This window comes from Clytia hemisphaerica, unplaced genomic scaffold, assembly GCF_902728285.1.
Source record: "Clytia hemisphaerica strain Z4C2 unplaced genomic scaffold, Clytia hemisphaerica genome assembly, whole genome shotgun sequence".
NCBI lineage: Eukaryota > Metazoa > Cnidaria > Hydrozoa > Leptothecata > Clytiidae > Clytia > Clytia hemisphaerica.
Genome location: NW_027103962.1, coordinates 1,548,923 through 1,693,101, shown reverse-complemented (window position 1 = coordinate 1,693,101; position 144,179 = coordinate 1,548,923). Strand labels below are relative to the sequence as shown.

Below are 144,179 nucleotides of genomic sequence, written 5' to 3'. Positions count from 1 at the left end.
GGTACCTTAAAACGCATTGGGATGTTGTCCTTCAGATTGGCTGTTTGTGGACTGTCATTGGTGGACTTTTGGACAGATTTTCTTCTTGGTTTTGAGTATGCTGGACAAGGGGAAGCTGTTTATGCGACTTTCACGTTTTTGTTCACGTTAATACCAACGGCGTTTGGAGCTTTATACGTTATACGTTATCTTCGACGAAAAGGTGAACTTACCATTGTTGACAAAATTCTTTTTGTCTGCTGTTTATTCCTTCAAACGCACTTTGTGGTGCCTATTTGGTTGATCGAGGATACATTCAAAAAACAGCCTAAGATAAATAAAAGTGAACGAAAGAAGAAAGAAAGAGTTGAAAACGTCTTAACGATGTTTGATGCATTGGAAGCGTTACCTCAATTATCCTTGCAGCTTGCGGTTTTGCTTGGAGATCAAGGATATTGCCCATTTCTGCAGCTTTTTACAGTTCTCTCATCACTCTTAACTGGTGCTTGGAAACTAACCAAACTTATTGGTATCGAGAAGACAGCTTTGAAAGTTTTTATGGTTGTTATCAATTTTTCATGGCTGTTACCTGAATCTGTTAGGCTTGGATTACTTGCTAATAAAGCAAAGATTGCATCTTACATCGCTACACCAATCAAATTCCTAATCATCGCTATCCTTAATCTGATATATGTCCGAAAATCGAATGCTGTAAAGAAAAAATGGTCCGATTGGTTGAAGAGTCTCATTTTTAGTTCATTTGTGCCTTTCTATATGTTTTCAAGGATAGGTGCTTATTTGGTGATCTTCTTGCTGTTCGCTCAAGTTTTACTTATGACGCTTTATACAGTAGGGCCATATAACAATGGTGTTTTTTTTAACGTAATGGTAATACAACTTGGGTTATCTTTGCTATAGGATTTGAGGTGGATCTGGCAGTTGTGTACAATAATGGAGGAAACGTAACTGGGTTCGTACTCATCCTATTTGCAATTATTTCTAGCTTGGTGCTTTTATCTAAATGTTGTTGTTGTAGTTATACACCTTTTCTTGATATCGAAGTTGAGAGGGACACGAACAATATTCAAGAAGTTGAATTGGTGAATGAAAGTCAAGCGTGAAAAACTTGCTATTGCACAAATTTGTCCTTTTCACTGCTAACCTGTAAAAGGTGGTTGTTGAAATACCCGAGTTTTATAAGGAATACTTTATGTAAAACCTCTCTGGCTTAAATAAACAAAATTTAAGAACAAAATGACTCTGGAATTGTTGAATCTGACGCATTGAAGTCAATCAGCTACACGTTTTTTTATAAGAATGGTCCTGAAATATTCTTACGGTAATTCTTAGGTTTGGATCCAAATCCAGCCAAAATCTACATGTTTTTTTTAAATAACATCCAAAATTTTTGAAGCTTTCGGATGCTCTTAACTTTTCGAGTCTTATATTCTTCTATAAATATTCTTAACGTGTTCTTATTTTGACCATTTTGTGAATATTTTTGACCGTTTTCCTAAGAAATAGGGTATTTTTGAGTCCACAAAGCTTTAAAATGTTCTTAACTTGTTCTTAACATTTTGACCAGAGAAGCCTTATGTTCTTATATAGTTTGTTCTTATAAAAAAACGTTTATCATGTAATACATACCTGAAGCAAAAATTTGGCATTTCTGAGGAACCTTTTAGCACTGCTGGGGAATAATTGGCAATTCAATGGCAGAATGCTCTAAAAATAAAATAGCATATTCTTAGCTTGAGTAGCAAATTTCCATGATGGTGATATTCTTAGCATTATTTTTTGGCCAATTTCATCATAAATGGTCCTATAAATTATATTCTTATAAAAGAATGGTGTATCGAGTCTTATAATTTGATAACAAGAGCAGACTGTTTTCACTACTGCAAATTTACACTCTCTTGTGCCTAAAATTGCAATGGAAACACTGTAAACTTGGCATACAGGAAAACTGGGAGCCGGGAGGCGGGAGGCTGAACCGGGAGCCGGGAGTCGGGAGGCTGAAATCGAAAGTGGGAGGCGGGAGGCGGGAGGCTGAAAACGAAAGTGGGAGGCGGGAGGCTGACAACGAAAGTGGAGGCGGGAGGCTGAAAACGAAAGTGGGAGGCGGGAGGCTGAAATTGAAAGTGGGAGGCGGGAGGCTGAAATTAAAAGTGGGAGGCGGGAGGCTGAAAACGAAAGTGGGAGGCGGGAGGCTGAAAACGAAAGTGGGAGGCGGGAGGCTGAAAACGAAAGTGGGAGGCGGGAGGCTGAAATTGAAAGTGGGAGGCGGAAAACGAATAGACGAAAGGCCGAAAGCGAGAACAAAGTTGCAAAGATAAAGAAAATCTTGTGAAGATAAACAAAGACAACGGTTTAAAAAGCACTCTCACGAGTTCACGAGTTCCGTATCGTTTGGTAGTATACGCTTTTTCAATTATAATAAGGAACCTTACGGAGCCTGGAGTATGTAATTGATCTAAACAGTTAGCCTAGCCCATGAGGTCAGTTCACCCGTATATGCAGTAGTGTTTTTTATAAGGACTTTTAAATTGCGTAATTTTGTATCGGCTCGATAGTACATTGTTAGCGTGCCGGACTCAGAATCAATGTCAAGAGACTTTGGTAGTAGTTCGAGCCGGGGTCAAATTTTCAGTTTTGCAAAAAAATTCTAAGTCGCAAGGCGTTCCAAGCATTTAGCTACATTTCACTCTTGGTGTTTTCAAGTTAGTCTTTAATTATTGGAAATATGAATTAAAAAGGAAAATACTTTCATTTGTCTTTTTTTCTACGCTCAATGTCAATTTTCAGGATAGCGGACTCGAGGTTTGTTTACATCAGAGGAAACCCCGTTCTATTTAATTGTTTAAAAAATTCCATGACACAGCATTCGAAAAAGTAGAATAATTGGGCTTTCCACAAGTATATTACTTTTTGGTCAGCCCGCTGAGCTTTCAAATCGGCTCTTTCCATCATCTGTTTCCGTTCAAAAACATTGCACATTCGTCCAATTAGCTCAGTCGGTAGAGCAACAGTTTCTAAGCCAGATAGTCCAGGGTTCGATTCCCCCATGTGTATTTGTTTTCTTTTCTAAACGCATCTATCCACAGGGATCAAAAATATTTCAGACCTAATCAAAAAAATTGATTTTTCAAGCACTCCCTGGCTTTATAACGGTCCTCAAGTCTTGAGGTACCGACCATAATTTTCTGAGCTTGAAAACGCCTTCAAAAAGATAAAAACAGAATGTCAAACAGTACTAGGTACTAGGTTTGCGAGGTGACAGGTATGTCCAAAGCAAAAATCGAAAATCGCCCCTTTGAGAGATAAAAGTTTGATGATTTTGGGACCCTTTGAGAGACTTTTTCCTAAATTTAGTTTAAAAGTCTGTACTAGACGGACAAGGTCCTCCGCCTACTTTGAAGTGTTAAAAATTGGTTGGCTAGTCAGACAGGCTAATAACGTTTTTTCTGAAACAAATATTTTTTTGACACTTTTTGTCGGACAAAATCGGTTTCGGAAAAACTGGAGCAAGCTTCTATTGCCTATCGGACTTTTTAGCTGTTGGACTAGAACATGTCGGATGCATGACTGGGGGGGAGTTTGTGAAATCATCATTCTGACCAGTCTTCAAAGAGAAAAATAAATAAAATCTGTATTTTCAATTAAATAAGACAGGGTATGAATTTTTGCATAGGAAATTGATTTTCTGTGTGTTTCTCAAGGGAATAATAATCTTCTTTTTCAAAAAGAAAAATTCAACTAATGATTGCTCAAGGAATTTCAGTTATTTTGTATTTTTTGCAAGGGAAATCCCTTTTCTTTCAAAAGAAAATCAATAAAGTGCTGTGATTTTCCTTGGACAATACGACACAAATGATTTCCTTTGGAAATTAGCTATAGCAATTGACTTTCCTTGGAAAGTATGTAATGATTAATTTTCCTTGAAAAATACGTGAAAATTGATTTTCCTTGGAAAGAACGGAACAAAGGATTTTCCTTGGAAATACGCAAGAACTAATTTTCCTCAGAAAATACGGACCAGTGATTTTCCTTGGAAAATACGGTCTAGTGATCTTCCTTGGAGAATACGCAATAACTAATTTTCCTTGGATAATACGCGATAACTAATTTTCCTTGGATAATACGCAACAACTAATTTTCCTTGGATGATACGCAATAACTAATTTTCCTTGGATAATACGCAATGACTAATTTTCCTTGGATAATACGCGATAACTAATTTTCCTTGGATAATACGCGATAACTAATTTTCCTTGGATAATACGCAATAACTAATTTTCCTTGGATAATACGCAATAACTAATTTTCCTTGGATAATACGCAATAACTAATTTTCCTTGAATAATACGCGATAACTAATTTTCCTTGGAAAATACGCAACAACTAATTTTCCTCAGAAAATACGGACCAGTGATTTTCCTTGGAAAATACGGTCTAGTGATCTTCCTTGGAAAATACGCGATAACTAGTTTTCCTTGAATTAATTATCTTAATCTTCTTATCTTCTAATCTTTCTTACAATTTCGGGCTGACCTTCCAGCACAGCTGGTTTATTTATAAATACTAGTCATAGCTTTCACTAAATGCCCCCACATAAGGTTCATGTCAAGCACTTATAAAGCATTAATGCATTAAAGATTAAAACATTAAAAAGTAATCAGGAATTAGACCTTTTTTCAAAGAGTACGTCCTGTTGAATAATTATGTAGTCCAGCCATAAAAACAATGATAGAGCCATGCATAATTACTGTATCATGCATATTGTAATAATTATGCATGGTTTTATCATTGTTTTTCTGCTGGACTACATAATTATTCAACAGGGTGGCCTCTTTTAAAAAAGGTCTAATATTGATTGATTGGTTGATTGATTGATTGATTGATTGATTGATTGATTGATTGATTGGTTGGTTGATTGGTTGAGGCATTTGCTTGAAAAAAAAAATTATATTCCATTAACAAAATAAGAATTCGCAGCTTGATAATTTAATAAAATTTAAGGAAAATTGGAAAAGCTTCTCAAAAATATATTTAAAAAATTTCTTACATAGGGTGAAATAGTACGCTGTGATTGCACTTCACAAACAAAATCTTCTATTTTATTGGTCAAAAGAAAAATAAAGGAATGCCATTGTGGTCCATTAAGACGTACAGTCAAGAAAAGTTGAAATGTGCCTAAATTTCTTTTCAAGTGCATACTGTAGTACTTTTTCATGATGCAATCTTTTCTCCAAGCTGAAAGGATTGAAGCCATTAGGATGATCGCAGCGCAGACAATGAAGAGACGTGCCTTCAGGAAGCTAGACTTTTTGAGTTTATAGCTATATATACTTTCACTTTATGGTGTTTCTGAATTCTGTATGACTGTCTGTGTACCTAGTCTAACCACCGTTAAATAAATGCCTTCGGGAAGGTCCATCCTAACTTGGAAAGCCAGAATTGGAGCTATTTCACCAAACCACTGGAGCGTAAGTTATTTAGGCTATCACAACTGCATGAAAAAGTTGAATGTGCGCATGTAAAGTTAAAGGAATGTAAACAAACTTTTTGCAGGTTTTTGAAATAGATTTACCACACTGAAAAAACAGTGAAAAAACTCTAAGTGAGGTAAATCTATTTTGAAGACCCCCAGAAAAAGTTTGTTTACATTGATTGACATTCAACATTCATTCAACCACTTTTGGATTCAACTTTACATATGCATACATTCAACTATTTTGTACTTTGCCGGTATCTTGTTTTACTAAGTTAAGAAGGACTTTCTCGAGTTACGACCATATGATGGTATTTAAAACTCGAGAAGCTCTATAAACAATAAAGGTAGTTATTAATAAAATAAAAGACAAAGATAAATTAGAGTTTGAACAAAAATATCAAATGTACATTTGAAAACTTGAGCAAATTTCTTTAAAGATTCCGGAAAAAGAATTGAAATCATTGCTGAAATGAAATTCTGACTAAATTAGAGTAGTTATTATTCAGTTTCAAAGACAAGAAACAAAATTTGACATACAAAACACTTTTTCCAGTCAATGAATCAGCTCATCATCATAACCAGTCTGCCATTTTGTTTGTTTTGATTTGCAAAAGTAATATCGTAATTCGTGTTATATCATACACTGTTATGGTTTGCATTTATAACACTCGCTTCAGCTTTTCAAAGTTAAATCAAAACTAAAATTGTAATATGTAATAATGGTAATAGCATATAACGTAATATGAAAATATGTATACTACCGTCCCGGACATTTACGGAAGAGACTAACTACGGGTAGGCTTGCACGACAAAACAAAACACGCAAAGTTTCGAGATTCCAGTCCAATATCTATGCGTGAAACTATGAGTGCCTCCTCGTCGCTACGCTCCTGCGGGGCAATAACGAGATTGCTCACGGAAATATCTAACCCGGGCCTGTCAATCATTTTCTAGACCTGTCAATCACTTTTTTGGCAGCATATTCAGTCAGTTTTGCTTTTCTTTTCACTTGTGGTTCTGAAAAAAGTGTTTATAAGATAATAAAAAAAGATGAAAGCCGATTTTTTTGCATTTTTTTTAGTTGAAAGTTTTGGAACATTGGATTTTCAAGAGAAGGGAAAGTCATAACTCTTGACTCTTGACTCTCCACCCGCCAACCAACCTGATCCATTTTGAAATACTATACTTGAATCAAACTGCATTGAGCTGAGGTGACACTCCGGGGGGTGGGGGTTTACCAATTGACAGTATGTGCGGCAAAAAAATTGGCATTTAGAATCGCACCCTTATAGTGCAGAAAAAAATTCATACCCTTACTACAATGCATTTTTTCAAATTTTAAACTCTTTTAGAGCAAAAAAAATCAAGATTTTCGAGCAATGCTTGCTATATTTTTATGTAAAATTATTTTTGTAAAGAGAAACGCTTCCTAGGAAAACACTTGGTTTCAATAAACATACTATTTGAAATAGTTTTTTTGATGGATTGTGTGTGTTTATAAAAAATAAATGATCTGATTTTTCTTAGCTCTTTGTTACCTATCCCTTGACCAAAAACGTTTGTGCGTGGCCTCATAAATGAGCCTCTCACTTTTGTTTTCAGCCTCCCGCCTCCCACTTTTGTTTTCAGCCTCCCGCCTCCCACCTTCAATTTTAGCATCCCGCCTCCCACTTTCGTTTTCAGCCTCCCGCCTCCCACTTTCGATTTTAGCCTCCCGCCTCCCACTTTCATTTTCAGCCTCCCGCCTCCCACTTTCGATTTTAGCCTCCCGCCTCCCACTTTCGTTTTCAGGCTCCCGCCTCCCGCCTCCCGCCTCCCACTTTCGATTTCAGCCTCCCGACTCCCGGCTCCCGGTTCAGCCTCCCGCCTCCCGGCTCCCAGTTTTCCTGTATGCCGTAAACTTAGCGTTAGGGCATTATGATGTTTCAGTAGAGTTCTAAGAAACGCCTACGGTATAATACACCCTTATTTTAAAGCCCCGGTGGGGATAAAAATTCCTATTGAAATTCCAATGGGGAAAGAAATTATATTGTTCCGAGGTTAAAAAGTCTAGTAGGGAGTTTTTGAGTCCAATTTTTAAACTTTGAATTTCGAATGGGGTTAAAATCAAAGTCACTTTCCCACCGGAGACGAAATTTATGCCAAATTTTCCAGTGGGGCTGGGCTCCCAGAGGGCCTGTGACACAGGGGTGTTATAATCGACTTTAGAGGTTCTCTTTCGTCAAGTTACGTAATTTCCACCCTTATATAAACAGCTTTTTAATTTTTGTGTAAGAGATAGCGTTTACGGATTCGAACGTTTGCTTCAATAAGTGGAAATTACGTTACTTAGCGAAATCCGAAAAACCTCAAGGCGCTTTATATACTTTTTGAGCGAGGACTTTTTTTAATGAAATTGCTTGGATACCGTTTTTCTCTTGTAAACAATTTTTCATTCGCACGTTTAACGTGCAAATAAAAGCAATGCTTGCAAGAATAAACATATTTGTGAAATTTTTTATTTTTTTCCATCCTCAAATATAAAGAATTGAAGTTGAAGATGAAACATTCTGTTTGAATCAATCAACCGTAAAATGTTTGGAATGTATATCAAAAGCCTACACACAACGTTGTTTCAACGTTCATCTAACGTGATATGGACGTTACGAACGTTAGATGAACATTGCTGTAACGTTGTGTGTTGGCTGTATAACGTTTGATCTTCTGTTATATAATTGATAAAAGTTTTAGATTTTCTTCAAAAATCAAGACATCACATTATATTGTCAGTTTAGATCAAGATGGGACGTAGAGGGGCTTCCGCGGCCTACCTCCTGTCTTTACTGACGGTTGCTTTCTGTGATCCATACGAATTTTCCGACTGCTTCCCACCAGCAAATGGTGATACAGAAACTACATTTAGTTTTTCGACCACGAAATTATCAGAGAAAGACCCGACAGAGTTTACTGCTTATCAGGGCAAAGTTATGCTGATTATCAACGTTGCATCTTTCTGAGGGTGAGTAGTGAGTTTATACTTTAATCCGAATTTTGTACTTTCGCGTTGCTAAATTTTCTAGAGCCCCGATGATAAGTGAAACTTTATGGATTTGATTTTACACGTCAGCGTTTTAAAAATCATTTAATCTCGTGAAAGTGAGTCTATTAGGTTGTTTCTTTTTAATGATTTCTTATCACAAGATTCACATACAGTAGAGCCTCTAATAAACGGTCCTATCGTCTACACAAGGTCACTAAAAAAAGGGAATAGTTTAGGAGGCGTGATAAGTTCGGGCGGAGTAAGCAGTGGCTGAGGTGTTTGCAGTACAGTTTGTTCCAAACTCAAACGCCACTTTTTTTCCCCGTAAACCGGCCTGACGCTCTGACTCTGGGCTTACATGTTTTTTCTTTTATAAGCATAACGTTTATAAGCATATGCAGGCTCAGTTTTTGGTACCTAAACAATGGCTCTATTGTTTGAGAACAATAGAATGCTAAGCATAATGAGAGCCTGATGTAGGGGCAGACACTTGCTTATAAAAAAAACATGTATATATTTTCCCGTGTTCGCTGACCCTCTAAAACGGAGGATAACATCGTCTAAGTCTCTAAAATAAACTTTTTACAACAAAACTTTTTTAACTCGTTTGAGTTATGTGATCTCTTCTCTATTAGTAATTTCAGTCGGAACCTTTTGACATTACTCTTGAGGCAGAAATGTCTGTCAGAAAGATATCATTACACATTAGTAAACCGCTTTTGACAGACATTTTTGAGTAGATTCGATTCGTAAACATTTTCGGTGAAAATTAATCCACTCAAAATTATCCTTCCCACAGGTTACTTTTAATGCATCTAAAAATATGCTAATTGGTAATTCTTTCTAGAGCAGACTTTAATTAACTAAAAAAATGTGATGCTTTCAGGCTGGCTACTAACTGATGTCAAACAAAATGAGGCTGAGCTTAAAACTACATTTATTAGAAAGACTTAAACTTTAGTCGAGTAGTTGCCAAGCCCGGGGCAAAAGGTTTGCGAAATGACAGGGTGCCGCCCAACTTTCGAAAAATCGGAAATTTAGGGTTTACAATCAAGGAAAAAAACCAAAATTTTGTGAATTTTGGTACCCTTACCGGGAGCTTTTTCCTAAAATTTAGCCTTTTATCGGAAAAATATTGGAGTTGTTGGTTTTCTGTATGTAACCCTAAGCGGGGTGCTGAAATTAGATATGGTGATTTTTACGGCCTTAGAGGGACTTTGAAGGTCCATAAAGGCACCCTTAAGAGTGGCACAGACCTGTACCCTCTATTTGCCTAAGTACCCCCCCCCCCCGGATTACCAAGTCAGCTAGCCTTCAAACATATACATTTATTTCTGAGTCACCCATTCTAAATGAAAATTTCTAAACGATGTTATCGTCCGTTACAGTGATAGTAAAGGCGGGAAAATAAAATACGCGCGGGGTTTACAGCCGTTATGGGGGTAAACGTAAATTAAAAATCGGCTGTAGAGTTTCGAAGAAAGACTGGCAAACTGTACCCGCTGTAGACTCTTTTCAGAAATAAAACCTGCGTTTATGAATTTCCTTCGGCTTTGGGCTTTTTTTGGTGATTCGTAGACTATGTACAGTATATGGCCCCCAAAACGGAGACGGCCCCGAAAACGGAGGTTTTCATTAAAATGAAGATTCTGACTTGCAGATTTATCAGAATTAAACGATTTTTGTTTATTTTGAAAGGATGATGCTTATACTTAAAAATGAGCATGTTTTTGCTGGTTTGAGACAGATTCAAAATAACATATTTGCGTCTAAAGGAAATATTTTAACACCAAAATTAGATAAAAATTGCATATAACTCACTCTAGCTCCTTGGATATTGAAAATAAGTTATGAAAACGGGGTATAGGAAACTTTCTACACCTAATGCCGTTCAGAAAATGCAAATACATCTGTGACTTTAGAGGCTGGGTAAAAGATATAGCATCTTGAAGGTCAACCAGTATTTTGGAGCAATAGAATCAGCATTGACAAAACCGAAATATGAAAAAAGCAAAAAATCTTGGAATTCTATTCCTATCACCTTGAGTTAATAGTTTATAACAAAAAATTAACACTAGCCATAATTGTCATTAAAATGCCACCGCAATAGCAGATTAAAAAAATGATTTTAATGCATTTTTAAACTTCAAGCAGCTTAGTGCTAATTTATTACCCAGTCATTAATAATTGAGTTGGAGACAAATTAAAAACAGTGTGTGGACGTAAATTTGAACTTATTTACAAGAGACTTTTTCTAACTTTCATTGGAATTTGACCAATTAAAAGGCTTGGCATCACAACATATTTACAATTTACATTACAACATCTTGTGCTGGGATTTTATAAATGATCGAAATAATAGTTTCAGTCTTTTCATTTGCGTTTAAGAATGCAGTTAAAATATTCGGTAAAATTTTTTCTTATTGACGCGCACCCGCATGCTTATGTCTTATATTGATACAAAATTCTAAGGAGTGAGTGCTGTGTTTCAAAAGACTGAGTGAGAAAATAATAGAATATTATCTTTAAATTCCAATTTATCGAATTTTTAATTTTATTTTGTTACTCTAATTATTTCAAGTGCTTTTTTAAAAAGAGTATCAAAATTAACCCTTTCGCAGCGAGGGGGTCCATATGTGGCCCCCCTCAGCTTTAGCATCATATTTTCGATTCAGATAAGATTTAGCACTCAATTTTTTGCACAATTGTTACCAACATTATAAGTACCTTTTCTGCCAAGTTTTTTGAAAAACAAACGAAGTGCTAAACTTTTATGGCATTTTTATGAATTCATGAAATTTTCTGCAAAGGAAATCTTAGGCCAAAAATTTTTGCTAAAATTTGTCTATTTTAGGTTATTTTTTTTCAAAAAATACTCAGAATGACAGTTTTTCTTGTTGAATCGTGAGGTACTATGTCCTACTTTATTTTTAGGAGATTTCAGACGTTCTTTGTGGTTTTTCAAAATTTTAGACCCCCTCAAAGGCAAAATTTTTAAAAATTTTTAAAAAATCCTAAAATTTTCAAAAAATTTTACATTTATTTTTGAAATATCACCAAATGCTATATAGATGATTTATATACCAAAAGAAAGCTTATTTCATATGCTTTCCAAAAATGTATAACAACCCTATCTTTAAATAAACACAAGCAGCATAAAATTCGAAGCAAACGGTAAAGGTTGAGATTTCTAAAAAAGTGCTAAAATATATTCGCTGCGAAAGGGTTAAATCGCAAGCTGTGAAAAGTAAAGTTCACCCAAATGAAAATGAAAAGACTATAAATACAATAGTGCAGATTTTTTTAAAGAATTATAAGCGGAGGAACGCTTGTTCAGATAATAGAAAGATTCACTGTAGAAATTAATATTTAGTTGGCTGGCATTTTTAAATACGTCTAATGTTCATTTCAAACCAGTTCAAACAAGAAAGTTTAATCATAAAAAGAAAGATTTCTAACACAACTTTCATTTTTCATCACAAAAACAACTACAACGAAACAAATAATCTACACAAACTACAAATTTTGCCAATCAATTTTTTAAAACAACGATAAAAAAGTATAAAATGCATTTCAATGCTTGCAAGCTTCTGTCTTTGCCACTATTTGTTTTGAGTTCAAATGAACATCTATGTCACACATTTGTAACAGTTTTTGTTTCAATTTTGTATCATCCATGATTTCGAAGAGAGCTTTTAAAGTGTCTTTGAAAAATGTTGCTTGCAGTGTTATGTCTTGAGAATTTTTAAATTCGATGGTTGCAACAACGTTTTTGAATTCGTCGCTTGAGTTCATTTGGTTTGTATCGAAAATCCTTCCACAAACACAGTCGGCCATGCCAGTACCACTGTTAATTTGAAGTCTTCGTTTACAATTTTTGCAACATTGGTAGGTTTCAAATTTCTTTATGCACACCACGCATTTTACACACTCAATAGAATTTTTAGGAACAATTAAATCCTGTTCGTAATTTTCAAACCCACATGTAAGTTCTTCTGTTAAAAAACATATGGCAGAATTGGGATCAGTAGTGAGTTTAATTTCATTAGAGATTGTTTTTGAGTTAATGTTAGTTAACTGAATTAATTTATCCTCTACTATATAGTCGAGAAAATCTGCCCAAAACGTAATCAAAAGGCAGGTGGATCCATCGGAGATAACACATTCCCGCATCTTGTCCGTTCTTGCCTTGCCACCCCTAGTGGTATAGGGCTTCACTTGAACAGGGCCACGGAACCTGAGTTTACCAACTATGGACTCAGTGATTGAATTTGATTCGATCTCGTTTAATGGTGTAGCATCCGCATCATTTAAGTTAAAAGTTAACTGCCTTTCACAAGGTTGTACAAAGGAATATGCATTGAAAAAGTTTCTACCATTCAAGGGCAAGCATGACTTGATTGTGACGGGCTCCTTGTTGTGAAAATAATCGAGAAAGTTTTGACGTATTGCGGAAAATTGTTTGTTTGTGCTTGACACTGTGATTTTTGCAAATGAAGTTGGTTTGGTTTTGATGAACACATTAAAGTGCTCCTTCTTCGATTGATAGGATAACCGTACGGGTGACACACATGCAATGAAGCCAGCAAAATCTTGAATAAGGAAAAAAGAAATTGGTCAATTTGTTTAAACAAAAAAACAGAAATTTCTACATTCACCAAACCAGATTGCTCAGTTTCTAGAGGGGTCAAAACTTAATTTGGCAGAACAAATTTTGCTGTTGACATACACTTTTTGCTGAAATTCTGAAATTCTTTCATTTTCCTAGGGGTTTTTATAGATTTCAATTAAAAACTGCGCGGTAGACACCCAAAATCACAATATTTAGTTACCACAAAAATTAGTTCTATAAAAATTAGTACCAACTTAATGATACCATAAGTCTAGATTAGGTTCTTTCAGAAATTTGGTGAGGGCGTCAAAATATTTGTTCAAATTTTCTAGTTAACATTTTGACAGCCAGAAATTTAAAAATTAGTATAATTCTTAACCAAAAACAATACCTATCGCATTTGCAGGAGCTTTGGGTTGGTATGCTGTTCCCGAGCAAAACAATTTGGCTTTCTTTGGTGAACCAGTCGGTGCACTGCTAGCTTTTCTTTTTGTTTGTTCTTTTTTGCTTTCATCATCTGTACCAGCTCTTTCACTATTCTTTACTTCACATGGCATCTCAAAACTCTCATCTTTACCACAAAACGGTTTAGAATCTAAGGTAAAATAAGTGCATGATATTTACTGTCATCTAAAAATGTTTAAATTAGCATTGCATTTTTATTTCCCATATTCTTTAGCCCCCAACTCAAAAATAAACTGAAATAAATAAATTCCACAGGGGCATTCAAAAATTCAACTCCAGAGGCATTTTTGTCTATGTATTGTTTAAAAAACGTCATTTGAAAAAAATGCGCATACATACTATATCCCCCTAACCACACAAATTTCAAACTTTTTAGACTCAAAATAGTGTAAAATGAATTTGGGCAAAGAAAAAATTTCGAAAAAAGCAATTCAGCCTTTCTATAATCCACATTTGTTTGCATATAGTAGGGGGCTAAGCCTGGGATCCCATGACATCTTTTAGGGCACAGCCATTATTAGTCCTTTCAAAAGAACAGTATATTATTTTTAAGATTACGAGACGGGATGAAGAGGATTAGGCCCGGGAAAACTTTACGATTAAAATAGTGACGCTATAGACGGGTTTCGTGAAACGTCATTTGTTTAGTCACGTGACTTTCCGTCCGATTTTTTGGAGGCAAAAAGACCATAACATTAGCTGGAGGCAAGCAGATTTTTTGTTGTAACGAAGTTTCTGGAAGAAGCAAGCGGTAACATATTTCAAGAAAGCAATCAACAGCGCAAGAATAGGTACGACTGCCAGTTGTCCTGCTTGAATTTCGGAAATGTGCAACATTCAATGCAGTGTCTAGATTAATCGCAAAGTCTTCCTCTGCCATACTGTGAAAAATCTTCAAATTATTTTAGGAGCAAAAAGCAAAAAATGTAATTACAGTTGACACTGTCTAATTTGACGTTCTACTATTTGATAAGCCCGTTTTGGATAAAAATTTGAAGTCACTTTAAAGGTTTTGAAAAACCACTCTCTTATTTGATTTCTAGTAACAAAAAAAATGCCAGATATTTTGAAATTCAAATGTTCGATTTTGTTGCGTTCAAATTAGAAACTCAAAATTTGACTCCTCAAATATTGCAAATATCAAAGATTTCTTCCAAAAAACTTATATAAATTTTCAGCAAGATCTTCGGTTATTGTACTGATTCGACGTTCAAAAACCAATCGCAATAATCAACCTTCGCTTCGCCTTCTTCTTCCCGTGTTACTCTATAATTCAATATTTACTTTAGGGATTTGGGAGACTTTCTCAATATTCAATATGCTGTGGTATTCGATGAGAATCCCTTGAAATTTGAATTAGAGAGTGTCAACTACTGTATATATAGATTTTTGCAAAATGCAAACTTTCCTTTATGGAATTTCCCTTTTATAGGGCGCCCTTGTTTTATACTTTAGTTCAGTTTCAAAAATTCTTTTAATTGTCAGCTGTGTGCTGTTCTGTATCAATAGTGTTAGAACGATGATGGAAAAAACTATATAAATAACTGTCAGACTGTTGTTCTGTCAGTCTGTGTTCTGTTTCGCTGGAAAATATAAATCAATCTCAATGTCTAAAAAGGATTCAAATTGTTTAGTTTTCCTTTCAGCAAACTCACACTGGATTGTTGGGTTTATAGAAAAGTAGTGCGATTGGACTACTGGACTGTGCTAATAACTGGAATAAAACAGATTTAAAGAAACAGGGAGAAATTCAAGATGTCTGCCACCATCACATCAGGTCCACCAACTTTCCTTTTTTATCGCTGACATTACCTTATACCTAAAGCCAGAGCCATCGGCTGATCGTTTGAAACATAGTCAATAGAAGAAATACCAGATAATTCAATTGACATTGTTTGAAAGCTCCGACACGATAGGAAGAAACAAACGTCCGCCGCGCAAGCTAAAAAAGAGCTATCCTGTAAAACACGGCTTATCGCTCTTCATTCCGGGAAATCAAATAACCGTTAATCTATATATTAATAGCGGTGCTTTGTGTGTCTGTGTGTCACCACTTTCGTTTTCGCTTTGTTTGTGTTTTAGAATTATGACTTTTAGTCTCTTGCTCCACAAATTTGTTCTTTTGGATTCGCGCCATTTGCAAAAGATCGGATAGAGCTTGGTTTAGACTTTATTAAGCCTTTGTTTTGAAATTTAAGGCCCATCTACATTTAATAATTTTAACTTCTGCCCAGACTTGCCTTTTTCTCCGTTGTTACTAAAAGAGGTAACGAGTGGTAACGAGTGGTAACGAGTGGTAACGAAGTGGTAACGAGTGGTAACGAGGTGGTAACGAGGTGGTAACGAGTGGTAACGATGTGGTAACGAGGTAACGAGTGGTAACCAGTTGAAAACGGTGGCCCTAAGTCTCCAAATTTGAATTTCTCGATTCTGGTGTTTTTGCAACAGATGCTGATGGCTCTTGAGGTTCTGCAGCAGGACCTGGCAGATCTGGTGAATGTGCAGTAGGAATTGGAGATTTAGGCAAATGTTATGGTGGAGTTGATGGATCTGGTGAATGTGAATCAAAGATTGATGGTTCTGGAGGTTCTGCATCAGGAGTTGGTGATTCTGGTGAATGTGCATCAGGAGTTGGTGGTTCTGGTGAATGTTATGGTGGAGTTGATGATTCTGGTGCATATAATGCTGGTGTTGATGGATCTGATGAATCCAATGGTGGAGTTGGTGATTTTGGTGAATGTGCATCAGGAGTTGATGCTTCTGGTTAATGTACAGCAGGAGTTGATGCTTCTGGTGAATGTGCAGCAGGAGTTGGTGGTTCTGGTGAATGTGCAGCAGGAGTTGGTGGTTCTGGTGAATGTGCAGCAGGAGTTGATGCTTCTGGTGAATGTGCAGCAGGAGTTGATGCTTCTGGTGAATGTGCAGCAGGAGTTGGTGGTTCTGGTGAATGTGCAGCAGGAGTTGGTGGTTCTGGTGAATGTGCAGCAGGAGTTGATGCTTCTGGTGAATGTGCAGCAGGAGTTGGTGGTTCTGGTGAATGTGCAGCAGGAGTTGATGCTTCTGGTGAATGTGCAGCAGGAGTTGGTGGTTCTGGTGAATGTGCAGCAGGAGTTGGTGGTTCTGGTGAATGTGCAGCAGGAGTTGATGCTTCTGGTGAATGTGCAGCAGGAGTTGGTGGTTCTGGTGAATGTGCAGCAGGAGTTGATGCTTCTGGTGAATGTGCAGCAGGAGTTGGTGGTTCTGGTGAATGTGCAGCAGGAGTTGATGCTTCTGGTGAATGTGCAGCAGGAGTTGGTGGTTCTGGTGAATGTGCAGCAGGAGTTGGTGGTTCTGGTGAATGTGCAGCAGGAGTTAGCGGTTCTGGTGAATGTGCAGCAGGAGTTGATGCTTCTGGTGAATGTGCAGCAGGAGTTGGTGGTTCTGGTGAATGTGCAGCAGGAGTTGGTGGTTCTGGTGAATGTGCAGCAGGAGTTGGTGGTTCTGGTGAATGTGCAGCAGGAGTTGGTGGTTCTGGTGAATGTGATGGTAAAGTTGGTTGTTTTGGTGGATGCAATGGTGGAGTTGATAGTTTTGGTGAATGTGCATCAGGAGTTGATGCTTGTGTTGAATGTGCAGCAGGATTTGATGGTTCTGGTGAATTTGATGGTTGCATTGATGGTTCTGGTTAATGTGCTGCAGGATTTGATGGTTCTGGTGAATGTGATGGTTAAGTTGATGATTCTGGTGAATTTGATGGTCGCATTTATGGTTGTGGTGAACGTGCTGTAGGAGTTGATAGTTTTGGTGAATTTGCAGGAGGAGTTAATATACTGATAAATTGTTATTGAGTTGTTATTCATGGATGTAATAACATCACGTTCATTAACTAGCGAAAAATTTCACATTCACCATAACTGTATTTTCATTACATCCATGAATGACATCTCAATAACAATTTATCAAAATATTAACTCCTGCTGCAAATTCAGCAGAACTATCAACTCCTACAACCATTCATCACAACCTTCAATGCCACCATCAAATTCACCAGAACCATCAATGCCAACATCAAATTCACCAGAACCATCAAATCCTGCAGCACATTAACCAGAACCATCAACTCCTGCTGCACATTCACCAGAACCACCAACTCCTGCTGCACATTCACCAGAATCACCAACTCCTGCTGTACATTCACCAGAACCACCAATTCCTGCTGTACATTCACCAGAACCACCAACTCCTGCTGTACATTCACCAGAACCACCAACTCCTGCTGTACATTCACCAGAACCACCAACTCCTGCTGTACATTCACCAGAACCACCAACTCCTGCTGCACATTCACCAGAAGCATCAACTCCTGCTGCACATTCACCAGAACCACCAACTCCTGATGTACATTCACCAGAACCACCAACTCCTGCTGTACATTAACCAGAAGCATCAACTCCTGATGCACATTCACCAAAATCACCAACTCCACCATTGGATTCATCAGATCCATCAACACCAGCATTATATGCACCAGAATCATCAACTCCACCATAACATTCACCAGAACCACCAACTCCTGATGCACATTCACCAGAATCACCAACTCCTGATGCAGAACCTCCAGAACCATCAATCTTTGATTCACATTCACCAGAACCATCAATTCCACCATTTCATTCACCCAAACAACAAGCTTTACCATCACATTCACCAGATCCATCAACTCTACCATAACATTCGCCTAAATCTCCAATTCCTACTGCACATTCACCAGATCTGCCAGGTCCTGCTGCAGAACCTCAAGAGCCATCAGCATCTGTTGCAAAAACACCAGAATCAAGAAATTCAAATTTGGAGACTTAGGGCCACCGTTTTCAACTGGTTACCACTCGTTACCTCGTTACCACATCGTTACCACTCGTTACCACCTCGTTACCACCTCGTTACCACTCGTTACCACATCGTTACCACTCGTTACCACTCGTTACCACTCGTTACCTCTTTTAGTAACAACGCTTTTTCTCTCTTCTTTTGTTTTAAATGTTTTCGAATGTATTTAACGATCGTATTTATTGATGACATTCGATAATTCTTTTCCAAACAAAACAATTTCATTTCATAGAAAACAATATTTCAAAAGTAAATCAAAACATAAAAATGTTTGTGGACAACAACAGCATTCAAAGGGCGATATAAAGCATAAGAAAAAATTAGTTCACTTCTTTTTTCTTATAAAAATATATTCAAGTCGTCGTTACTGCTAAACGTGTGTACGGAATTTTTTATGTTTAAATTCGAAAAGTTATGACAAGGGTTTAAAAAGGCAACTTAGAATTGTCTTATATTTTTTTGATCTGATAAAAACAAAGAGTTGCACTATTCTTTGTGACCTTCCCACTTTTTCCTGAAAAATTGTCATTTAAACTGGACTTCATATTCAACACGAGCGAAGCGAGAAAAATAACTACCAGCAGAGTCGTTTCAAACGACACTGCTGGTAGAGTAAACGATGCTCTTTCTGAAAACTTTTGACCTAAACAAAAAATTATGTCACGGGGGGGACAGTACACGATCAAAATATGGTTAAAAGATAAGACACCCGGGAAAGGTTAGAGTTAAACGTTGTAGAGATTTCTTTTTTTTATTTGATCACTTTTTAAGCCAGCTTCAACATCCAAAGGACTTTTAGTGCGTTCAGCTACAGCTTAACCGGCGTCTTAACCGGCGTGCGACGCCGGGTACCGGCTAGTTGATAATGTTCCGCTAAGCGGAACTAAAATACTGAAACGCGCGCGCAAAATTATGAGATGTTTTCCCAACTTTCCCTCACGAGTGAAGCTATGAATGCCATCCTCGGAAGCTTTAGCCTTCCTGCGGTGGCAAAAATTTTTCGCTGAATCCGCAAAAACGGCAAATTCTGTCATTTTTATGCAAAATATAGGAGAAAAATATCTTTAAAGCTTAATATTTTCAGTTCCAGTTAAGCTTTTCTTCTAAAATTTTCACAGCTTATTCCATACATGAATGGAACTATTTTCAAAAGAGATTTGTTTTCAAAAACTTGATTAAGACGTTGTTAAATCAAAATTGTCATCTTGAAAATTTCTAAATTTCTAAACCTGCATTTTGACAACCAGGGGTATACTGTAAAAATTTTATCAAATAAATTTATGCCCAAAACCCTCTAAATCGTATTTCAAAACTATGGTCAAAGTTTTGTATTCATATCTTAAAGATATCTCGAGAAATCGCTAAAATTTCAAACCTCCGTTTTGGGGGCCATTAGAAAAAAGCTACCTATCTTTAAGCGATTGAAAAATATTGTTAAAATTGAAAATTTTGAAAAATAACTTCCAGGAAATAAAGTAGAGATGTTAAAGGTTTTCATGCAGCAAAAATTTTTGTAAAATCTCTTTTCCTCTAGATTTGAGAGAAATTTCAAATTTGATCGCCGTTTTGGGGGCCACATACTGTATAGCACAAGTCTAGAAAATTTCTTGCTTTTCTTTTTAGTTACACCCCTCAGTACCGTTACATGAATGAATTACAAAAAAAATACGGTAATCGTACCGGTCAATGCAATCTCCAACTATTCGGTTTCCCATGTAACCAATTCGGATATCAGGTAAGATCACGTGACTTTTATTGAGGTGTTCCATATTTTGTTAATCATCTTGGACATTGAATATCTATCAATTACAAAGAGAATTGTAATAATTGAGTTATTGTAATTTTACTTTACCGATTAAGCTTTACATAAAGATTTGTCCGCTTTTTCGGGACACACTGTATTACCTTGAAAGTCTTCCTTTTATTTGTGTAGATAGTAGGGGGTTGTAGGGGTTCGAAATACCGTTTTCCCGTCACAATTTTTACTCAATCCCGGAATCCCGAAAATTGAAAAAAATAATAACACTGTCACACCGGTTTGTAGAGGTTAAAATACCGGCATAATAACAAAAATAAGGCTAGATACCGTCACCGTCTGATTCTAACCCTATTTTTATCAGGGGGGTGTTTTCCACCAGGCTGGCACTCTTTTGCTAATAGTCCACTGAAAACTTTTTTTAACACTCTGAAAGTTTTTGGCTTTTAATATAATCCTATTAGCAGCATGTATACCAAATTTTACAATTATACACCGACCAGATCAGGTTTTATGACTTTTTTGTGCAGGCATATCATAAAATCCAGCTAAAACCCTGTAAAATCCCAAAATCTTAAATTTAGCATAACTTTAGATCTAGGCATCCAACTGACTTCAAATTTCGACAGGTTCTAGGTGTCAATGATAAATTTTACAAAATATTTTTAAAATTTTCAAAAACTGCTGACGTCATTGTTTTTTGAAAAAAATTACTCATTTTCTGCATGGATTTTAAACCTCGATTTTATCAGTATGTTAAAAACCGGCAAATATGTTAAACATATTCGTTTTAGCTTTTAGAAATTCAAAACAGAATTGAAAAATCTCCATTCGTTCAACTTTAACTGCTATTTTATTGAATAGTACTTTTTCATTGGTAAGCGATAATTATGAAACTTTGTGATGACGTCATCATCTTTATGATGACGTCATCAACCCAAATTTTTTTATATGAACTCCTTTTATGGTAGAGAACATTTGTGCCAAATTTCAAGTCCACACCTTTTCTAGATCAAAAGTTATGCAAGGCTGGTGGAAAACACCCCTTCCCCCTTGAGAATACAAAATCCAAAAAAGCCTGATAATGATAGGGTTAAAATACCGTTTTCCCGCGTCTCTTTTTTTGGTCAAATCCCGTAATACCGTACTAAAATAAAACCAATCCCGTCACACCGTAAAAGTACAACCCCCCCTTAGCAGGGACAAAAAATCACTCTTCGTGTTATGCATTATAATTTTCCATCCAATAGGAGCCTGCAGAGAACGATGAGCTGTTGAATTGTATCAAGTATGTTCGACCAGGGTTTGGCTATGAACCTTTGTTTCCATTGGCCAAGAAAGGCGATGTCAATGGCATGTATGAACATCCTATCTATACTTTCCTCAAGGTAACTTCTTTTCTCTAATAACACCCCTGTCTCACAGCCCCGGTGGAACTTTTTTTCTCAGCGGGGATAAAAATTCCTATTGAAATCCCAATGGGGATAGAAATTCCTTTGTTCCAAGGTTAAAAATTCAGTGGCAATGGTTTTGAAGTGCAATTTTTAAACATTGGATTTTAAATGGGGATGAAATAAAAGTTAATATCCATTTGAGGCTGAAATTGTAAGGTATTTTCCCACCGCGAGACGAAATTTTTGTCAATTTTCCCAGTAGGGCCGGGTTCCCAGTGGGTCTGTGACACAGGGGTATCTAATGTAAAATATCCAATGAAATAAAGTTGAAGTACAGTTGACGCTCTCTAATTCGATCTTCAAGGGGAATCGGATTTTCATCGAATACGGGAGCGTATCGAATAGTAGGAAGTCTCCCTAATCCGATATACACGAGGTAAATATCGAATTATAGAGCTGAGAAAGAAAATATAAGCGAGACTCGATTGGTTTGAACGCGAATCAGGACAAATGTCTAAGTTCTTGCTGAAAACCTAAGTTCTTCGGAAGAAAACTTTCGATATTTGCCCGTTTTGAAAAGTTTTGAGGAATCGAATTACGAAATTATAATTCAAACGCAAAAAAATCGAAAATTTGAATTTCGAACTCCGTCCTAAAGGCCTTTTTACACGCTAGAAATCGAATAAGAGAGCGAAAAACCTTCAAGGGACTTCAAATTTTCATCGAAAACGGGAGCTTATCGAATAATAGAATGTCGAATAGTAGAGCGTAGTTTATGAGAGTTTCTTAAGCAAATTTGACGGTGACTTTCAATTTGATCGAAAACGGGAGCTTATCGAATAGTAGAACGTCGAATTAGAGAGCGTCCACTGTATTAAAATCGTATAAAATACCTAAAATCTCAATATATTTCGACAAAGATTGTAGCTATGTAAAAATCAAATTGTCTATTTTATCTATTTTATAATTCTCTATTTAGACTCGTTGTCCCGCTCCTATGGGTTTGATTGCAAACCGAACAGACATCACATGGCAACCAATCAGAAACAATGATATCTCATGGAATTTCCAAAAATGGCTGATCAAACATGATGGCCAGCCTTTCAAGAGGTATGTTAGTTCAAAAAATAAATTGGCTTTTAGAATTATACCCTTACAGTGCAGTAAAAAACCGTAGAAATTCATACCCTTACAGTGCATTTTTGTCAAATTTTCAACTCTTTTAGAGCAAAAAAATCAGAATTTTTTGCGGATTGCCGCACCTGTTTTTGCCAAATTATCTGATAGCCTTTGGCTTTAAGAAAAAAGTTTTGAGTCCAAGAATTATTTTTTGAAATTTTATTTGTTTAAAAAGATTTGATTACGTTAACTTTGCCATTTCAGTGGAATTTGAGAGAATCAGTTTGTGCGTTGAAATCATTATAAATGCTCTACTTGTGTTTTTTACTCTAGATATACATCACGTACTACTCCACAAGCAATTGAAAATGACATAGTCATGCTCTTGGATGATTGTACAGCTGCCACTAAACAATCACAACAAAGTCAAGATAATGCAGTTCCACAGGCTGCTCAACCTCAATCACCACAGGCTAATGCTGTTCCACAACAACAATCACCACAGGCTAATGCATATCCTCAAAAACCACAGGCTAATGATGTTCCACAGCGACCAGCAACCGCAGGTGCACAACCACAAGCACAAACTGTAGCCTTTGAACACTCCCCACAACAGCCATCATCCGATAGCGTCGCCCTCGAAACACAACCTAAACCAAATGCGTTTGTGCAACCACCTGCACCTGTTAATCAAACACAACCGCAGCCAGCAGCGAGTGGACGCAAGAGGAGATCACTACTTCCGCGCCGCCACTAAAAAATTTCACGAAAATAATACAATACAAAAAACTATATCTTTCGGTTAGTTTAAAGCTTGGAATCTTGCCACCGCAGTGTCATCAACTTGTTTTGGGCTAACCTCACATACAAAGATATATCGAAAAAGAATACAAAATTTACATTAAAACACATGGGATAAAAAAATTATAAAATGAAGGATGGGGGCATTACAATTGCCTACAACTTCGAATTTGTTGAACACTTCGCACCAGATGGCACAGTTTTTATGAAGATCTATATCGCAAATTGGTTTTGCAACGTTCCAATAGATGTGGATTTGATAGAGTTGATCGTTTCACTGGATTTGATAAAGAGATCAGTTCTTTTGTAATTTATTCAGTCTTTTATATCATGTATGTCTAGGAAACATCAATTTTGAACTGTGAATAGTTAAGAATGTTCAATGAGTTGAAAATCAAGCAGATTGTTTTTCATGATAAAGAAAGGCGCGCCTGTTATGCTGACGAAGCAGAATTTCTCAAATTTTGTCCTCGTGTGGCGCAGGAAGGAGAGAAAGTTGTTCTTTCTTTTGTTTAAAAATGCTGTGTAAACAATTGGTTGGAGATACGTTGAATGGTGTCCTTCAAAGAAGTTTAAAAACAGAAACATTCGTGGACAGAACTTGCACATGTTACGCGATTTTAACCTTATTTCGCGAGAGTTTGTCTGCAAAAATCTAACTTTTTTTGTTCCTATTTGCCCTCTTTTTTACGCTGGCAAAACTTTGGCTCTTTAAGCTTATTTATAATCTTATTGCGCATTTTTGTAGGAATGTAGCATAAATTTCACAACCGCCTTGAAAGCTTTGAACATATAGAGACAAAGAAGACCTGATGATAAAATGTTTATCAATCAAAGCTAACGTGTGTCTAAGCTACGACTGAGAATGTCTCAGTCTTGAAAGAGGCTTAAAAGGGGAAAGACTTTCAATTTTCATATCTTTATATTAAACAATTTAGCTGACGAGATATATATTTCATTTCAAAATTGGGAAGCAGCAAAACAGTCCTTTATGATTATTCATGGAAGGTTTCCAAATAATTTCTTTTGTTTTGACAGTTAAGTGACAATTATTGCATTTTAATTGTTCATTATTCTCAAGGGGAATATAAAATTACAAGCAGTTTGGATAACGAGTCGCAAATTAAATCATTCAGATAGTTATTTCAGCTAAACGCAAAAGTTTTGTGACTTTTAATTGAGAAGGAAATGTGTTGATTTTTCATGAGATCTGTATTAGCCAAAAAAATTTAATTTGATAAGAAATCAAAATGCTGAAATTTTCACGAAATTTACTCTCCAATAGACCTTTTCATAAATTAAGTCACGAACATCACTTGTCTTGTTTTGAAATTGTTGCCATGGTGATTAAATCCCAGTGGATTATATTGAAACTACTTTCTATTCATAAAAAAGTTATTTGATGTCTCGAGGGACATAATCACCATGGTAATTGTTTGAATACGAGGCAAGTGATGTTCGTGACGTAATTTATGAAAAGGTCTATTCCGGTAAATTTCTGTAGAGGTAAGAGTACTATTTTTGTAGTGGTTATACAGATATATATTATACAGATATAACTGTAAATTCCAGTGTTAACAGTTTAAGTTTTGAGTTTGTAGAAATTTCAACATTTTTGGGGGATTAAGTATATAGGATACTTTAATAACCATTTAGTGAACCTGTTAACATATTTCGGTAGTCATTGATTTCCTATGGTTATCCCATACTAACCACTGTTATAAGGTGAAAATTATAAACACTTCATTTGTAGGTCCTTTTGTGTCCAAGCGCTATTGCGTCATATATATTAGACTCTGGCGACTTTGACAATAAAGTTTTCTGTGGTTGGTTTTGAGTGAAAATTTTTGCTGAAAATGACCAGAATTTTCATCTTAATCTTTGATACTGTGTTTATTTTACCTATAGTCAGTGCATGTAACAGGAGTTGGTGAGATATGGCGTTGTTTTGAGGTGATTTTTTATCGTAGAAATTCAGGCGTACTTCCGCAGTGTGTTCGGAAAAAAGTGAAAAATGATTTTTTAGGTTAGAGCAAGAAAATCATTCAACGGATGATGTATTACAGTGCGACAAAGTACGATTATACATCTTTGTTTCCGTGCTAGGAATAAATTTAATACCCGATCTTACATAACTTTTTCTTTATTTGTATAAAATTCAGCTATTTCTAACCTGAGATCAGATCGTTGTCCGCCATGCTAAAGCTCTAAAGGGAGAGGTTTTGACAGGACCGCGCTCGTCTAATAGGACTGGGAATGACAACAAAGCTGTATGATTGTGTTTTGAAATAAGGCGCTGTATCAGGGCAATTTAGTTTTTGACTTTTCGGCGCACAACAAGATTCTTGTCGTAGAAATTTACGCGGGAGGACTATTTTCTAGCCTATACTAGACGTCACCCGCGTATTTTTTACGCAATTAACGTCTATTCCACTTTGGGACTTTTTCGAATGTTTTGAGCCCAGGTTTTCGGGCTCTAAACATTCGATTTTTTGACGTCACTTTTAACTTTCGAAGCTCCTGCAGTAGCAAAATAATCGAATTTGCGTCAACACTTGAAAGGCTTCTATTTTTCAAAAATCGCCAAAGTGGAACTCACTAAGAAAAGAGATGAAAAATCCCGGTTTTTAGTGAGGTGCTCGCTAACTATTTTCCTCAGATGGTTAATTTTCAAGGGCCTTCAGAGGTTTTCGTACCCGTAAGAAAACTAGTTGTTATCAGGTTAGCTATTTCAGACTCGACCTTGTTCTTAGTCCTTAAATTTCTTTTTGTCTTTTTGCTTTTTTGAGCTTCTTTTTGGGTACATTTTTTTAAGGAACAAACTATATAAGAACATAAGGCTTCGATAGCCAAAATATTAAGAACAAGCTAAGAATATATCAAGGCTCTGTGGACTCTAAAACACCCGATTTCTTTTGAAAATGTTAAGAGCATTTTTAGGCTTAAAATCCGAAAAGATAAAAACATCCGAAGGCTTGAAAAATTTTGGATGTTCTCATAAAAACGTGTAGAAGATCAAATGAAAGACGGTTTGGCTTTTTTTCCCAATTAGGAAAATTTTTGAGTCTGTTTTTACATTGAAGAAAGCCCCGAAGGGTTAAAGACACTAATTTTATTGGAACTATCTCGTTGTAAATATGTATACTAGTCAAAAAACTGAAGTAAGGTTGTTAGCCAAGGGGCTTTGTGAATTGTAGTATGATGATTCTCTAAAACTCGGTTAGCCAGTTTTTATTTTCATTTCAGAATAGGTTACATCACAGATATCTATAAAGCCCGAAGGGCTAGATAGGCAACTTTAAGCTTTCTTCAGCAAAAAAAAAGTTAAGCAAAAAATTGACTTTTTAAATTTCGTGGCAGCGGATAGGATCTAGAGCATTTTAATTGTTTTTGGAGCGCGTTATCAAAAAAGTAGGCGGTAAACGCTATTTCACATCTCTCAAACAGGTGAAATTGCATATTTTAGTCACGTGACCTTGCCTTCACTTTTCGATAAAAGTCGCTTATCTAGCCCTTCGGGCTTTACAGATCTGTGTGTTGCACATGAAAAGACTCCATTGCCAAAAGAAGTGTCAATTTTTGAAATGTCATTAGAATAACATTATCCATCTAAAGCATCAAAAGAATAGAAAATATTGTGTCTTACAGTAGTGTGCACTTTTGACAGATTGTTTAACCATTGAGTCTGTTTTCATTTGTAATCTGACCTCACTCTATCTATAGAAAGTTCTTATTGCGGTTGCAAAGATTGTTAAACTCCACGATGGAGAACGTCGACTTCCGTTTAAGGAAAAGTGATATTCAACAACACTCCGTCAAAAATAAGCTCCGTTCTCCACACACGACTGGACTGCAGAGAAAATTTCGCAATGCATAGATTTCTATTAGCCCTCGTCCTTCTTTTGTTATAATCTCAATATTATTTTCTTTTCTAGTGCAATTACACTAATACAATAAAAAAGGAGATACACATATTAAAACCCCATTGCAGCTTGATCTCAGGCAACACTTTTGCTAAGCAAGCTACAAGTTAACATCTAAAGAAGTATCTCTCATCCAGAAGCAATCCAACGGCATCAAGAAGTAATCCAACAGAAAATCAAAACAAAATGTCTGCAGAAACTTTAAACCACAAGAAATTTCTTTTCACTTCGGAATCAGTAGGAGAAGGACATCCAGGTACATTATCTTTTTGTTTTGTTTTTAAAGTTTTTCTTTATATTAACCTCGTTTCCTGCGTATTATTGGACACCCCTGTCTCACAGCCCCGGTGGAACTTTTTCCTCAGTGGGGATAGAAATTTTGTTGTTCCAAGGTTAAAAAATCCAGTGGGGGATGGTTTTGGACTGCAATTTTTAAACAATAACATTGGATCTCGAATGGGGATGAAATCAAAGTTAAATTCCCAGTGGGGCTGAAATTCCAGGGTATTTTCCCACCAAGAACGAAATTTTTGCCAAATTTTCCAGTGGGGCTGAGGTCCCAGCGGGTCTGCGACACAGGGGTGTTATTGACTGTTTGAGAGTTACTTAATTCTACAGTTTTTATCAATAGCGGGTGAAATCGACAGTCTGGGATATATGGGGACGACAAGATTTTCGTTACATTTCATCTGGCCCAGAACGCTTTTTTAACATTTGCTCTGGTCGGACAAATAAGGTTAATTGGTCCGCTCCCTTAGAGCTCTAGCTTCGGCGGCCGCCAATACGCCATCGGAATATCATATAAGGAACAGGACTTTTAGTCAAAGGCTACGTAATTTGATCAAAACATTCACTTAGTGCTTTAATATAGAAGTCTTCACTCTTTCAAATACATTAACTTGAATGCCAAGGTGTTAGTTATACCAGTTCTATACCATGCCACCCCCCTACCTTTTGGTAGACCATGTCATACGTTTTTAAGACTTACTATTTTAAGCTGGTTTGAGACCAAATCAAACCACAAAAACTCTTATTCTCCCCAAATCGTTTTGAGGTGTTTTGAGGGTGTAAAAAGTGAAAACTTTTACTTACTTACTGTGAGATTGACGAGGTGTAACAAAAAAATCTGCCTGGTGAGAATTTATACATGTTTTTTAAATTATATCAAAGATTTTCCTTTCTCATCATTTTTGTTTACACCAAAATGTGGTTTCCTTTCCAAAACGCAAATCTGACCAAAATTATTCAGAACAAACCGATGTTTTCTCTTCGTATTTGATTTCCAACGCTCGGGTAAAGAGAAAAATAACCCAAATTTCTATGCTTTCAAATACGTCTCTCCTTTGGGAGTTTTATTTGATTTTGGAAATATCAACTGCAAAAAATATCTAATTTTATCAGTGTGTGCATCATTGTACTTGACCTCTTAGTCCGTTTTTTTGCGATACTGAGTCGGTTATGTATATCTAAAGTAACGTTTTACAGATTTCAAGCCTCATACACGCTTTTTTTTTATAAGAATGGTGTAAATCCGTTTCATCACGGATATTCTTAACTTTTTTGGGAAAATCATCCTAAAATATTCGTACAGCACATTCTTAGGTTGGGATCCTAATTCATACTAGATTTAACATTTAGTGCATATGTCTCAAGCATAAAATGGCACTTTTGCAAAAGGATTGAGCCTAACTTGGGGATAATTGATAATTTATAATTGAAAATGCTCTTAAAATGGCATTCTTAGCTTTAGTAGCAAAATTCCATGATGGTGATATTTTTAGCATATTCTTAGTTTTTTGGCCATTTTCATCATGGACATTCTTATAAAGTGTATTCTTATAAAAAAATCTTTTATGCAGCTTTTGAAAAGATGCAAATAAAATTTTTATGCAGGTTTTCTCAATTGTGGTCTGTTTATGATTATGATATATGGGCTGATAGCCTTCTTGCAAGGTCAGAACACTTAAGGTGTGTCTTGAGGTAAATATAGTTCTTTGGTATTACCTCTGAACATGCAAAATCATGTTTAAAGGCCAGTAGACCATAAAGGGCGTCCTTTAAGAGTAGTCTATCAGACCACAGATATAAAACAAGAATAAACTTGAAAATTTCATTTAACACACTTACAGACACACCTTTCTGCAAGCAAAATTGATCCCTTGGATTAGATCTTATGTCTGAAGAGCTTTTGGACGTTGGTCGGTCTATCAAACCTGTTAAACCGGTTTTTAGTAAGCTTGTCTGATTAGTACATAACATTCTATTTCGTTGTACTAGTACTAGTTAAGAGCAGGTCTAGCCCAATCTTTTGTTTAAGGCTCTGTGCTATATTGACGCTTTTGTTATGACAATGAAAGGTATCTAAACCCTTTGTTTTGGTAAGTCTAATCATTATGTCTGTTGTAACAATTATCGATTTTTTTTTTGAATAAAGTAAAATCTTTATGTTTTTGTCCCTATTGTTCAACAGCATTGTATTGTTCAGCAGCTGAACAATGGTTTCTTTGTTATACCGTTAGACTGGTTCATTGGACTTGCAATGCCTGTTCCAAACCTGTTTTAGCTAAAAAGTACAACTGTCAGCCATGATTTTGCAATAATTTTTTGAGAGGAGCATGGGTCCATTTTTGTTTTGATTTGGTCTTTGAGATCAGTCAAATACATTTGAGAGAATCAAATTTCTTTGTTTATATTTTCGATGAGAATAGCTTATTTAAGTTGTTTACCTTAACTATATTGTGAAACCACTTCAAAAGTTTGAGTATGTTAAGGTTTTAGGTAGATTTCTATAGAAAATATTTTTGACCCAACTGCAGTTGCACCCGTTGTCGTATAACTTGGTCGTGTTTTGTGTTCATATAAACCCCTATAACCTATAAACTTATATAAAGCTGGAAACTCAACCATTAAGATTATTGATATGCTTATGAGCTTCAATACATATCATTTTCTTTTTTTCTCCTACTTGGGGCCCCCTTTTTTGTCCTTCCGAAGAAAACGAATAAAAAGACATATCTTGGTCATGCAATTATGCACCCTCTCAATTGATTAGGGTGTCATTGTTCTTATGCCTCGTCTTTGTATCCTGACTTACTTATAACACCCTTGTATGTCTCACAGCCCCGGTGGAACTAAAATTTCTTTCGAAATCCCAATGGGGATAGAAATTCTATTGTTCCCGAGCTTAAAATGTCCAGTGGGAATGGCTTTCGACGGCAGATTTTTGCATTGAATTTCAAATGGGGATGAAATCAAAGTCAATTTTACCAGCTGAAATTGTAGGGTATTTTGTCCGGGACAAAATTTTGGCTAAATGTTTCAGTGGGGCTGAGGTTCCAGGTGGTCTGTGACACAGGGGTGTCTTATATGCATACCTCTTTACTGCCCCAGTTACTTTGCCAATTTACTGACTGCCTCTCTTCATCTGTTGCTGTAGATCTATGTATTTTTCTCCCATATTATACCCAATATGCCCAGTAACCATGATAGTCTTATTAAAAAATTGAATTGTATTTCGGGAAATCAATAATGTCACTGTTTCACAATCAAGTTTAAGAAGCGCATTATGATGTTGGACTTTGTACAATTTTGTACCAAAAGTATAAGACACACACGCGTTTATTCTAAATATGGTCAGTTTTTTGACATTTCTGCTCAATGTTTGATTTCAAGGCTCTCTTCTTTCCGATTTCATAAAGTTCTCAGCCTAATTTTGCAATATTAAGACTCCCTGGAAACCCGCTGACAGCAGGGCCTTCCACGTATGTAGATTATTGGGTAAATTTCTTTCAATCAAAGCCTTTCGAGGCCTGGGTACGAGTTTGATTTTTCAAAACAAATGCTATGCATAGTTTTCAAGGCTGTCAGGTCAATACATTATGAGGGTTGTTTTCACAAGGAAATGAGAAATTTGATCCTTATAGTTAAGTATGGTTTTACAAGGTATTGCTAAATGCAAATATTGCATTATAAGTTTTGATAGAGAACCTATCCCGAGAATATTATCGCCCTTGCGCTTCAAAAGCTCCCAGTTTCCTAAAAAATAGTTGAGTCTGAGCAGTTTGTCTAAAAATACACCCTTGTGTCACAGACCCACTGAGACCCCAGCCCCACTGGATAATTTGGTAAAAATTTCGTTCCCGGTGGGAAAAAACCCTTTAATTCCCAGCCCCACTGGGAAATTGACTTTGATTTCGTCCCCATTCGAAATTCCATGTTTAAAAATTGCACTCGAAAACCACCCCCACTGGATTTTTTAACCTTGGAACAATAGAATTTCTATCCCCATTGGGTTCTCGATTCCCACTGAGGAAAAAAGTTCCACCGGGGCTGCGAAACAGGGTTGTAAAAATGAAAAGATAGTGGATAAATCCCACGAAATTATCATTTTTACCATTAATTAATAGTAACCCAGCTTTCTCCTAGTAACCAGTCACGTGTAACATTGTATATTCCACTTTGCAAAAAAATTGGCTCGGGAATGCCTTTTAGCTTTTTTAGGTTCTCTTGAAGCCATGGTGATATTGTCTCGACGTTATAAACCTCATAGTCATACGGAAAAACCGTTCAAGTTTGAAAATCACCCTGCTGTGTGGGTTTGCTACAGGCAGGTCCAGTTTGACGATGGAATTTCCTTGATACGTTGTGTAATTTTCCAAAAGGAATGTGAAAGGGTTAAATATCGAAAAATGACATGAATGTCAAAAGTTTGATTTCTCGCCGTAATGAAATAAACCGTCAACTAACAATAAAGTCATTTATTTGTGGTTTATTATTTACAAAAATCTACTATTTATCGATTTGAGGCTAATTGGCTTCTGTACACGCCAAGAGAACTTTGGATTGGTTTGATTTTGAAATTAGAAATGTATGACAAGCGACCTTGCACACAAAAAGGACGTATTATATTTTCTTCTCTGAGATCACTGACAACTCACTCTCGTGGATTTGACAGAACAATTAAATAGTTTTTCAACCCTGTAAACCAACTCAAAAAATCAATAGGCAGAGATTCATTTAAAATCGCTCATCGGCTTCCGAGGATACAAAATATCAGAATACCGTTAATTTTTTACAGGCTTGCCGGTAAAGAACTACTTCTCTAATACCGTTCAAAAATGTCCTGAGGAGTATACTGGAAATTTGGTCTTTCAATAACAGAATACAGGTAATTTTTCTGTCAAATATCGGAATTGCGGTCAATACCAGATTCTCGGATATCTTACACACGGAAAAAAGTCCGGGTATTATGATTGTCGAGTCTCCATAACTTGCTAGGTCGAGGTGAAGTAATCGTTCGAGTCAAAAGACTATCGAGTTATGGAGAGACAAGCAGAGAATCTTTTAAAGGACAAGAGAAAGTTTTCGGTTTGAAAGAGTTCAATTTTTGTGCGAATTGAGCTAATGTAGAACACGAACATGACACGATGTGGTCATATTGCAAAATGTAAAATGATATTTCATCTATCTTGTATAAATCCTTATGTGATCTCAGCTTCATAGCTTTTTAACAGCCTAGTAATGCTTGAGTAGAATCACACGTGAATTATGCGTGCATAAAAAGACGTCATTGTTCTAGCCATTTACGAAACTTAGTTGTAAACTGTATCTTGAAGTCATGTTATTTCACTCTCTAAGATACGCATAATGCCTTGTTATTTGTAATATTGTAATATTAGGAGATGAAAATCTCATGAAATTTTCGATTTTGACGGCCACATTGCGCAAGTTTTCAAGAAAAAGATGTATGAATTCTTACTTAAGTAACGCTATTTGTGATTGCGAGCGCTAGGTTGTCTTAGTGATATTTTTACTTGTACTTTTGCCCGGGGATTGGCTTTTTCCTTGCATGTTTGTGGAAACATACTAGTACTTTTGTGGAAACATACTAGTATTTTTGATGGCTCAATGTAAATTACTGCAGCTCACAAGTCATTTTAATTTTGCGTTTCATAAAGTGTTTGATTTCATCAAGGTCTCGAAATTATTTGGAGGAAGCAGGAGTTAAAGAAAATTACGTATAAGTTTTCCGTAGATTGGCGCGCCATTCTGTTTGAAATAAGTATCACGTGAAAAAATTGTTCCCGGGAAGTTGAAGACCCTAATCAGCATCCTTTCATCGACATTTCGCTCAACTACGAACCTGCTGCCATGAGTTCCACCCGCTGGTATGATTCTAGCCTTTAGTTTTCTTTTTGTCTGCATTTGGGATTGGATGTCGCTTACGCAATCTGTATGCATACTTTTTATTCCCCTCGTTTATTTTTCTTTAATTCAGCCACACAACTGTTATAATACCTCTAATACTCAAGCCTATCGCTGTTCATGGTACAGCTTAACGCAGATAACGGGAGAAGTATATTACAATCTATAAATAAGATTTATTAAAGAAACTTTTGTGAGAATGTATAAGGCATTTTAATATTCGATGTCTTACAATAATAAGGCCTCAGTGGTTTTGATCGAATGATTTTTTCAGAGAATGCATAATGTATATAATTCAATTTTGCAACTACACGATAAATGAATTTTCAGTCGCCGCAGATACAATAGGTGCATTATAACTTATTTAAAACTCAAAGTCCAAGTTTAGAATTGAATCATTCGTGTAAGCAGCTTGGAGATGCGAATATGGTTAGGTTGATATAAGAATAAGAAATCTTACACATAGTTTAGTTCAAATCTTGGAGAGCTTATTTTTAGTCTAGCAAGCTAGACGACTAAGTCATACATAGTAGAAATAAAGCAAAAAGTAATAAAGGGAACAATTTTAGTCGTCTAGAAACCTTTGTGCACTAACTCCAAACAAAAGAAAAGTGTCAATATTTGCAATTATAATTTTTCCCGCTCAAAATAATTCTTGAGAAAAACATGTGTGTGGATTTGTGTATTGAAAGTTTTTCATTTGAGTTGATTTTGTTTGAGAGTTTGTTATTGCTTGATAAATTGTTTTCTCGCTACGCAAGTTTCTGCGTAGCTAGCCGGGGTATCTATAAGACTGGAACACCGGATTCTTCCAGTCGTTTATACAAACTAAATCCCGTATTATTATTATTATTATTATCTCATTTCTTTCCTTATATAAATTCAAAAGTACAATAGAGATTTCCTGTTTATAAATTATAAAGAGTACATCTCGTACTAAATAGTAGCAACATAAATTACCCTGAGGTGTATTTGATCGAGAGAAAAAATCGGAGCTTATTATTATCATTATTATTATTATTAGTATTGGTATTATTAGTATTACACGCATTATAAACGACTCCAGTCTAGCTTATTTTCGATGACAGCTTTTTGTCAGGGGCTTGGGATTACGAATGCGTATTTTGCAGAACTGTCTTCGAGAGTTTTGATCTTTGGGACAATCATTGTGTTGGTTTTTCAGGTATACCGGCAAAAAGGGTTTTCTACATTTATATAAATGCCTATGCAAAAATAGTCCAATAAGGCTCAGAATATAGTCTGGAAGTCTGCCAGCCCCTCCCAAATTGAAATATTCAATTAAATCAAACAGATAGCCCAAAATCGACTTTCTTGCCAGAACTTTAAATCTTGAAAAACGTTAAAATAAACGGAATTCTTATTCTATTTCGACCATGATTGTACTCACTAAAAAGGATTGGTATATTTTTCTGTTAATCTTTTTGTTCACAGAAAACCCAAACCATGGATGGCTCGATGATGACTGTATTGTGAAGTTTGAAATATATAGCAGCATATATATACAGTATAGCAGCCGCGAACTGTGCATTTTTTGCATGGTTTTTGAAATATGAAATCAATCCTGAGTCTTTACCCCGTCTTTACTCTCAGTTGTTGTATTTGCACTAGTCAGAGATGAATCGTCCTAACCAAAGTTTTGTATTAATTTTTCATTCATTCTTTGCGTTCATTATACGGTTGGTGGTGTTCACAATGTTTGATTCATCCTCATTTTTGAAAAAATACTTTTAGAGCTAATGACTATTTTACGTTAGTTTTTGTAAGACAACGATGATTTAATGTCATTTCTTCGTACCTTATTATCGGGGAAAAAATGTTGGGGGAAAGTGACGAAAATTTTAAAGGGGTGACGAAATTTTTCTCTGACGAAATATTTCCCCGACATTTTATCACCCGACCAAAACTTGTACCCGATTTTTTTATCCTCGAACAAAACATTCACCCAAAATTTTATACCGCAACCAAAATTAAAATCTAATTTTTTTACACCTTTATTTACCGAAATTAGTGCTTTAAACGTCGAATTACGTTGTCTCACAATTTTCGTCCATGATTGTAGTGAAGGAAACCATTTCTTTTGGACAGTTTAGTCGGGTGAAAGTGACAAATTTGAAATTTTTGTTGGGGAAAAGTGACTAATTTGAATTTTTGGTCGGGGAAAATGGACGAAAATACCTCTAGGTGACGAAATTTTTCCCCGACGAAAAAAATCCCCGACTAAATAAAACTCCGACATTTTTTTCGCCAATAAGGTACCTTCTGTGTCTTTGGGAAAATATTTCATAGCTTCCCAAAATAAAATCATGCAGAGCCCCTGCGTCCGTGCATATAGAGATTTTAAATAAAAGAATGTTTAAAACACAGCTGATTGGCTTAGGTTTCGAAACTCTCTATTGTTTCATTAAAACCTCAGTGCGCATGCGATTTATCTGGAGAATTTCAATATTCAAAACAAGAGCAGATATGCTTTTCGCGTGTAAGAAGAGGACTGGTGAAGAAGTTGTTTGTTTATCTTTCCAAACTTCATTGGGTTTTCCAAATTCAAGATGGTAGACCGAAACACATGTCGCTAAAGGGGCTTCCTTTTGGCTTGAAGGGATACAAGGAGATTATGGGTCAGATAATGACAGAAGGATTTTATTTCGAAAGAGAGGGTTTACAGGAGACTTTGGCTCAGATTTTTTGTAATTATAAAAAATCAGAAATTATCAGCTTTAATGGATTTATGTTTCAGTGAAATAAATACAAAAAAATAATTAATAATTAAAAATGGCACAAAAATTTCTTTTCACTTCTGAATCAGTGGGAGAAGGTCATCCAGGTTTGTATTTTTATTCTATAATCTTATTATTTGAACATGACAAATAGAAGCTACTGTAAGAGGTTTAAAGAATATTAACGAAGTTATCAAACCCTAAAATTTTATTTGATCGATTTATTAAAAATAATTGATCGATCGTGAGGAAGGAAGGGAGTGATTAAGTGTTAATTTTCATGACAAAGGAGCTTTGGTAATGAAATATAATTCCAAGCACGACTGAATGCACTCAAACAACAATCAAATAAGACCCTTTTACCAGAAGGCGGTGTCAATCGAACAACTTCAAACAAAAATTGCAATCGAACCAATCGAATGTAATCGAATGCGATTGAATAATTGCGATTCAATTTGTGTAACGTAATCGAATCTCAATCGAACAGCTGATTCCTTGGTAATATTCTATTGTGTTCAATTGCGTTTGAGTAAGGTTAGATTGGTTCTATTGATAGTTATATTCGATTGGTTCGATTCATTGGGCGGATCTTTAAAAATTGTTTGGTTCCCGTCATTTCGACTTTACAAAGTGGGTCGGTCAGTCGGTCGGTCGAAAATATTTTTTTGTACATACATACCATCTTTGTTCATTGTAGGTACCTGCATTGTAAGCCCCATAATCATCATGCAACATCTTGTTTTTTAGAAAGTGATGCTTCGCGAGCGTGGTCTGCTTCCACGAAGGTCCGAATTATGAAATCGGGTTAAAAATCGGGAAATCATGGATAAACTGGTTTTTGGTTCACTTTCCGATGGCGTGCCACGCTCGCTATTTCAATTTGAAAACTTGTAAATACTGACCGCGCAGACAAAGGTTGACAATTAGGAATCCAGAAGTGGCAAAAGGGGTCTCCGACTCTCCGACTCTAACTTCAGAGTAAAAATCAGGGTCGGTCGGGACGGGAACCAAACAATTTTTAGAGATCCGCCTTGTCAATTACCTTCGATTACGATTATGTTCGATGAGTTTGATTTGAAATTAGATCACTCCATTAGACAGTTAGTCACACTAGGAAATCTAGCTTTCAGAAAAATCAACATCAGTCATCTACAGGATACATTTCAACAACAAGGATGAGAGTTACCTGAATCAAGTTCGCAAGACAATATTAATTAAAACTTGAAAGTTGGAAACAAAATAAAACGTGCAGCAGCCAAAATCGACCAACCAAAATTTGTCATTCAATTCCCGAGACAGCGCTTCAATTTTTAAGGCCTTGTTTGTACGCTAAAGTAAAAACAATTACGCACATGTAAATGGGTCATTGTTTGAGGTCCGGCAAAATTTCCGGGAGATAGCCTATCCGGCAGTGCGCGGATCTAGATGGGTTCTGCCTCCCCCGTAGATCTTTTTCTTGGTAAGTTGATCTTCAAATTAGTTTTCAAGGTTGGCTTGGCTCAGATTTTTTCGTCTATGGCTCAAATTTTAGGCAATTTCTCAAAGTTTTTGAAAATGTTAATTTCATTAAAAAGCGCCGGGTTATTTTTTAATGAATCCCTTTAGAAGTTTTGCGGTGCATTTTTTTGCTTGAGAGTCAAGTAAACGATATAGCGCTTTCGCAGCATTAATCTTTGATACGCATTTTGGCGGGACGCTAGTGTGGCTAACTGTTAGAGCTTTTTAGCGCAGGCGGCCGAGCACTTAAATACCGTACGAAAGTGAATAGAATCTAATACAATTGAATCAATCAAACGTAATCAAACATAATCAAATACAATTGAACGTAATTGAAGCAATCGAACGGCAAATCCTGGGTAATATTCCATTGCAATTCGATTGCGTTCAACAATCGAATTGCAATTATTCGATTGTGAACAATCGAATTGCGATTATTCGATTGTGTTCAATTGCGTTCAATTGATTCGGCATTCGATTCGTTCGATTGACACCGTCTGGCTTTTATTAAACACAATGTCATGTTGGATAAAAAAAACTCCAGCACAAATCATGATAACTCCACGTTTGAATTTATTTGAGGGAAACAATAACAATAACCAAACTTTTCCTTGCACCCATTAAAATGTTGAGTTATCGCAATTTATCCCGGTATTTTTAATAGTCCTTTGGGAGAACGCGACAACCTATTGACTGAGTTCCGCATATTAATTTTTAACGCAAATTTTTTGCACCAATCTTCAATCTTTGTATACTAAATGGGTTTATGAAACCATGTCACGCTATAGCCAAGTGTTTGACAACATCCCTGATTGTCATGGCTGCGCTCACAGAAGGGAAAGTGGTCAGGGGAAGAGTCTGGAAATTAGTGTTTTTTTAGAGTAAGTCGTTGCAGGGCAAATGTTTCGTAAAATTAAAAACCCACTTTCCCGTGGAAATAATTGACGTTTGGTTTTTTGGAACCCTTGGGGCATACCGTAACTTGGTCTAATGTCGACACCCCTCTAATTCCGACACCCTTTTTATCAGCTGAAATTTATAGAAAGGTTGAAACTGTTTTTTTGTTGCTTAGTGGTCAGAGAAAAATAATTCTTTTTCCATCAGTGATTCAAGCTTTCATTTTATTCCTTCCTCTAAAGAAGGGTGTCAGAATTAGACAAGGGATGTCAATATTAGACCAACTTACGGTAAGGTAATAAGTTTTGAAAGAGAGCATATATAATTTGGGGTATTTTGGGTCCAATGACTTCAATTAAAACCTGAAAAATGCAATATCTCGAATTTGAGAAGACATGGAAAAGTTTTCTTAAATTGGTTCAATCAAAATTGGGGATTTGAAAAAAATTTTATGTTTACTTTTCTTGCACAAAACCCCTTTAACTAAGGGTTAGCACCCCATTGCTAAGTTGTTGGCTTAAAAGTCCAAAATGATACCACTCTGAACCACGAAAAACAATAGTTTTATCAGCTGCACTCCAAATCTCGTTATATTGATGTAGGAGTTTTAGTCGTAACTGTCAAGATAGCACATCAATTTCTTAGTCCTTTATTTTTGTCTATTTGGTCGCTAAGATTATGTAATGTTTTTGGAGTCATTACATGGAATATTTTGCGTCTTACAGTACAAAAAATATTCGGGGAGGCAATTAAAAATTGACTTTTGGAAGGACAGGATACCATTTTTTGTTAAAAGTTAGCAGTGAAAATATTACATATTCCTCTGAATATGTTGTTTCCATGAGCAATAAAGTAAAAAAGTATGTTTGTGGGCCTGAGAACATAAACAAAGCATGTGTTTCTCTGTCAATCATAAATGCACAGCAGTTTCCTTTGCAACATATATACTATGTCTTATTTTAAAATATCTTATTTCAATGGCACAAGTACTATTAACTTGCTTCAGAAAGTTTCTTCTATGCAGTGGTGATAGTAATAAGGAACCTATTTTATAAAAGACTTAAAATATGTTTACACATACTTGTTTACATTAATGTTAATTTTTTAGGGGCATAGCTAGTATAGCTGACAGGTTTCATTGGCATTGCTTATGGAGCAGTGCATTTTGCTTGAGAAAGAATTCAGATTTATATCCAAAATCTTAACTCATTCTTAGATTTAGATATGAGTTTTCCCTCCAATCACTCAAAAAAATTAAAAATTAATTGTTAAAAATTAGTTCAATACATGATAAGGTGTTGTAGACAAATTTGTCTAAACTTTCACCATTCAAAAGTTGAAATAAGTTTGCTCGGTACTTAGAATTTCTCAAACTTCTTGTTGTATAGAAGAATCTCTTTTAATAACATACTTCAACTATTTTTTTTTAGATAAACTTTGCGATCAAGTATCAGATGCAGTTTTAGATGCACATCTTAAACAAGATCCAGATGCCAAGGTTGCATGTGGTAAGTGAATGGAAATAGTATAGTATTATATACTGAAATATTGTAATATTAGATATACTATAATATTTTAGTATTAATAATATACTATAGTATCATTTCCTTGATTTGATACTATAGATATATATGTTAGATACTATATTGTGTAGTATAGTGTTTTCAACTTTTTAAAGAGGCCAAAAGAAATATTATGTTTCTATTTTTCTTAACTTTTTCTTAACTTTTTCCAAAGTCAAGGAATGGCAATTGGAAATCTCTGAAAATCAGTTCTTACGTGGTTCTTACGTTGGGCGTCTATTATTGTTACGTTTGTAAAAGACACTTTTCAGCTTGAATATCTTGCCTTTAGAAATTTGCTCAATACAATAGAAAGAATATACAGGTCAAACATCTTAAATTATCTGATTATCCTTTAAAAGAAGAACCTTAAGTAAATATTTCCTTTTTCTTTTTTCTGTCTAGAAACAATCGCCAAGACCGGTATGGTTATGGTTGCTGGTGAGATCTCATCTAAAGGAATAGTAGATTATCAAAAAGTTGTTAGGGACACAGTCAGAAGAATCGGTTATGACCACAGCTCCAAAGGTTTCGATTGCAACACAATGAATGTCTTAGTGGCTGTTGAACAACAATCTCCTGAAATCGCACAATCTGTACATTTAGAAAAAGACGAAAAAGATATTGGTTTGTGCTTTGCGTTTAGAATATATTTTTTAACTGCTTTTTCCAAATATCTGTTTTTACAGGCTAAATCCCGTCTTGAAAATTTTGAAGTTTTGGAGGTAGTTTCACTCTCAAAAGCAAAAAACACACTGTATCACTATCAAAAGGAAGGAACCCTCTAATTTGACCCTAGTAAATATAAAATGGGCAGATAATTTGACAGATATTTAATTGGACCTCTTATTCCTCTTTGAAGGAAGGGCCTAGTTCTAAGCAGTCCCTATCATCTAACTTACTATCAAAAATTTATTTCGCAACAGGAGCTGGAGATCAAGGTCTTATGTTCGGATATGCCACAGACGAAACTGAAGAACTTATGCCACTTACCTGCGTCCTTGCTCACAAATTAAACGAAAAACTTGCAGAGAACAGGCGTAACGGCACACAACCTTACCTGAGACCAGATACCAAAACACAAGTCACAGTCGAATACGAAAATGATGACGGTGCTTGCAAACCGCTTCGTGTACACACTATCGTCATTTCTACACAACATTCTGAAGATGTCACTACGGAAAAAATTCGAAAAGACTGCTTAGAATTAGTTGTTAAAGTAAGATTCTGTTTCACGCCTACCCTGCCCTGTTATCCTTTTTCTGAGCAATTTTTTGACTGTTTGAAATGCTAAAGAGATATTTTCAGTTTAACTAAATTACAAGACTTTCACCATTATGGAAGAAAACATTTTTATGCAATAGCCTCTACAAATTTTATAATTTTATACAATATGGCGGAAATTCACTAAGCTGCATAAGTTAGCAAAACCTGAAGAACCTACCAATCCTTAGAAGAAATATGCATCAAGGGGTTTGGGTTTTACCCGAATAAAATGGTGTGACATTTCTAAAGACATTTTAGGGAATGTCTTACATATAAAGAAAATTGACACCATTTAGGCTTTCCAAACTTGGATAAGGTTAATGGATGTATTAGAATTAACGTTTGAGTCGATCTGGTTTGTGTTGATGAATTAATTAATTGGAATTTAAAAATAACACGTCAATTCTGAAGTCCTTGCTAGATTTTTGTTTCATGCATTTGGAACAAATGGTATACTAAAACGAATCATAGATCTTGCTGCTTACAATATATTTCTGCGCTATCTAAATGTGGAATTTGAAATGTAACTTATTTCTTTTCAGGCTGTTATTCCAGCAAAATACTTAGATGATCAAACAATTTATCACATTCAACCGTCTGGTAGTTTTATCATCGGTGGACCAATGGTAAGTTATTCATCTATGTTTTTTGAATCGGTCCTTCAGAGTTTCTAAGCATAAAATTGCTTCACTTTTTTCTTTCCATCGGAAGTTTGGTCTTACCTAAACCCATTTATATTTCTCAGTACAGTCCCCTCTGAAAATGCATAACACTCACGCAATACGCAACACTTCCCTTAGAAAATGCACAACATTTTGCTTTGAAAGTACACAACATTTTCCTTTGCCTTTGAAAATACACAGCATTTTCCTTTGAAAATACACAACACTTTCCTTCGAAAATACACAACATTTACCTTTGAAAATACACAACATTTTCATTTGAAAATACGCAACACTTTCCTTTGAAAATACGCAATAATTTTTTTGAAAACACAATACTTTCTCATGTTATGAAAATACAATACCTTCTTTAGATAAAAAAAACATGTATATTTCCTTTGAAAATACACAACACTTTCTCTTAAATACACAAAGTAATTTTCTGAAAGCAGATTGAACTTTTAAATAAATTTTTCTTTAGATACACGACATTTACGCGAATTTTTCCTTTGAAAATACACAATACTCTTTTTTTCCATTTTCCTTTAATAATACACTTCCAAACAGTTCTTTGGACTATACCTCTTTTCTTTGAAAATACACCAAATGAAAATAAAACCTCCTTTAAATCGGTCAAACACAAAAAGCCAAAGGCTGTGTTCACCACGAAAACAAAACAGATAACACAATTTTCATGACATTACTTTTGCAGGGTGATTGTGGATTGACGGGTCGAAAGATTATCGTCGATACTTACGGAGGATGGGGTGCCCACGGTGGTGGTGCTTTCTCTGGAAAAGATTTCTCCAAGGTAAAACATTGACATCATTTTAATTTATGGTAGACATGTTGCTCACATTAATATCTCCACTACCTGCAGTAGACATGCTGCTGGTTCACCGAAGCTACAATCTCTACAGACTCTCAACTCCTAATTTTGGTTATAATCTATCGTTGTTTGAAGCTTACGAGTATTAAATTGAAAAGTAATATTATATTTCTAGAACTAGGTTTTCTTTGGTTTATGATTGAAAAGTCTGGCCTATTTTTTATGTTTAATCACCAATAAAACGTTTACCGGACACGTCCGATAAAAAGGCCAAACGATACAGGTCCGTTATATAGACTCAATCCTTGTTTCCAGGTCGATCGTTCTGCTGCATACGCTGCTCGTTGGGTTGCCAAGTCTGTCGTAGCCGCTGGTCTTGCTCGCCGATGCCTGTTACAAGTCTCTTACGCCATCGGTATCGCTGAACCTCTTTCTGTTTCTGTTATCACCTACGGAACTGGCAAAAAGACCGACGCCGAAATCTTAGAAATTGTCAAAAAGAACTTCGATTTACGACCTGGTGTCATCGTCAAGTAAGTCATATTTCTCTTGTCTTTTTGTAAGTGAACTTCGCCATAGCTAAAGTCATTATAAAAACTAGTTTAAGAGAGTTCACCGAGGTCGAAGATGATGTCAGAGATGATGATCTTCAATAAGAAGTTGGGTTGGGTTTTGTTATGACAAGTTTTCACTCTATATAAGAAAATCCTTTCAAGTTGAGTATGATTACTGTAAGTTTCATTCCTGTATTTCCATATACTTTTAACATCTTTGATGAAAAATGAAGGGGGCTTGATAACTAAATGTTTTAGTGCGATCACTTCAACTTTGACCCTCCTTTCTACACCTGTAGAAACCAGATCTACATTAGAGATGAAATCCCAGACGTAACTGTTAGTGGAGTGTTAATAATTATTGATAGTGTCTACATTAATATTACCCCCAAAGATAATGTCTCTAGATTTCGATTTCACAATACTTCACATGTCATATCATAACCATGACATTATAAATAAGAGCTGTTTATATCAATAATACAAATCTTTATGACCCTACCGTGACACAGCATTTTTTATATACTGTAAAAAAACTCGTTGAGAAAAAGAGGGGTTTCCCTTGAACATTGTTGCCACGTTCAAGATTAAAGATCCCTTATCAACAGACTCTCAATTCCCTTTCAATCTCAAATAACATCTAAAACATGAAGCCTCGTTTTTCTTAATCTTACGTGTATCGTAATTTTCAAGTCTATAAGTAGCCCTTGCAATAAAAGGGGGAGGTTAACCTTGTCGTGACTGAGGTTCCATATGCTGGACATGCATGTCCTTTGAGAATCACGATAGTTTTCAAGCCATTAACGTTCCATAATAAAGAGCATCATTCAACGTATCTCCTACCAATTGCTTACACAGCATTTTTAAACAAAACAAAAGTTTCTCTCCCTACTGCGCCGCGCGAGTACAAATTTTGAGAAATTCTTTTGTGTATTCTGGTTAGTCAGCATAGAGGTGCGCCTCTATTCTATCATTAAAGAGTATCTTTAAAACAAAGACTGTTACGACCGTTCTAATATTGAACATTTCGTTTTACTTTTCTATAGGGAATTAGACTTGAAGAAACCAATCTACGAGAGCACATGTACGTACGGTCACTTCAAACCTGGTTTCACTTGGGAAGTACCCAAAAAAATGAATTTCTAGATACATGGAACACACGTAACACAGAAACACTCTTGAATAATGTCGACCAAAAACCCTGTACGATAAATCAACACATTGTATGTTATCGTAAAACATGATGATTTTCCGCCGCCGGAAGAATGGTTATAGGTTTTGGTGTATATTATATTCAAATGGGACTTGCTTGTATAAATTATAATAATAAAAATGTCTTATAGGGTGTTGTAGATTATAAAGATTTATACTTTTTGATTAGGTTCGCTATCTTTATGTCAATTGATCCATGATTCTATGGGACTAAGCACTAGTTTCGTTTTCTTTTACACACTTTTGAATTATATTTTTCTTTACTAGTTTTATGTTTTCTTATTTTGAAATTCACACTTTTTGGGTATCTATCTACGACGAGACAATGTTTTTGTAAATCACTTAAGGTTCATATACAATGACTTTGTATTTTTTAAAAGGGGTAACTCATTTTAGAGTTACTCTATTGTCTTTCTAGAACATACATATTAAAATTGTAGACAATTGTTTTTGTTTTTTTTCATTTTTCACTGTTCAAGAAGTTTTTGTCCTCATTCTCATTTAGTTGAGCTTGAATCTAGGAATGTTTTTCTGCCTGTATGTCCCGAAGCTTTGGGGCAGCTGGAGAATGGTCTGATTTGGCTGCAATTTTGCACTAATGTTCTATTGGTGTTATTTTTCAAAAATTTAGATTATTTTAGGCCTTGAGACCAGTCTCTTACTATTGCTATAGCTAGGCCTTCAAATAGTTAAAAGAGTTCCGAAACTGAACCCACCGTGGTACGCATGCCCGACTATTTGGTGAATCTAGGCTACTTTGTGTTTTATGAAGTCCAAGACAATGTTATAGTCTAAGACGAATCACTATCTAAGAAAAAAGCCCAAAGCTGAGGAAAATTCGTAAACGGGTTTTTTGCCGAAAAGAGTTTACAGTCGGTAGAGTTGCCAGTCTTACATTTGTTCGAAACTCTCCCGCCGATTTTTTCCCGAATACCGCCATATTTCCCCGCCTTTACTATCACTGTAACGGACGATAACATCGTCTAATGAAATCCATGAAACCTTTGATTTGCGTTGTGATTTGCGAGCTTTATCGAGAACGAGGTGATGTATTATTACTACTTATTAACGGTTATTTTTTCATCGGTAATGACAAAGCCTGTAACTGACTTTCTATTTGTTAAAGGATGACCCTTTAGGCAGGGTTTCTTTTTATAGAAGATGGGTTTCTATGTGATTTATATTCATTTAATGCTCTTATGACACCGGCATACGAAAGAGATTTTGAAGTACACATATAGTAACATTTATTTGAGGTTTCATCAAATAATTATTTTTTTCTTTCTTGGCCTAAGAATGAGTGAGGTCATCAACTTTGGTTTACTTTTTGGACGAACCACTCTGGTAGATTTAGTTACGTTCGGTAGACATGTAGATGTCTTCACTGTTTAGCAGCTGTAGTTAAAACTGGTTGTTTTCGTTATATCCCTTACATCTGAAGATAACACAAAATCATATTTACAGACCATGGAATTAAACTTTCACTCCTAAAATTTGCCTATAATTGAATTACAGGATTGAAGATATACCATCAATTTGCTTAGAGCATTATAAACTGTTTTAACCTATTGTAGTTATTATGTTGACATGTGTTAACTTTGAAGGCTATGGCTCCATCCTGAGCAAAACGTGGTTTGCGCAGAATGGCTGCAAACCTTAAATTCACTTCACTTGCTGGTAGATTCTATATTATTCAATTCAAACTTTAACGGATATAGAGTGACAGGTTGACTAATCCATCCGTATATAGTGAGTGAAAGTGTTTGTTTATCAAAGTCATGGTCACTAACTTCAAGTGTTATTAGCTCGAAACACATCACGGCGAGAGAGAAAAAAGCTTCCACACTATTTTTATATACATTTTGGTTAAATCTACACATAACTTTGTTTGTTGAGATAAGATAAAATGTCTAAAAATGTGGGTTGTCGACTGGCTCTGGATAGTTATAAACATCTATGGTTTTTAAATCATGCTTGAATGAATGAAAATTGAATTCTAACTATGTTTCCTTTAAGGACTCGGGCCTCAAACTCGAGATTGTGAAGTATGCATACCAGCATGTACTTGGTTTTCAGCTCCTATAAAGAAAAATTGGAAGAAATGATCTGAGACCTTTTCATAAATTACGTCACGACCAACGCCTACCTCGTTTTTAAAATGTTGCTATGGTAATTGATTCCCAGAGAAGTTCATAAGAAGTTCACTCTATTTAAAAAGTAATACTTGAAGTCTCAAGGGATATAATCACCTTTGTAACGGTTTACAAAACAAGGCAGTTGCTGCACTCAAAACAATTTATGAAAAGACCTATAACAAAGGGAAAATAAATTAGTAGAAGATTCACCATCATGATATTTTGGGTGAAATATTTTAACGTGAAAAGCTGCAATGCATAAAAATTGGAAAAAAGCTCGGTTTTTTGAATTTTCTTTCAATTCATGTGCAGCTTTCATTCAAAAACATCATAGTTAATATTTCTTTCTGTGTCTTCTTGAAACTATTAACTTAACTTTTAAGCGGAATTGAAGTGAGTTCAGGCTATAAAAAATCGAATCTGAGCCACGAAGAAGTAAAGGAGAAGAAAGTTTAGATTGTGGAAGTTAAAGTATTAGTTACGGAGAAGGGATCGAGTTTTTGGTTCTGAGTAATGGAGAAAGTAACAAAGTCTTGTGCATACATCAAATCATTACCTTTTAGAGGTAATAAAATATTACTCAACAGTAGTGAAAAGGAGGTTCACCTTTTTGCTTACATTAAAACTACGTATATAACCGTTATTCCATGTTATTGTTTTGTTAAGAAAGTTATAACATTTCATAGGTGAGAAGAAAAAATATACACGTTTTTTTTTTTTTAAGAAACTAGTTTTACCAAGCAGCCTCAATGTTTCTTAATAAATCGGCCTTTTGAGCCTTAAATGTTTCTTCCATGTTTCTAAACTTTTTGACATAATGAGCCTCATAAAAGGCTGGATTGGAAGGTTCTTGAGAAGAACCGAATTAAAAAATGTTATTTTCTCATTCTCAGCCTCGGCATGTTTCTTAGTTGTTTCTTAGTTTTTAGGCATTCTGAGCCTCATGTTTCTTAAAAGTGTGTTTCTTAAAAAAAAAAAAACGTGTAACTGAAAGAAGTATCGCATCACGTAACCTAAACATTGGATCAAATTTACGTAATATATTGTTGTAGTAAGGTAGTAAAATACTTTAAACCATCACAAATGGTTGAAGTAATCTAGTGTAATAGATACCTCTTGAAGAACAGGCATCTACAATACAGTTGACGCTCTCTAATTTGATTTTTAAGGGGAATACACCTTTTCGACCGTAGTCGCACAGTCAGGCGCGTGCCACTTTATTATTTGATTATTCCCCTAAACTCGATCCAATCCTTTTTTACACCTTTTTCTGTTGTATATGGGTACAAATGAAGACTGGGAGGGTTTTAGGGTGGTTAAACGGACAAAAAATGGCCGCACGGCAAATTGGCGGCTACGGTCGAAAAGGTGTATTCGATTTTCACCGAAAAAGGGAGCTTATCGAATAGCAGAACATCGAATTAGAGAGTGTCAATTGTACAGTAGAAAAAACGAGTGTTTGTTTTAATGTATTGTGGTAAAACTTATACCAGAGCTAGGAAAGGGATTTTTTTCTCGGATCAAAACTGTCTGAATGGTACATGCGTGGTTAATGCGTATGCTCAGTATCATATCGCCGTCGTATATTTTGTCATTTCGTTAAAGAACATTATGGAAATTTTACTTTTAGAAAACAAATATTAAAATTAGTATAGGTAATGAGAAATTACTTGACTTCTCTTTACAGCGATGGAATTAAAAACTTATTGGAAACTAATCTCATTATGTTTTATGGCTGCAGTTCATGTAAGAAGCTGTTTTTATTTCGAAGTTTAAGGTTTTTGCTGGTCTTTACTCAAAACTCGCTCAAAACATTTTTTGATTTGGTTTAAATATTCTACTATTACTAAGCAAACTTGAAGAGCTGGCCGGGATATTTCTAAGCTTACAGTATTAGTCTTCATTTTGCACATATCTTCACATATTGTGATTGGTTTTGCCAATTCCAAAAATACTACTGTTTTAAAATTTACGAATATTAGAATAAAGATACTTTTAAGACCAGACCCCCACCAGACCGTAAATGGTTTTCAAGGTTTTTGTCGTCCTCGCAGAAAAGTATAGTAATAATTCATTTCTTTATCATCGTACTCGTAGATCCAAGCAGAAGATTTGATTGAAACATTCCAAGGTATTTTCTTTTGTTGTCCAACAATGATGCTTTTTCGGAAAAAGCATGTTTGGTTTTTTTTCGCGCGTTTTTTCCATTCTGTACATTTTTGTACTTGCTCCACAACCAAGTCTATCCGTCTTTTATGCCGCCATTATAAAAAACAACAACACACGTGATGGCGCGAAAAGGATTAACGGCGGAGGAAACACCTCAAAACTCAAAATTACCATTATCAAGAAAGTAAGAAAGTCCTTCCAGGTGTTCGATAAAAAGAAGACTTATCTTTTTACTGTCATTTTACTTTTCATTCATGATAAACTTGCATAGGTGAGTTACTTGGGTCAAAACTTTTTTTGTGTGGGTGCTTTGCTTTGGTCAAGTTTTTTGGGCGTAGCTAGCTCTTCTTGGTGTGAGGTTAGTTTGTACACAGACCTGATATCTTTGTCTAATTTTAAAATTCATTGCTGTAGAGAGTCTCTTGTCCTTGTCTTTTCTGATTTGAGATTTATCAAATCACTGCTGTGAGGGAGTGCGGGGTGAGAGAGAGGGGAGTCCATCCATGAGAGACAGTTACATCAATATGCCTTCTTACATGTCTTTAAAAATATAAATAAAAGTAATCACGGAAAAGGACGCGGGAAAAAAAGATATAAGTGTGAGAACAGAGTAATCAAACTCGTTAGAAAAAGTACCGTTAGAAGTCATAAAAAATCAACCTGAATAAATGCAATCGAAATTCCAGAGCACTTCGTAATTCCCCAAACAACATAGGCTGCACGCATCCCCAGAATTTATTTTGTTATAGCTATATAGTTTTGCTATATCAAATCATATCAGAGGGGATGCGTGCAGCCTACAAACAACATTACATTAGTATGTCAAACTCCCATCACATAAATTTTACAATTACGTCAGAGTAGACTACGCTCGCCACCGAAGAGGTTTATTTGGAAAGGGTAATTATATTTTATTGTTCGCTTCTTTTTCATAGATTCGCCGGGTTGGAAAAGTATGAATTTCTTTGTACATATTTTACCTACCCCAAATATTTAGGAGGCTGAGTTTTAAACGAATCGTCAAGTTGAAACGAACGATAAATGTATCAAGGTCTGTTTTATTTACCCCCTGGTGACTTAACAAAAGAGACTTAACTCGATGTGACAATCCAATTATTGAAAGTTTGTCTCAGCCTTTTTATAATGAGCGAGACATACGTTCTCTGATTGCGCAATTTTCATATTGACATTTTCGAGGCATTTTGATGTAACTGAGAGAAGTGTTGTCATATCATACTTTTCATCGTAGAGGTTTTCTTTCTGTACGGTCAACTGCTCTAACTTGGGACTATCTGTCAAAACATGGGACAGCAATTTGGCCACCATTTCACCGAAACTCCAAGGTTATTTTATTTGAGTTAAGGAACGACATATTAAAAAATACACGATTTCTCTTTTGATTTTACAGTAAGTGAAAATACAGACCAGATATGCAACAGTCCCAGTCCCCAGACAGTGCGCACAGCCAGACGGTGTCAATCGAACAACTACCGTTGTGTTCGACGAGTTTGATTGTGATTGAATTAAATTGGATCACTCCGTTAGAGCTTTTTAGCGTGGGTGGTCGAGCGCTAAAGTATCGTACGAAAGCGAATAAAATCTAAATCAATCGAACGTAATCGAATACAATCAAACGTAGTCGAAGCAATCAAACGGGAAATCCTGGGTACCGTAAGTTGGTCTAATGTCGACATCCGTCTTCTAATTTCGACATCATTCTTTATAATAGATAGGAATAATAAGAAGGTCGAAATCACTGATAGACTAAAGATTTTTCCTCTCATCGCGCTCGCTAGTCAAAGCCAATCAGCTATTCCGACCTTCCTCAGTTTCTATTGTTCCTATCTCTAACGAAGGGTGTCAAAATTAGAAGACGGATGTCGACATTAGACCAACTTACGGTAATATTTGATTGCGATTCAATTCTATAAGAATTGCGAAGCGATCCACTTAATTTCGCAAGCTGCTAGCAAGATCAGAGGAACTTTAAAAATCCATAAAGGGACAGGATTGTAAGCCTTTAACGCCTAAAACGCCACACAATCACCCCACCTGCGCAATGTTCTTTCCTTCTAATTGTTCTAATGTAATTATATGGTGCCTTAATAAAATTAAACGCCAGTCAAACATTCAAACATTTTTATTCGAATCAGCTGTTTGGATGTTTTTCAAAAATCAAAACAAAACAAATCAGAAACAAAAATTTAAAAATATTTTTTGTTTCTTACCAAGTTTTCATTTCAGAGTTACAGATTTAGATTTAGACACACACAATTTTCCTCAGTGTTTACTGCCTGCAATTTCTTAGTTGATTGGCTCAAAAACAGCAGAGTTGCTATAGAAGGAGCGGTTACTTTCTTGAGACAAAGAATACTCTTCTTCATGCCCAATGGGGTAAAAAACTCCTCATTGATTGACCTTTCAATACTTGATTCTTGCTCTAAAAGGTCTAGGACCTGTGTCTAGGATGAAGACAAGTCATTGCTATCACCATTTGAATCAAATTTCTTTCCATATAATGGCAAATCAAACATTCAAAACCACAGGACCACTGTCTAGATGCGTGTCTGCGTAGTATTTGGATCTGTGTTTCGGCTAACTTTTTTTACCTTCACTCCTACCACTTTAAATCGGCATTTTTCACAGTCCTATCTGTCAAACTGAGAAAATTTCCTTGACTGCAACCAAAGTCATTCAAAATGATTCGACAAAATCACTGTTTTGAAGATTTAATTGTATAGCAAATTTTCGCTTGGGATAGAAGTTAAAAGGTGCGCATACAATATAGGAAAACTGCTTTGCTCATAAATTTGTTTTGCAAAAAGTTTGATCCGTGGGAATGATTAAAAAAAAAACAGGTTTAAAGGTAGTTATGTGTCACCTCGTAGGGCACCCTGTAGATTTGTCATTTGTTGAAAACAAATGCAATTAGGCAACCTAGTCCTGTTTGAAAATATAGACTCGGGAATTGCCACTGCTTTGTGAATGATCTTGTGCATCATTGTAAGGTTGCAAGTTTTCCTTTGAGTTTCTAGGGTTTTTCATTCTAGTTAGTCAATCATTTTCCTTAAGCTGGAAGGATGATTCCAGTCAGCATAAACAAAACAAGCAGGTTTTTTTGTATCATTTCAATTCGGTCTGGAAGTTCTTGATTGCTCTCTCCGATAGGGGTCAAGACTGTAGATGCATAGTTGAGGATTTGGTTTATGTAAGTCTTGTAGGCTTTTGCTTTAAGCAAAAGATTTGGATTTCGACATCCTCTCAGACAACACTGTAAGAGGTTGTGTGATTGTGTACCTTTTTTGCAAACCATATCATTGTGTGTATTCCATTTCAAATCGTTTGTTCAGAATGACATCTAGATATTTGGTACTATCAACTTATTGATAACAATTGTTTTGTAATGTTATTACACTACTTAGTCTGTCTTTTATCCACAATCGATCATTTTCATGGCCATTTTTCCTTTTTCTTGACATTTGATGCCAGGAAATAAATCACTACTTTTTATAAACTGTCGATAATCTGATATTGACTGTCGATAGCTGATCTCGACTGTCGATTAGCTGATCTCGACTGCTGATTAGCTGATCTCTACTGTCGATTAGCTGATCTCAATAATAATCCAATAATCCTATGTTTGAATGAACACATGGACCAATGTCATTGATGTATACAAGGAATAACAATGGACCCAATACTGTTACAATAATGTGGGACTCCTGACTTAACTTCACTTTACTTTATGCTTTAACATTAACCACTACTTATTGCGTCTGATTGCGTTTGATTTCTAAGGAATGATTTTATCCAAAATCAGTGACTACCTCTGACTCCATAGCTTTCAGGTTTGTGGCAACGCTTTGAATGGCTTACCTTGTCAAAAGATTTGCTGAAATTGAGCAAAATCAAATCAATTTGATCTCCATTATTTAAAGCGTTTGCAAAGTCATTCACTGTTAATAAAAGTTGAGATTCACAGAATCTTTTTGGACCTACCTCCGGGTGCCCCGGTGGAGGTCCTATAAATTAACCCATGTCCGTTCGTTCGTTCGTCCGTTCGTCTGTTACCAGCTTTTCTCAGGATTGGCTCATTAGTTTTTTCTACAAAAATGATGCAAAATGGCAATGCCCAGAACGTGACGGAGCCCGATTTTTGAGAAAAAATTTATTTGGGCAAATTTGGGCCAAAAACTACCTAAAAATAGGGTTTTTTGGACTTTGTGCAAATTCCTGTCATTACTTTTTTCTCTAAAGAATGGCTGAAATGGTTTTTCCCGGAAAATTCTTATTCGCCTTAAAAAACCAATTTTCGTATTTTGGGGTAAATTCCCTTTAACCAAATAAGAAAATATAGCTTTTAACAATGTTGACTCTTTGTTTTTTTCTGATTTTTTGCACAATGATGGAGGGCAAGATTCTCTAAAGTATGGCTGAAGTGGTTTTTCCCGGAAAATTCTTTTTTGCCTTAATAAATGGATTTTCGTATTTTGGGGAAATTCCCTTTAACCAAATAAGCAAATATAGCTTTTCTCAATGTTGACTCATAATTTTTTTCTGATTTTTTGCACAATGATGCAAAATGGCAATGCCCAAAATGTGACGGAGCCAGATTTTTAAGGAAAATTATTTTGGGCAAATTTGGGCCAAAAACAGCTTAAAAGGTTTTTTGGGCCTGAATGGTTTAAGTGATTTCCGTATTTGGGGAAATTCCTTTTTACCATTTTATATTATTCAACACACAAGCTTTATTTTTCCATTCTGAATTTTTGTACAATTATTGTCACTTTTTCCCTATTTTCATCTGATGTCAATCATTAGGTAGGTCCATTCAGCATGTTGCTTGTTTGACTTGGTTTTAAGCAATCAAGGCAAGAATCGGAAAAAAGCTGGTGTTTTCTGTAGACCTAAGAATAGCGATAACAGCTGCACTTGCTTGGTCCATCACTTATAAGGCAATACATGAAAGTGAAAGAACTTTTGGAAAATATTTTCTTGTCCCTTTCATACCTCAAAGTTGTGTCCCTTGATTTAATCTAATTGCAGGATAGGAACATCATGAGTTTTAGCTTGCTCAAATTCAAAACAAAAACTATCTTTCATCATTTATTCATTATATTTAAACCATTTTTTTTACTAGATGTTTCTGTTATTGTTCTGCCAACCAACATTTACTATGCAACATCGAAGAAAGACATATTAGAATTAACATTCCAGGTAATCACAATATTTTAATTTCTTGAGACAGCAGTCATATAGCAAATAGCCGTTTAGGTCCATCTTGCCACTATATCAAATTTTTTAAGTGATCAGGGTAATTTCAAGCAAGTTTTTATAATTACAATAATCGATTTTGTGAAGAAAAAAATATGAAAATTCAATAATGTAAATTAGAGGAATATCAGTGCAAAACCTTGAAAGCAATACAACCGTTCTCCCAAAGAACAGTTGGTCCATCTTGTCACTATATAAAATTTTCTTAGGCAATAGTAATACATCTGCTCTTTTCCACTGAACCTTATTGTCCTTAACCCTTTCCGGACGCATGATTTCACGGCTATATGACGCAAACAAAAATTCGATTTTTGACTGGCTTTACTAAAATTGCAATAGAAAGTGATTGATAAAAGATATCACGATAAGTAATACCTCATTTTTTTCACATGTAATAGGGGTTTTGAAATACCAAAAAAAATATTTTAAATATGGCTGACACCTGGTCACGTGACCGAAAAATCGGCAGATTTTTTTTCGGAAAGGCAAAATTTTAGACTTTGAATAAAGAAAGAGAGTAAAAGGCATTTGCTTTACGCCTTGAACTTTGAATATGATTTAGAGAATTGAATTACTGACCGGGTAAAAAAAATTTCATGTCATAAGCTTTCCAAGAATCTGAGTAAATTGATTTTTTGTCCAAATTTTTGAGCAATTTTTCCCTTACAGATTTAGCCTGAGTAAATTTGCAACAAACATTGAAAATTTATAGTTCTTGTTGTTAACAAGATATCGAAAAGTGGTTTTTTGCAGGTTACGGGAAATTTATCTCAAAATCATTATTCAAAACCATGTTATTGTATTTTGGCGCGAAAAGTGATAAAATCTTTTACAAAGCTATGGGCCACCCAGTGGCCCGTGCGTCATATAGGAACACGATTCATGGGCCACCCAGTGGCCCGTGCGTCCGGAAAGGGTTAAATTTCAGCTCTAGTAAAAAAAGTTGATATTAGGTAGCCTACATAATTTTTTCAGTAAATAAAATGTGAAAGCATGCTGTTGCACCCGAAAGCAAAATAATGGGTAATTTTGATTGTCTCTCTCTGGACTCAACATGGTTATTTAATGATTATTGATATTGTTTTTATTGCACAGGTTCAAAATGGCGATACTGTATACCATTTTAATCTCAGAACAAGACATGATAAAATATTGGAGGATGATTCATGCTTCATGGAAGGCTTTGTTTATGCTAAAGAACTACAAACAGTGGAAATGACAGTTTGTAACGGAATAGTATGTGTTGTACTAATAATTTTGAGCTGGATCTGTTTAAAAAACTTTACAGGTTTTGTTCAACTTTTTCTTGGACTTTGCTAGATTAGAACAACAGGCACTTAATTGTCAATAAGGTTCTGTTATGAAATGCACATATTAAAATCTTTCCAATGTAACAAAGTTCTAGCCAATCATAATTCTCGATTTTCAAATAGAACTTTTGTTGCATTTTCAAAAGTTTTTGACCAATCAAATCGCTTGATTTAAAAAAAGTGCATACAGAAACTGGAAAACGATCATAGAACCCTGTTGTTCTAAAGTCACGATATTTTGATGATTTTGTTCCAGCAAAGGCAACAAAATCATTATAAAAGCGTTTCTTTAAATTGACATTATAAATGATTTCAAAACAACTCCAAAAATTATATTTTAGATTGGTACTTTCAATAGAAATTCAACTAAAGCATCAATGATCATGCCTTTATTCAATGAAAATGAAGAAGTCACAATAGATAGACTGTCAGTCACTCCTCATGTTATAACAACGATCAATGCAGAAGATGAGCTTCCTGTCTATTCAACATTTATTTCCAATGAAATTGTGAAAGGTAGCACGCATTAATACTTTTTGGTTGATTTTAGTTTTCTGATTCTTTAAACAAACTTTAATATTGAAGAAAATATAGTCATCTCCAGCATCAACTTTAACTTTTGTTAATTTTTAATTGGAGATTACTGGGTGTATTACTGCAACCTTAGTGCAGTGGTAGAGCATCCTGCTGCGGTGCTCAAGGTTGTGGGTTCAACCCCCAGCCGGGTCATACCAAAGATTTCAAAAATGGTACTTGATGTCTCTCTGCTTGATGCTCAGCAATTAAGAGAAGGATCAAGGGCAAGTGGAGCAATCCGGGGAGAAAGAGTGGTGCCCTCCCCTACCCATCGGGTAGATAGCTATCGAAAGAGGAGCCTTTGGGTCAGCTCCGACTGCGGTTGCAGACTTCTTACTTACTTACTGGGTGTAGAGAGCCATAAAGAATAGAAATTTTTACCTATGTTATGAATTCATGTTCATTACATCAAGGAATAAATTTATTTTAGGAGGACGCACCAGATCTGCAAGAGGTATCGAAATGGCAACAATTGTACCTATTAACAGAGCTGAAGGCGTTGTTTACGTAAGCAACTTCAGTTTTATGTTTAAATAAGTCACTTGAAATAGAAATGGCATTTTGACACCTTCACTAAATATTTTGGAAACTATTTCAGTAGCAATTTTCAATTTAGATAACTCCTGAAAAAGTCATTTGAAAAAAACGAAACCTTTTGGATAAGAAATAAATCATGATAGCAACACACTGAAACATCTAGAAAATATCGCATTGTTTTTTATTCTGGCATTTCTTTTCAAATGTATCTGGCCTTAACAAAAACTTCATTTTCAATAAACTGTCTTGAAGTCTGTATTTGATGTTATTTTCTTATTCTTTCCTTTTACTTAGATGTATTACATGAACCCTTCAACACATAAAAGACAATATTTTTCACGGCTAAGAAATAATGAAAAGAATTTCATCCGTACTGTAGTTGGAACTACTTGGCTGGCATACGATGAGAACCAAAACCCACTGCTTCTGAACAATAATTATAACCTGTTGATTCTTCCAAAACATTTGCAAGATAACTTTGATGTGCTCATTACCTCAACCAAACAGTAAGCTATCTTAGGACCTTATTACAGGTTTTGTTTTTAAACACTACACACAATGTATCAATAGCAGATATCCGGCATACATCTAAGACATATGTGTAATTGACATATGCACTTTTACTTATGTAAAATTTCAACCCATAAAACATCACAGCGATTGTTATGAGCAAACCTGTTTTGCCACTGATTTCTCTAATGTTCATAATAATATCTGATAATATAATAGCCAAAATTTACAACCCACGAAACTCAGTCCAAAGTGGAAAAGTTGAAAAAGAATTGGCTCACCAGATAACATAATACCATCGCATTGAATGTTATAGAGAGCAAAAATTTGACAATGAATCTATAGATTGTAATTATTATAAGGTTGTAAGACCGTAAACTTTAGTCTGATTTACATTACTAATTTGTAATTATTGATTTCATAGAAAGAAAACGAAATCTACCTACCGCAGAATGACACCAAGATTTGTCAAAATTCATGTTACAGCTGACGATTCTTTCATGAAGAAACATGCTGATAAAGAATCTGCCGTAAAATATATCAATAGCTTGATCAAAGGTGTAAGTGGTGAATTCTATTATGACCACTCTCTTGGTGTTCATTTATAAATTGGAGGTTTTGTTTGAATAATTTAGGTTAAAAGTGCCTTTTATTGATAATGCCACAGGTTCAAAATAATAATTTGAAATAATTTTCTCCTAGCATCAATTATCTCTTCTTCAATCTGTAACAATGTAATCAAAAAATTAATCATTATTCCAGCCAATAAAAGTTTTAATGAAAACTTATTACTTTGGAATGAAATATTTCTAAGAACAAAGGAACAAAATGTATTTGATTGAAATTATCTTTCTCTTTAAGACAAATTTGGTTTTTCGTGACAAATCTTTGGATGCTTCATTCCATGTCATTCTAGAGGGTATCAACTATGTCAAAAATAGAGAGGTTATTTTAATTACTTCAATTATCCTTTTCTCCTTGCCCTTTTGGGTGTATTTTCAGGGTTTTTCAATTTTTTGGGCAAAAAATCAGGTATCCCCTTGGTATTTGTCTTGACCTATCTGCTCCATGAACTTTTCAACATACAAGTAACATACTGAAACGAAAACATAATTTTTCTTGTACTGCTTGCTCACAAATGGAAGGCAATAAAAACGGATATAAAAACGGATATAAAAAACGTTCCCTCAACTTTTTTGTCCCTGCTCCAAATTCTGTTAATCTAAAAATTTCAGGTTTGAAAATAAGAATAAAACAATTTAAGAACGAGTTCAGATTTTTCATTTACTGATTTTACGGTTTCTGCGTTTTGGGAGGATACTAATGAACAAACACCCGCTGTGGACATTTCCAGTAAATTTTGTCAAGTGGCTCAAAAATATGGGGAAAATTTTGGCAAGGGGAGGGGCACATGGCAGATACGGTTTCCCTTCCCTATTTTTTTTTAGAAACCTGGATTATTCACGAATGTCTCAATTTCTCAATTTATGGACACCTGGATAACCCAGGTTTTTCAGGGTACCTCCTTGTGGTATTACCTTATCAATACTAGTGCTTATTTTAAATGAACCATACCTCTTTTTAATTATTAGGTTAAAATTCAAAGCAAAGATCCTAAAAAGTCTTTGAAAGATGCATGTCGTATTATGTATGATAAAAAGAAAGAACTTGGATTAGATTTCCACTTTGGTCTCTTTTTAACAAGGTAAATCTCATTTTAGCTGAATATTTTTAGAGATCCTTGGCCCTGACATCACTAATACTACCAAGGATCTGGCTGTGACTGACTTTTCTGATACCATGAGACACCAAGGTTAAACGTCAATACCTACATGATGTATTGACTAAAACGTTTTAAAAATACAATCTTCTCAACTCCAAAAAAATCTTTTTTTTCTTGATGTGTTGCTGAGGATTTTGAAAAAAGCAGAAATTTCCACCAAGCTTCATTTTTCTTTCTGAAGTCATGCTGGGTAAAAAAGGGGCCACCAGGTTTTAGGGCTATATTATTGATAAGACACTAGTTGTCTTTTGTCGAGGCTTTCAATCTAGAGCCTCACTTGGAAATATTGCTTTTTGCCAGAGCCAGCTCTTAAAGTAAAAAATGTGCAAATTTTTACTTAAAATATTTTCCTTATTTTTTAGGAGGAATTTTGGTTATTCAGGTGAGATTCTGAAAGAGTAACAATACAGAAATATTCTTTTCTTGGGCAAGCCAAAAATCCAATCTTTCTTAAAAGTTAGCGCTGGATCCTAGCTAATTATTAATTAGTTAAGAGGGTTTTAAAGGATATGCTTTCTTAAATACCTACCTTATGGAGGAATGCCCAGTGTCTTGATTTGAAAAGTGGAGGTAAGGAGGCGCAACCAGTTTTCGCTAATAGAAAAATTTCGATTTTGACCCACTAATATGGCTCAGATGAATGGCCCTATACCAGACAAATTTCTCCCTTAAATGATTCCATTTAGGTCAGAATCTTGGTATTTAGAAAAAAAACTTTCTCTTCCAAAAATCAGGAGAAATTGCTCTCCTGGCTACCAGGTATTGTAATCATGACCCTTTCCCTAATATTTTATCCTTATTTGGTTTTAATGCAATAAAAACTGTTTTAATTTTTTCACAGGATTTACACCGTTGTATAGGATGTGTGTGAACTACAAAAGTTGTGCTCTGGCCTTTGATTCTGGAATCAGAACCTCATTCATTATTGCTCATGAAATCGGTCACAGGTCAGTTTTAACACGAGGATAAGTTATTGATATTATGTCTATAGCCGGGTTTCAATGTTTTGATTTTGTACGGGCGGACTGAGGTGGGTGGGCGATTGCGCTTGATTATTGGAGGCAACGATTTATATGGAGACGAGTGAATATCAATCAAATTTTTGATAACTACCAGTCATATTTCTTCGAAATTTATGAATGGTAAGCCTATATATCTCTGAGAAAACATACTAAAATTTATTTTCAAAAGTCCTACCAGAGACTTCGTCAAAACAAAAAATTAGCTTGCCTCCAGCTAATGTTATGGTATTTTTGCCTCCAAAAAATCGGGCGGTAAAGCACGTGAGTAAACAAATGATGTATCACGAAAGCCGTCTATTGGAATTTTGTTTTTAATGTAATTTTTTTGGCTGATGATTGTCGCTCTTACAGGCGGCATGAAACTTTAAAATCTAAAAACTACACAAGTCTTATTCTTAACAACAATATTATATCATATTTGTATGTAATCATAAATGGTTTGTTTTTTTCAGTGTTCACAAGGAGTTTCTCAGTTATCTAATGGCCCTTATGATGCTAACATCTTGAAGCATTCACTTTGACAAAATAATTAAAATAATAGGGTTCTTTTTATCCTTAAAAAATTTCATTTGGTATGATGAAATGTATATCATATTAATGATAATACCACTGCAATGACTCCACGAAATTATGCAACTTTTCTGTTTTGTTCCACCCAATACGTCACTTTTTCTATTGCTTAAGTGACGTATTGGGTGGAAAATTCTAAAAGTTCTCAGAAGACTCTCCTGTGGTACATATCATGAATTCGTAGGCAACGGCTCTTAAACGAAATAAAGCCATTCTATTGGTTAGAAGTGACGTAAAAATTACATTTGACCAATAGAATGGCTTTATTTCGTTTCGGAGGGAGACGGAGCCGTGGCTTGTGAATGTGGTATTAGATCTTGAATGTTTATTTTTAGTGTTGGTATAGCACACGATGGTGACCATAATGAATGCGGAGTTGATGTCGCTCATGGAAGTGTCATGGCTCCACAAGTACACAGCCGCTTCGATCGATTTTTTTGGTCCAATTGTTCAAGAAGACAAATACATCAAAATATCAGGTTATTGAACTGTAGTAATGTTCTTACAAATTTAACATTTTTTATGATGCAAGAACTTTTTGGACGTTTTTGATGGAGGTACAGTGGAACCTCGGAGCTCCAATTTTGAAATTAGGCCATCCCAGGGTGTCGAAAACACAAAATTGGGGTCTAAAGTACTTATCTGCAGACACTAGGCCATAGAAGAACAAGAGAGGTTATTAAAACAGAGCTCGAATGACTAGCAAGAGGTTAAATCGAGGTGGTGGGTACGGACTTGAAGAATCAGTGATTTATGATTTCTTTGGGCCACCTAAATTCATTGAATGGGTCAAGGGCGGGAAAACTGGAAATTTGTAGAAATAATTTGAATAATAAGACTAATAAGTGCTTGAAATAAAAATATCTAAAATTTTTTTTTTCGATTTTGGACGTCTGTGACCTGTTTAATATTCAATGTCCGCTAATTGGAGAGCTAAAATAGAGGTTTTGTGCGAAAAAATTTGTCCGCTAATCAGAGGGTCCGCTAATTGAGTGTCCGCCTTTTAGAAACTTTTTTATGAGGATTAGACTAGGAAACGGCCGGGGAAAATGAAATTGTCCGCTAACCAGAGGTGTCCGCCTTTTAGAGTGTCCGTTAATTAGACGTTTTACTGTATAACTGATAACGCATTAAAAATCTAAATTGAGCGAACAATTCCACAATCATCCACACCGACGCAATCGATCTTAAATAACCTGAATACCCCTTAACGCCCCACCGGTGGTCTTTGATTATTTACCGGGTGTGTCTAGTAATATTTCATTTCATAATGATAATTTAACGAACAACGTCTTTGAGATAATATGTACTTATTGAAATACAAATTGAAGTATTATCAAACGTAGATTAAAAGAAATAAGGTCAATATCTGTAAAGTATTTCTTTAAAAATTTACGACGGGTTTCTTTTAACGTCCGAAACGGAAAAAAATTTGAAACGTCCGGTAAATGATTGGATGTTTGCCGGCTCATTATTACATTTCTTGCTTAGAAAGATCATAGTTATTCAAAAAGTCATTAGTTAATTCGCAAAATGAGCACAGTGTCATAGCTCTAGTTTAGATGTTCGATTTTCTGCCCTGCCTATTCTAATTGTTAAAGTTGGCAGAAAGTGGGCACAATGTTGGCAGTTAAAATCTTTGCTTGGAAACCTCAAAAGAGGGCAATGCATTGAATTTAGACAGCCCACTCTCTGCCCACTTTAATTCATAATTAGAATAGGTAGAGCGAAAAGTGGGCCGTCTAAACTAGAGCATAGTTGCTTGTCTTTTGGAGGCTTCTATTAAGGCCTCCACTAAGGTACCACTTGCTTGCGCTGCGATCGTACTTTTCCGAGCAAAGCTTTCACACTACTGGTCAAAGGAAAAATGAAACACTTTCATTGGCGCGATCAGACGTAACGGTTGAAAAAAGTTGAAATGTATTCAACTTTTTTTCGAGCGCATGCTATATTTTTATGACGTAATTTTTCCAAACAAAAAGGATTGAAGGCAAAAGGTGCGATCGCAGCGTGTGCAAGTGGAGACTGGCCTTTACTCTTTCAGAGAAAAATATTTATTTTATGCCTGAAGATGGGCAATTTAGTCCGAAATAAATATCAATATTTGTTAGCGTAAATTTATCTAAACACAGTCTTGAGATGAAGTTTGATGGTTACTATAAAAAAATCGTAAGAAAATTGGCAGGGATTTATTTCGCCACTCTGTGGATATTTTGATGTCTTCTGTTTTGAAAAAGAATCGAAACCCCATGTCATTATTTGTAAAATATCACAAATTCTTTAATCATTAAGAATTCTATTTTCCAGGTATTTTTCATGTTTGCTTAAAGAGAAGCCACCCAAAATCAACACATCAGCATTGGATCTTCCTGGAGTAACACACAATTTAGATGGACAATGCAAATACACTTTTGGTAGAAAGTACAGTGGCTGCTTGGGGGTAAGCTTTTTTTTATTTATAAGCAAATGACACGGACATATAGTACAACCACTAGTTGTAATACATAGTAAAATGCGACCACTATTAGGATCATTTACGATTATAGTACTAATAATCGTAAAGGAAGGAGGGCAATTTCTAATGAATTACGATAGGTCCTCCGGAAATGTATGCAAATTCCATGAGCGATAGTGACACCTTGGAATGCAGGAGGGAAGTTCATTACATCATGTGTGTGATTTCCTTTCTACACGATTATTCGTACTAAACGTTGTAATCTCATAAAGCAAAAAATTAGGAATTAGTTGTTTGAGCCTAAAAGAAAAAAGAAATTTCATCATACCATATAAATAAAGTAAGTCTAACGAGGCTTCGTGAATAATTTTATTAGTTCTTATTGTTGCTTTTCCTTGGAGTCCATTGGAACAGTTTTTGGGGGATTTTCATGGAGCTCTGTTAACAGGTTCACTGCCAAGCAATTTTCGGATATTGAAAATATGGGTTCTTGGAACTTTATCGAAAGTCTGTCTTTCAGAGGCTCCTGTAGCCTCAGTTTTGCTTCAAATACCAAAATCGTACACAGTCGACGCAGAATTTCACTTAGATTCCAAAATTCAATAAAATATAAGCCAAAGTATCAGTTAGTTCATATTGCCTGGACTACGTATCAAAAGTTATGAACCTTTGAAGTAATACCAGTATTTTAACCCTTTACTAAGAATATACTCATAATAATTGTGTCAACATCAATGCTAACCTGTCGTTACCCCTATTATGAAAACGGGGTTCTGTGGTACAGTATCGCCAGCTTGTTTTTTATCGCTTGCAGAGCCAACACAAATAGCCCTATTCATACCAAACATATTCCTCCACAGTCTCCGGAGTGTCTTATTACCGTAAATGAAAATAGCTGCATTTATTCCACCGTGCGTGTGTATTGTCGAGTATCCCAAAAAACGGATAAACTCGAAATGACCTTTCCACATTTCGTTGGAACCTTCATGAAAAGTATTAAACAGAACATTCCCTGTGATATAAACAATTGCTATGGCAATCATCGAGAATAAAATCTTCCTTGCAATGCCTATCATGTACTCGTCTCGGGCTCTCGATCTCAAATTCTCACTATTTGCGCGACTTCTTTTTCTTTTTAGTACGGTAGCAAAGGAAACATAGTTCCTGAGTGCAAGTAGAAAGAATATACAGTCTATACTCATGACTATTAAACTTGCCATGAACATAAATTGATAGATGCTCGCCATAACATATAATACACCATCCATTACAGCCAGCGATACAACACCAGTCATGATCAAAATCATATTCTTTAATGGCATCTCTTGGGTTCTCCTCATGCTTTTTACACCGACATGTCTTCCTGAGGCTATTAAAACAACGATAAACCCAGAAACGTGTCCCGTGAATGTCAACTGAAACAGAGTCACCATTTCTAAGACTAGATTGAATTCACCAGCATAAATAGTCAATAGTAAGGTCAAAAGGACTGTAACAGATACTGCCCCAATTGTGTCTGATATACTTAGAGCGAAAACTTGTTGTATTGATCGAGTTCTTCTGAGTTGTTTGGTTTTTATTAATCCGATTATAACGAAAATATTCAGCAGAGTGGAGACTACACCATTGATAAGGACATTGTAAATGATAAGGATTATCCGATGATGATTTGCCATATGGTAGCGCTCGTAGCTTGTTTCAGTAACATTTTCAAGCATTTCTGTGCTGTCTTGGGAAAGTTCTCGTCTTTTTCTAAAAATGGGGATATTCGTTCCAAAAAAAACAAACTACTTTCTGATGCGATTGTAAAACCCAGTTATTAAATCTCCAGAGATTTTGATTTTTTTTTCACGTCCGATATTTATTTGGTTGAAAGTTACCAAAAGGTTTTTCTTTTATATCACCAAGAATGTTCACAGATTTTCTCAACCGTCAATGTTTTCTGCTTGTTCAATATGTTTTTTCGGTGCTGAAATGTTGATACCCTATTTCAGTCAAGCATTTATAGTGGCAGATGTATTGAAGCACTCCATTAATGTGTATTAAACGCCCCTTAAATGAAAATCATGACACATTAAATATATAGTTACACTGAGTTCTGATGATGTTGTAATTTTTTAGATCACTGATTATGTCTTTTTGGAGTAATTTCCTACGCAGGAGAGGGAACAAAATGATAATATAACATGTAGCTTTTAATAGTGTATTGCACAATTTTATTGAAATTTAGGTGCCCACCCACTGTTAAAGAATTGTGTAAAGCTTCAAGGATATGGTCTAAGAATATTCCACTTGTAGTGCGTCGTGGTCAGTTAAGAGCTTTTTAACCTGTTAGACGAAAACAGCTTTTTTTATCGCGTTTTAACCAGTTTTAACGTCTGTTACTTTTTGTCGCGGAATCGGATGTTCGTTTCAAAGTGTAACTGACCATGTAACAAATAAAAAGTTTGATTCCGATTTAACTCCGATTAGAAATTACGTCACAAAAAACACGACTTCTATTGCCATCAGCTTGCTTGGATCTTGTTTAAGACTGAATCCCCAACCCCATTTTTTTTCTTTAATCCTACAACACATCTTTCCATCATTCAGTTTATTTTCCCTTCCAAAAAAGCGTGATCTATTGTTTTATTGTTTTATAAAAGTGAACTTATTAAATGTAATAACCGAAGATTTTCCAATGAAATAGACTATTAAGCAGTTATTGGACAAAGTCGAATCCAATATGCAAAAATATTGGGCGTGCGAGAAAAGATATCTTTTCTCGTAGCCCAATATTTTTCATATTGGATGAGACTGCGTCCAAAAAAATGGTTTATTATCCGTTTATCGCTAAAACATTTCTCGTTTTCAAACATAATTCCAATTTATAAGCTCGTAAATCTGGTTTCTTGGTAGTTTTTTATTCAAAAGTCTTATTTTTATTTTGTGACGTAACGTCAAAAAGAAGATGCTCAATTGCCATTGAACTCGTTGTGTGACGTCAATTTTTGAAATATGTAGCCTCCATGGAAGCTATATATTCGAAAATATTGGACAGCAAAGAAGCCAATCAAATGTCGCTATTTACGCGCATCGGATAATAATTAAAAATAAGGATTTTTTTTGGCTCGACAATGAGTTATCGCATGACTTCTCGTGAAATACTCAATTATTCTACTCAGTCCGAAACTCGTAAAATATTTATCGTATAACTATTACTTATTTTATAGGACTAAACCAAACTGGTTCCATTACAAATTTGTTATAAGAATACACCCAAAATTATGAAGCCTTCGGATGTTCTTAACTTTTTGAGTTTTAAGCCAAAAAATATTCTTAAAATGTTCTTATTTCCTCTATATTGTGACCATTTTTATCCATTTTCCTAAAAAATCGGGTGCTTTCGTGTCCTCAAAGCCTTAAAATGTTCTTAACTTGCTCTTAACATTTTGACCATCGAAGCCTTATGCTCTCATAGTTTGTTCTTATAAAAAAACATGTATTACGGTCTAGCTAAACAATGTATTTCGCAACTTTTGAGAGGGAGGATGCGAAAAATCTCCTAAAATGATAAGGGAAAATGACGACTAGAAAATTGTTGCTTTCAAAGGTTAAAATAAACGAAAATGCATGATTAATACCATCCGAAAGAGTACAAAATCTTGAGCAGAAAATAAATGTGTTACATCTTTTTTTCAGATTCGAAGCCCTGATCAATATTGTCGATTTTTGTTTTGCCGTGTACCGAATCAGAAGAATAGATGTTCGTATTTGTCTCTCCCTCCAGTTGATGGAACTATATGCGCCAAAAATCAGGTGAGAAAGTGAACAATGATATTTAAGCGGAGTCTCCATTATTCGAACACGCATGGGGAACTCAATTTTGTGCGAGTTAGGGAAATTACCGCCCGACTTCGTCTCTCGAACCTTTAGCTGGATTAAAAGATAAGGAAAAAGAACAATTTTGTTAATTTTTTACCCTTATTGGGACATTACGATCTTTCAAGGTGCAAAAAGTTGAGATTTTTCTCTGCGATCTTTGATGAGACTGAGATTTTTGAAACCTACCTAGCACATACCTGTAACCTTAACTTGCCTAGGTCCCCCGGGCACCTACCATTTGCTTTCACACAGCACTTGTAAACAAAAGAAAGAGCAACTCTCTGCCCCTCCCGCGCCATGCGAGCATAAAATTGGTTTGATAATTCCGCGCCTCTTTTCTTTATCAAAAGAATGAATAGAATATCTTTAAAACATAAGCTCATCAATTTTCATTGGTATTTTCGAAGATTCTTCAAACTTTCTTAAAATTATTTCATGTGGCAAGTTCAATGCAGATGTCTCTTTTTTTCCTACTTTTCCTATTTCTTTACTATAAACATGTTATGGTGCGACTTTTATTCGTTTGTCTTTATCAAGTTTATCATATTACATTAGTTTTGGCCTATTATTATAAGTGGGAAGTTCATCAGAAAATAAAGAATTAAAACTTGAAATAAATTAGATTTGAGATAATTAAATAAACTATAAACCCTCATAGCGTGTAAGGGTACACCCTCTTCTTAAATAGAATGGGGGGGGGGAGGTGGAACTGATAATCCATAATTTTATGGTATCATTGGTATCACCTCCGTTTGGAAAGTCTTTTTTTTTTGGGGGGGGGGCTACACCCAAAAAAATGCAAATGAAAACCGGGAGTTAAAATACAGCCACCTATTTGATGTATTATGAGGTAGAAAACTATCTCGATTCGAAAAGTTAAAATAAATTTGCATTTTGCATTTCACTTTAGTTTCAATCTTCCAGTGGTGTACAAATTCGTTTAGGCCTTTAACGCCGTAAAATAAGACTCGTTTTGTCTTCTCACCTTACACGTAGCTCAAGAAAATGAACGCCAAACGTTTAACGTCACTATGACATTGTTTTTAGAGCATTTTCAACTGTTAATTACAAATTATCCCCACATAAGCTCATTAAGCTCAAAAATGTTTTTTTGATTCCAGGTATTGTATGTTTATAAATTTAGGTTGAATTCGGATCCAAACCTAAGATTACTGTAAGAATATTTTAGGATAATCCCCCCTAAAAACAATTAAGAAAATTCATGATGAAATGGAAAAAACACCATCTTATAATAAAAGCATGTAACTTTTGTTCTTGGTACTATTCTCGTATTTCATCTTCTAACTAATTTTATTTTATCACCACTTTCCATTTTCCAGTGGTGTGTTAAAGGCAAATGTATTCCTTTCGGGCGTCTAACGCCCACGCCCGTCGATGGTGGCTTCAGCAAATGGAGTGCGTGGTCGAGTTGCACAACAAGATGTGGCCCTGGGGTATCCAAAAGATATCGAAAATGTGACAGTCCAAGGTATGTTTTTCGTTCATTATTATATATATGTGAAGAAATTCAAAGAATTTCTGTCCAACTATCTTCTTTCAGGAGATTTGGGTGGCAGAGCAGCATATGCATTTCGTCCTTATTAGGACTCGTCAGCACTGCATACTTCACCCTGGCTAGGCAGATCGAATTGCCTGAGCGTCTCATGTCATGTTTCACAGCTCAAAGATTTCAAAGCGGTAGAATCGCTGGTAATGTTCAGTTATTGATTTATTAGACAAGACTAATGCAAAATCTATGTAGGAGAACAGATATTTATTTCAACGGCAATTATCTTTTTATAATTATGAAAAGATAATTACCGTATCATAAAAATATTTTCTCCTACACAAATTTTGCATTCGTCTTGTTTACGCTACTGTTTATAACACTTAACAAAATTTGTCTTGTTTGGAGGTGAGATGAATCGCTTAAAAACGTTGCACTTGAAATAGTTCGTGACGAATAAAATATCTAACCATAAGGCGACGGGGCGTTCGAAATATTATCCTACGTCTTATGATCATTAAGACGGAAGATGACTATGATTTTAGAGAGATTATGTATCGGAGATATTCTACGGCTACGGTTGCGGGATTGAACCAAAGGCGATATGTCGTTGTCTACTTTGCTCTTTCTTTGCTACTTCTCTAGACCAATATTTGGTGGTAAACCATGCAATGGGAGTAAAACGGAATGGAAAATGTGCGAAGACTATACAGTAAGTATGGACTTTTATTTGAGTTTATCTGATATAGACACTTGCAATCCAAAACCATGTAATGTTGATGTCAACTTATCATATTTCAGAATGAATTAGGCTTATAACTAAGAAAATGTTTTCCAATGTTCAGTAGCTACCTTGCTAGCTAAAGGCTTCATCTGCATCCCTTTTATATAAAAAATGTAAAATATTCAAGGATTCGTGAAGCCTATGCTAACCTTTTAATGTCGAAGGGTTGAAAGCAGATTAAAAGTATAAAGTAGTTTGGCTTGCTACGAGAACTGTCGTGAAACCTTAAACCTGATTGTTGGAAAAAGGCTGTAATTTTAGTCTTCCAAGCTCTGTTCTGTTCCGTAAAAATAAGATAAAATGAATTTGCCCTCTAAAACTACAGTGTAAGTATCAAGTAATAAGTTTGCTGCCGCTTTCGGAGGCGACCCGCAGGTCAAAACGTTAAAAGAATCCTTTCATAAAGATGAGGGAAGTTTTGAGGCTGAAATGCGGTAGATGAGAGGTGATAGGAATGAGCTTATCAACATATAGTTGGTGCTCTTTAATTCGATTTTCAAGGGGAATTGGATTTTCATCGAATAAGGGAGCATAGAATAGTAGAGCGTCGTTAATGAGAGTTTCTTGTTGACGGTAACTCTCGAATATTATCGAATAATAGAGCGCATCGAATAGTAGAACGTCGAATTAGAAAGCATCAACTGTATTATTTTTTCCATTCTTCACAGCCCTGTCATATCCATAAGACATTCGAGGACCAACGAGACGATTCATGTTATGCATTTGGTACTGGTTGGAAGTGGTTCAGACCTTCTGATATCAGTCGAAGATGTAAGTAAAATAAGCGAGCATAAATGTTTTTCAGAAGAAAGAGGCTGTAGTGTTCGGTAATGGCTGGCTGGAAGTGGTTCAAACCTTCTGATATCAATCAGAGATATAAGTAAAAATAAACGAGCATAAATTAATGGACTGTTTCAGGAAAAAATATGCATTACTGATAGGAATGAAGAAAACTGGAAACCTGTCTATCACTTTAATTTCTTCTTAGAGGTATGACAAAACTTTATGCCGGAGATCTTTAGGAACGATATAGACCTATTATTGGTAGACTTAGTCACGAGTGAGCTTGTTTGATAATATAACACACGACCTTCTTTCGACACCGGACCGATAGATTTTTGCTTCACTGATGCATAATCTAATTTTTGTTAATTTTTTCTCCAGTAAGAAATTTATCATTCGATTTGAATTTTGAAAATGGCTTTGGTTCTTGGACACACGCACCAAACACTACCACAAAATGGCAGCTCCACCAAGGTGCGACACAGACCCCTGAAACTGGGCCCTCCGTTGACCACACCTTTGGCAACAAAACAGGAAAATATATGTATTTCGAATCTTCTTATCCACGATTGAAAGGTGACAATGCGATGCTGGTTAGCCCAACTATTTTGACACCGGCTTCTTGCGTCCGCATGTATTTTCACATGCTCGGCAAAAGGATTGGTAAGCGATTTTTACGTCATCGATTTATAATCAACCTTATGATGACTGTATGAAACTTACTGTGAAGCAAATTGTGTTTTTTTTCTGAAAATCTTAGTCGAGCTGACAGCGAATTCATCTTCTTTTAGGAAAATATCGTGATTTAAATCTCTGTACCGCCGTTTGCGAAAATAAGATCCCAATTATTATCATCTCTAGAATTCAGGTTTTGATTTTCGAGAAACGGGTTAACGCCATTATTCTGTCAGGAATAAATGGAAAGAAAATTTTCGTGTGTTGTTTTTCAGGTACATTGAAAATCTTGCAATTAGACGTTAACAATACAGTCATAAGTGTGTTATGGAAGCGCTCGAGCAGTGCTGGTAAATATTGGTACAACATCCAGTTTGATGTCTTTTACCATAAGGAATACAAGGTAATTTTTAGGGCTGAGCTGGAGTTTGTATAAGATACTTCACCAATTTGCTATTTGAAGCAATATTAAAGACCAACCAAGTTAAATAAGACTCCAACTTGTCCTGATATTTAATGCAAAAATTCATCTTGGATTTGGATCACGAGATTTACGGCGTCCACGTTTCGAGAGATTCATTTCTCATCTTCGGGTGGTTGTTTTATTGATACATCAATTGAAAAGGGCTACATACACTACACATTATTTGTTAGACAATATATTGACAATGTATTCCAAACTGCCGGCAATCACATTGAAAAGATGTTTGCAATATTCACAGATTTAAAAAGCCCGTAGGGCTAGATGTCGTGCTTTGGCTGGAAAGTGCCGTATCTCGGTAGGAAATCCTACCTAGGTCATGTGACATTACAATAGAATTTAAGCGCATGTACAATCAGAAGCTTCGCGGCTTTTCGAAAACAATTGCAACTTTATTTCTTGAGATATTCACTTTTTTTAGCCCGCGATGGCTTAAAGCACGACATCAAGCCCTTCGGGCATATAAATCTTTGTCAACTCGATTGTCAATATTCCAGAAATATTTACAGTTTACATGGAGAAGATTTCTTTTTATATTAGAAAATAAGATTGCTTCAAAAACCAATCAAATATCAAGTTGACATGTTGACTCTTCAAATTTCAGATTGGAATTGAAGCTACACGAGGCAGCAGTTATTTATCTGATTTTGCCATTGATGACATTGAAATCACTCCCGGACAATGTCTGGATAGGCGAGCAGGTATCTTGATAACGTTGAATCTCTGTTATTATTATTCTATTCTTCATGTATTCATCAAAACCGGAATTTTATTTCAAATTTAAGGTGTTGGAATACTGATAGACTACTGTCCTGGAAACTGGTTATATTATCAACTATGGAGGATTGTTTCAGGAAGAGTTAGCAGATTAGATTAGCAGATAGATTCCATATATCAATTATATTAAGGGAGAAGAGACACGGATCTTGACATTTTTATCGCAAATCGAAGTACTACTTTGTTCTATGAATATTAATTGAGTCTTTTGCCCATAGAACCTACACTGGATGACACATCACCTTGCAGACTATACTGCCGACATCCTCAAAAGAATTACTTACAAATCGGCAAAGACGTCAGTGACGGGTTGAAGTGTAGTTCAACGTCAAGTAATATCTGCGTCGACGGAAAATGTCAGGTGAGATTCGAAATTGTATTTTATACCGAACTCTCAAAGAAAAATACACTCATATACAATCAATGGGAAGGGGGTCGGTACTAAAACCTCGAACTTAACGATGTTTAGTGACGTGGTGGTATACCCATTGACTTCCAAGCCCGAAATACTAGACTCGAGACTCCTGGATGTGACATGAAACCACTTATTTCCCGTCCAGAACGCCCGCGCGTGGTTTTCACACAAAACTAAAATCTATCGCTAGATTAAAAAAAATACAGTCCTCAAAAACAAAGGAACTGCTATGTACAATCCGTCGTCGTGATTATGGCGCGTTCTGGACTCTTCGGGCTTTAAAGTCAAATCACTCAAGCTCAATAATTCCATAATGGGTAATCCTAGAAACTTGAAATTTGGTCACTGACCTTTACAATTCCTAGACAAAGCTATATCCCCCATTTTTGATCGGTGTTTTTTTAAAGTGGTATCAAAGATATTCGACGAAAAGTACACCTAGCGTTCTCCATGGTCCACCGTTCTCCTTACATTTACACCGCTATTGAGTAGTGCTACCATTAGCAGGCCATATCAGGGTAGCGTCTGTTGGTGGCCAAAAAGGTCACTTTTTCTTGTGTGTTTTCCACTAAAAAGGCTGTTTTTACCAAAATTTCAGTACTTTCAGGAGAGGAAGCGTCTGATAACCGGATGCTAAAAGGGCGTGAAAACGGCCTGATTAGGGCTTTTACCCTTACATTTTCAAAAAACTCTGATCAAAGATTTTGCTTGGCCGGCATTGAGAAACTGCCTCCAAGGTCTATAGCTCAATTTAGCACACCAATATTTTGAAACATCTTAGTTTTAAAACTATTGCATTGTAACGTCTTCAAGATATACTGGGTAATGAGTAATGTAATTAACTTGAAATTTGGTACGTTTAAGGAGCACATCAAAATTTTGAAATATCTTAATTTTGAAACTATTGCATTTCACTATTGACGTTACAAGATACACATCAAACCTAACAGGACAAGTCCACCTCAATATCAACAGCTCCTAATATGAGTTTTTTTTAAACAATTGCTCTATTTTGATTCTCTCACCCTATCTATAAGTTAACCTAGAAATCTAAGCTAGTTTGATTCAGTCACTAGGATAAATCTAATGGTAAGTTGTCACTGAATACCTAAGGCAAACTTAAAATCCGTAAATATGAAAAGTCTTTAAAGCACCGAAAACGCTACATTACCATTAGCCGTGTGTTCTAGCCTTGTGAATACGGGCTTAGTTAACTAGGCTATCTATAAGTAAACCTTTAAGTATGTTTCAATCTTAATCTTTCAGCGTTTAGGATGTGATGGACTGATTGGGTCAGATAAGCAGTACGATAAATGTGGTATATGCGGTGGAAAAAATATTGATTATAATTGCGTGCACCAGGAATTCAACATGCAGGTTCAACTTACTAAGTGTAAGTAGTCTAGCTACCAAGCATAGTCCATGCATGTCTAGTGGGGGCCTTCCGAGGGTACAAGATACCGGAAACCAGTAATTTTCATTATAGAATACTGGGGTACCGGCCAAAAATTTCTTAATACCGGTCAAAACGTTCGATAAGTACCGGAATACTGGAAATTCAGCTTTTCAATACTCGACTACCAGGCATCTTTCTGTCAAATACCATTCAATACCGGATTCTCCGAAGACCTCTGTTCTTTGACATGTTTTTGGCCTAAATCTCCCCGTTTTTTCTCCCCGGCTTTGTTTTGCGATCGGATTTTAGAAATACAACATTTTAGAAAGAAAAAAATAAAGATCTCAATCTTTTTGAAAAAAGATATTGCTGATGATTGCTTCCAAACTTTTTTTTCTTAGTATCACAACCAATATTGAAAGTTCCAGAGATTGCTTCTGGATTTGTCATTACCAAAACAACACCATCTGATGTCAAACTTGGTATATGTTTTTACTACTGTTTTATTTATTTGGTTATAGTTGATCATTTCTTAAAGTACCTCCATTTTGTAAGCCAAAAAATAACCAACCATAATTTTGACTGATTTAAAGCTTTTAACTGTGCATGAAAGGCCAAACACCGTCTGAATTAGTATTGATTTTAGCCAAACGCTTCATTTAAAATACTAATGATTGGATAAAAGTAAATTAAGAAGGTTTGAGGTGATTTTGAGCAGTGCCGAAAGTGAACACTTTCTTACTTTTGGAGATGAGCTGCCAACTCTTTGAAACTTAGAAGTCAAAATATGCCTTCCCTATTGGTTTACCAACCCTAAATAACCTGGAATAACTAGGAAACATATCATGGTGGTGGAAATGTTAAATACCACCCCTTACGTATACCGTACTTCGTATACGCCCCGTACGTAAATTACACCAAGAAGGGGTCAAATCAGCTCCAGTAACAAATATTCTCCCATTTTTACTTCCCTTCAAAAAAGTCACTGTTATAAAATTACTGCATACTGAGATATCTTGATCTTTTTTCTCTCCAACTAAGAATTCTTGGTAAGGATTAGCTTTTGAGTATAAATTTGCGCAAGTTGAAACTCGGCTTTTTAGTTAATTTATATCTTTAACCACTCAGCTTAGCACAAGATACAAAGTTCTCTTTCATTTGCCATTTCTGACCACCAACCAGGTAGTAGTTCACGCTAATTTTTTATCGACCCTTATGGTCTTGCCGGTTATTAAAGCATTTGCTCGTGATGTCTTTTCGTTGAATATACATGTATGTAAATTTCAAAAGCTTAATTTTAAATATTAACCTCTGGTTAACTGAACAAAGAAAACTAACAATGCACACATGGTAACTTGCTGCACACACTTCAATAACAATTTGCACTAATACCAAAGAACTCGTATAATTGAAATGCACTCTCAAACACTTTACTGATGCACATAACCAATCACTTATTCACCAACAGGTAATTGTAAGTAACTATCTATTTATCGCACTTATAATATTAAATTTTTAGTTTACAATAATTTCTATAACTAATACACCTATGAACCCTTTACTGCGCGGTCGGTTTTTGAAGGACTGGTAGTGAATTTACAAAGAAATGACGCCAAAATTATTTGTCTATGAGAATGTCAATGCAATGACTTCAGACATCTTGACGTTATTCCTTCCTGTCTCCTCATGCTTAATTTTAAGGATTAAAAATATGTGTATTCTGGTCTGACCTACCTTTGCCGTGTATTTTGGTTTAAGTCAAACAAAACTCAGAGGTGAAATGCACATTTTTTTAAAATAAAAAATCAGAATGGTTTTTCTCCATTAAATCATACGATATTCTTTAACTGTTTCGGGATAGAATATTCTTACGGTAATCTTAGGTTAGGATTCAAATGTAACTTAAATTTGTAATACACACCTGAAACATAAAATGGAATTTTTGTTTAAAAATGCTCTACCAATGACATCATTACGGTTCTATTGCCAATTTCTATAGTTGTGATATTCTTAAGGGCTACTTAGACTACACAATATATTGACGAACAATATTTGACAATATGGTTTTCGGACCGTAGTGTACGAAGTAAATAACAGGTGCTCTCTTATAAAAAAGTATTTTCTTTCTGTAAACAATTCCCCTATAGTGTTGGAAAATTGCAAATCAAGCTGACAATATAAATGCGGAAGCCTTTTAAATATATAGCCTGGCAATATATTGTTTAGTGTATGTAGCCCTTTAGCATATTCTTGATTTTTTGGTCAATTTCTTCATGGGCATAAAGTATCTTATAAAAAAGCATGTGATTACTGATTATACTCAAAAAGAAAAGTAAAATGAAAGATTGTCACAACTATCACGATTATTATCGTAAATTACAAAATAAATTACAATATTACAAAATTATTATTATTATATTACAATATTGCAAAATATTACAGTATATTACAAAATACATATAATTATAATACATCCCTCTTTTTTATCAATATTTAGCTATGAAGGACAATGTAAAGAGATCTACGTATTACTACGGCCACTACCCACGTACAGGCTACGACTGGTATTATTTTACCATCAACAAGACTACATTACGCTACGAGATCCCTTACAACCGCACTGAAAGGGTTTATATAGACAAAGCTAATGGCATGGACGCCGAAGTTCAGGTTAGTGAAATCGAGTTTTGAACATTTATCCCCGTCGTTAGGCAATAAGCATCTGTCTATGTTAAGAAAATTCGAAGAGAAGTTATCAAGGAAGTTTGATGAAATGTATCTTTAGTGAAAGGATGCAGATTGTTCATCAGCTCCAAAAATTTATCTTGAACAATATTCTTCTCAATTTCATTGTTTTTGGTGTTTTTCTCTTTTTTAATTATTGGGCCAATCCAATTCTTTTGACAAAATGTTTTTTGATGACGTCACTCATCATGCCCAAGGTGAGCAAAAACCGAAAATTTCCTTTGTTCTTATAAATAGCTATCGTATTCTAACAAAAACAAAGGCTTTAGAAAAAAGTTCCCTGAGTCTAAAATGCTTATTTTATCCTAAACATTCAATAAATTACGGTTTAAACGATATATTTGATATATCGTAAATTTGTATTTTCGATAGTTCTGCCGCCTTTTTTAAAGAAGGTTGAGATCTAGGGATCAAGGCCAGCAAATCCTTTGACACCGACACATAGTTCTGACATTCAAAGTTAGAATGTTTTCACCTGTCGCCATTAAAAGCAGTTATACAAAATAAAATACAAAAATTATTTTTCTTTTCCTAAAATTGCATTAAAAATGCATTTTACATGTTGCCCGTTGAACTAGTTTAATAATTTAGGCATAAGTATTAATACCAATATACTTTATGAGGCATCTTGGTAGCTTTTCTCTTAAATGTTGCTCGTGGAAAGATTTCAAACAAACCATTCTCGCTTGGTGCTTCAGGCTGATGTTATGTTGACCTTTCAGCTTCTTGAAGTTCAATGTTGTTACGTAAGTGTTATCAAACTGCCAGTTATCGGAAACGGTCATCAATTCATTCATTGTCCAGTTAAAACAAATTATACGTGAAGTTAAACTTATGCGTTGAATCACTATTTTCCCGGATACTACCTCGTACATATCCCCTGATGAATACACATAAAGAAACTTCTTCCCAAAATTAGAAATGACCTGGAATTCTTCATTTTTGTTTGGTATACCTTCTATCGGGTAGTGATTAACGAGTTGAAGGCCCTCTTGAGTGAATTCTAGCAATCGAGCTTCATCATTTGTCGACACTGCAAGAAAAATTGAGCCTTGAAGATGTGTAAAATATTGATACGATTTTTCACTATTTTTGTCTTCGATTTGATGTTTTGATACAAACTCTCCTGAGAAGTCAAAACAATATAGAAATTCTGTCCGTGGAAATCTGAAACTCGGTGAAATCCCCTCAAGTACAAAAATTTGTTCCGTTTTAAAGTTCAGGAAAATGTTCTTTTTGGTGTCGTCTACATTTCCACTAAATGGACGAGGAAAACACTGTTTGTAAATAGCATCTATCCGGATTCTATTGTAATGAGTAATTTTCTCCTCGTCAAATTTAATGAAATCCAAAATAATGTCTTGTCCCACACCCAAGCTGTGCATCGATATAAGAAAAGAACCATGATCAGTTTTATGAATTTGTAGAGTTTCAAAAATAGGGTAACTCGGGAATGATAAGTCGATTTTATCTCTTTCGCTTTCAGTTTGAATCGCACTGATTTTGATGGTCTCGGCGCTTCTAAAGAAACCTCGAAATTCTTTCTTTAGACAACCAGTATAAACAGTTATTGTTTTGGCATCGCTAAAATTAATTTTTTCACCCAGCTCAGTCATAGGGTGATATATGTTGAACCATCGTGTTGTTAAGGGATCATATGTGATAGTATGCTGATTAACCCGTTCAGTGATAAGGTCTATATCTAAACTCCGTATAGGTGTCTTTCCGCCAAAATACCGATACACTTTGAACGGAATATTTCGTAAATGATATGACAATGCTTTACATTTTGGTGGTCCAGCCATAATCGTATAATATTTTCCAGTATAGTCAAACCCGTGATTTCTCCAGTTATTCGGTTCCATATCTTCGTCGTAGTGTGGAAGTTGCTCATCACAACTAATCACTTCTGGAGGAAGAAAGTTACCTCGTTTCTGGCTTAACATAGCGGTCTACTCTTTGGACTGTCTCGTCTGATTCTTTTGGTATCTTTTTTGACACTGCAGATTTTATAATAAATACTAAGGAAATTTGGTCGAATATTGTGAAAAAAATGAAGAAGCATATCGTTAGAGATTCATTCTTTTCTTCAATCGTTCTTTGAATGGATGCTGTTTACTTTTTAATTTAATCCTGAATAACCTAGTCCAGCCTATTTTTCCAAAGTATAAATTATTACTTGGCAGACGCCGTTGAAAATCTTCAAACTTTCCGAGACCAAGCCTGACGTGATTGACATTATTCGGATTCAACATTGAATGAAATGAATTGATCGTGGTTTGTTATCTGTTTTGTTACCTAAATACCTATTTATTATTAGTATTATTAGTATTTCACGTATTTTATAATATGTTTATTGACAAATATACTCAACCTAATCGTAACTGCAAATTAGAACGAGCACTGTTCAAGGAAAAAATGTTTTTCTTTTTCTCTTTCTGACCAATCTTGCTCCACATCCGTGTCAATCCAATGCGAAAAAGCTTGTGAAATAAAATTGACGAGTAAGCAAACGATATCACTCTTATTTAAAAACATAAATCTTAAGGAAGCATTAAATTAACTAATGTATATTTTTTTTTTCATTTTTTCTTCAAAGAAAAGATGATTAGACCAAAAGACACTTTGGCTGTTTTGAATATAACAAGACGACTCGAAGTCGAAAATTTCGCCTAGAATTTGAACTGCATGGAAAAAATAAGAAGTAGAGATTGAAGCTAATCTGAAATCTACTTTACATCGAGCCTTAATGAAACAATTTTACACGAACAACGAGGCTTAAAATTGCTAAAAAAGACCGATTTAAGAACAATTGTTGTTTAATTTTTAAGAACTCTTATAAAGTATATGCTCATAAGAAAAATAAAATATGAACATATTGTGCGCCATCCCTTGTGTACTTTGTAAGAACTAATTACCGAAAGGTATATCACCGTCTATCAAGAGTTATTGATTTGATTCTTATAAAGTATATGCTTATAAGAAAAATAAATATGCTTATATTGTGCCCTTGTTTACTTTGTAAGAACTAATTACCGAAAAGTATGTCACTGTCTATCAAGAGTTATTGATTTGATTCTTATAAAGTATATGCTTATAAGAAAAATAAATATGCTCATATTGTGCGCCTCCCTTGTTTACTTTGTAAGAACTAATTACCGAAAGGTATATCACCGTCTATAAAGAGTTATTGATTTGATTCTTATAAAGTATGTGCTTATAAGAAAAAAAATACGCTCATATTGTGCGCCTCCCTTGTTTACTTTGTAAGAACTAATTACCGAAAGGTATATCACCGTCTATCAAGAGTTATTGATTTGATTCTTATAAAGTATAAGCTTTTAAGAAAAATAAATATGCTCATATTGTGCGCCATCCCTTGTTTACTTTGTAAGAACTAATTACCAAAAGGTATATCACCGTCTATCAAGAGTTATCGATTTGATTCTTATAAAGTTTATGCTTATAAGAAAAATAAATATGCTCATATTGTGCGCCATCCCTTGTTTACTTTGTAAGAACTAATTACCGAAAGGTATATCACCGTCTATCAAGAGTTATTGATTTGAATCTTATAAAGTATATGCTTATAAGAAAATAAAGAAAAAATCAAAACTGTGAAGCTAAGGACACAAAGATATATGACGTAGTCCAAAGAAAACGCGCGAAAATCGTCCGTGGTTATACATGCGTGTAATTTGTAAATTAAATTTAGTGAGTTCGTCCACCGTATCAAGTACTTTCGTTTTCTAATTTTTCGTCCGATGACACCGCCGCTGAATGCCTATCGTAATATACTTTCGCTAAGGCGAAATTAAAAATTCATCTGCTTTTATCCATCGAGAGTAATCCCGGAGGCGCCATATGAAAGTATTTTAATTTGTGTAGGGAAATCGACCTGAAGTCCTATACACCAAGATACTCCAAAAGACATTTTGGCAGTTTTGAATATAAAAATTCATCACTGAAATTGCTCAAACAGGAAAGTCTTGCTTGATGTTTCAAGCTTACATCAATCGATTCGGTTTTTACAAAGTATGACAGAGTTTTTGTGTGAGTGCTAAAGTTTTGATGAGAGTCAAAATTGTAGATTGAAGTGTACATAATCTCTCCCAAACTCCAGTTAAAATTATAACTCGTTATTTCTTTTTCAATTCTCAATGGTTTGATTATCTGTTTTCCAGAACTTACATCGAAAACGTAGATTCGACTTGATACTCGTGGAGTAATTGTATTGATCTCGTAAAATGTTTTAATCCACACCTGAAGAATGTCTCGTTGAAAGTACTTGGCAACTCGAAAATCAGTGTAATTTTTATAACAAGTGCTTGGTAATACTATAGAAAGTGGAAACTCTTTGATTATTGTCATACCATCAACAGAAGCTCTTAATAATCTAACCATGAGCTTAGCGGTGACTGCAATAAAAAATTCGCCACGTAGCTGTGCGAAAAACTGACTGTCACTTTCGTCTGGTAATCTTTGTGCGAATTCCAGTTGCCCTTGGAAATTAAAGCAGTATGTTTTACCTCTCACAGCATTATCCTTATTGGAAATGAATACATATCCAGCTTTAAAATTGAAGAATATGGAATAATCCTTTTCAAATATTCTCCCGTGAAAGAAACGTTCCGTTAAGTAATGATTCAAAACAATACATTTGTGGTACGAGACAGACTCCTGACCATATTCTAGTAAATCAATTTGAATCCGTCTGTAGTCTTCAGGTGGCCCATTATTATGGCGAGTCATTAATACGAGGTAACGCTGTCCATAATCCGAATCTGTCCTTATGTCAACATGAATTACCTTTGGTTCATGATCAAATTCAATGACTAAATGGTTGTTATTATCGATTGGTTCGTCCATTTTGATTTTGGACCCGAATTGTATTCGACCTAAACCTGTATGCTGTACCGATGGTATACAACCAGAGTTAATAATTATTCTGTATTTGTCTGGATTGGGAGTATTTTCGGACGTAATGTAAAACCAACGTGTAAAATACGGGTCATAAAGTATCTCTGAATAATCTATTGGAGCATGACCTCTCCCAAGCATAACAAAATGTTTCTGTAGTGTTTCGTCTTTATGGTTGTATGATAGGAACACAATCTTCGCTGTTAAGTAATGCCGTTTTGAGATTGGTCCATCTGCTATTGAGTAATATTTCCCTGATTGGTCAAAACCATGGTATTTCCACTTATGAGGGTATATGTCCCATCCATCCACCTCTACCAATTCGCAATTTTCCAATGTTGTAGGTAGAAATGTTTGTCGCTGCATATTTAGTCGAAGTATATTGTTTTGTAGCTTATTTTACTCGCTTTGAGGCTGGCATTGTTCACATTATGGTGCTGAGATTCAAATAATTGCTTGTAGATTCAATTTATAAGCTCAAATCAATAATTCCGGCAGAACTTTAGTTTTGTTTACCCTTTTGTAAAGTCTTCGTCGCATTTCGTGTTACTATCTGTCACAAACGTAATCAATATTCAGGGAAATTAAATCTTTCATGTGTTTTGATTTGTAAATTTGAAATATTAATCCTGATTTTATGAATTGCGATTCTAATGCTTGCTGAATTAATATTCATTGAATTTTTTATTTCGACCTAGTTGGAAAGATCATTTTACTGGGAATGAGTTTAACGGATAATTTAAAAAATTTGAAATTACAAAATTACAGGCTAAAAAGTCATTAGATGAAGATTTAAATAAAACAGCCTAGGTTGTGAGGCTAATAAGGCCAAAAATCTAAAAATTATATATTCAAGATTTCAAATATACATTGTGAGGCTAAAAATCATTAGTTCAAGATTTTGAATATGACAGCCTATACATTGTGAGGCTAAAACGGCCAAAAATCTAAAAATCATTACTTCAGGATTTTGAATATGATAGCCTGATAGCCTAGGATACATTAGAGAGATAATGTATCAGAGATATTCTACGGCTACAGTTGCGGGGCTGCCCATGCGGGTCGTCACCAAAGGCGACGTGTCGTTATCTACTTTGCTCTGTATGGGAAAAACATCAAAACGCCGTATAAGCAAAGTCGACAAAATGCCGTACGTCAAATATCGAACTTGCATTCACCCGCCATTACTTGCCTTACTCGCCATTTCTCTCGCCACTTTAACCGTAGCCGTAGAGAATTCCAGATACAAAATCTCGCTATTGTGAGGCTAAAATAGCCAAAAATCTAAAAATCATTTGTTCAAGATTATAAATATTACAGCCTAGATACATTGTGAGGCTAAAAAACTGTGACCTAACGTTCCAAAATCCACCTACCTTACGTGGCCGAGCGTCCGCGTCCATGTAAAAAGCCCCTAAAAAGAAAAAATATGCTTACATGTGAAACTTTAATTCAAAGAGGTACATTCTGTTCAATTATTTTCTTTACATTATAACAATTAACAAAACATATATATTATTAGAAATTAAAATAAACACATTTTTTACAATTAAGGCTATCCTACATTCGCATTAATAGTATACTTGTAGAATTGAATTTCTTTCACCCACTGTGCTAGTCTGAGTCGTTGACCTCTACAAAACCGCAGGTAGTATAGTCTACAGTGCCGTAGGAAGCATTTTCATATTGGGGGGGGGGCTGAAGTTTAGTGACACCGTGAGGGCCAACCATGGTTTGGCCCGAGGGGGGGAATTTTGAAAATTTGAGCTCTAGATTGCTTAAAAATACACTCAAAACATGCACATAACGACAATTATGACGAATTAAAAAAGAAACACTTTGCATTTTGCAAAATAACCATTTTTGAAAAAATTATTGGGGGGGGGGGCATAACCCCCCCCCCTTGCCCCCCCCCCAGTTGCTACGGCACTGTAAGTCTATAAGGCGCACGAATCTGTTAGTGGATTCCAACAGCCTACACCGTGCGGGTTGTGGAATATGCAAACTGATCTACTCGCAGCTCATCCATACCCATTATTAAACTGAAAAAATGGATTGATGTTTATTACTCTGCGTTTCAGTACATCTATAAGTCTCAGCGAGTCGAGTCTTCTCGAAAGACAATGTTGTTTTATAAGTTGTATCGCATACTCTTCTTCCATGAATTGGAGTAGATTTAGATAGAAGTACAAACTCCCCAATGTTAGCCAAGCTAAAATCGACTTTTGAGAACGCTTTTTCCATCTTTTTTGAGGTCACTAATTCGCCTGTTCCAATATCGATAATGAAGAGATCAGTGCCCGAAACAACATGATATTTAACTGGATCATCATAATAATCTTCCCGATTGTATCCAGGAATCTTTTTCAGTGTTTTGATAATTAAACCAAGACATTCTTGATTCTCTGATTTCCTCAATAGTTGGAATTCAGCTTGGAAGCTGTCGGGTAGAGGATTGTTTATGGGTAATCGGAATTCCCTTATGAATTCTAACCCTTTCGGAGTAACTGTCAACACCTTAGCAACCATATCCTCCGATACGGCAAGGAAAGTTGATCCACAAATTTGCGTCAAATATCGATACGATTTACTACTGTTTTCGTCCGTCACATTATACGTAAACATTAGATTCCCAGAGAAATCAAAGCAACTCAATCCAACTTTTCCATTAGGGTAATATTCTCCTCTTTCTCCATCAGACACCAAATACATACTTTCTGATTGGGTATCAAGAAAAATATCCAGGCTGACACTCAAATACCAATGGCGGCCAAACGATTTGAACGTTCTCATTTTCCGGCATTCACTTCGTTTCAACAAAACGCGTTTGAAAAGATTCATCCCTTTATCGCTATAAACTGTCATCAAATCTAACATTAAATGCGCGGTACTTAGCCTATGAATCAAGTAAAGAATACTTCCTTTTTCCTCATTCTGTTTTTCTAGTTTTGAGTAAATAAGAACCGATGAATTTGGAAAAGTTAGCTGTATAGTGTCTTTGTCGCTCTCAGCTACGTCCATGTCTACAGTGGAAATAATGTCACCACCATCACCACCATTGGTATCAACACTCTGTAAAAAGCTGGATAAGTTTCCACAGTTGATGGTAACGGTTGCCTTATCTTCAAAACTCACTGGTGGATATATAATGTGAAACCAATGAGTTGTTAACGGGTCATATATAATATTATCTGTTGTGTCAATACGTGTAGTTTTGGTCTTCAAAATGATTGACTGTCTTTTGATTTTCCCAACATCGACATCGTGAGATAAAACAAAAACTGAATTTTTCTTGTTGTCTGACCGCTCAAATATGGTGTAATATTTCCCAGTGTAGTCAAAGCCATGGTATTTCCATTTGTTGGAGCTGCGAGTTGAGACATAATCGTCTTCTTTCAAAACATAGTTTTCTGTTTCATTTTGAAGGAAAGATTGTGACGTTTGTTCTTTTGCTGCCATCTTGTTTGTTTTGCAAGAGATTCTTGTTGATGCTTACTACCCTACTACTTTTTTACTTAAAGTATACAAAATAAGAATAACTTAATAATGATTAAGCAGTACTATAGAAGGAAGTATTGAAACCTTTAATGTATACATGCTAAATAGCAACGGCTATAACTATAAGCATATTAAGAGTCACATTTTGGAAAATCTTAAAATCATTGTCAATGCATATGCTGAGGTTTAGTTCATAAAATTAATTTTAAGATATTAAACTTCCCAAAATGCAATTTAACCCATTATGCACAAAAATTCACCCTGTGCTTAAAACCATAAAACCATACCTTAATAATTAATACCATTCGTATTGCACCATGGTAACTATTCCCATAAGGGTGAATAGTAATTAAATAGTATTTTAAATTTAATTATTCAAATCTGACGTCATAAATATAAAATGCAATGGTCAGCTGTTTTTTGCTTGTTTACAATTTTTGTTTTGATTATTATAATCATTCCTAAATCAAATAAAAATATGATAAAAGGTTTTATTTTTTACGTAGGATTCCCGTTTCATATATTAGACACATATTTCATATCAGGACAGTGTCTGCCTATTGTTATATTATGCTGATATAAACAAAAAGCTGTCGTTCTTTTCCTCTTTCTGACCAATCTTGCTCCACATCCGTGTCAGTTCAATGTGAAAAGGCTTGTGAATTAAAATTGACGAGTAAGCATACGATATCACTCTTATTTTTAAAAACAAAACTTTTAAATTACCTGAATCGTCAGTCAACTCTCTCTGTTACGAACCTCTATTATTCGAATCTTTCTGTAATTCGAACTGAAATATTGGTCCCCTTAGCTGGAAAGTATAGTTAAAATTACTCTCCGTAATTCGAATCTTTCTCTAATTCAAAGAAAAAAGCTTTTTGTCATATGAAGATTGAATTAGAGAGAGTCAACTATATGTAACATATAATTAATACACAGTGTGTCCGTGGAATAGAGCGGAAAATAAATAAAGCGGAATTATCTTACAATAAATCCTTCTTTTTTTCAAAATGTCACTTGAAAGGATTTGGATATCTATTGAGTAAAAATGAATTCCATCCTATCCAAATACACCTTTTCGACCGTAGCCGCCAATTACCGCGCGGGCTTTTTTTGTCCGTTTTACCACGGTGTTTCTAATCCGCGGATACATCCATAATCACCCATAATCACCCATAATCACCCATAACCACCCATAATCAGCAAACGGCTACCTCATTGGCTGTTTTTCGTATATAAAGGAATGCACTCGCTTGTAAAATCTTTCTAATACACCATTCCCGGGGTGTTGTTTGGGATTTTATGTTTGAGTGTTTCCCTTAGATATAGATTATTTCCTTAGAAATAACTAAGATAGAACTAGATTAATTATACCTCACGGAAAATTTGACCGGCTAAAAACGCCGTACTGCCCGGCAATCGTCCGTACGGGGACGTCCTGCAGCATACCTTGTGCGGCCCATAGCCCGGCGACGGCGGAGTGATGAAATTTGGCATGCTTTACCCCTTTGATATGCTTGACGTTTCCAGAAAGTTTCAAGTCGTGAGACCTACCCAGTCCGGCGCTAGGGGAGGGGTCATTTACTGTCCCGTACGGATCCTGTACGGTCCCGTAGCGCCCTTCCATCAACTTTTCAGGAGTTCAAGTGCGTGAACCCAACTCCTTATACCACTGGGCCAACTGCTGACCGTTCGCTGATAAAATTTTTCATGGATGTCATACCTTCGCTAGATTGGCTTGGCCCAGAGCTCAATAGGGACCCCTCAGAGTATTTTTTAGACTTGGCTGAAGGTGTACGTCAGCACCAAGTGGTTCACGAATTGTAGAAAGGTCTCACTGCTTTCCATCCCACCGGGGACTGCAAGCTGGTCTTGTACGAGTTCTAAAGGACTTTTTAGGACTTCGAACCACTTGTTTCGGAATCTACACCCAAAAAAAACATAAATATCAAAACCTGGTCAAAAATTGGGACTTTGACCCGAACCCTGGACGTGGAGCATGCCTGGAGTGCTTTTTCTGGCTATTTATGCCTTGCCCAAGGCCCGACTAAGCAGTTAGGCAAAGTTCCCCAGTGGGACCAATTGAGGCCTCTACAGCCCTCCATACAGCCAGGCCTTGTTTTCATGTAATTCTATTTCTAGTTCTATCTTAGTTATATTTAAGGGAAACACTCAAACGTAATATCTCAAACAACACCCCGGGAAAGGTGTATTAGAATGATTTTACAAGTGCATTCCTTTATATACGAAAAAACAGCCAATGGGGTAGCCGATTGCTGATTATAGGTGGTTATGGGTGATTATGGATGATTATGGGTGATTATGGCTGTATCCGTGGATTAGAAACACCGGTTTTACCACCCTAAACCGTCCCAGCCTTTTTTTCGCATCTAGAGACAATAGAAAAAAGTGTAAAAAAAGGATTGGATTCGAGTTTAGGGTGGTAAATTAAATAATAAAGTGGCACGTGCCTGATTGCGTTGTCTGTAAACAAACCCAATATCTACGGCTAATTTCAAAATTCATTGCCGTACTACGCTACGATAATCGTGAGATACACTCTGGTACACAGTACTGATTGCGCGACTACAGTCAAAAAGGTGTATTACCTTATCGACCAAAACTTAGTCGGCCCTAAGTGACTGAATTTTGGCTTGGTGACTAAAATTAGGGCCGACTAAAAATTGGGGCCGACAAAAAATTTAGAAATGGCCAAAACTTGGTTATTAGTCGGCCCTTAGTGACAAAATTTCGACGAGGTGACTAAAATTAGGGCCGACTAATAATTGAGGCCGACTAAAATTAAGGCCGACTAAAATTAAGGCCGACTAAGTTTTGGCCGATAAGCTATTCTAAATCAACTCTTTAGTGAGATTAGGTTTTAGGATTTCACTATAAATAATAATCTCTTCTGTTTTTCCGGACAGACTGTAGTTGGTTTCTCATCTTTGTCAGAGTAGATAAATTAATTCATTGTTTGGTAGCAGATTTGATATTCCAATGAATTCAATCCATTATTTAGAAGGTTATATCAAGATATTCTGAAAGACATTTTGGTAGCTTGGAACTCAAATATTCACTCGTGAAATGAGTCAAACATGCACGTCTAGCTTGGTGTTTCAAGCTTATGTTCTTATTGATATTGGTTTTTCGAAAATTAACGAATAGATCAAAACCTTCGCTTCCTCTAAACATTAATTCACTCATATCCCAATTGAACCTAAAACCTTCAATACGATGACCATCGGCGACATACTCGTATATGTTTTTACCAGTAAAGATATCATAGACGAAAAGTTGCGCATCTGGAAAGATTTTATCATTGTGGTTTAGATAATCTTCATAGTGAATGTTTACACACAGGACATGTCCCTGGAGCTGCCTATTGATTTCAAAAAGTATAACATAGTCAGCATCTGGTAAAGGTAGTTGGTGCTTTTTTAACTCGACTAATCCATTTTCAGTTACTCTCCACAGTTGAAGAATCATTTTCCTGGACACTGAAAGAAACACTGAATTTTGGACTTGTGAGAAAAAGCGATAAGATTTTCCAATTGTCTCGTCTTCAATTTGAAATGAAAACAAGAGCTTTCCTGAGAATGCAAAACAGTTGAGAGTTACAGGAAAGTATTTATGATTGTAAGGGTCGTTATTGGTAAAATAAATTCTTTCCGATTCAAAATCAAGGAATATATTGGGTGTATTTTCTCCTTCACGCCATTCATAATTGTCCAACTGGTAAATCAAAGATTTCTGATATTCCCCTGTCGGTATGGCTATTCGTCTGTATACAGTAACCCCTTGTTCATTAAATTTGACCAGATATATAAAGAACCCACAGTATTCTTTCATATTAGAACCTTCCTCTCCAAAACAAAGTAGCAGATAATCCCCAATGCTCTTATTTTTCTTAATTGTTGAAAACAACAGCGCTAGATGTGAAGGAAAACACAGCTTGTTGTTATGTCCCTGCACCTCTGATATATCGATTGGAAGATGTTTTGGGTCAGTAGCACCGGCCATATTGTAAATTAAATGACTCACAGTTCCAGAGTATAAGCAAGTCGTGTCAGCGTTATTTTCAAATCTCTTTTCAATATTAAACCAGCGGTACGATTTAGAATCATACAAAACTTCACTTTTCTGTGGTATATCTTCCATGGAAAGATTAATACACCGTCTCTTGACAATTTTCTTTTTAACTTGGTCATAATATAAAACAGCTATTGTGGCGTTTGCCCATGTAAATTCCTCTAATATTGTGTAGTATTTACCAGTGAGATTGAACCCGTGAAACTGCCACTCATCGAGTAGCGAATCCCACCTATCAGAGTTCTCATCATTATTGGGGTCATTATCTATTCGCTTTATTTCTTTAACTTCCGATGGGAGAAAAGATGTTCTTTTATTTGCTAGCATATTGAGTTGTTCAATTTATTAATATAATTTTGGTGGGATTGAATTCGGCGGATTTTGCGGTTTTTGGTAAACTCCGTCAAATTAAATACCTCCACATTTAATAATACCTTTTTAGAATAGAAATTCAATCTCATAGCAGCATGTTTGAGTGAAAACTAATAAAATACCAAGTAATCTTTGATTTAAAAATTCCTAAAATTTTTCTACCCGCCAAATTAAATTTTTACCGAATTTTACAAATACAATACTGCCAAGTTTAATATCCGCCAAAAGCGTATTTGGGTCAACGCCCAAATTAAATACACTCCAAAATTAATACACTTAAGGTATTATCCCAAATTGCTTTTTTTCTCTTAAAATTTAAAATCTGTTTTACTTTAACTAAAATATTGAAATAGCCTCAAGTTCAATCTGAAATTAAATGGTAAATTATTTAAAAGGATTCATATCAAACATTTTCAATGTAAAACCATTGTCCGGTTGATGAATTATTGAAGATTCTTAAAAATAACCTAAATTGCTGTTCAAAAATGTATGGGAAAGCTTCAATAGACCCTAAGGTTAGAGAATAACATAATTTGGATTGAAACTATCGGCTATTTTGCTCTATTACGTGATTCATAAAAAACTAGTGATAAATTTTTTCCTGAAATCCCCCGTCCCTTTAGTTGCTGATGTGTTAAAGCCCTGACCAAATGAAAAACTGGAAAACTAAAATTTGACTCCTGTATGGATATTTTTAACAGACAGAGGTCAAAGTCCAGCTTATTTAAGTGTCTTCGATTGAGATAAAAAATGACGTAATCTCAATTTAAGGGCTACTTAGACTACGCAATATATTGACGAACAATATTCAACGTACCGTAATGTACGGAGTAAACAACAGGTACTCTATTATAAAAAGGAATTTTCTTTCTTTATAAATCCCCCTATATTGTTGGAATATTGTAAATCTAGCTGACAATAATTGCTAGCACTCAGCAATATATCGTCGATATATTGCCAATAATTGCCTGACAATTGCCTGACAATATATTGTGTAGTGTATGTAGCCCTTTACGCCTATCAAGTTTCAAGTTTCTTCATTTTTCTTCCACACAGCTAATTTCTCCTGGACCACGTTTAAACAAGACATCCATCAATCTAACCTACAAATTCTACATTCCGATTGGATTAAATTTGACTAATGATGTGTACTCTTGGATCATGAAAGGATGGACAGAATGTTCTGCACCCTGCAATGGCGGTAGGTCGATTTATTTTCATTGTAAAATTTCCCTATCAACCCTTGCGAAAAATTTTTTTCCAACTTATATTAGAACGCTATGTCTACAACTCGAAAAGTTGTTATTATCTTAACCTCTCCTTTGGAACCCGTATACTTGCTCATTCTTTATTTTCAAATCGCTCTGCAAATACAGGTTCTCTTTTGACAGCCCCATTCTTTTTAAAGCCAGTTCACGTGCTACGGTTCCGTTTCCCTCCGAAACGAAATGAAGCCATTAATTGGTTAAATTCATTTTTTATGTAACTTCTAACCAATAGAATCACGGAACCATAGCTTGTGAACATGGTCTTAAGCTCTGAATGAAGTAGATATGTCGTAGCCTAGCCGTCCCCATGAAGGTATCCATCAAAGAGCAATTTTCGTCTCAAAGTTAAGCATAATTCAATCAAGTATTAAATAAGAATGTGAACTTTTCCCTTTGAAACGAAATACATTGCTTTGACCACTCAGTCCAATCGCTTTAAGCCGTGAGCACAAATTTTCCTACCATCATGTGGAAACCATGGTAGCGTAGTAAGACTAATTCCCTAAAGAGTGGTTTCTACATGAAAACACACTGAAAACAAAATGGACTTTAGTATTGATCCTTACATTCCAGGTACGAAGGAAGCACAATATCATTGCTTGAACTTGCGAACGAATGAAGAAGTTGCTTCTGGAAATTGCTCCTCAGAATCGGTCAAATTATTACCAAAGCTGATGGCCTGTAACATACATAAATGTGTCACAAAGTGAGTTTAGTAATCGTTTATTATAATAGACGATATCGGCTTTCCGAATTATCCCCGAATGATTACCCATGATGCATTGCGCAAAAAAATTCACGGACGATATTGACTTTCCGTGATTTTTTTGCGCAATGCATCATGGGTAATCATTCGGGAGAATTCCGAAAGCCGATATCGTCTATTATTACTGTTTCTCCACTTATTTTGGGACTGTGTTTTGAAGGCATTTTAGAAATTGCGACCGAAGCCTGATTTTCAGGCTGAAAAATTCACTAAAATCTTCTTACCATGCTCATTTTCTCGCTTCTGACTTGAATGACATCATACAAATCGACTATGTTGGTCATTAGCGTAGCCAGGGGGGGGGATTTGTGTAGGAAAGCAGATTTTTATTACACTGTTCATACTTTATATAAAAAGATAATTACAGTGCCATAAAAATCTGCTCTCCTACACAAATTTTGCGCCTCCCTTGGCTACGCTACTGGTTGGTCATGGTTACCTATCGCCTCGCTAATCACTTCCTAAAGATATCCGTATTAATGATAAAGCGAGGAGGCGCCCCTCTTATGCTACATGACAAAGCAAAATATTTCTCGCACAGCGCTGAAAGGAAGAAAGTTGCTTTTTCTGTAGGCAAATGGCAGGAGATAAGTTTATGTCCTTCTTTCTACAGATATGAATACGGGTACACCCGTTGGGGTCGTTGCGATAGATGCGGACAAATAGGCTCCAAAAGCCGGACAGTGTTTTGTCTGAAGAAGAAGGAAGGTGAAAAATCAATCAAAGTGAATGATACGTTGTGCAGTAAGGTTGCCAAGCCATCAACTCAAATGAAATGCTTCCGTTATTGTCCAAGTAAGTCAAAAAATCTACAAATACATCATGTGCGTAATTCATGTTTACGTCATTTTTCGTCACCTGATAACGTCATCATCTTTTGAAAATGCCGAAAAGTAACCCTTCCTACTTTTTTTCATTTTTTTCAAATGACTGATATCTACCACTGGTCAAAATTTCAAAGTTACAGCACTTGTCAATCTTCAGATATTAAGGGGCCTTCCCTATTAAGAAATAGATTGAGATGCTTTAGATGTTAACTGAAGCATAAAAACATTTTTAAAATTACAGTGGAACCTCTAATTAGCGGACACCATCGGGGAAAGGGGTTAGTGTCCGCTAATTAGAAGTGTCCGCCTTTTAGAAACTTTTGATCTCGGAGCTCCAATTTTGAAATTAGGCCATCCCAGGGTGTCGAAAATACAAAATTGGGGTCTAAAGTACTTATCTGCAGACACTAGGCCATGGAAGAGCTCGAGTGACTGGAAAGAAGAGGATAAATCGAGGTGGTGGGTACGGACTTGAATACCAGTGATTTATAATTTCTTTGGCCTACCTAAATTCGTTGAATGGGTCAACGGAAAACTGGAAATTTGTAGAAATAATTTGAATAATAAGACTAATAAGTGCTTGAAATAAAAATATCTAAAATTTTTTTTTTTGGCATTTTGGACGTCTGTGACCCGTTTGATACTCAATGTCCACTAATTGGAGTGCTAAAATAGGGGTTTTAGCCATTTCGTGCGAAAAAATTTGTCTTCTAATCAGAGGGTCCGCTAATTGAGTGTCCGCCTTTTAGAAACTTTTTTATGAGGATTTGACTAGGAAACGGCCGGGGAAAATGAGATTGTCCGCTAATCAGAGGTGTCCGCCTTTTAGAGTGTCCGTTAATTAGAGGTTTTACTGTACACGATTCTCTATGAGGTTTCACTTTTGTGTTTTCGAGTATAAAAAACAAGCCCGGGAATAGCGAATTTACGTACTTGCACTTTTGAGGACGGTAAAGTGACTGAAGCGATTTGGAATAACCCGCAGTTCTGACCAGCAAAATCGAGGATGGTAAAAGTGCTCATTTACCGTCATCCTCAGCATGTCAGGATGTAGATAAATTAGAACCTTACCGTATCCGCCGCAGAAAAACACACATACGTAAACTCGGTAATAGTGAGGTTATAAGTAAATCGGTAAAATCACGACGACGAACAAAAATTTAACAGGCTAGTGAGTTTCAACTAATCAAATTTCGTATTTTCACTAGCCTCATACCTTTTTCGTCCGTCTTCGTGATTATCCTTGTATGCTTAACCTCAGTAATATGTTCCCTACTCAAACTAGTACAAATATGTTTTCTCTTCTTCTTCAGAAATCCGAAAATGTATCGAAAAATCCAGAATGTGTCCTAGATTGTTCAAGCAAGGTTATTGTTCTTATCGGACAGTTCAAACGTTGTGCTGTAAAACTTGTATTCCACAGACCAGCAATGAACTTGGTTCAAGAAAATCAAAGTCAAGATCGAAGTCGAGATCAAGGAATTGATCGTGTTACACAAGAAATGTTTTTTACTTTTTGGATGGAGGAACAGTCAACTGCTAAAATCTTTTGAAAAAGAAAAACTTCAGCTTATGGTGAATTATTGCAAGATTAGGCTATTCCAGAAAAATATCCGTACATGGGGGTGGAGGATATAGTGTCTGGGGGGGGGTAGTGAAAAATCTACCAAATTTGCCTTCCCTTTGCCTTGTAAACTTGCTCTGTTTGGGGGTAATTTTGCTCTGTTCGAGTGTCCAGGTTAGGCAGATTAGACCTGCTGTCTGGGGGGTAAATTTCCAAAAAAATGTTGTATCCTCCACCCCCCATATTAAAATTTTTTCTGGAAAAGCCCATTGCAGCTTTTTACTGCGAATTCAATCCCCCAAGCAGATTATCTCATTAATTTTTTTATGTAATGAGATAATAGTGTCTGAAATTAATGAAATGCTTGAACTTTTAACGTTGTTCCTATGTATGAATTAGTAGAGGTGCCTGTTTAACAACTCTGACTGCTCTCCATTACCTGCCCTCTATTTAACCAGTTGCATTGCCCACCCTCTATTATCCGCCCTCTATTTAACCAGTTGCATGCCCACCCTCTATTACGCCCCTATTAACCAGTTGCATGCCCACCCTCCTGCCCTCTATTTAACCAGTTGCATTGCCCACCCTCTATTAACCGCCCTCTATTTAACCAGTTGCATTGCCCACCCTCTATTATCCGCCCTCTATTTAACCAGTTGCATTGCCCACCCTCTATTTCCGCCTCATTTAACCAGTTGCATTGCCCACCCTCTATTATCCGCCCTCTATTTAACCAGTTGCATTGCCCACCCTCTATTAACCGCCCTCTATTTAACCAGTTGCATTGCCCACCCTCTATTATCCGCCCTCTATTTAACCAGTTGCATTGTAAAACTTTTTAATATTTCTGTTTTGCATGGACAAACGTAGTAGTGGTTTATATTTTTAACCTGTAATTTTTTATACTTTTATTATTGCAAGAAAGATTTCGTAGCTAGTAGAATTGGTCTTTATGAAGTGTACATATTGTTACTACCGTCCCTCACTCACAACCCTAGATAATACCATTTTTTGCTAAAATGACTCACTGAAATAAGGTTTTGACTTTGACCCTATATTTCAACACAGGAGTGTATTTTTAAGATCTAGAATTTTAAATGATTGATTGACAAAATTTTAGACCCTCAAATCTAACAGCGTAAAACTAATTGGCCTTTTTAAAAAGCCTAAAACTTTATACGATGAACTGGGTAAAGAAATGACTTGATATGGTACACATCTGCCATGTTTTCAAGCTGATTGAATTGAATAACTCTACTCATATTTTGCTGGAAATATATTAGAAATTGTCAATTTTGACTTGAACGTCCAAACGTTAGATTCGTCTTTTGTTTATCCCTTTCATCACCAGGGTTTCTTTATTGGTGCTGATATTATAATTTCTAATCGTATATGTGTTTCAAAGTTTCACTATAACTGTTTGGAATTTAGCCCTCGAAGGTTAAATGCATTTGAGGTTTCACCTAAAATTACAATAGAAAAATGCTGACTCAATAGAAATTACAATAGCAAAACGCTGAAAATGCATAACAGCCAAGTACCAAAAATACCCTGTTCAGTCGAACCTTTTGGTTTCGTTCTCAGATCTAAGGTTATAAAGAATGCATTTGGATATGGGCCCGATATCGGACAGAAAAGTTGTGAGGTCAATCGGGGTGCTGAGTTTAGACGATTTTTTTTGTTGTCGGGTAATGCTCTATCTGAAAAAAAATTTCAATGGACCATCTGGTAATTATTTGAAAAGAGTCAAAATATGAATTCTCATTGTCCAGAAAACAGCTCGTTTAGCTCATTTCATCCATGTTTACCTGGTGTTTTATTGATGTACAAAACCCTTAGGAATCACTTGAAATCCTCAAACTTTCATAAACCTTTTGTTTCGGTCCTATAAGTTCCCATTTGAAGTCAACACAAATAACCTGTTGTCTCAATAGTGGAATTTTAAAATGTTTAAAAATAGATAAACACACCAGGACGTGAAAAAGTCTTTTAGTTTCGCCCTCTAAAAATAATAGTTTTAATTAGAAAACTGTTGATGAATTTACTCCGTGAGATACTAATTCATTATTTAAAATGGACACCTTACGAGCCCGAATTAAGGCCTCAATTTCACTCGAAGTTGTGATTTCAAACTGTTAAACTTCAGTGAAAATTGTCAAATTTGTCGCAAGTTGAGCAAACGCTGTACACGTTTTTTTTTATAAGAACATCCAAAATTTTTGAAGCCTTCAGATGCTCTTAACTTTTTGAGTGAGTTTTAAGCCTAAAAATGTTTTTAACATGTTCTTATTTTCACCATTTTCTGAATATTGCTGTCCAATTTCCTTAGAGATAGGGTGTTTTTGAGTCCACAAAGCCTTAAAATGTTCTTAACTTGTTCTTAACATTTTGGTCATCGAGGCCTTAAGTTCTTATATAGTTTGTTCTTATAAAAAAGCGGGTGTATTGTTTAAACCAAGCTTGACTCCTCTCTAGATTATTAATAACAACACCTTGGAAATTTCACACCAAAGAAGATTGTCAACTATAAATCTTTGTTTTACACAAAAAGTAGTCTTTGACTATTTATTAATTACAGAAAGTTGAATCGGTACAAGTTGAGTCATTTCAGATCAAGTCTTGCTTAGCTGAGGGTTAGGACGTTTTTTCAAAGAAATCTGTCGACGTATAAATCTTGAATTGCTGGAAGTTGTATCCAGTAATATACAACAAAATACAGCGAATTAGGCTTTATCATCCAAACACCTTACAAGAAGTATCACCCAAAAATATAGAACATGAGGAATTTATCATTATGTGTTTTTTTCCTATTGGCTGTAACCATGGTAGCATCACGACCAATCGAAGATAGTTCTGGTAAGTCTTCACATTATTACTGATATAAACCTCCGACTAACTAAATACAGAAGTTTTCTTCCCCGGTAAACAAAACTCTTCCTTAGATTTTCAACATCGTATTTTAGCTCGTGGTTTTGTGGGAAATCTTTAAGCGGTAATGAAACGTTCTTAATCGAATACCAACCCCCTCAAAATTTAACCCTGATGATTCCTCTTGATTTATTCTAATCTATTTTTTTTGAAAAACCTTTTTAGAGCAAGGCTACCATTCGGAAAGTTTTCAGTAATACTCCCGAAAGTGTAATTTGTAATTTCCTCTATAGCGTCCCTTTAAAAGAATACTCCACTGTCACAACACTACTGGTTTAAGGTCACCATAACTTTGAAGATATCGATAATAGTATATCTTTAAATATTGAAATAAAAGAAAATCAACGCCAAAAAATCTTAGCCCGTTTATCAGTCTTTCCCTCTTTTGGCGTTGAATCTTTCCTTCCTAGCATGCCTCTTTCTTCAATACATCAGGCCACACTCAAAGAACGATTTTGTTATAAGCTCATCATAGACCTACAACATAATTATTTTCACAATATTGATTTTCAGCTCAAGGTGACGTCATAATGTCAGATGACGCTTTACAAGTCGTTTACAATGATATCTTAAATACAGCCAATCAAGTAAACTCAGCTACCAGCGAACTGAAACGTGCCGTAGGGAACCGGTACTCGTCTTGTAATCCGGATGTCGAAGATTGCGGAAGTGAGAAAAACAAACCACACATCAGTCAAATAAATGCTGACGCTGATAAACGAGAAGGTTATGGAAACGGATTCAGCCCTTGGCTTCACCGTTACAAAGATACCGCATCTGAGAGGGTCCCTATCTACCATTTTGATTCTAGGGCTGCCAAGAGAGTTCCAATGTATCACTTCAAGGATGGAGCGTCGCCAGAGAAGAGAGCTCACAAAGTTCCAATGTACCACTTTAAGGATGTAGCGTCGCCAGAGAAGAGAGCTCACAAAGTTCCAATGTACCATTTTAAGGATGCAGTATCGTCTAGGAAGAGATCGCGCAATGTACCAATGTACCACTTTAAGGATGTAGCGTCGCCTGAGAAGAGAGCTCGAGTAGTTCCAATGTACCACTTTAAGGATGTAGCATCGCCTGAAAAGAGAGCTCGAGTAGTTCCAATGTACCATTTCAAGGATGTAGCGTCGCCTGAGAAGAGAGCTCGAGTAGTTCCAATGTACCATTTTAAAGACACTAAAGCTGAAAAGTTCTCGTTTTACCATTGATGAATTTTAGCCCAGCCGATGAATTTCTGCACAATTTTATCATGTACTCACTCTGGTCAAAATGACCTAAAACTTAACGGTTGATTTAAAGGTTTTGTTTTTAAATAAGAGTAATATCGTTTGCTTACTCATCAGCTTTGATTTCAAAACTTTTTCACATTTGATTGACACGGATGTGGAGCAAGCTTTGTCAGAGAAAGGAAAAGAAAAACATTTTTTGCTTATATCAGAACGTGCATTTAACGAAATTTAATAAAAGAATTTGTTTACATAATGTTTTGTAGAACCAGGCATGCAAACGTCTGTCATCCATCCGGAATCCGGGGGAGGGGGCACTCATATGGTCCAACCCACGGCATTTGCCGTCCTTAAGGGTAGGTTTTTCGAGACCCTCGAAATACACTGTAAGGGTGTACTTTTGATAGAGTACACTATAAAGTTCTAGAAGGTTTAGAAATTCAGTGCACCCTCCCCCCCCCCGGGTCCGGAATACATGCTTGTCGTAGACTATCACAGGAAAGACACTAGCCTGTACAGTGTTTCGAATGATGTATGGGATGTTGTCTTATATCTAATTGTAGCAAATAGTAAGCATTTCTTCACAATTTTATTTAATATTATACTAATTAATGATTTTACGGGTCTTATTTTTACAAAATGATTTCTAAATGTAACAAATTAACCCGTCTTCAATATTCTGTAAATAGCACGAAGAAAAACAAGTTATTATGCGTACCTTTTCGTGCAAAAATTTCAAACTCTTTCTATTCCCGCCTCTTACCTTTATCCCGCACACAGCATACAAAGCTCTTATGTCTGTCTCCGCGAATCACAAAGAGAGGATCTCCAAATTCAGCAATATAGAAAGTACTGCAAAATTTGAAGAATCCTTCCATTTCAGTCTGTGAAAAAAAAATTCGACACTTCTCTATAAAAAATCATGAATCACTTACTCTAAATGTACCAAATTTACATAACCCGCCAAAGTTTTTTTTGAATCTCACCCGGATTTCACCGATATAAAAAATATACACAATAGCGTCAGACGCCAAAGCTGTAGCTATCAACAATCGAGTAATAATACTGAAGACACGCGGTGGCGATGCCTCCATTACAGCGTACACAAAATCGATTAAATCTGGAACGAGCCACAAAGCGATAAAACTACCGACAAGTAACACAGGTAGATATAACGAACGTCTTCTAGCTTTTGACCTTTCCGTATTTGCTTCAGCCTCAATATTACGGTCGGTCCTTGTTATATTGTCTCTATTACTCCCGGTGTCGTCCTTATTCCTACCATTATTATTAATATCGTGTTGGCTTTTGAACTCTATTCTTGGAGTCCTTTCTTCAATATCTTTTGCTATTTGTCGCTTATCTGGAAGCTTGACAGTTATTGAGGCTATTACTGCTTTACGTTCCCGTCTGTTCCTACGTATTAATGAAAATAAGTAACCGTAAATAATGACGGCGATCAGAAGGAACGTAATTTCTTCTGACGGCCAAATATATAGAATTGTAATTCGTTGAATACAGCTCGAGTCGCATACGTGGCGAGTTAAGTAGAAAACTAATTGAAATAGTATTGACACCAACCATGCTATGGCGATCGCGAATTTAGTTTTACGGGCACTGACTAATAACGGGTACTTGATGTTAAAATGGATTTCCAGAAAGCGGTCTATAGTCAACAAACACATGATTAATATGTAGCAAAGATAGGTGCCGTGTGCGTCCACCAGCCGTATCTGTAATGCCGTATCCTTCAAATGGAAAAGATAAACGATCCTATACATGATTTTCAATAAGCATTTAATAATAGCGATAATACTTAAGTTGATTAAATAATACTTCTGATTGGTGGAGATACTATTGATGCGTGTGGTGAGTAGGAGGTGTAATCCAATAACATGTATTGTACAAGGTATAGTGTAAATGACGATGAATGTGATTTGTTCTTCCCTAGGTGCTTCAAAGATGGTTGGACCACTAGCACTACTCATACTTCATGCAACATTTGAGACATTATATTGCGTATGTGAAGTTCTACAATTCCACAAGGTATGTGTCTTTGTTTTTCTTATCCACCTGATTAAAGATACAAAATTGTAATTTCCTTAATGTTCATATGAGTCATCCATATTCATGATATGCACCATTGCAATGTCTTCCACAGACCCAACAGCTGATTGGTTGCAAGTGACGTATTGACTGATTTTACGTCACTTACAACAAATCAGCTGTTGGGTCCGTGATGTAATGTTAGAATGGTGCATATCATGAATACTGTACGTATGCAGCAAAAGAGCTAAAGGGGGACGTCATTTCTTTATTGTTTTCTGCGTACAGGGGGGAAGTTAAACATTTGAAGTTTTCCGTACGTGCTATATGGTTGACCCCACGTACAGGAAGATGAGCCTTCCTTGTAACAAAACAGACTCAAGTCCCAGGACAGCGTCCGCTATCGTGAGCTTGGAAAATTTGCTCTTCCCCGTGTGCTTCAAAGATGGTTCATATACAGCGAGATAAACCTTCCTTGTAATAGAACAGGACCAATCCAAGGAAAACCTCCGCTTGGCTTTACCAGTCTTGGACGAGTTTTTGCTCAGGACACATAGTGCTAATGACGTATAAAACCGACACTCTAAACGTTGCGTTGCTCGCAAGATCGGACCTGATAAGTGTCGATAACATGATGTTCGAATAATTTCATATGCACGTTTTTTTTTATAAGAACGTCGAAAATTTTTGAAGCCTTCCGATGTTCTAAACTTTTTGAGTTTTAAGCCTAACAATGTTCTTAAAATGTTCTTATTTTCACCATTTTGTGAGTATTTTTGTGCAATTTCCTAAGAAATTGTGTGTTTTCGAGTCCACAAAGCCTTAAAATGTTCTTAACATGTTCTTAATATTTCGGGCATCGAAGCCTTATGTTCTTATATACTTTGTTCTTATAAAAAAAAACGTGTAAATCACACCCCGTATCATTGCCTCTTACTCTCCTCCAAGAATGAACATGAAAATGTCTCAAAAAAAATTAACCAAAACTTTTCCCTCTTCAAAGTAAGTGAAGTTGACTATCAGTGAATCGTGACACAAACGGGGAAGGCCGACACAATAAAATCACATTCAATAAGAACTTGGTCAATTAATCTAGAAAATAATTTTCTTCCCTGCTTGAATTATTGGAAGAAAACATGACCAATCGCAATTGTAGATTTGATTTCTATAAAGAACTTTCAATGGAGTCAATCAGAAATTAAGCCTTTTTTGGGTGATTTTTCAAGATTTTTCTCAATCACCTTTCTTTGAAAGTTCTTTTAGAAAGAATTATCCCATAATCCTTTTCAAAGTGTGAGCAACAATAGCTTTTTGAAGTTTTCATTTCCGTAAAAGCGAGTTCCCCTTCACACAGAGTTGACACCTAAAAACTCTGTTATGTTTTTCACACTTTTGATTGACCTATTTGAGATTCTCTAGATCATGAAAAGTAAACAACGAAGCTAAAAATGTCCTACACTCGAACACCACGGGAAAAACTATGAATCATTTGAATTACGGGATAAAAATAGGCTAAGATTCTCTTGAAGGACGCAGTTCGAGTCAATATAACAATTCCATTACAATTTTTAGTCCCGTCAGTCCTTAACCGAATAAAGTTTTCTACTTGAATTCTAACAAGAGTCAATACCACTTGCCTTTCCCTGCCAAGTATATGAGTAACCTTATGAAAGTGAATTTTAAAAACCTCTGCATTGATTCAGCAAAACAATCAGGAACAAAGATGAATACCACTCATTCACTATAAGCCTCTCTATAAAAGGAAGTACATCTCAGCAGGGTACCTGTTACGTTTCTCCAGGAGAGTTATTATGGTCATTCCGAACTGTGAATTCCTGGGGTATGTTCAATTAATACCCAACAGTGACATTTTTTTATCAAATATAGAAAGGCTGTCGTTTTAATTACAATCTCTTCTCTCTCTCTCTCTCTCTCTCTCTCTCTCTCTCTTGCTAAGATGACTGTATTCACTTTGTATTCATGATATGCACCATTACAATGTCTTCCACGGACCGAACAACTGATTGGTTGTAAATGACGTATTGACTGATTTTACGTCATATACAACCAATCAGCTATTGGGTCCGTGATGTAATCTCAGAAGACATATCATGTATGTACTGCATATCATGAATAGCTTGAATTGAATTAATTCACTTTAAAGTACTGGTATTCATTTTGAGTAAAGATTACTTCACTTTTCATAGTGAATACCTTATCACCTGAAATTTGCTTTCGTTATTACAAACACACGGAACCAATATGAAATTCGGGAGTCTCTGGTGCCTCTATACTAAAATAATCATGGAGTCATAAAAGTTACGAAATAAACCAAAAACGATTTCATATCTGTACTAGCCGCAGAAATATTTGGTACTAATTGGCTTGAACACACCACTGCTACTAGGCTCAAAGGTTTTCGGATTTCTCGGGTGCTTCCTTTAGTAAGAATATTACGAAGTCATCAAATTTATTATCCAAAAATTTCTAACTAACTAGCTGTAAGCTCCAGAAATCATGATACTAAAAAATAACTAAACTGCAACTCGTCTCAAAAGAGTTAAGTTGAAGTGAAGTTTGAGTTGAAAACAATTCGAGTTTTGAACTTTCCTGAGATTTATAGTCGACTCTTTCATACGGAAACTCCTTAAAAGACCGGAACTCAGCGCCATTTAACATGGAAATCTAGTCGTTAGTTCCGACTTCATTGGGTGTTTCCGTGTAAAAGATGATGTCATGAATATCAATATATACTATTATATTGATCATATATAAGGAATGTTTTTTCTTCATTTTCATGTAAATATATTGGTTAAGTATTTTTTCTCAAAGTAAATGCCAATATTTTTTGTTATCTTCACTGATTTCTTCCATTTTTGAACGTCTCTAAGGAAAAATGGGAGGCCTAAGTAGAATTAGTGTCAATTTAACATGATAAAATATTTTGAAGAATTATTTATCGAAAAAATCAAATTTGATTCGAATCCCAGTGATTTTCTCGGGATTTAATTCGATTTATAATTCCCGATTCATTATAGGTAAAATTCTTCCTAGATGCTGAATCTAGCGTTCTAGATTGTGCGTGTATCGTCATAGTTTTTACCCCCCTACATTCAGGGGGATCTTGGGTTTTGATGAACCAAAAGCAAGGGGGGGGTGTTAAGTATGACTTTCCTAAGGGGGGTTGCCAGTTAAGGGGGGTTTCTTAGATAAGGGGGGATCTTCCTTGAATTATGCAAAATTTCAATTTTTCATTTATACTGATTTTCAAAGGGGGAGGGGTGTGAAATTTAAATGAATTTCCTAAGGGGGGGGTAGCACTTAAGGGGGGTCCTCTTACCTAAGGGGGGGTCTTGACCCTTCTAGAAACTATGATCGTAGGACATTTATCGTTCACCATTCTTCCACGTTCTAAAAAGGGTTCCCGAAAAAAAAAAAACTACAAGGGAGATTTGTGTTGATCCAAAGAAAGAATTTACCATCAGAACAATTATAACGATCATTCTACAGTCAAACTTTCTAGAATACATACCGAAAAGCTGAAAGCAACAAAAGGTGAATTTGAAACTGTTAAATTTATTTTATTCCCATTGTTGTTGAGCTATATGACGCTCGCCTCGCTACTTTGTTTATATTTAAAGCCGCTATATGTGTTTACTTCGGAACATTACGTCATTTTGTTAGAACTTAGTCTTTTTACACCACGCTTTTCTTTATCTAATATGGTAGACGTTTTTTATGCTAGTTACTGAAGATTTCTTAAAACTGAAGTTCGCTTCTACGTATTCACTTTTACTGTGTTTCCTGGAATTCCTTCATCATGAGTATACAAGATTCAACAATTGTGTCCTGTAGGTTTGCTTCTAATTTGAGAGCCAAACTTATTTATTGTCTTCAACGCAGTTACCCGAACAACCTACCTTCAACCCCAATTTAGATATCTCCTGTTCCCTTAGCCCAAAAGTGAGTTTACGTATCTATCCTTTGTTGCCAGTGGAGTACTGAGTGAGTGTATCTCCCGTTATCGCTCTGTAGTACACTCTGAAAACACAAGATACATAAACCCGCTAAAAGATCACGACTGCACAATTTTTTTTGATACTTTCGTTTTGAATCACCAAAATCAAACCATTCATTTTCTACCATTCGGCTTCAACGATCTCTCTCATACTTTTCCTTTCCCAAAAACATTTTTCTCCGAACGGGAAACAAAAACAAAGGGTACAAGATATTTTAACAACCTACTGGTTATTTATGTACCAAAATACATATTAATTAAGCGTGATTAGTATCACTTTATTTCCCCTCTCTCTCTATGTTTAACTATGGACCATTTTATTTTCATTCATCATTAACTCTTGAAAGAAGAGACATTAAGGAAAAAGAGTTTTTCTAAATTTTTCCTGTTTTATCTTCCCAAACTCTTGTGTACCTTTATATTTCCCTTTTCTTATTAGCTCTTGACAATTGTCTTTTCACTAGAAGAAAATGCGTATCTCAAGTTAGGCCAAAATCATTGAGTTTGAAGCCCCGAAGACACCGAAGGGGCTAGAGAGGAATCTTCAACCTTTCTCAAGTAAGAAAAGGTGAAGCTTCAAGATTAGCGCCAATTTCGGGATAACGGATTGGATCAAGCAATATCTTTGTTTGAACGCGGTATATTTTTCGAAACTCGGCGAAAGACTTTATTTTTAATCCTTTATTTGTGCGAAAACCTCGCTGGTCAGGCGTTTTTGGACGGAAAAAAAGTGGCTTCATTTGGCTTTAAACTCAATGTCAAAAATTATTTCAGCCTCCAGATGTCAGAAATAATGGCTAAGAAAAAGAAAATTTGAAGATTGAAAAACATCTTTAGAAGAAACTTTATTTTGCAGCTCACATTTGTTCTCGTAAAGCGGTCACTGTTTTACATGAAGAAGTACTGAACGTTCATAGTAGTCATAACATAGTATTTTTACGTTTGAAAGTAGAATATCTCTTTAGTACTTTTCACAACATGGAAATTTCCTGGAACGTTTCATGAATTTCAAATATTCTTTTGACCATCTTGAACTTGAAAAACTTGTTCTAATCGATTTCAAAACTGCAACTTTGATTTATCATTCGGTTGTATTTTTTCTTAACCCTTCAAATCCGGGGACTTATTTATACACGTTCCAAATTTGCCAATATACCAAGTCCCAGACTTAAGGTTTTAACTCCTGACCACTTGATCTATAAGGGCATTAACAGAATGCATTTAGAACGAGTATAAAAAATCTTTCTTTTGATACCAAAACCATGACTAACTCTCAAGATACAAGCTTTTATGCTAATTTGAAATTTTGGATTTCAAAAGAAAAACTTGCAAATTTTAACATTTTTCAAAAAAAGTTGCGCGTTGGAAAGTTTAAACTGAGAATAAACGGAGTCTTGGGATTTTACTCTCCAGAGGGTCTCGCAAGCAAAGGTCTTCACCAAAGAAAAATAACTTGTTGATAAAGGGTTATTCTAAAATGCCTGAATATTATGCAAACTTTAAAGTTTAAATTTTAAAATTAGCTATTGGAATTACCAGCTACCTCTCACCTTTCTTCGAATTAGAGAAATAATCAAATTATAATTACTTGAAAAATTATCAGCTGAGGGAATCAATATTTTAGTTCGAACTACAGAAATATTCGAATTATATAGGTTCGTATTAGAGAGAGAGTTAACAATACCTATAAATCCGTATGAGTAGCAAAATGCTGAAAAAACGAAGATCTTTTGAGCATCAACAATTGACAGGTTCTGATCATAAAATGGTGTAAAACAAAAACTGTACCAGCTTAATTTTATTTTTGCACACTCCTTCAAACGATTTGAATGTTTTTTTAAATGTCAGCGACCATATCATTTCTTATACTATACCATTTCTTATACCATTCCTTTTGCTGGGAAACGAAGAAATTAAGCCACTGGTTGTTTTAAAAGACACTACACTACGACGTGTTTTTAATCAAAATATAAAGGTTATTCTTACATTTCTTCATGTTTTTAATGAAATAATCTATCACTGTACAAAACTTCTCGTTGCCTAGTGCATTGGATACCCTTGGCTTATTTTAGAGGATTTAAGTCCATTCGCTTTGAGTGTGCACTATTTTTTGCTACAATGTGAAAACCACTCTCAAGCGAATTCTTGAATTCTTTTTGAATTTTCCCAACAAGATCTTTATGGGCCATTTCAAAATCGAAGTGAATCATGGCTAATCAGGACTGGTTGTATCCCTGCCGTAACGGTCATACACGCTTTTTTTATAAGAATGGTGTAAATCCATTTCATCGTGGATATTTTTAACTTTTTTGGGAAAATCATCCTAAAATATTCTTATAGCATTCTTAGGTTAGGATCCTAATTCAGACTAGATTTAACATTTAGAACATACGTCTCGAGCATAAAATGACATTTTTATGAAAGGAGTGAGCCTTACTCGAGGGTAATAGACAATTTATAATTGAAAATGCTCTAAAATGGCATTCTTAGCTTGAGTAGCAAAATTCCATGATGGTGATATTCTTAGCATTATTCTTAATTTTTTGGCCATTTTCATCATGAACATTCTTATAAAGTGTATTCTTATTAAAAAACAGCGTGTATTGCTGAGACACAAAAACATTCAAAATTTTAGACCAACGGTGCACTGGAAAAAAATGAGCACACCTGGGTGTTAAAAGTGCATTTCACACCTTGGAACTTGCAAGAAATTCACCCGGGGTGGGGAAATCGTTCACGTTCAAAGGTGTGAAATGTACTTTTTACACCCAGGCGATCTGGTCTTTTTTCCTGTTGCTCCTCATTGCCCAAGATTCCTTTCAACCATGATCTGGTCAATAATAATTTCCAACAACTACAAGTGTGAACGACTCAAATATTTTCTTGTTGTTGTACTACAGTAAAGTTGGTTTGATGATACCTAAGCAAATCCCCAAGTTTTCATGTATGTGTTAATCAAGATCACATTGAAAACACGATTTGAGAAAAATATGAATTCTATATTTAGACCATCATACAGTACCACATTTCTTCCTTTTTCGAAATTCCGTTAAAAAAGATTCTTCTTTTACTATTCATATTTTTTAATATGCTTATTTTGTGATTGGGAAATAGATTGTCCGGATTGTCTGAATATCTTTTGATTTTTGTTTTTATCGGATATAAATATCAAAAAGTTCAACTTCATTAAATTTATGGCAATATTCATTGCGATCGAAAACTGTACGATTATCTTTATTCCGGCTTTATTATAATTTTGGTTGAAGATTAGCATTCTTATCACAAAATCTTAAGATAATCTCGTCCCCATTCTCTCTTTCTCGTCTTTAATAATGTATAAGCTTTCTTGTTGAGAACAATTGGAAATCATTCTTATCACAAAATCTTAAGATAATCTCGTCCCCATTCTCTCTTTCTCGTCTTTAATAATGTATAAGCTTTCTTGTTGAGAACAATTGAAATTCGTCTTTTATAATGAATCTCTCTCTTTAAATCTGTGAGGATCCCATATGGCTTTGCTGTGATTTTTAACTCCGTATTTCTTGCAAATCAAAGGAGATCTGCCTACAAATAGTTTTCTTCACAGTTATGAGTTATGAGAGGAAAACACTAAAATTTCTCTTTCAAAAATACGTAGCTGAAGACTATTCCTCGCATATCCCGAAGAGTAGGAGTTTTACGCTCGAAACGGAGGCAGATATGGCGTAGCTGAAGATTGTTCCTCACATGACGGGGTATGAAAACTCCCTGTAACAGAAAAGAAAGCGAGAATATCGTTTTTCTTTTAGTCCGAACCATTGAGCTTAAAGCCCTTAAAAGCACTAGCAACAGAATTTTAAAAACACTATTCCAGGACCTTTCATGGCTCAATGTGCCCAAAAGTACCTTTTTTGCTTTCTTAAAATACGTCTTAACACAAGTTTAGGCGGCGGACTTTCTGCCCTGTCTATTCTAATTGTTAGAGTAGATGCATTGACTTTAGACAGCCAACTTTCTGCCAACTTTAATTCTCGATAGGATGTGTTTTCTGTTTTTCTTGTGTTGCTGGTGCTTCCACACACTTACATTCAATTTTCCCGCTAAAATCATGTCAGAGTGGATTTCCAAAAACCCGGCAATATTATCTGGACCAATCAGATTTCTTTCAGCGGTTCAGAATGTTTTAAATTCAATTTTAAAGTCATCGCATTGCCTCGTCAACTCCAAATTGAACGAAATTGAACCAATTCAAATCCAACCATATTATTTCGGGATCACCTGTATTTTTTAAATGTTTCAAAGCCATTATAAGGGCCAATACTGTTCTGTCATTTTCTTAAAGTCTCATTTTTAGATTGATGTACCGAAAATCACACTGCTTGAAAGGAGCTGTAGCAAAAGGTTAGTTTTAAGGTCAGGGGAAACCACCTTAAATCGTAGAACTCTTGGTAGATAATTTGGTCAATTTCATCAAATCCTTCTTCTGTATATTATATTTGAATTTTTTGCCAACAAAATTTTCAAAAATAGCTCAGATATTCGAAATTTTTTGGTCATCGTATTACAAACAATGCAACGTGCTTTTCTATCACCAGGTACTTTCCAACCGAACGAGTTGACGTTTATTTATACATTTACAATTTCCCAGGAGAACGATTTTTCTTAAAGTCTAAATTTCTAGGAAATTTAATTTCTTTGATAATATCCGTTTCAACGGTTTAGTAAAAGACATATCCTTCAGGAAATGATGTCATCTCCAGGAGTTGGGATTTCATCGGTAACAGACGTGTGTTTCTTGCTTCATCTTTGGGAACTGATGAAAATTTCCAGGAAAAGGGGAGAAGTTATGGACAACTCCGTTTGGAACTGATCAAATTTTCCATAGAAAGGGAAAGAAATGGGCAACTCTTTATAAGCTCTAGGAACAGACCAAAGTTTTTAATAGGGAACAAATAACGAATCTCTTGCTACTTCGTTGGGACTGGTCAGCGACATTGTTGGAAAGATCAAAATTTCCAGAAAAAATGGGAAGAGATGGACAACTCTTTATAAGCTCTAGAAACAGATCAAAAAAACTTATACGTCATGTCATATTAAAAACGTACGGTGGAGCTCCTGGAAATGCTACAAAATGGCGAATTCCAATGAAAAATCCAGCAACCAAATTCAACAAAAAATAGTACCTGCACCGACGAAAATTGCTTCATAAATTAAATAATACGGGACAACGACATATTGCAGTGTAGGAAATGCCAATTATTCGTCCATTATGCATGCACAAAGCTTCCTGCTTACCAAATACAGATTTGCCTCCAGTTCAAAACAAGGAGATTGGAATGTGTCAAATATGTTACAGTAACATGTGTAACAGCAATTTTACTAGAGAAGATCAAAACAAGCAAACAAAGAGTTAGAAACAACAAAGGAACAAATACTGAAGATAAAGATGTACAAGGATTTCAATCTGTTACCGCAAGATTGGATAGTCTGGAGAAGAAGATCGAGAAGCTCGTTAACAAAGAGGACGTCGCTAAAGAAACAAAGCAAATGCATGGCCCCCGTCACCGGGGGGGCCAGGGGGGCATGGCCCCCCCCAATATTTTACAAAGTAATGTTTTTACTTTAAAAAATCTTATATATATACCGTTAAGAGGGGTGAAATAAGGGTGAAAAGTTGAAAATTTTCTTCGTCGCCCAACCATGGTGGGCGACATATTTTTTTGGCCCCCTCAATTCGATTAGCATGCCGGGGGCCATGAAATGTCGTACGACACACAGACATTGCTAAAAATGAATTAACGAAGCAAGAGGTGACCATCAAGAACTTTCCTAAAGAGGAGGAAAAAGAACGCTGGATTAACGCAACAAGGTGCAACATCATCGTTCATAACTTAGGTGAAATAAAACATGAAAACAAAGAAGAACAACGAAAGGGTGATAAAGATTACGTGGAAGAAATTGTAAGAAATCGAATGGGATTGAAAGTAAATATTGTCTCTGCAGAACGAATAGATATACGAAAAGAGGAAATATGGCGACCCTTAAAAGTCATTTTGAAGAATGAAGAAGAAAAAAATGACATCGTGACATTGGTTCATAAACTAAAGTGAGTGGAATTTTAGAGTTACTGAAGATTTCTCGACTAAGGAACGTCAAACCATCAAAGAATGGCACCGAAAGCGAAGGGGAAAACAAATATGGAAAAGAACAAACGCTACGTATGGAAGGTTAGAGGCAGTCCTCGTACTAAGCTCTACTTCAAAAAAAATCTTTAACAAGGCAAATAACGAATCGTGATATTGTAAGCAGATCGGTTTAGAGGCCCACCTTGAGCCTATCTGTAAATTCTATTTAATAGTAATAATATCAAAACGGGGGAAGGAAAGCAACAAATCTCTTGCTACATCGTTGGGAACTGATAAAAATTTTCAACAAAATGGGAAGAGATGGATAACTCTTTATAATCTCTAGGAACATATCACAATTTCTAATGGAGGAAGAAAAGCAACAAATCTCTTGCTACATCGTTGGGATCTGAAAAGGCCTTAATTACACTTGGATGGGAAAATAATCCAAAATAGAAGATTGGAAATTTAAATAGGTCCAATTGGTCCAAATTAATTTGCCATCTAACACGTCAGGGATAAAGATGTTATTTATTTACATTATTCTGTTATTGGATTTTCTCTTTGAAAAGTTAGTGGGTAGATCCTTTTTTGAAAAGGTTTCCCTCAGTCAAATAATTTTTATATTCTATGTTTTCAATAGTACTTTTTTGGAGTTTCTCTGTTAGACGTCTTACAGGGATTTCGCTATTTTGTAGGGTGCTTTTATTAATGGGAATATGAAATTACCCAATGGATATTATTTTGATATTTGACCACGATCACTACAAAGTTTTAAAGGAAATCATCGAAAAGGAAAATTTGAGTTATGAGTTTTCAGATAAGTAACTTTTAACTCCCTATCTTACTGAACAAACTATCGTTGACGACTGGACGCTCTTATAATTGTTATTGATTAATTTGCATTCGGAAAATCGTCAATTTAGCGAGGGTAAATTCATTCGTATATTTTTGCTAAGCTTTAAAGCATAGGACCCACTTTGATGATCAAAACAAAGTGTGGTTTGGAATTGCAGACTTAACTAGTTTTCTGGGAACATTTTGGCTTGGAAGACTATCTGTAACTCGGAACTCCTGATTTTGGAAACTGTTTATCTTTTCATCGCCTGGCTATCAGTATCTCTTTTAAACGGTAGCCGAAAATTTTTGCATTATTTCGAAACCATGGCGATATTCAAATACTCTTCAATGAGCCTTATCGTGTTCGCAATCGTCTACACAATACCGTTAACTCTACACTCAGTTGGCCTCTATATGTTATTCTCAACTCGTATCACCAGAATGGCTATGAACCAGAAATGCTACTTGATTCAAATCAGTATCAGCGAGCTACTAATATGCGTTTGCAAAATCGTTCATCGTATATTAACATTACACGGGTTCCTTGAAACTTCTTTTAAGATTTGGACTTTCCAAACTTCTGGTTGTTTTATGGCTTACATCATTTTCATGATCTTATTAACGGTTGATCGATTCTTCGAGGTTTATTTGAATATTAAATATTCTCTATATTGGACTTGGAAGATGACTAAAATCACTATTTTGGTCGGTTGGTTGATTTCCTGTATATTTGCTGTCGTCATGTGCGCCCAAACGAATGAAAAAAGTGTCCGAGCACAGATTATTTTATTCTTCTGGCCGACATCCGAATTGGCTTTCCTCTTAGTTGCAATCATTGTGTACGTTTACCTTTTTCAAAAAATACGGCGAAACCGAAAGAGTCGGCCTACCATATCTACGGTCCATAACGTGTCAAGTGCCGGCCCAACAAAAACAACGGGTACTGGCCCTCAATCGTTGGCAAAAGGACGCCGTAAACGACTTTATCTACCGACACTATTAGTTGCTACTTTTATTCTACTATGGATCATACCCGACCAGACGGAGTTCATTTTCATCATGCGAAAACACCCACCACCGCCCTATTTTGCTTTCTTAATCAACGTTCTTATTACGTGTGCTTTATGTTCTGATGCCGTCATTTATATTTTTGGTATTGTCGAAATTAAACGAAGGATTTTGAAAGCATCTCCTTGGCGAAAATCCATCAGAATCAGTGCGATTTCTTAAAATTGACGACCAACAGCTCTTATTCGGATGTAAATATATACTCATGGTTTCTGCCTACTTTTTCAGTCCCCCCTTAAAATGCAATTTTACCCTTAAAGAAAACTCCCCCTTAAATCGAACAAAAATTACCGGTACCCCTTGTTAGAATGTCCCCCCTTAAGATGAAAAAAAAGGAGGAATCCCCCCTCCCCCCTATTTTTAGACTTTGACAATAACAAAGTACAACGATTGGTTTGATATCAATGCCATCAACATTATATTAGGTACATAATGATATCCAACTAAATAAAATTCAATAAAAAGAAATCATTGAAAATAAACTGGATCCTATAATCAAATGATACAAATAAAACTTTTTATGAATAAAATCAAAAAATGCAGTACCTGGTACAACAGTTGTGTTTTGTTCATATCTTAGGCCTTGGAAATTATCTATTAGATTTGAACTGGGAATGTTTTCTAATTGTAGTCCTAGTTTAAGTTAGGTCGAGTAAGTGGTCTTCCCAAGTAGAGAATTTAGGCAGTAAAACACAAGTAAGATTTCATGCTCATGACATTGATTTTGGATGACATCAGATTTTTACACCCTCAAAACAGCTTAAAACGTTATCTAATTGGGGAGAATAATAGTTTTTATGGTTTGATTTGGTCTGTTAAAGGTCATTCTAATGTACATAACTTTCAATATAGCATGGTCTGCAAAATAGTGGGCATGAGATTGTGAGCACAAAAACGGGAAAGAAGATATTATTAGACAAGAAAATTATTATCAATAAAACCAAATATTTTAGTCCCCCCTTTTTTCTTATTATGATAGATTCTTGCAGCCCTTGATAAAGAATCCCCCCTTATTTAAAAAAAATGACAAAAATCCCCCCTGTTTTAAAAGGCAATTTTTTTGACCCCCGCCCCTTATTTTAAGGGAGGGGGGCAGAAACCATGTACCCTTTTTCAAAATAACAAATTTCATCAAATTTGAAGTCTGTGACCGCAGTCGGATGCGACCCAAAGGCTCTTTCAATAACTATCTCTCTTTCGATAACTACCGAGTTTATGTATCGGAGGATATCGAGGGCGACGGTAAGAGAAATGATACAAAACAAAGTCGATAGTTGATGTACGGCTCTATGTCGCCTTTGCTCACTAAACAGACGACGGTATTTTGGTGTTTTTACCGTCGTCGAGCAAAGTGGACGGCGATTTCGACCCCATGTCAGCTTTGCTTTATACCGTCCCCCTCGATTTATCTCGAATACATAAACTCGCTACTATCTACCCGAAGGAAGGAGAGGGTGCACTCTTTCTCCCTGGACTGCTCCACGTACCCTTGATCCTGTGCTGAGCATGAAGCAGAGAGTCAAGTACCATTTTGGAAATCTTTGGTATGACCTGTCTAGAAGGTTCAAACCCACAACCTTGCGCACCGTAGCCGGATGCTATACCATGGCACTACGGTCGCCGCTTTTTGAAGAAAGTTGATTTTTGATCTATTTTTGTCCCTTCCTTTTGAGCCTAGAATATTATAATAATAATAATGGTATATTTCAATCTCCAAAATTTACATTTGGCTCTTCGGCTGAAAATATTATATAGTAAAGTGCAAAGTCTAGAAAAAATATTTATATTTATAAAATTATTATGTATACTAGTGAGATGCTCTGACCGGCTACACTAGCAAAGTAGAGTGTTAGTAATTATATGGGACTATTAGGTTCGAACCCCATGTTTGCAAATCTGTAAAAAATTATATCACTATTCAATCTTAGACTATTTTATTATTGAGTGGTATCAGATGTGGATATTGACTATTTTTGAATATGAGCCCTTTGATGCTCATAGAGAACGCAAAAACATGTAGGGCTTGGGACTTTTATGTATAATTTCTTGGAGAAAAAAGGAATAAAGTCTTTAAGGTTTTATTTTTACATAAGTGTTCCCGTTTCATATCAGACACATATTTCATATTAGGACAGTGTCTGCTCATTGTTATATTATGCTGATATATGCAAAAAAATGTTTTTCTTTTCCTCTTTCTGACCAATCTTACTCCACATCCGTGTCAATTCAATATCAAAAAGCTTGTAAATTAAATTTGATTTAAAAACAAAACCTTTGAAATAATAAGCAAAAATTTTTACTATAAAAGTATAAAGCTTGAAATGATAATTTGCTGGCCAGAATATAAAATCCATGAAATTCTGAACACGTTCGATTCATGTCTGAAAAAAAAACCATATCAGTTTAAGTCAACTTATTATTATAGAATTGGTCGTAACAACTTGTAACAACTTTCATAGAAATTTTTTTAGCCAGCCATTAAGAATACTTCTTTCGCAAAATATTATCTCTGATCTGTTCTTTATACGATTCCCAGTCTTGTTTCGTTTTGTAATTCATAAATGCTTCTTTCAGCGTCGGGTATTTCGTCATTTCATTCGTTCGCGCGTCCGGGAGAAACCGGTCTGATCCGTGCCGTATTAATTGAACAGTTGGGATTGAGAGTAGCTCGACCTGGAAAAAAGTATATCCGTGAATCGTTTTGTAAGGAGTGATGTAGAATTTGATTTAAAAACTCTAATGATGTGAAGTGTTTTTAGCACTTAATTATCAAAATTCTGGTCCATTTACATTCCGGTCCCAAACAGGGCTACGTCTTTCCTTTCGAAAAAGCAGCTAACCGAGCCACAATACATCATTTAAGCCTAAGTAATTTTTTTTCCACAATATTGATTGATAAACTTAAGTACTCATTGATTCGTTTTGATGTGATCTAATTTAACTTGCAAGGCCAAATCGAAATATACAGGTATTTCATAAAGCTAAATCTTTTGTTCGATTTAAAAAACAGTTCGAGATACAGAGAAACTTTGACAACAAATTGATATAGGACAAGAAGAGATAATTTTCTGAAACATTTACCTGCTTTTCACTGATAACGCTTGTGTCGGGTAGCTTTTCTCCAAATCCAAAACAATCGCCTTTCTCCAGTTTACGTATGACTAAAAAGATGATTTCTTTTTGCTCACATTTCTTAAGATCTCTCTTCTCGTTTGCCTAAAGTAAGAGAAAGACTTAAAAAGTTCTCTTATTTTTCCAAGATTCTTCCTCGCTCGTTTGTTTGCATATTTATGATACCACTGCATACATGCAATAACGTGGACTACAATCATGGTCGAAATATGTTGAGATTTTAGTGTATTTTAACGTTTTTCAGAATATAAAGTTCGGGCGAGAATTACTATTTTAGCCCTTCAACTTTCTTTTATTGAATATTTCGATTTTGTAGGGGTTCAGTGGCTTCTAGGCTAAATTCCAAGCCTTATTGGATCAAATTCGAGCTTTTAAATCCTGAGATCCTAAGGTCCTCAGTCTTATGTCAAAAATCAAAAATCAAGAATTAAAACTCCATTTTGCAACCGTAGTTTAATGTGCTTAAAAATCATTTGTGGTGTTTGGAATTTCGCAGGGAAATCCAAGGCTCAAATAATTTGTCCATGATTGTAGTTCGAATTCTAAAAATGGTGCATACCTCAGCAGGGATTCTAAAACGGAAAGAAGTGTTTAGTTTTTGCCTACCACCTGAAAGGGTTTTGTGAGGAGCCTCGACTGACCATTTGCAAGTTTCCGTCTAAATAAGTTGGCTTTTGACAGGTGTATTCACTTTGCAGTCCACTAATGCTTGCCCCAGCACCTATTTGGCTTGCCCTCTAAACACTTCCCTGTTAAAACAACCAAAATATTGAAACTACCTTATTACACGAAAAAAGTAGACATGTAATTAACACAAATTAAGAAATCTCGTATTAATCAAAACCCCTTTAATTAAAACCAGCCGTGGTGTTCTTGAAAAAGCAAATAAAATTCGTGTTAATTTTTTTGCGTGTTAATTTCAAGGCTGTTGATTATTTCTCGTGACGTGTATTTTACCATGGAGGTATAAAGAAACAGGAGAAGTATGCTATTGTAACCATGCTCGCCCTACGATTAAAAAAATTACGAGGTATGCATGCTCATAGTCTCATATATCGTGCATTTTTAATGAGCTCTTTTGTTGATAGGTGAAATCTTATTGGCTAACTTAAGTGTTGGAAATAAGATGAGACGAGATTCATTGTTTCTGACATTGGTGTAAGAAAATATTTGGACTAAAAAAGGACCTGTAAACTTTGCAATCCTTCATCAAATGACAAGATTTTTCGATCAACATTTTCTTCAAGGTGAACCCTATTGCTTAATACTTTCCTCCAAAATTCTCCAGCGACTTTTTGTCTACAAATTGGGTCTGAAATTGTGTGTGCTTATAAAGAACTTTTTATTTTCTGGCTAGAGAAAATATCTTTTCAAAACAAAATTTAATGGATGCCAAAATTGAACGCAAACTTATTTCGTGGAGCTAAATTTTTTTTTATTCTCGTATATTAGAAGGCTAGAAATCTTCGATGCTGATAGTGAGAATGTTCAGAACAGACTTGAGTTCTACTAAAAAGTCGTATTTCGTCGGGCGAGCGTAGAATTTCTTTTGATTTATTACATAAAAGAAATCAAAAGACTTTAACGACCAATTACCGACAAATTCATCTCCTGTCTTTCTTTATACCTCTATGATTTTACTAACCAAGCCTACTACCTCTGAATACTTCGGTTTTATAGTAAGAACGCTTGGAATAATTAAAACTGATCCATTTTCTCTTACTCACCCTGGCGCTAGAAATCATTCTCATCTTTCGCTGACCGTAAGGCGGTGATTCTCTCATGACGTGTATTTTACTGACCACCAGACACCGCCCACTTATGATAGCATAAACAATTCCTTCATGTTTTGACAAGTCTTTGATGATAACCTGTAAACATTATTCAATCTCTTAAAAGCTTCCAAAATCTTTTTCCTTTATAAACGAGAAAATCGAGCAATTTTTCCCAGAGAATATTCCGAAAACGTTGAAAAAATTGTGCTCTATTACTTTCGATTTCTAGCTGAAACATATCCGTCACCTTATAAACATAAGCGAGTTTATGTATTTGCACTTTTGATGACGGTAGAGTGCCTGAAGCGTTTTGGAATAACCCGCAGTTCTAACCCGCAATATCGAGGTCGGTAAAAGTGCTGATTTACCGTCGTCCTCACTTGTTCAGGATCTATTCAAATTAGAACCTTACTGTCTCCGTCGCAGAAAAACAAACACATACATAAACTTGGTATAGTACTCCTTTCGCCTGGCCCTGTCCCAATCTTTTTCCTCAAGCAGATATCAATATTAAACTACTGGAGGGAGTTCAATCGCTTATTGAATTTTAAATTTAAATCGCATCCGTCCTCTGGAGTTTGTGTACCAAACTTCGCTTTACTTATAGGAAGAGAACTTGAAGTAAGCTGGAAGTGCTGGATAGAGGTCAATCAACCACGGTATTCAACTGGGATGAAGGTAAGTCAACTTTGCTATGTTTTACTCAATAGGTTTTTCACGGTCGACTGATTGCGCTCCCCCGCTCCCATAACGGCTTCCCGTTGGTTAGAAAACCTTCGAAATTTAAAAAAAAACAGCGGTTTTACTTAGTGAGTAGTTTAGGTATAAACTTACTTCTTTTTTATGATTTTTCGTCAACAAAAATCATAAGAAAAGAAACAAGACGACTCAGAGTCGAAAATTTCGCAAAGTATTTGATTATTCATAGATGAAATAATCATATTAAAAACGACCGGGGAGTACTAGAGTTGGAGAATGTCAATCGGACCTGAGAAAAACTGGCTCTAACAGAGAATAAAGTTACCCTTACAGAGACAAGGCGAAAATGTGACTCGTAGAGCACATTTTCAAAAAAATTTCTAACCTTCTAGAGATTTTTATGACTTTTCAAGTTTTTCGTACCTTAAATAATTCAGAGACTTGGGAAGGTCAAAAACCAAACCTTAGCATCAGCACATACCTGGCACCTATTTATGCCTAAGTACCCCCCTGTCACCATTAATAGAATGCAATAAATGGAACGGGGCTAGAGCTTTATTGTCACCCAAATGTGAACTATCCCAGTGTGGCCAAGTTACATATCAATATCATACCAATATCTTTGACTATTTACAAAAATATTAAAATTTTTACACCTTGTAGATAAATCAAAAAATATACATGTTTTTTTTTTATAAGCATGTGTCTGCCCCTATACCAGGCTCGCATTATGCTTAGCATTCTATTGTTCTCAAACAAAAGAGCCATTGTTTAGGTGCCAAAAACTGAGCCTGCGTATGCTTATAAAAGAAAAAACATGTAGTTTTTCTCAATATTTCAAAATTATAGTCATATAGATTGTTCACCTCTAATATATCATTCCAATTCTAACGGTATATAACTTCCTACTTTAGCATAACTTGGTGCTGAGAATTTGTTTGAAAGGTAACTAAAGTATCTACATACTTTTGAGATGACAGACTTTAATGACAGATACATAATATATACTATCTCAATAAAACAAAATCAAACACAATCAACTTTGACGGGCATTTATTTTGCCGATGCCTTGAAAAATAAATATAAAAAGAATTTAATTTTGCCATTAAGGGCTATTTCTGGCAAAATATTGCTATTAGATAAAAAAAATAACTGTTTCAAGGCTCGAAAAGCACAAATTTGGAAAATGACATAAATATTTTAAATTTGATAGAAATTTTAAGGCCAATTTTTTTTCTGCAAAAATGTTTTTCAAATTTGATTGACTTCTATTTCTTTTTTTGATGAATAACCAATCAATTTGTTCCAATATTCGATAGGTAATGAAGCCTATTAGAAAATTTTGAATATTGATCATTAATTGGATTTGAATGATTAAACTTGCAACCATTAAATAATCAATCTGGATTGATAATCTTAGAGGCAATTATTGAATAATCGATCAACTAATGTAATCGAGCCTTCCTTAATGTCATAATTAGCATAACATTATCGAATACCTATCAATTACTGTACGTTGGTCTAATGTCAACATCCCCCTTTTAATTTTGACATCCTTCTTTAAAGATAGGGATAATTGTATCTCTAAAGAAGGGTGTCGGAATTAGAAGAGGGATGTCGACATTAGACCAACTTACGGTACCAGAACCAATTGATATCCAGTCAATTGATTGAAATGAATCAATTGTTTTGAGTGGGAGTCTGGCACTGTATACAAAAGTTTGTCTTTTGAGTTAAATATAGCTGATCAATCAAAACTCAAATCCATTGTACAGTATTCAATCAAAGTTGATACAAATTTTCCAGTAAGATTTTGATATAGACTTCAACGACAGTCTTGCCGTTTTCCCTCGCATCCATTTGGGTTGACCCGGGTGAAGGCTCATTCACTTTCCAAGTGAACCGCTGTGAGTGGGAATCCCAAACTTTGACGCCTGCTTAGCAACCAAGGTCCAATGACCACTATCCCACGTACAAAGCGCCAATCCAACATGCCAGACTCTCAATCGATACAATTGATAACTTTTTCCAATCAATGACTAATTGATAAATAATCGATGGATTGCATATTGTTTGATTTTGATAATTGATAGACAATCGATAATCAAGATTTTACAGGAAGCGCAATTGGCTATCAATTGTAATTGTGATAGATTTTCCAAAAAATTGTTGGTTTGCCGTCACCCGACCGACCCTACCTCGAAACCTGCCGACCCAAAAAAATTTAAAGAAGATTTTTTTTCCTTCAAAAACTTCAAACAATAAAAAATCAAAACTCGTATCTTGTTTGTCTCAAGCATAAGAATCGTAAATTCCCTGCTAGCACTTCTGTTTTTTGTTCAAAATTACCTAAATGTAAACAAACTGTTAACCCTTCCATGGACGAAAATTTCATAAATCGCCAAAATAAAAAAAATGCCGCCTGACCGACCCACCTCCAAAATCTAGGGTCGGGTGACGGCAAACCAACAATTTTTTAAGCCCAGCCTGGTATTATAAAGATGTTTGATTGATCACAATACTATCACAATTGACAGCCAATCGATTAAAAAACTAATCTATTATCAGTTAGAATAGTCTCGATTATCAAAATCAATCGACATCCAATCAATCGGTTGGTTATAAATTAGTCATCGATTGACATTGAGTCTGGAAAATGACAATTAACACATCGCACCTACCTAGTTAACAAAAGGTAACTTCTATCACTTATATATTGACACCCCCTACTGTGAATTCTTCTGTGAAATACTAAGTAAACGATAATCTTTCTTACAACACAACCTAATCAAATATCAACAAATAATTCTAGCTGTAAAAATGAAGATCATACCTCTCTGTTGTGTTTGTCTGTATTTGTTGTTGTGTGTAGTGATGTTCAAGAGCAACTCTTTAATTGTAAGATTCCTATCATTTTATTGGTGCATATTTACTAACTACACAAACATAAAATACTATACTAAAAGAAATATAAACCTCTTTAAGTACTCTAAAAACACCAAAAACATGATAAAAAGACAAAAATCCAGAGCAAGTGACAGCATGATCAAATTCGCCATTGTTTACGAATGCTTGGTTCCACCTACCTAGCACTTGCGGACTGGAATCATTAAATTTTATCTTAGCGAGTGAGCCCATATTTTAGACTTCGAGAATGTTCTAGAAGTTTCAACTACTTTCGTTTTCTAATTTTTTTTCCGCACCGCCGCCACCGCGAAAGCCTATTGTAATACTTTCGCTATGCGAAATTAATAAGTTTATACCTAAACTACTTACTTAGTGAGGGTCTTTCACGGGAAGAAAATTTGATCCATTGATATCTTACATTATTTTCTGGGAATTCACAAACGGTTGCGGTGGCACCAACGGCTTTTAATTCTCTCGGTAACCACTGTCCGAAAAGTGGACATTCTTTCATGAAAGACGTCTTTCGTTCCCATTCTTCTTGTAGCGAATGCAACAGAACCTGAAACGTGCATGATAACAATAATTATAACAATAAAAATCGTGGAAAAAAGTCGCACAACACTAGTGTAGACAGGCGTGAAGAACGATCTGCGTAGGAGAGCAGACTTTTACGACAAGACACTTACCTATTTGTGGTAGAAAAACATAATTACTGTGCCGTTTAAATCTGCTCTCCTAGGCGAATGTTCCTTCACCCCTGTCTACGCTACTGCACTTGTTTTGTTAAGCTACATAATCTCCACCATTGTGCACATGTAGAAGGAAACGTTCGATTTTCGTAAGGAATCGCCTGTACAGATTCAAACGTTTGTTTCCATAATGGGGGAAATTACGTAACTTATCAAGACTTCCCATACTCTTATTTACAGATTTTTTGATAAAATAATGTCCGGCAAATGGGCCTACCGGACATTATTTTATCAAAAAGTTTTGTTAGTCATGTGGGGAATTCATACGAATGGGACCTTCAACAATATTCGATAAGGTTTGTAGGTCTTACCTCAGATAGTGATCCCATATCTAGATTGGTATACCCTTCTTGTATTTTCTTCGTTTTCAATAACGACTTCGTTGCATTTTTCCATAATGTCTTTCCGTGAGAAATTGCGGTACTTTGAGATTTAACCAGCTCCATTTTTCGTTAATTTTCTACCAAAAACAAGTTACCAAAATTAGAGAGAACTTGTAGCAACCCGTGTCTCTATAATATTGAATAGTCTTCTAAACTGGACAAGTTGTTTGGTAACCTCCAGGTTATAGATCCTTATAAGTCTGTAAAACTCAACCCCGCGTGTGTTTCCAAGCTATAGAGACTTTCTTACAGTGAAATTTTATGTAAGCGGTTTGTAGATTGTTTGATATAAGATCCCTAACTATAAACAACGAGTAGAAAAACAGATTCAAGCTTAATGAGCGATAAGGCTCCCCGATTTTGACAGGGTCAAATCAATCGCTACTCAAAGTTCTTCACAAGAAACAATGAGCCGATATTATATTACATAAATTTTGATTATTCTAATCAACTTAAATGATGGTTATTTTCATTTGGGATTCAACGAATTATCATTTTGAGAAGAAGCCGATCGAGCCGGTTTTCTTTGGTTATCTTGGCGGTATGCTACTTTTTATAAAAAAATATTAATCTAGTACATGCTTTTTTATAAGAATATACTCTATAAGAATATTTATGATTAAATTGACCAGGTAATTAAGAGTATGCTAAGAATATCACCATCATGGATTTTGGCAACTGAAGATAACAATGCTATTTTAGACCATTTTTAATTGTAACATGTCCCCAAAAAGTAATACTGAAAATTTTCACAGAAATGCCATTTTATGCTTCATGTATGTATTACATGCTAAATTTAGGTTTGAATTTGAGTCTCTCAGAATAACGTAAGAATTCCTTAGGTTAAAAAGTTAAGAATATCCATGATGAAATTAAAAAATACTATTCTTATTAAAAAAGCGTAAACGGAGTAGGGAGTTTTTTAATGTTCCTCAAGCAATTTAAAGTACCTGAAAAATACTCCGGTCTTCAGACAATCGGTAAATGACCGTTAATATTTGCCAAAGGACTGCTACGGGCCCGGTTAACTAAGCGGTCATTTCGAAGCGTCTGTTTCTACGACTGGACCTAATTTAGACCAGGGGTCAAGAGCGGCTAAGACCTGTCGAAATCATATCTTTAATGGTCTGAAAGTCGCTTTGAAACAAAACTGAAAAGGTCTGATTGCTATTGGACCGCCAAAAAATACCTCGGCGTTGTTCTTAAATTGTTCTTATTTTTTGGCAATTTTGAGCCTCTTGCTCTTATAATTAATTATAAAAGTTCTTATTTAAAAAAAGTGCATATCCATAAAAACAGCAAAAGACCGAGGTTGATAAATTATTGGAACAAAAAACATATTTCAACATTTGCAATTTTCCATGACATCATGAGAGAGTTTGAACAAAATGACGTAATGATTTACTAATTACTTTAAAACTCCACACTAATGGTTCAAAGAGTTAATGTCGCACTTAAATGTTCATTAAATAAGGTCATTAGCAGGATTTATCGTTAGACCATCGTGATCTTCGGTAAGGCAAATCTGCTCCAGCGAATACGAGGGAATACAAATGAAATGGTTATTAAAGGAAAATGTCATTTCTGCAATTGGAACGATATTTTCTTTAATAATTTTTGATTTTAGGGGATTGCGTTAAAGGGACATAACAGTACTGACGAAGTTTGTAAACAAACTGTATGCAGCGGATACAAAATGAAAGCAAATGTCACATGTCAAAATAAAAAATCAAACCAAATTTGGCTAATTTTGATTGTTTCAATTGTTTTACAAGTTTGTTTTGGACACGTGATTTCAATTGTTCTCTTTAATGACACGTGATTCGCGCAATTTTACTACTGTTATGACTCTTTAAGGTAAGGTAATGCCACGAACGCTATGTCATAGGTAATTTGTTATTGTGGTCAAACATTGAGAGTAGCGATTCTTTTCCTCATTGCACGTGAGGAGACGGGGTTACCAATAATGAATATCATTAAAAAATGTCTGAAGTCGTTGCTTTCATTTTTTAGTATTCATGATAATGCACCACTGCAATGTCTTCTGACATCATATCACGGACCCAACAGCTGATTGGTTGTAAGTGACGTAAAATCAGTCAATACGTCATTTACAACCAATCAGCTGTTGGGCCCGTGGATGGCATTGCAATGTTGCATATCATGAATACAAAAAATTTGACGTCATTCTTTCCTGGTAAACTCGAACCAGCCCCTTTTTCGCGTTTATGGTTGAACGTTGTATTCCAACATCATTACTGAAAGGAAACTGTTGAACCCGTATTAATTTCATACAAGGTCATATACACACGTTTTTTTATAAGAACATCCAAAATTTTTGAAGCCTTCTGATGTTCTGAACTTTTTGACATGTTCTTTTTTCACCCTTTTGTGAGCTTTTTTGGCCATTTTCATAAGAAGAGATGAAAGCCTTAGAATGTTCTTTACATTTTGGCTATCGAAGCCTTATGTTCTTATATATTTGTTCGTATAAAAAAACGTGTATTTCTGTTCAGGAAGATTTGAGAAAGTGGGAGACTTGCCCTCAGATCACGGAATCGTGTAGGATATCAATGTTATGCTAGGGTGGTATGTAGTAATTCTGTCTTCATTTTGTGGTTTTCCAAAACTCTTCCTCGTAAATTATCTTTAGTTTAGTTCCTATAGAAATGAACCAATTTTCCTCTTGTTTGATTGGTTGGTTACCATGACAACTTGTGGAGCTTGCATACCTTTGCTTTTGAGTAGTGTTTTTTTACACAAAATAAAAAATGTTACTCCGTTTGAAGTTATCTTTGCTTGAAGTTGAAATGGATGAAGTGAAAATGTTATTTTACTGGCCCTTGATGTAAAAAATTTCCTTTGACACGCTAAAGCTCTGAAGGTTGGGAAAGTTTTCAACATCTGAAAAGTTTAGATTTTCTCAGAATACGGAATTCCGCGTCAAAGATTTTTTAGTGTGAGGCCTGAACCTCGACCTCGTTTTCGGGGACCGTCGGGTCCAACCAAAATATTTTCAGGCAAACGCGCAAGGGTTGTTGAACCCGACTAGGGATATGGCACATCAAAAGCTGACTACCATTCCTCTCTGTCGGGAAATTGACTAGTCTACACAATAGACAGCTCCAGGCTTTTAGGCCTTACGAAGAGTAGGAGTTTTTAGCTCGAAACGAAGGAAGATATGACGCAGCCTAGAAATTGACCTGCTCCTTTAGAGCTTTGGCGTGGGCGGCCGCCAATCCGGATCGGATTATCAGATATGTTTTCGTGCACATAGCTCAGGTATTTGGAGTTTAATATTTTTCAGGAAAAGAGGCGGAGAAGATTTTTTGTTTTTGTGTACAATTTGTGTTTGTAGCTGCCGCAAACTTCGGTTTCTTGTTTAGTTGTAATTTACCGGTTCCGCAATTTTCGAATATATGTTTTTTTTATTAAAGCCCGTAATGCTTATGATGCTTTTAATTCAGTTTGAATCACAACTACATAAGATCGTGGTTGGCGTGGCATTATACACGTTTAAGCCTTCAAATGTTCTTAACGTTTTGAGTTTTTAGCATTAAATTGTTCTTAACATGTTCTTATTTTGACCATTTTGTGAATATGACCATTTTTCTAAGAAATAGGTTGTTTTTGAGTCCACAAAGCCTTAAAATGTTCTTAACTTATTGTTCTTAACATTTTGGCCATCGAAGCCTTTTGTTCTTATATAGTTTGCTCTTATAAAAAACGTATAAACCAAAGAATTGCTGCTAGCTATCTGAATTTTCCCATGGCAATCATATGACCCTAAACAACATGTTTCATTAGTCAATTTTTTGTCAACGAAATTGACATTTTTTCATTGGTTTCTTCAAGTCCGTGGTTTCTTATTGATGACAAAGATTTTGAATATTAAAATACTAAATTTTGGAAATTCCAAAGTTAGAAATAGATGCTAATAGCCATTAAAGCCAAAAAACTCAAGTCATTGAAGGTACAGAAGGTACTCTTTGTCCTTGGCTTGTAAACTTTAGCACAGTAGATCGTTTGTCTCGGACTCTTTGAAGAAACCTATAGAGTATTATTATTGTTATTTGAAACTTTTACAAACCTTTATATGGCATAAAAATTGAAACTTTTCAGATATGTTAATTGATCACTCTAATTGACATGTGAAAAGCAGTAACAAACTTAATAACATGCGTGGAGAAGTGTAAACATTTCCCTTATTTGCTTCATTCAATCGTTACTACACGCTCCTTCATGGTGTCGTTATGGTAATGTTCTGTTTTAAATGGGTATCTTGACATCACTTTATGAAACGTTACAGCAGTTTAAAATTTCTTTACAATGAGTGTTAGGTTTCTGTATGGTTCTTACTGATCCGACGTGCTCATAAACTACAATGACGGTCGAAATATATTGTGATTTTAGTGTATTTTAACGTTTTTCAGAATTTAAAGTTCGGGCGAGAATTGCTATTTTAGCACTTCAACTTTCTTTCATTGAATATTTCGATTTTGGAGGGGTTCGGTGGCTTCTAGGCTATATTCCAAGCCTTATTGGAGAAATTTTGAGCTTTTGAATCCTGAGATCCTAAGGTCCTAAATGTTAAGACTTCGCAGGGAAATCTCCTCTGTCCCAAATATTTTGTCCATGATTGTATTGTAGTTTGCAATATTAGAGGAATGGAAAGCACAATACGGTAGCAGCAGATAAACGTATGGAAGTGTAAAATGGTGAACGTTATACACCCTGACGTCTCAAAGACTCTCAAAGACGTCTCAAATACTTTTTGGTATATTTGATCAATCTCGTTTACGTAGCTTTTGATGCAAAGGTTATTGTCTGTGACTGCGGTGTCTTTATTTGGCGTTTGTAACGAGTTTGATTTTTATGAGGAGTTATATAGATTTATGTATCAATATTTGTAGTAAAACTACTAAGAGTGCTTGGTGGTTATAAAAATTTCTTAAAATTTTTTTATGCAGGCTTTTATTGGCATTGTCTTAGGACCGGCCTTAGTTGGGTCGAAAGTTTTCGCCTAAGCACAAAAAGGCATAAGCTCAAAATTGGACAGTGGAAAATAAAGGGTCGGCCTTTGCTTTGGGCCGCAGTAAAAAAGCGCCAATATATTTTAGGTTAAAGACGAAGGACTAGAGAGAAATCTTCAAACTTACTCAAGCAAGAAAAAGTGAAGCCGCGAGCTTTGCACCGATTTTAGGATGGCAGATTTTTCTTTCAATCTGACGTTTCGATCTGGTTACGCGTTGTACATGGAAAATAAGTGGCTTCATTTTTCATCAAAGAGTTTCAACAGTAGCGCCCCTGCAAATTTTTTCCCGTCAGCGGACGCAGACCTGAATTAGCGGTCGTAGACCTGATTTAGCGGCCAAAGACCTGAATTAAAAACCGAACACTTGATGCAGCGGTCGAGTACTTTTTCTAACGCCCGAAGACCTGGAGAAAATGAATTGTATTATGTAAATGGGAAATAGTATTGAAAACATGGGAAATAGTATTGAAAAAAAATCAAGTTAAAAGTTTTTAAACTAGAAAAATGAAAATTAATGCTAAAAACTCGTCTCGAACTACTCATCTTTCGTCTTCGATACCACTGCACTAACCACTGGACCATTGCAACTGATGCCTTGCCGAGTGGTTCAAGCTAGTTTAACTGACCCTAACTTATCCATCAGGTATTCGGCCGGTGACTTGCTAAATCAGGTCTTCGGCCGCTAAATCAGGTCTTCGGCGTTGATTCAGGTCTTCGACCGTTAATTCAGGTCTTCGGCCGCAAAATCAGGTCTGCGTCCGCTGATGGAAAAAAAATTTGCAGCGCCCCTTCCAGGCCTTGAACTTAATTGCTAATACAGTAGATGTTTGAAAACTAACCCAAGAGGTAGTTGAAATTGATGATCTTTGCTCCAAATTTAACGTGTTACATACACGTATGACGTAACAAAGTCATAAACATTCTCATCTTGGTCCATCTTGTGGTTTTCTAATTATCATATCCATGATGAGAACATGGCCGTCAAAATTTCTTGAATTTTTCTTTTAGCTATGATGTATTTTCCATGAGCCCCAGAGCCTTTTTCAGGCACGACGCAACGGGTACGGTAGGTACGGCGGTCGCCAGATTTTCACAAAAAGCAACAAAATTTTTCTCTTCGTCGGTAAAATCGCTATAAAATCGCTTAAATTTCCTCATTCGCCGTACTAGATATAAAAAGCTTCCGTCCTGTTCCGTCGTGCCTGTTTTTTTGGAATTATGGCCTGGGTTGATTGTAATAGCTTTGATTTTGATTCTTTGATTCTGTGCAAGCCCCCGAAGCTAGAGAGTGCTGTTTTACACACGGCTTTTTACCTCTCCCGTCACGTTTCGATTTCCGTTTTCCATTGACGGGCGCTCTGCTTTACAGAAGGGGTTCCTCAGAATTTTAAATTTCTATCATTTTGTTTTTAGCATGATTTGTTTTGATATCTCTCTATCGACATAGTATAATATACTGCCATTATTATAAGATACCATTGATAAGTTTCGTTCTTCCGTTAAGAGTACAATCATAAATAATACCTCCTTATGCACATTCAAGTTTTCAATGATGTTTTTTCCTTCGAACTTTCTCACACTGAGCTCAAACAGCTTTCCGGTCTTTTAAATGTAAAGATCCATGATGTTGCTATTAGCTACCGTCTACCCTATCGAATGATAAAGTCCCTTTTTATGAGAAGATTTATTCAAAATCTATTCCTAGTGTCGAATTCTTTGATTGCAATAAAGATTTATTTTGAATTTAATCATACCATACTCGAATGACGTCCTGTTTTTATTTCCGGATCAAATTTTTCGTACGGGGATTGCCTCAAAACTGGTCTCGACTCTATGCGCTTGTTAAAAAATTAAATTGGTCTGTGAAAAAAGGAGATTATATCATTCATGATTAAGTTACTTCGATGACTAGTCTAACCGATAAGGGGGAGTCTTCGCTTTGTATTAAAATAGAGACTTTGAACTCCCTACCGTGTTTTCTCTATTAAGCGCCGCACCTAAATTCTTGAATTGTAAAGAGTGATAATCAATATCACATTTTCGATGGTCTCTCCGTAAGCGACAGCGTCTATGGAAGAAAATCCTAACTCCAATAGCGAGCACCTCACCAAAAACCGGGATTTTTCATCTCGTTTTTTAGTGAGTTCCACTTTGACAATTTTTGAAAAATAGAAGCCTTTCAAGTGTTTTGACGCAAATTCGATTTTTTGCTACTGCAGGAGCTTCGAAAGTTAAAAGTGACGTCAAAAAATCGAATCTTTAGAGCCCGAAAACCCGGGCTCAAAACATTCGAAAAAGTCGCAAAGTGGAATAGACGTTAATTTTTGTATCCTCGATTTTTTTTAAATTAGATGAGACTATTTTAAAATTTGGAGAAATAAACTATAGACAATCAAAAACAAAAATAATAAACTGACAATAAATATAAAGATACTCGTATAAATAGATATATAGATAAATAAAAGCAAATTAGATTCTTGAAAAACTCTCAGAAACTATGTCCTGTTCTGGAGTTCGTACGGGACTCACAGTACGCGAACCCCGAAAATAGACGTTAATTGCGTAGAAAACGCGGGTGACGTCTAGTATAGGCTATAACTCCAAGTCAAGTAGGCTTGTATCGGGTGACGTCTAGTATAGGCTATAACTCCAAGTCAAGTGAAAGGGCAAGCCTCAAATAAACAATTGACTTGTACGCGCTATATCCTTCTTTCAGATTTCAATATAGACTTTATATATCTACCATACTTACGGCCTTAACTATCCAAAAGTTCGCTCCTCAACAATCAAATAAATCTGATTGGTTAAATCTTAGAATTATGATGTAACCAAACCAAATAAACCAATCAGTGCTCAGAAAGTGATTTGATTTTTGAGCGTACTTTTTGATAGTTAACCGTTGTTGCGATACGCTTTTGACTGGCTAAAATGATTCGAAACAACCTGTTTGTGACTCAAACAATAAAATATTCACTATGATCAGAGCCCTTGAACTTGCTAAGTTCCTTTTTAACGGTAAATGTGAAATCTGGGGGCTTTGTCCGGAACTTTGACCAGTTAAGGGCCACTCAGGTGAATGACATGGTTAATGTAGCGAGCACCTTATCAAAAAAATGGGATTTTTCATTCAGTTTCTTAGTGAGTTCCAAGATTTTTGAAAAATATAAGTGCTTTGACGCAAACTCGATTTTTTCGCTACTGCTACTTTTCGAAAGCTAAAAGTGACGTTAAAAGTCGAATGTTTAGAGCTCAAGAACCCGGGCTAAGTGGAATAGACGTTAATTTTTTTTTATCTGTCAATAAAGTTTTTTTTTAACTATAATCATACATATTAATACAATATTTCAAATATAAGTATCAGCCTAATACAATATTCAATAACTCCGGAGGCTTTCCCGGCATGCAATAAAACAAATCTAAATTGCTCTAGAATATATATATTTTTTATCATTACTATTATTATTTAAATTTCATCTTGAGGGAGTCGCACTCTACCTCTTGATCCACGAATGCATCTCACCGTCAATCTTAAAAGTTCTTATGTTACTCGTGACTTTTGAGAGTGTATCATGTCTCTTATCCGAAATCATTTCTGCGAGACGTTTGTAAAACATTGTACACTCTCGTCCCATAGCCACGTTTGCCGCAAAAACTAACGGTGAAAATGTCCCATTCCCAGCTTGAAGAACACGATTGCAATATCGTTTCTTCTTTTCTTTCTCATTAGACAATAAACAGTTCTCAATTTTTGTTTTGCTGTACCTTCGAGCGAACGGGTTGAAAACCCTCACGTCAAAAAATACTCTTTGGCCAGCAGTCCAAAAACTGAGAGCGCTTATGTCCAGTCTTGCTTCGCGTGACACATTTGCCTGCCTCGGCAGGTCTTCATTATTGAGTTCATTGAGAATGGGCTCTGTTCTTACATCATGACAAACTTCCTCCAGAAGTTTAGACGTAATGTCTCTAACATCATTGTGCTTCAATGGCACAAATCCACCTTTCTTGCACGAGAGCGCGTGTGCTAGGTCAAACGAGGACCCGCACGCGCAAATTGATGGCATTCGATCAAGTGGCCAGTTGTAACGGATTCTGATGGCGTACCAAAATTCTTGCTTCGTTAGCTCAAATCCTCGTTCGTTCGTTGGGATGACCGTTAACCAATTTGATACACCTTTTTGGTTTAGTGTCTCCATCATCCGTTTGGTTTCGTCATCGGATTCGTCTAGGAAAGCTCGTAGCTTCACCTGATTTCGTTGTTGACGTTCGTTGTGCAGACGAGACTTGCTTTTCGAGTCTGGTGCATCTGCTTCTGATTGCAGTATCTGGTTTTGTAGTACAACAGTTGCACTCGTCGAATCGTGATGGTTGTTAGTTAATTCTTCGGAGAAGATCTTCAGTCCCATGCCACCGAGACGTGGTGGCAAGGATAACATGACTAACGAGTCAAAGATGGGATGAGTCTGTGTCGAACTGCTTCATCAACTCTCTTCAGTTCGTCGCTGATTGATGGGATGGTGTGAAGGAAGTATGTCAGCTTATGTTGGTAGCTGCTAACGTAGGCTGAGTAAGCAGCTTGAGGATACGTTGCTGCAATTTCAGCTAGGAGGTTGATTTCTTGCGTCCAGTCGTCGATCTTCTTGTTGATGTACTGACTTTTATTTTCATCAGTGCCAATCACTGCACCAAGATGTCGTTCGCCTTCTGATGTGATTTTGATCTGAGTTCCAGCAAAGGTTTGACGTGCTTGGTGAAGTTGATCAGATTTGACGATCAGCCATGACTTGGTCGGTTGAGGAAAGTAGCCATACGACGGACCGATTTCGAGGAGATGATCCCACCATTGCTTTAACGCTTCCAAAGTTCCAGCTGCTGTGATATCGTCAGCGAAGGCAACCATTCGATTGTGCTGATTGCTAATACGAAGCAGAAGGATGTTCAACATCGGTGTTACACCCAAAGCGTAGATAGCCATACCAAGCGGGTCGCCTTGAGTTGTGCCTTCTTGAGATGATATTTCAAGACCACCAATGACGAAGAGTCTTGCAGGATTTGCGTAGCAATTCGAAACGTATGTTGCGATTTCGGGGCAAGCATACTTTATGTTGTGGATTAGTGCTTCTCCATTGATATTGTTGAAGGCATTGGCTGCGTAGAGGGTGGCTGCTTCAGTTGAGTCGTTTGAATACATTCGTCTCATTGCATGGATTGCTGCCTCGCTTCCCGAACTTCGACCACACATTTGCGCGTCAGATCTTCTGAGAAAGCCGCAGTGACGACTTTTCCCATAATTCTTCGTAACACTTCTCCCACTCCTATCGGTCGGAGTCCTGGGTTTTTGTTGAGGGGTACGAGTCGTGAAGCTAAAAGTGGCGCCAGTGATGTGTCTTCAACCTCGACGGAGCATACTTTTCTGATGAGCGATGCGATTGCTTTTCGGAGGTCTGTGCCGGTTTCTCTGTAGTCTCTGGAAACAAGAATTCGTCTTCAGCCATCAGCGTCCAAGCCTGAAGGTCTCCATACCCACCACGAGTGATCTTTGCAGCTTCCAAAACCATCGAGTCGTCAATGACGTCAAATATAACATTTTCGACGTTTGGGAGTGGACCTTTCAATTTAACGTCTTCTTGAGCTTTACGACCTTCCGGATGTTTGACTTTGAGCAACTCTTTCGTTTGATCGTTTAGCGGCAAAATACCTCCCTCCATATTGTTCGTCAAAACCTTGATGGCCGAATTTAGATTGCCTTTTGATACATGATCTCGGAATTTTCGTGAAATCACGTTGATGTTCTTTTTTCGTTCGATCTTAGGGAGTCTCTTTTGAAGGGTGTCAGCTTCTCGAAATAATTGGTCGAATTCACTCATTCATTCAGGAGAAGAGCGGGCATGACATGGATTGCATACATCGCACACTCTTTGATGGGGCTTTCGGTTGTCCATCCATTTATTAAGCGGGTCGTTTCTCTGATGTAATCTTTACCGCTAGCTCCTTTTGGTAGCATGAAGATGTTTTTTCGCCAATAAACAACCTTTTCGTAGCATTCTTTCAATTCGCGGGTAGCTTGGTCACCATTGAGCTGACCCCACATGAATAATTGTTGCATTACGGGTTGGATGAGTTCTCGAGGTGGATCTGATGGTCGAGGTGGTAGTGGTACAGGAGGTGGTTGAGCTGGTCCATTGCAGTGTGGAATATGTTGCAGGACACCACGTTGCGAACGAAATCTTCTCTGTCCACATCTCTCGCACGCCACAAGATTGTTTACGATTGCTTGATTTCGATTTTCGGCCGTTTCAGCTTCGTTCGGCATTTTTGAGAATGAAAAGAGCGCTGTGGAAGAATCTCAAATGAAAACAATCACCTTTTTGCAAATTTTGTTTGCCTTTTGTCTCCTTTAATCTTCTTTTCCGCTTTATTTTCTTCTTTTAATACCGGAGCGACGGTTTTGCGTCCGCCATCTTTGGTAGCTAAGTGTCTTATAGACGTTAATTGCGTAGAAAAAACGCGGGTGACGTTTAGGTTGATGAGTAGTTATCGAGAAGTTAAGGATGAGAAAATACCTGACTATGGGTGCCATGATTATGAATGGGGCAAGCATTAGATTATCTCATAAAAGCTCTTTATCTGACTATGGACAAAAGATTATTTTTTGTAAACGACTCAGTTGATCTTATAAGAAGTGCAATGGGGGATAATATATTTTTATCAAAGAAATTGATAAAGCTTATCGGTTGAGGTAATGAACTGTAAAAAGCTATACAAGTACATCTATTCATTAAATCGCGTCTACAGTTTTTATCTTAAAAAGTCTACAGTGTGGTGATGTCAGACATTTCTTTCTCTTTAACTTCTGTCATAAATTCATTTTTTGATCTGTTCACATCTAGAGCGAGTAGATAATGCGTTTTGGAAAATATGGTTCTGAGATCGTCACTGGTATTTTTTAATGAATGCACTGAATTGATGGCGTTTTTATGATTATTTCTTGTTTTTTTTTTTCGGGTGCGAGGTCAAATATTTAAAGGGATGGCTTCGGATTTGGTCTTATTCAAATCATATTGAAAAGTTTTGCCACTTTAAAGCTTGGACGTTCTAATGGGGTTGACTTTGAGATTAGGAGTATATTGTACTATTGCTTCACTTATGAATTCAACCTATAAATCTATGCCATTTTCAAGTGGATTTTTAATTCAACTCCCTTTTACAGGAGCTGTTGCACTTTTGAGATTTGCCATTTTCATCAAAATACTTTAATCCTGATGGTTATTCTGTTGTTGGAGTTGAGCAATGAAATTAAATTCACAACACGGGAGTTACATTTGATTTCTCTCATACAGGATATGGCACACCTTGAAATTTTTCCTGATACTAGGTGTTTAGATAGGAAGATCTGGAATTTATATCTACACGCTTATTTTTATTAACAAGAAAATTTTTATAAGAACACCAGCCTCAGACTTATGTCTTCAGAACAATAGCTCTATTGTTTGGAGCAATATGAATTTAAGAACAATCTCAGGCTCGGCAAAAATTTACTGGTTCTTATAAAGACAAGCGTTTATTTATTTCAAATGTTTTAGACATTGTTGTTGAACTATTATGGTTGATGGGACTGTTGTGAAATTAGTCGAGTTTTATGTTAAAGTTTGTTGCGTAATTTGTTCAAATTTGAATTTTTGTGCTTTATTATTGACTGTGGTACTATGAAAAAAACGAAATCCGGGTTTTCAAATATTTTCGATGACCATTTATTATCTACAATCATGGTCAGCATTTATGGGTATTTTAGCGTTTTGCAGAATTTAAAGTCGGGCGAGAATGACTTTTTCAGCTTTATCTAATCGGATATTTCGATTTGGGAGGAGTGTAATGGCTTCCAGACTATATTCACAGCCTGGTCGGGTCTATTCAAAAGCTTTTGGATGCTCAGATCTTAAGTTCGTAAATTTTAATTACGACTCTTCTTTCCAACCCTTAAAAAACTACTTGTGGTTTTTAAAATTTTTGCGGCGAAATTCCTTTTGTGCCAAATATTATGACCATGATTGTAGTACAAGACCAGGAGCTTTTGGATGAGTGAATTTAGATTATCGAAGGAGATTTAAACCACCGATCGGACTAATCGACTTTCCAACTAGACGCACTTTCACGGGAAGACAGTTAGCCTGTCTATCTCTAGTGTGTAAAGGAATGTTTGATATCTGTGATTCAAGCATATCCCAAAACCATAAGAAAATTTATTGATTACATGGTGGATGGCATTATGAGATGCCTTGGAGTTTTTACAAGATACTTCACTAATTGGTCATTTAAAGTGATAGAGATGACTCGTTCTTTAGAAAAAGTAATAAGATTCTTTTATTACATCTTAACGACCAACCAAATCAAATAAGAGCTTGTAAAAACTCCAGCTTGTCCCGGCATTATGGCATTCTTGTTACTAATGGCAACGAGATGCATCCAAACTTGGACAAACTCATAGTGCTCCTGGGAAGATGGGCTGTCCCTATTTCCGTTATGTTTTTAAAAGAAACGCTTTATAAAAAAATTCTATGAAAGGATGGAGTGGGTTTCAGATAAAAGATATCGTAGCCTCCAAATTGAGAGGCTTTGAAACTTTATTAGAAAAATTGAAGTAGGTCTATCTTCTTAAATATAAGTAAAGTGGATTGGTCTTTATATCTTAATCAAAACAAGCCAGTTTCTTATAAAAATGAAAGTTTGTTTCTGTGCTTGACAGATAGAAAGAAAGAGTAGAGAGGATGCTAGGTTTCTTTTTGTGTGTGTGTTTTAAACGAGTTGCCCTCCCATTAGATTAAAACCTTGACAATGCCATTTTATAACTTTTAAGTAAGTAAAGTCTTTATGTATTTTGTAAAGCTTCATCATGCTCTAGTCACAAACAAACTGTAATTGCTATTCATTTGGCATCGCGGTCAAAAGACTTTAAACGTGATTAAAAATTTGGATTTTATAAGAACTTTTACATTTTCTCAAGTATCTTTTTAAAAAGCAGTATTAAAACATGTGCGATAAATCAATGCGTAAAAGTACATCACTCGGAGTTTCGTGCTTACGCACTAATCCTATGTACAGAAATGATTGAAAAAAAAATTGAAATTCGACGTAAAAAACTTTTACTAAAAGCAGTCTAAGTGAGTTAAAGTACAAGGGCAGGATGCTCATTTTAAGCCACTCTACGTTCAGCCAGCTAACTTTTGGTTGTAGGTACGTACTATTCTCTCCAACATACCAACAAATACCGTTAAAACATTCCAGCTAACTAACTTTTGAGATCAGTGCTCTTTTCACCGAAACTGATGCGATTTATTTTCGGAGATCAGTGTTTTGTTGAAGGTTCCTAATTCAAAGAAGACTTTTACGTTTTAGGTCCTTTTTATTGAGACCTTATATGGGCTTAAAATTTTGGGGATTATTTTGCCTTTAAAAGTGAAGTAACTGGTAGTGTAGCTATAAAAATCAACCTGTCACACAACTGAGTCTTTATGATTCAAGTTATAAGAAAACATACAACTTTCAGGTGATCTATATATGACTGCCATTCAAAATGATAATGACATAAAATTAAATTAAAGTCAAGGAAAAAATAGGAAAACAGTCAGATAGGTAGGTTTCTTTTGAAATCGCTTATTTATAGTTTGATTATCATGCTGTCAGCGCTGTCTCTGTCAAAATAGTCCTTTCGTCCGTTTGTTCATTCGACGAAAAAAAAATTTTCAATATTTTTTTCTCTATAGTTGTTTTTTCTATTCTTATTTTGGTTTTATTTTTATTTGTGTATGTCTTTTGGTACATGTATGTTGTATTTGATTATTCTTAGAGAATTTGCGGAGGTTTTCACTAGGCTTAAAAAACGTTGCAAGCTTGTATATTAAATCAACTCTTACTTTTTTGGAATCGAATGAATGGTGAATCTTATTTGTTCGTATTATAGAGAGATTCGAATTATAGAGGAGTTTTTTATGAGTCCTCGACGGGGACTTGGAATAAGTTCTGATTAAGAAGAGTTTGGTATTTCGGTGTTTTGCAATTTTCGATTCTCGATTATTATCTATGGAAGCTAGCTAGCCTGGAGAGAGACTAAAATGTTTTCCAGGCTAATGGGCAAGACCTGATGTAGACAGGAAAATGCCATGTTTTTTATTAATGAAGTTAAACACGAGATATTCACGACTTTGAGTTTTTACCTGCTAATTCGAGAAGGGTAGAGGCACAAAAGCAAAAAAAGCACAGTGCAAGAACTCTCTCATAGCTTATGCCCGGGGGGGGGGGGCAACTAGGCAAAAGGACCGACGGGTATGTGCGGGACCTAAGGGTACCTTTTCCAATATGTTTAAAATGCACTGTAAGGGTCGGAAAAACTAGAGATGCACTGTAAGGGTCCATTAGAAAATTCTTGAAAAATCTAGATATTTTGACCAAAAATGCTAGAATTTTGACCATTTTTTGCACAAAAGGGATCGAAAATTTGAGGGAAAATGCACTCTAAGGGTATGATTTTCACTGATTTTTGCTGCACTGTAAGGGTGCAATTTTAAAAGCCAATTTTTGGCCCGCACATACCGTCAGTCTGCAAACCCAGTGCCCCCCTCCCCCGGGAGCTTATGGAACCAGCCTTTTGAGAACGGAGAATTGACTAAAACCTCGCCATTAAAGTTATCACCCTCAGTCGATCAGGGTTTAGATAAATGAAAAGCTAATCGTTTTTGCTGCAGAAAACATAGCATTCATCAAGTCAAGCTATTAGACAAATAGTTGGCTTTTCCTAAGGTTTTTTCCTGAGCTATGTTCAACAATTCTTTCATTTCCTATCTGGAAGCTGAGTAGGTTCCTGGCATCCACTAACGGATTTATGTTTCTTATACCTGTGGCTCTTGTAGAGGTCCGCGTTTCAGACTAGACTGAGCTGCTTTTTCGACTTTTGGGAGCAAAAATAAGTAAAACTATTATTTTTAGCAATGAAATGATGTTATGACAGACTCGCTTGCAAAATGTTCTCTTGTGCAACCTTTATGACATTTTCCCATGCGCAGAAAGGAGTATATTTTACTTTCATGAGTTATTTTAGTTGCAGTCTAAGAACGTCAGAGTTTTGGTTTTTGTATCGGGAGAATTTCTTTGTTTTCTCATTAGGCGAGACCAATTTGATTAATTGTTTTACAGGCCTGAAATTCCAAAAATCGAAATAAAAATAAAATTTATTTTAGCACTATATTTTTATTTTCATTGCTTTACTGACTGCCAAATTTTCAAAATTTTGGTAGTTTTTCCAAGATTTGAGAATGTTATGCTCAATTTTTCATTGTATCCATGAATTTGGTCATTTGGTACTTTGGGTTTGTCTTTTCATATTGTTTGTCAAATAATGTTTGTTAACCTTTTAAAGTAGCATTCGTTGCTAGACTTGATTTATCGCTGAGCTTAGAAACAGCTCAGGAAATTAATATAACAGGCTCGGCGGAACAACCGTTTAAAATTCGATAGGAATTTGAGAAAAAATCTCATTTGCTAAAAAGCCCGCTTCCGCCGGGCCTGTATAAATCCTTCCTGGTATAATATCACGCTTGTGTCAATTTTTTCGATAAGTTTACATGGAATTCAATGGTAATTTTTTACCCTACAACTCATGGCGATGGCGTCCTTGTCCAAAATATCGAGTTTCGTGAATTTCACAATGATCAGTTAATTGTCTTTGACTTAAATAATATCATTATGAAATGATCCGTAGATAGACCACATATTATATTCTTTTTTATAAGAACTGGGGCATTACTTTTGAGGCTAGGCTGTTTCGGACATTTCGAACCTTAAGATGATCTTATGGGGATCTTATCCTGTTCTCATTTTGATGGCAAAATTACTTTTAAGCTGTATACAATATTTGACTCTCAAATTTGCCTAAAATTCTGCCATTTCAGGCTCGGGTTGGTCTACTTTATGATTTGGCCTTTGGTTCTTTTAAGATTGTTCTTATATAAAGAGCGTCATAGAAAATACTTACATACTAACAAATTCTCACATTTTACACCGTGGGAAGTCTTAGTTGTATGTGTGCTCTAGCCTCTAATTAATGAATGACGATGACGTCATAATAGATTCAAGTTGACAAAAAATTACGAAATTTTTTTTCGTTCGTTCAAAACGTATGTGGAAGCGCAAAAAGATTTCATTTTACCAAGATATGTTTGCTTTTGATACATTTTTTGTCGTTCAAATGAATAATTGGTTTCCAATTCGTTTCATGAAATCCAAATCTTAGATGCTAATCTTGTTGATGCTGTATTTTTACGATGTGGATGATGTTAAGGTATTTTCGACTTCTTACACCCCTGTCCCAGTGAACCAATATAAAGGAGATAAGGAGTTTTAAAATTACTAATCGGGAAGGAACATCCTTTTACTTTCAGTGGACTCAGATTAAAAATTCCTTGTTTACAGTCCAAAAACCAGTGAGGATGTAATCTAACTATCACAAAACCGCAGGTAGCATATTTAAGGAGCACAAATTAGCACGATCACTGGGTGGATTGAAATGTCCGAGACATATTTCGGTATATCACCGGAACGATTTTTAGCTAATTTTTCCTGCAAAATTATAGTCCACCTGTTCTTTAATACAGGGATGTCTTTTTTCATTTTTTTTTGTTTGTTAACACCAATCAGAATTGACCAACTGGTTTTCACATTATTGATGTTCATCAAGTCCAAGACTCGTATGACTTTGCTTAGTATGAAGGAAATAATCAGGTTTTAGAAATGTATCATTTCCTGCTTGTTAATACTTTTGATAATATGTAAATGAGGAGGTCCCAGTCAAGTTACACAGCGTGGATTTTTTGTATTTCCTGAGTACACTTGCTGGTAACAAGTATTTTAATCTTTGCATGTAGTCAAAATATTACATTCTTATCCAGTGAGATGAGAAAATCTTCATTTCCGTAATCAAGACTGTATTTAAAACATATGTTTTGTAACATAACGATGACAGGTGCATGACATGATTTTACACTATCTGTTGCGAATCTAGTTTTAAGAACCAGCATCTTTTCAATTTTGATTAAGCTTGTTGTTACGTTTTCAGATTTATTTATTCGGCAATTTCATCTCGATAAAGAGGTTTCCCCCATAGCCTGCAATCTCACAAATAACCAAAACGCCATCAGTCCCGTACGGCTTAAATATCTGCTTGCTTAATCTTACTCGATTCACTTGACAATAATCCTAAGATTCATAGCTTGCCAAATGTTAAGGCGCTCAATGATGATTAATCATTTTGTTGTCTTGGTCTCACCTCTATAAGACCAAGACCACAGGTAGTATGGAACACGAACTTGTTAGATGCCAGCCGCCTAATGATTTTGCCATATAAGGTAATTCCCAATTCAGTACGTGGGTATGCTGTTAATAGCATGTTTACTAGAGTCATAGTCACATTCATGGTAAAGATTCAGAAAGGATTTTGCTTGTGATATAGATAGATAGATAGAGTCAATATTTACATGGATAGCCCAGTAATCTAGGACTTTTTTACAGTCTTTCGATCGTTTTCACGGGGTCCACGGCCAGCCGGCTCGGCTATCTATGAACTGAACTGAACAGAACATTGGAAGGAGCGGGGATTCGAAGCGCAAATCCCTGGTTTGAGACACTAACGCCATTGACCACTTGGCAATCGCAAAATTGACTATTTTTGGAAATTTTTATGTTTAACTTGGTGGGTATGTTTCATGGTGAAAATTCAAAAATGGTTTTATCTATGGTGACAATCGTGATCATAGCTCGAACATAAAGGCAAACAAATTGGTATGATACTGACGTGTTTTGGTCATTATGGCTCTTCTGAAGATTGAATTCTCGCGATATTGTGCCAGAGTAGAGCGGAAAATCAATCTCGGCACGTAAAATCATCGAATACGGAGCAATCGGATATAGTCGGAAGCTACATTAGAATCTTCTAAGTTGGATTTGAAGCCGATTATTCCCTACATAAATTGTGCTGGCCGCATGGTTTTCATAAATCACTAGATTTATCACCAGAATACGAAAAACGTAAAATGTAAAAACTAAGAAAGTGCTAGATTCATCCCAAACACTCAACCAACAAATGCGGACATCACTTCTTATTGCTTATGGTTGAAGATTCTCTTCTCCTCCAGCCTGCAGATAGCTTATTTGGGTAGAAGGTTCATTCAAGGAGACGTTTATTCGAAGAGGCGATTATTCGATGAGGGCGGCCCATTTGAGGGGAGGGGCGTTTTAAGGAGAGGGGGTGTAGTACCACATACTAACATGTCTATTACATTGTAATCTAAAGTTATGATCGACTTTTACTTATATTCCCTAATTTGATTGAACATGTTTTTGTCAATTTCATCCTAAATTTAGCACAAGTATTTATCCCTTCTGCTCCTCCTCTCATTAGATTGGATTTAAAATCTTAGTTGTGCAGGTATCAAGAAGACTTGTCGTGTAAATATACTGGTTTCAGGCTTAGAATAATTTCTTCGATGGTAATTAGAAATAGCTTTGAATTTTAATGTCTATTGAGAGTATGGTACATATTGAGTCATTGAGGACGACGGTAAATCAGCACTCTTTACCGTCCTCGACTTTGCAGGTCAGAACTACGGGTATTTCATAATCGTTTAAGTCACTCCGCTGTCTTAAATGGGTAGATACATAAACTCTCTTATATACGGTAGTATGATCAATTGGTTTGTATGGGTCAACTTAAGACTTTTTGATAGACTACAAGGCCTGATTAATTGGAAGGTGGTCAAAAGGTTGCTGACATTGTCCTCATTTGACTTGACTTGATTTTCTCTCAGGCATACTGTACAGTGATTGTTTTTTTCTTCACATCACCCATCAATTAATTTAATTTATCATGACTTCGATAACGTAATAGTTTCTGACGTCGATTAATGGGTCATGAAGTCACATAGCAATTTGGCAGGCATTTTTTCACTCTCTTTGATATAATATCATTTACAAGTCAAGTACTACTCCAGTAGTATTGGTTTACTCTTGATATCGATGGTAGGTCTTCAAAGTGATTGGTGCTTCGTCTTTCTGTCCTCTTTTCTATGTTCCCCTAACAGGGAATACTTAAGATCTGAGTTTTGAGGATTTTCCTTTATCTTGGTGGTGGTTGACTGACTCTTCGTGTTTTCTGTTTTAAATTCCTCTCCTTTATAACTCTCTATAACACAGGGAATAATAATTACCACTCCAATAGTTCTGGTTTGCTCTTGATATCGATGGTAAAGCATCACCTTTAAAGTGATTGATGCGTTGTGTTTCTGTTAAAAGTCATCTTATCTGTACGGATTCCAAGAGCTGCATGAACTATGAACATGAACATTTATAGAAAGCATGATATTAGTAGATTAGCTTAAATTTGCCTGTTCCTTGGCTAATTTTCAAAGGTCTTGTGTTATATGGTAGATTTTTGTTTTTGTTTTTTTTAGTGGGGGAGGGTCAGGTCAAGTAAACTTGTGCCGAGCTTTTTCCTTTTAAGGTCGGCCTAAAAATGTTCTTGACATGTTCTTATTTTCACAATTTTGAGGGCATTTTGGTGCAATTTCCTTAAAAATCAGGTGTTTAGAGTCCGCAAGGCCTTAAAATATTCTAAACTTGTTCTTGAATTTTCGGCCATTGATGTGTCTTATTCTTGAATGAATTTGTAAATTAAAAGTATATAGTAAAAAATACCAATGATAGTTGCGTAGTTCTTTCATAAGTACTTCAAGAAAGGGAGAACTGAATCATCAACTCGTTATGTCCTTGCCTAACAATTTATTTGATATCGGATATACTGTTTGTTTATTTTACGCGAAGTGTTTTTTCAATAATGTTGCTCGTCAGCAATAAAGCCGGTTTCTGTTGTATGATAATTGGGCTAATACAGTGGAATCGCCATACTTCGAACCCTTGGACGATGTTATCGTCCGTTGCAGTGATAGTGAAGGCGGGAAAATATGGCGTTAAGGCGGTATACGGAAAAAAAAAATCGGCGGGAGAGTTTCGAAGAAAACTCGCAAACTCTACCGACTGTAAACTCTTTTCGGCAAAAAAACCGTTTGCCGAATTTTCTTGGTTTTTGGGCTTATTTCTTAGATAGTGATTAGACTATAGCATAGTCTATACGAACCTTTACAACTCATAATGTCTCCTTAATTCAACAAGTTTGCAAGTCCCTTCAGTTGTACACAGTAACGTCATTGTAAGACTTCTTCGAATGTTTGGAGCCCAGGTTTTTGACTTTCATAATTGTTAGAGAAGGCCAACTAAGTGGGCAGAAAGTTGGTAATTCAATTCTTTGCTTGAAAAAGGCATTGCATTGCATTGCATAGTGGCTCGTTATTGGATGCCTGGAAAACCCAAGTTTTGAAAAGACCGAGTTACTACGTCATAACTCGGATTCTTAAGGTGTACCTTAATTTTCCGAGTTCGAGTCAATTCGGTCATTTTAGGTGCACCTTAAAAATTAAGTAATGACTTCATAGCTCGTTATTTTAGCGACTGGGGTTTTCATAACTGGGGTTTTCATAACTGAGGTTTTTTAATCCGGTTTTCCAGGGCCTCCTCTTTATTGCTCTTCTTAACTTGAATGAGTTTCCTTTTTCTTTGGGCAACTGTCAATCATTTCAGCAATATGATATCGTTCAGCTGTAATTGGATTACTGTAGTCTAGTATAATAACAATTTCTCTATCTGTATCTGCAAGCCTGGCTAGCTCAGTCGGTAGAGCATGAGACTCTTAATCTCAGGGTCGTGGGTTCGAGCCCCACGTTGGGCGATGTTTTTCGCCAAGAGGTTGATAGACACAGTCATAGACGAGTTAGCGTTTGTCCCAATAAATATGGCTCCCCTATTACTTTTTTTTTGGAAGGTTATATGTCTCATTTCAAAACGTTGTTACAGCTAAAGCATTTTTCAAAACATTTTTCAAACTAAATCAATTTTAATCATCAGTATTGGTATTTATTTTAATTAGACTAAATTGCTCATAGCATCATACAAGCTAGCTTGGCTTTGCATGACATTATATCTTGTGTTCGTATTGTTCTTTTTTTACCATACCCCGCCCTTCCAAAATAAAAAAAGTACCGGGTGCGCCACAAAAAAGTTTCTCTCTTTAAAACTAATTTTCTAGAAATCTAAAGATTTTAAAAGAACCATTCTTATTTTACTGGAAAGAAGAAAGATAAGCTTAAATTTTTATGGGTCATTTATTAAATTCGATTCATTAGATCAAAAGTTATGCTCAATTGAATAAAAAAGTTACTTTCTGAAAGTGCTCTAAAACGTTGAAAATCGACCTATCA

The 144,179-nt window shown here is 35.7% G+C and overlaps 7 protein-coding genes and 1 non-coding gene across 11 annotated transcripts in view; 6 read left to right on the top strand and 2 right to left on the bottom strand.

Moving 5' to 3' along the window:
* The window catches only part of LOC136810283 (uncharacterized), an 8,302-nt gene extending 6,774 nt beyond the window's left edge, over positions 1-1,528 (top strand). For both annotated transcript variants that reach the window (XR_010847085.1, XM_067066851.1), the window contains one exon: positions 1-1,528. This exon is cut by the window's left edge and continues 81 nt beyond it. Coding sequence is in view for 1 of the 2 variants with exons in the window: in XM_067066851.1 (XP_066922952.1) it covers positions 1-897 (897 nt within the window). In the remaining variant the exon portion in view is untranslated.
* Positions 1,529-8,103: 6,575 nt separating this feature from the next.
* Positions 8,104-23,903, top strand: LOC136810261 (glutathione peroxidase 2-like). Its single transcript, XM_067066833.1, has 5 exons — positions 8,104-8,471; positions 20,059-20,170; positions 21,442-21,579; positions 22,565-22,695; positions 23,038-23,903. The coding sequence occupies exons 2-5, from the start codon at positions 20,081-20,083 to the stop codon at positions 23,459-23,461; spliced, it is 783 nt and encodes a 260-aa protein (XP_066922934.1). The 5' UTR covers positions 8,104-8,471; positions 20,059-20,080; the 3' UTR covers positions 23,462-23,903.
* On the bottom strand, positions 11,944-13,734 carry LOC136810260 (uncharacterized). The gene is made up of 2 exons (XM_067066832.1): positions 13,496-13,734; positions 11,944-13,084 (listed from the first exon to the last, which is right to left on the bottom strand). Exons 1-2 carry the CDS (start codon positions 13,659-13,661, stop codon positions 12,066-12,068), a joined length of 1,185 nt encoding a protein of 394 aa, XP_066922933.1. The 5' UTR covers positions 13,662-13,734; the 3' UTR covers positions 11,944-12,065.
* A 3,535-nt stretch (positions 23,904-27,438) lies between the features above and the next one.
* LOC136810259 (S-adenosylmethionine synthase-like) lies at positions 27,439-45,290 on the top strand. Of its 2 annotated transcripts, none has more exons than XM_067066830.1 (8): positions 27,439-27,684; positions 40,192-40,269; positions 40,729-40,950; positions 41,250-41,542; positions 42,132-42,215; positions 42,964-43,062; positions 43,396-43,613; positions 44,681-45,290. In XM_067066830.1, exons 1-8 carry the CDS (start codon positions 27,615-27,617, stop codon positions 44,778-44,780), a joined length of 1,164 nt encoding a protein of 387 aa, XP_066922931.1. In that variant the 5' UTR covers positions 27,439-27,614; the 3' UTR covers positions 44,781-45,290. The 2 variants fall into 2 exon arrangements, with proteins under 2 accessions (XP_066922931.1, XP_066922932.1); XM_067066831.1 differs by lacking the exon at positions 27,439-27,684 and adding an exon at positions 36,381-36,474.
* Positions 45,291-49,295: 4,005 nt separating this feature from the next.
* Positions 49,296-93,986, top strand: LOC136810256 (A disintegrin and metalloproteinase with thrombospondin motifs 2-like). Its single transcript, XM_067066828.1, has 28 exons — positions 49,296-49,334; positions 54,291-54,367; positions 55,520-55,660; positions 56,076-56,250; positions 56,741-56,817; positions 57,142-57,353; positions 57,782-57,917; positions 58,219-58,302; positions 58,950-59,062; positions 59,503-59,522; positions 59,982-60,087; positions 61,068-61,211; positions 63,040-63,172; positions 66,869-66,985; positions 68,392-68,540; positions 69,204-69,270; positions 70,011-70,113; positions 70,507-70,788; positions 71,076-71,203; positions 71,886-71,982; positions 72,277-72,419; positions 73,740-73,866; positions 74,271-74,351; positions 76,367-76,539; positions 90,553-90,697; positions 91,338-91,470; positions 92,144-92,325; positions 93,671-93,986. The coding sequence occupies exons 3-28, from the start codon at positions 55,598-55,600 to the stop codon at positions 93,841-93,843; spliced, it is 3,363 nt and encodes a 1,120-aa protein (XP_066922929.1). The 5' UTR covers positions 49,296-49,334; positions 54,291-54,367; positions 55,520-55,597; the 3' UTR covers positions 93,844-93,986.
* A 2,481-nt stretch (positions 93,987-96,467) lies between these two features.
* On the top strand, positions 96,468-98,692 carry LOC136810258 (uncharacterized). The gene is made up of 2 exons (XM_067066829.1): positions 96,468-96,777; positions 97,363-98,692. Exons 1-2 carry the CDS (start codon positions 96,699-96,701, stop codon positions 98,052-98,054), a joined length of 771 nt encoding a protein of 256 aa, XP_066922930.1. The 5' UTR covers positions 96,468-96,698; the 3' UTR covers positions 98,055-98,692.
* A 15,828-nt stretch (positions 98,693-114,520) lies between these two features.
* LOC136810255 (uncharacterized) lies at positions 114,521-121,954 on the bottom strand. Of its 2 annotated transcripts, XM_067066826.1 has the most exons (5): positions 121,722-121,951; positions 121,080-121,220; positions 117,008-117,151; positions 115,230-115,364; positions 114,521-114,821 (listed from the first exon to the last, which is right to left on the bottom strand). In XM_067066826.1, the coding sequence occupies exons 1-5, from the start codon at positions 121,854-121,856 to the stop codon at positions 114,627-114,629; spliced, it is 750 nt and encodes a 249-aa protein (XP_066922927.1). In that variant the 5' UTR covers positions 121,857-121,951; the 3' UTR covers positions 114,521-114,626. The 2 variants fall into 2 exon arrangements, with proteins under 2 accessions (XP_066922927.1, XP_066922928.1); XM_067066827.1 differs by lacking the exon at positions 117,008-117,151 and having other exon boundaries at positions 114,534-114,821; positions 121,722-121,954.
* A 21,623-nt stretch (positions 121,955-143,577) lies between these two features.
* Positions 143,578-143,650, top strand: Trnak-cuu (transfer RNA lysine (anticodon CUU)). Its single transcript has one exon. It is a non-coding gene; the product is annotated as a tRNA-Lys (tRNA).
* Positions 143,651-144,179: the final 529 nt, after the last annotated feature.

Excerpts from the sequence above, each read along its gene's own strand:
- LOC136810260 (XM_067066832.1), bottom strand. The coding sequence starts at position 13,661 with ATGCCATGTGAAGTAAAGAATAGTGAAAGAGCTGGTACAGATGATGAA. Across the intron at positions 13,085-13,495 it reads AGCTCCTGCAAATGCGATAG|ATTTTGCTGGCTTCATTGCA; the intron begins GTATTGTTTTTG and ends TCCTTATTCAAG.
- LOC136810261 (XM_067066833.1), top strand. The coding sequence starts at position 20,081 with ATGAATGAATTACAAAAAAAATACGGTAATCGTACCGGTCAATGCAAT. Across the intron at positions 20,171-21,441 it reads GTAACCAATTCGGATATCAG|GAGCCTGCAGAGAACGATGA; the intron begins GTAAGATCACGT and ends TCCATCCAATAG. Across the intron at positions 21,580-22,564 it reads CTATCTATACTTTCCTCAAG|ACTCGTTGTCCCGCTCCTAT; the intron begins GTAACTTCTTTT and ends TTCTCTATTTAG.
- LOC136810259 (XM_067066830.1), top strand. The coding sequence starts at position 27,615 with ATGTCTGCAGAAACTTTAAACCACAAGAAATTTCTTTTCACTTCGGAA. Across the intron at positions 40,270-40,728 it reads AGATGCCAAGGTTGCATGTG|AAACAATCGCCAAGACCGGT; the intron begins GTAAGTGAATGG and ends TTTTCTGTCTAG. Across the intron at positions 43,614-44,680 it reads CGACCTGGTGTCATCGTCAA|GGAATTAGACTTGAAGAAAC; the intron begins GTAAGTCATATT and ends ACTTTTCTATAG.
- LOC136810256 (XM_067066828.1), top strand. The coding sequence starts at position 55,598 with ATGGAAGGCTTTGTTTATGCTAAAGAACTACAAACAGTGGAAATGACA. Across the intron at positions 66,986-68,391 it reads CTATATGCGCCAAAAATCAG|TGGTGTGTTAAAGGCAAATG; the intron begins GTGAGAAAGTGA and ends TCCATTTTCCAG. Across the intron at positions 91,471-92,143 it reads ATACATAAATGTGTCACAAA|ATATGAATACGGGTACACCC; the intron begins GTGAGTTTAGTA and ends TTCTTTCTACAG.
- LOC136810258 (XM_067066829.1), top strand. The coding sequence starts at position 96,699 with ATGAGGAATTTATCATTATGTGTTTTTTTCCTATTGGCTGTAACCATG. Across the intron at positions 96,778-97,362 it reads ACCAATCGAAGATAGTTCTG|CTCAAGGTGACGTCATAATG; the intron begins GTAAGTCTTCAC and ends ATTGATTTTCAG.
- LOC136810255 (XM_067066826.1), bottom strand. The coding sequence starts at position 121,856 with ATGGAGCTGGTTAAATCTCAAAGTACCGCAATTTCTCACGGAAAGACA. Across the intron at positions 117,152-121,079 it reads GTGAATTCCCAGAAAATAAT|GTTATCATCAAAGACTTGTC; the intron begins GTAAGATATCAA and ends TAATGTTTACAG. Across the intron at positions 115,365-117,007 it reads GAATGATTTCTAGCGCCAGG|GCAAACGAGAAGAGAGATCT; the intron begins GTGAGTAAGAGA and ends CTCTTACTTTAG.